Below are 139,927 nucleotides of genomic sequence, written 5' to 3' on the forward strand. Positions count from 1 at the left end.
AGTTGTTAAGCGGCTACCTTCGGCTCAGGTCATGATCCCAGGGTCCTGGGATGGAGTCCCGCAGCAGGATTTCTGCTAGGCAGGGAGCCTACTTCTCCTCCTTCTGCTGCTCTCCCTGATTGTGCTCTCTCTCTTTCTCTCTGTATGTCAAATAAATAAATAAAATACTTCAAAAAATAATCAGGTCATCTTTTTAAACATAGTATTTTTTTAAACACCAAGGACTTACTTGTGAATAAAACATTGATGTGTAAGGCAAGGTGCTAAGTGGCTAAGGGAAGGGTTGTTCACAGAAACACTCCATCTGCAGCTCACATAATCTGGTGCAGACACAGAGCCTGCCAGCCTCCCGGGAATGGGATCTGGGAGGGCCCCTGCAAGTCAGGTGACACTCTGCCTCTCCCTGTCCATGGCTGCTCCAGGTGCTGTGGGGTTTCTTGTGGGGACATGACTGTTCTGCACACGCCTGTGCTCACCCAGACATCCTTTGCTCATTCCTGGTCCTTCCATCTCAGCTCCCATTTATAAGGCCGACCTCTTGATCCTTCTGCTGGGTTCTTGGAGTAAGGACTCCCAAGTCCCACGAAAGCACCCCTGTTTTCACGCCTGGCCATCAGCCAGCCTGTGGCTTGCTGTCGGTGGGACCCCTGTGCACCTGAGCCTAATAAGCAAGAAGCCCAGAGTGGCCCTTTGATACCAGCATTTCTAACTAGGGAGCGGGGCAGACAGACCCACTTGGAAGGGCCTGTGAGCCTTGAACAGGCATCCCTTGTGTTGTTTTATGAGTGTGGGCATAGCCATCTGGATGTCATCAGACTTCAGAGTTTTAGAAGTTAGAGCAGAGAGAAAATGCTCAGAGGGCCCCCAGAGCCCAGAGCCCCCCACTGGTGGCAGGGATAAGAGCGGTGTTGGTATAGGAAGGGGGGTCTCTGGGTGCAGAGGAAGCTCATTGTAGAACCAACGTTTTATTGGATCCCTGCCTGAGTGGGGCAGGTTCTTAGATCAACTAAGTCTTGGATCTTTCTTGGTACAAGATGCTAAGGGGTTGAGCACTACTTTTTAAGAAAGTATATCTTCTGGAGCGCTTACCCATGCATTGCTCTTGGATCCTCATAAGAACACTATGCATTGGGTGTTACAATCCTTGCCGTGCGCAGAGCTCCAAACCAAGGCTCAGAGAGTTTCTGGTACTTGCCTCAGGACACAGAGCCGTGGTATATGGGGGAGGCTGTAAGAACCTCAGATCTAACCGAGCTGCCTTCCCCACCCCTCCTTGGCAGCAACATCCAGGAGGGCATAGCCAGCTCTCGATGGGCTCAGGGTTCTCCCCATGGGCTGGGGGCAGGGAGGGGCCTCACCACCCCATCCCTAGGAGCCCAGGGGACTGATGCACACTCAACAGGCCAGTACATGAAGGAATGGATGAATTATTGGCTGCCTTACCCAGATCATGGGGAAGGTGAGAGAAAAGTGATGACGTTTCCAGAGGGCTGGGCAGGGGTGAAAGGCGATATGAGGATCCTTCCTTGTGTGTGGCCTTGGTCACGTTCAGCCTGTGGTAGATGGGAGAAGGTATAGTGACCTCTCTTAGGGACACAACTTGGTCGCAGCCATGCCTTGGGCTAATGGACTTTTGGAAACTTTGGAACTAAGATTTCAAGCAAGGAGTACAGGTAAAGGGAAGACCCTTCCCCTGCCTGTTCCCACCAGCCAAGCTCCATGGTGGACAGGCCTTGGGCTGCTTTCCTGGTGGTGCTGATTCCTTGGTTTTGTTTGGTTGGTTGGTTCATTTTGTTGGGTTTTTGGGGTTTTTTGCACAATGATTTGATTGACTGCTTGATTCATCTATTGTTTTGATTTGATAAATATGTATAGATCGACTCTGTGTCAGGCTAAAACCTAAGGCTGAAGAGATACATAGATTGAGGCCCTTTCCTTGAAGAACTCACTGTCTGGAAGGGAACAAAGGTGGGGAGATGAAGATTATCACACAGTGCATCAGATAGTTTTACAGAGTTACAGATGATGGGGAAGAGGAAGGCAGAGTTAGTCCATAAAATTTTATGAGAGCATCACTAAATGAAGGATTTAACATTTTACCCACAAAGAATATTTTGTGCCTGACACTGTGCTTGGCACTAGAATGGGGCCCATAACAGCCAAATGGAGGGCTGTACCTATCCACAGCTATGTTTTTTAAGAACCAGACTGGTTGAGTTGTAATTCACATACCATCAAGTGCACACGTTCAACACTGTAGGATCTGGTAGTTTTCACTTGTAAAATCACCCCTACCACCAACGTGGTGAACTTGGCATCACCTCCCAAAGTTTCCTTGTGCCCCTCTGCCTTCCTCATCTCCCAATCTGCTTTCTGTCGGTGTTTTCTAGAATTTTCTACAGATGGAATTGTACAGAGGGTACTCTATTTTATCTAGCTTCTTTTACTCACATGACCCTGTTGAGACTCATCCATGCTGTGTGTCCGTCGATGGCTGGTTTCTTTCTGTTGACAAGTAGGATTCCCTGCATAGAGGTACCACAGTTTGTTCATCCATCCATGTGTTGATGGACATTTGGGCTGTTTCTCACTTTTTGGCCAATCCAAATAAAGCTGTTGTGAATACTTGTGCACAAACCTTTATATGGCTGTATGCTTTCTTTCTTTTTTTTTTTTTTTAAGATTTTATTTTTAAGTAATTTCTACACCCAATGTGGGGCTTCAACTTACAACCCCAAGATGGGGAGTTGCACACTCTAATGACTGAGCCAGCCAGGGGCCCCTGGATATATACTTTCATTTCTCTAGAGTAAATACCTAGGAGTGAAATAATATCTATTTAGCTTTTTATTTTTTTTTTAAGATTTTATTTATTTTGATAAAGAAAAAGCACACATGCACACATGCAAGTTGGGAAAGGAACAGAGGCAGAGAGAGAGAGAAAGAGACTCTCAAGCTGAATCTTGCTGAGCTCAGAGCCAGACGTGGGGCTTGATCTCACGACCCCAAGATCACGACCTGAGCTAAAATCAAGAGTTGGATGCTTAACCGACTGAGCCACCCAGGTCCCTCTGTATGTTTAGCTTTTAAAGAAACTGTCCATCTGTATTCTAAAGTGGTGATGTCATTGATATTCCCATTAGCAGCATATGAGAACTCACTTCCCCTACATCATCACCAGATACATTTTTCAAATAGGTGTGTAAGGATATTTAGTTGTGGTTTAAATCACAGCTCCCTGCTGACTACTGATGCTGAGCATCTTTTCAATGCATATTTGCCACTTTCATACACCCTTAAAGGACGTGTCACCCCAAATTTCTGCCCATTTTTTACCTTCTCTGATTATTGAGTTTTAAGAGTTCTTTATATATTCTAAATACTGCGCCTTTAATCAAAGTGCACACTCTGAAGGGCATGTGGGTGGCTCTGTCAGTTGCGCAGCTGACTCTCGATTTCAGCTCAGGTCCTTTGATCTCAGGGTCCTGGGTTGGAACCCTTGGCTGGACTCCACTCTCAGCGGAAGTGTGCTTGGGGATTCTCTCTCCCTCTATCTCTTTCCTTGTTCGTTCTCTTTCTCTCTCTCAAATAAATAAACAAATTTTAAAATATACACTTTGCATATATTGTCTCCCAGTCTGTAGCTTGTCTTTTCATTAGTCTCAGAAGAACATCTAATTTTAACGTGGTCCAATCTGTCAGCTTTTTTATTTTTTTAAGGAACATGTTTTGATATCATATCCAAGAAATATTTGTTCAACTGAAGGTCCCAAAGATTCTCTCTTATGTCCTTATAAAACTTTTATGGTTTTAGGTTTTACACTTAGACCTATGAGTCAATTTGTGTCAATTTTTATAGATGGTACAAGATATGGATTGAATCTCATAGAGATATCCGGTTGTTATAGCGCTATTTGTCAAAAGATTCATTTCTTCACTTTTGTGTACCTGTACCAAATATCAATCCTCCCTATACATATCCGTCTATTTCTGGGCTGTGTATTCTGTCACGTTTATCTGTCTAACTTTATGCCAATACCATGCTGTCTTGGTAATTACAGCTTTATAGTAATTCCTGAAATGTGAGAGTGGTAGTCCTTTCACTCTGGTTTTTTCCAAAGCTGTTCCAGTGAATCTAGATCCTTTGTATTTCCCTCTGAAACCTAAAATCAGCTTGTCAGTTTTTACAACAATTAAAAAAAAAAAAACCCCTCTGGAACGATATTGATCAGGATTGTACTGATTCTGCAGACTAATTTGGGGAAAACTGACATTGTAACAATACTGAGTCTTTGGTTGATGCATGTGGGGTATCTTTCCATTTGAATTTCATCAGTGGTGTTCTGTTGATTTCATTCTACTGTCTTACACCCCTTCTCTTATGGTAACACCTGTGTATTTCATAGTTCCTGATGCTATTATAAATAGTATTCTTTTAAATTTTGATTTCTGATCATTCATAGCTAATCTATAGACCTACAATTGATTTTGACCTATTGATCTTGTATCCCGCAACCTGGCTGTTATGGGGTGAATTATGTGCCCTCAAAATTTATGTGTTGAAATTAATGCACCCTGGCATGCCTGAGTGGCTCAGTCGGTTAAGCAACTGCCTTCAGCTCAGGTCATGATCTCAGGGTCCTGGGATCTAGCCCCATGTCAGGCTCCCTGCTCAGCGGAGAGCCTGCTTCTCCCTCTCCCTCTGCCTGCTGCTCTGCCTCCTTGTGCTCTCTATCTCTCTGTCAAATAAATAAGTGAATTTTTTTTTTTAATTATGTGTTGATCTTCTAATTCCTAGTACCTCAGAATGTCTCTGCATTTGGAGGTAGGGTCTTTAAAGAGGTAATTTAGTTAAAATTCGGTGGGCCCTAATCCAATATGACTGGCATCCTCATCAGAATGAGAGAGTGGGACATGGATACACGGAGAGGATGGCCAAGGAGGGAGGCCTCAGAAGAAGCCAGACCTGCCACCACCCTCATTCAGACTTCTTGCCTCCAGGATTGTGAACCAGTACATTTCTTTGTTCACACCACTCGGGCCCTGGTACTTTGTTACCACAGCCCTAGCAAACCAATACACTTGCTAACCTTGCCTAAAGCTTTGCTGTGGACTCCATAGGATTTTCTGCATAGACAATCCTATCAACTGTACCTAGAGTTTTGCTTCTTTCTTTCCAGTCTGAAGCCTTTTATTTCTATTTCTCCTCTAACTGCTCTGACGAGGGCTCCCAGAACCATACTGGATAGCAGCGGCAAGCACGGACGCCCTTACCTGCTCCTGGTCCTATGAAGCCAGTTCAGCCTTTCACTAAGTATGATGCTAGCTGTAGGTTTTTTTCACAGATGCCCTTTGTCAAACGGACAAAATTGCCTTTCTGTTCTTAGTTTCATGGCTATGATTTTTAAAATTCCATTTCTGGTGCTCGCTTCGGCAGTGCATATACTAAAATTCCATTTCTGTACTCCTGAAACAAATAATACATTGTATGCTAATAAAACTAATTAATTAATTAATTAATTAATTAAACAAACAAATAAGAATGTAAATAAATAAATAAATAAATGAGATTCCATTTCAAATGTGGGAAGATGGAAACCCCAGACAGCTAGGCAAACTTTCCCTATCGATACCTACAATGGTGGGTATTTAGTATAGAATATGGAGAAATTAGTCACAAGCACGGATGCTAGATCCCGACTGCACAGGTTTGAATCCAAGCCTTTGCAACTTGCCAGCTATGGGATTTGGGGGGGAGATTACTGTGCCTTACTTCCTTCACCTGTAAAATAGGAATAATCGTAGTATCTTGCTCATAGGATTGTTCTGAAGATTACAATGTGAACAGTGCGTGACTTCTAAAACTTGTTGTATGTTTTTTTTCTCCCGTACATTCATTTAAAATCGTGGAAGACAACCAGATTCTGCTTTGGGAAGCAAGCCAGCCATGCTGACTTCCAGATACGGGTTTTGTTCCATCTTTTTCCCAGTCCATCATGCTCTTGGTAGCACAGTTAGAATTTTGGACCGGAAGAATTGTTGTCTGGCTCTACCTCCAGCCCAAAGCAGGAATTCCTTCTGCGTGCCACCCCTGACCAGCTGTTGGCTCCCTTTTGAGCAAAAATTCTTCAGGCTAATTGTAGGTCCTGGAAGCCCGAATTTCTCAGTTCTGGGAAAGACTGATGATATCTAGCCATGAGGTGACAGTGAGATTTCCCAGGGACTGGGAAGCTAAATTTCCATGTTCACAGTGTGCACTGCTAGGTCCTCCAGTCGCTTCCACCATGACACCGGACATGGTGTTTGCTTCTTGTAGAACAGTTAGGAACCAAGCCTGTAGAATGGGTCTCCTGGGAACTAGCAGCTCCTCTGGGAACTAGCCACTAGGGAACCAAATTAGGGTCAAGGGTTGGCCTGGCACCTCTGTCTTAGCAACTGCCCAGATCCCAAGTCAACACCTGAATACAGTCTAGGTTCCTCTTATTTGGCCCAGCTGTGGGTGAAAGAGTACTTTCATGGTGTATTTGGAAAAAAAATTAGAAAGGACTCCAAGCATCTGATTCCCAGAAGCTCTTAGCTAAAAGATCTCTTGGTTTCAGATTTGACACGAGTCTTTCCCTGATTGAGCAGCAGGCTGTTTTGCTCACTGGAAAGGTATTGTTCCATAAACAGGCAAGAGAGGCATTTGCTACAAACAAAGTCAAAGTTTCCATCTAAATTTTAGCTAATAGAAATATAAGGCCAATTCAGGTTCTAGATTTTTAAATCTCCTGAGCCTGGCAGCTGTGTTTTCCCTCTTTGTACTAAATGCTGCGGTTTAGGATTTAGGGAATTATGAAAAACACACCCGTAGCAACAGTGCTCAAATGGGGTGGGTTTCCCTGCCTGGGAGTACTGACCGAGGCACCTATCCCCGCCCCGCCCCCCCCCCCCCGCTTTTTTTTTGCTGATGGCTCTCAAAAATGATCCAGCTAGAAGAGACTGAGCAAAGCGTCTCAGGCTTTCTTAGCTTCAGGACTATCCTTTTTCTTAAAATAACTGAGCATTACATGCAAAACTATGTCAGCGTCCCATTTGCTGTGCACCTTTAGTAACAGAGAAGCATGCAAAGTCCAGGCATGTTTATACGACTAGTAATTGCTCTGCAAAACCATCAACCGCTCACAGCCCAACAATCTTCCAAAATACTATGTGATGCATATTTAAAATCTGCAGAGTTGGGAGGGGGCACCCACAAACTACCTTCTTTGAATTTGCATATTTGTGTATAAGAACACACATCACTCTGATATAGGATTTGAGCTAGTCTTCAATGCTAAAAAGGTCCCCACGATTTGCTTTGTCTGAATGCACACTCAAAACTTTATTAAAAACATTTTCAAAAATAAGCAAGACATCAGCAAGGCTGGGGGGGAAGGGTGGAAAATGGATCGTATATCTTTTAACCTGCAGAAGTCAAAAGACTTTTTTTTTGTTGTTGTTAGCTAACAATGGAAACTTTTTTTTTTTTTAAGTGTTTCCCTTTCTCGGTCTTGCCAAGCAATAGAAAAAAAAAAAAAAAAAAAAAAAGAAAAGAAAAGAAAAACTTGTTCCGCTGAGTTCAACCCCAGACGGGCTCACAACTTCCTTCCTGCTTTCCTCCCCCAAACCCCCGCCTTTCTCCCTCCTCCCTCCTCCCTCCTCCCCACCCCACCCCACCCCCCATTTTTTTTTTTTTAATCGCACATTGAACAAACACTGAAGTAGCCAGAGCAGACACTGACAGGGGTAGTGTCTGCACGGCCCAGAAGGGCGTGCAGGGCCGGCCCGCGGAGCCTCCGCGCGATCGCCGGTCCCAGCCCGGGCGCTCTCCCCCAGCGTTCGCGCTCCCCTTTTTTGTCTTCCAGAGCTCGTTGGGGAGGTCGATCCTGAGCTTTTTCACTTTTCAAGCCATCTTGTTCCAACGAGGTCTGCGTCCCTGGGCCATATAGTCTGCTCGGGTCCGGGCAGCTGAGAAATTGCAGGTAAGTTTGGCGGCTTTTTTACTGCTCTCGCCTCCGAGCCCTCCCTCCCCTGCCAGGGAGCCAACCTGGGCGTTCCGGGTTCTGGAAAGACAGAGAGGTGGGAAGCGGGGACGCGGACCGAGTGTGAGCCGGGAGGGCGGCGGGAGCCGAGGTGTGGGGAGCGGAGGAGGGACGGGTTCGGGGCGTCCCACCCGCTTGCCTTCCGGGCCGCCGGCCCGGCCGCCTTCTGCGCGAGCACCGGGCGTCCCCGGCTCGGGCAGCAAAGCCGCTGTGCTGGCGCCGGGCGAGGCTGCCCAGGATGCGGATGAGCCCGGCCCTCGGCCGCGGCGCCCGGCGTTCGGAGCGCGGGCCGGGGCGGGGTGCCGAGCCGGGCTGCAGGCGCGCGGGCCCCCGGGTGCCTCCGAGTGGGCGCGGGTCCCGGAGCCTCAGAGGCAGCCGCGTCTTGGGGCACAGGGGGTGCGGAGGCTTGGCTCCCTGTACGCGCTCACACACACACGCCTCCGCTGGGGGCGACGACAGGGGCAACGAGTACTGGTTCCGGTACAGGGGACGTGCAGCGCCTCGGCTCCGGGCGCGCGCAGGCGCGCCCACACTCACAAAACACACTTGTTTGGGGACAGGCGACAAGGCCAGTGCTGAAAAAATCCCTCGGCTGCGGCTCCGCCGCGCGCCCAGGCCCTGGTAGGCCGAGGGACCCACCCCGAGCTCGGGATCCGGGAGGTAAACGGCCGGCGCGCAGGCGTCCTCCCCGCAGCCCGGCGCAGGTAGCCGCGGGGAGGCAGGTCCCGCTCAGGTTTCCCCCGCCTGGGTGCCTGAGGCCAGAGAGGGTGGAGCGGCAGATGCTGCGGCTCAGGGGCGGGCTGCCCTTCCTCCCGCTTCGAGCAGGGTTTGCTCGGCCAGAGGAGACTCGCAGACGGTGGATGCAGTGTCCGCACCCTCGGGGAGATCCGACTCAGCCGCGCCTGCACGCAGCACACTTAGGAACCAAGTAGCCGTACGTGGGCCCCCGCCCGCCGTGTGGCTTTAGGGAGGAATCTTCGATTTTGGACTCTGCAAGGACCTCTAAGCGCATCACACCCTGGGGGTGAGGGGTGGGAGCGCACTCGGGAAACGCACACCCGCCGCTGCGCTGGTGTCCGCGCGGAGCAGCGTACTCGGGTCCCGAGAGGTCCAGTGACCCCGGACACCCGACGTAGGCTAGCGGGCCGCCCCGCCCCTACTCCCGCCACCTCCCCCCCCCCCCCTTCGGCCGTCCCCCTCCCCCGCCCTCCGGGGTCCTGACTCTCCTTCTTGTGTCTCCACAGCGGCGCTGTCGTGTATGGAGCTTTGGGTCGGGGCTGAGCCCTCGGTGTTGCCCCTCCGCTCGCAGCCCAGGCCATGCCACCGCCTCGGCGCGCCCAGCCGCGGCCGCCGGGTCTCCGGGGCTGAGCCGGGAGCCGCGCGAGGAGGAGGCGCCAGCGGCGGAGCCCGCTCGGGAGCCGCGGCGGCCGGCAGCGCGGCGGACCCAGTACTATGGCTGTGTACTGCTATGCCCTCAACAGTCTGGTGATCATGAATAGCGCCGAGCAGGTGAAGAGCGGCGGCCCCCGGCCCAGCAGCAGCGAGACACCCCCGCCGCCGGGGAGGGCCGCCTTGAGCCCCGGCAGCGTTTTCAGCCCCGGGAGAGGCGCCTCTTTCCTCTTCCCCCCCGCCGAGTCGTTGTCGCCCGAGGAGCCCGGGAGCCCCGGGGGCTGGCGGGGCGGCCGGCGCAGGCTGAGCGGCGGCAGCGGCGGCTGTGGCGGCAGCAGCGTGGGCAGCCCGAGTTGGGCGGGCCGCGCTCGAGGGGACGGGCAGCAGGTGGTGACCGCAGGATCCCTCTCCCCTCCGGGGCCGGAGGAGACCCAGAGGAAGCTTCGAATCCTGCAGCGTGAGTTGCAGAATGTGCAGGTGAACCAGAAAGTGGATATGTTCGAGGCGCACATCCAGGCGCAGAGCTCCGCCGTCCAAGTGCCCCGCAGCCCGCGCCTGGGCAGGGCTCGTTCTCCCTCTCCCTGCCCCCTCCGCAGCAGCAGTCAGCCCCCAGGGAGGGCCCTGGCTCAGAGTGGGGAACGGAGGACAAAGTCGTGGGGGGAGCTATGTCTACAGACTGCAGAGGCCGGCTCCTCCCGCCTGAGAGGAAGGGCACTGGGCCTGTGCCTCTCAGAGGGCGACGAGGGAGTGGCACCTTTCCCTGGCCCCGCGGCCCCGTCAGGACCAGGGGCTCAGGGTGCAGCGGATTCTGCAAGAATGAAGAGGACCCCTGCCAGATCCCACTGCTCGCCCAGAGCTGTGGAAATCGACAAGACAGTCACTCTGCCTTCCCAAAGGCGCAGCTGCCAAGCTTCCCCACTGGGGCTGATCCATGTGAACTTAGGGATGGCCACAGAGGGGACAGCAAGAGCCACATCCAGTGGGCCACACCATCCACACGACCCTGACCTCACTCAGAGGGCCGGAGAACTCGGTGGTGTGCACCCCCAGGAGTCTCTGGTGCAGAGACAGGGGCAGCCTCTGGGCAACGAGACAAGCCCAGCCCCAGAGAGGGAAGGGCCCCAAAACGGGGAGCCCTCTGGGGAGGTGGGGAAAGGAGATCTGCCTGGTGGCCTGGGGGGCCCTGGAGTGCCTGAAGCCAGAAGGCCAGAGGACAGGACTGTGAATTCGCAAAGCTTGGAGCTTTCTGAGGCCCCCAACCGGGTCAGGCCACCTCCAGACCTGGGCTCGGTAAAGCCAGAGGTGACCCAGGGTGGGGCCTCCATGGTCGGGGAGCCTCTGCCGAGCTCCAGAGGAGTGGATGAAGGGTCTCTGACAACAGGAGGCTTGCTTGGGGGCAGTTGCTTAGCACAGCCTGGGACACAGGAGGTAAAGGCAGGAATTCCCTTCAGGGGAATGCTGGAGACTTTGCCTTCCTGGGAAGCCGTGAAAGAGCTGAAAGAACCACTGTGCCTTCCTGGGGACAGGCTGGGGGTGCAGCCTGGGAGCTCTGGGGCTTGGCTGGGCCCCATGGAGGCAGCCCAGCTGGCCTGGACGTGTGGCACAGGGATGCAGTCAGAGGACACTTGGGGAAGCCCCCAGCAGGACGGAGCTGCCCACCCCAGCCTGGAGCTGCTCTCCCCAGATCAAAAGGATAAGACTTCCCCGAGAGAGGCTTGCAGCCCTAGCAGTATACCAGCGGTCATCATCACAGACATGGGTGCCCAGGAGGATGGGACCATGGAGGAGGCCCAGGGGAGCCCTCGCGGTAGCCTTCCCCTGAGGAAACTGTCCTCTTCATCTGCCTCCTCCACCGGCTTCTCTTCCTCCTATGAAGATTCGGAGGAGGACATCTCCAGTGACCCTGAGCGCTGCTTGGACCCCAACTCCGCCTTCCTGCATACCTTGGACCAGCAGAAGCCCAGAGTGGTAAGTTTCGTTCTGAGATTTTCCGTCAACTGGTTTGCATGCCCCTGTTGTTACTTTCTCCTGAGTCACGAAGACTCCGATCAGGGCCCTGGGCCGGTCATAACTTCACCATCCTCTCCAGGTGTGTTTGCTGGGGAGGTGGCCGAGCACTGGCTGTGTATTCGGTAGCTCGGATAGTGAGTCAGTCACTTCACTTGCTACTTCTATGTACATCTTAAAAAACAATATTTAAGGTACATTTCTGGCAGGTCACCACTCCTTTCTCAGGGAGACAGTGTTCATGAACGTTACCAGAAATTCTCCAAGTCCCCAAAGATAGTGAACAGAGCTGCTGAGTATAGCTTTTGTCTGATCAGGCGAAACACAATTCTGTGATACCTTGGGGCAGAAGAAGACTGACAAGATCATGGAATTACCTTGGCTTCTACTCATGGGCCAAGAAAACAAGCCATGGGATTCTATGACAGGCTCTGAATCCCAGGGCTGTGCTGGGGCTGGGTGTCCTGGGTGAAGAGGACAGCACGATATTTGTGGGATCCTTGTAACTTAGATACAGTTTGATGGTATGAATTAAAACAACACCATGCTTTGAGCTATGCAATTTTCAAAAATAATAGAATGTTATATTTGGTTATATTGCCCAAGCTAGAGTTCCCTATGTGTATGCTTGCTGGCTGGTGTAGGTACATTTCAGATATGTTTTCAAGTGCATTTGTTTTAAGACTTTTTATTAATTTATTTGAGAGAGAGAGAGAGAGCACACGAGCGGGGGGAGGGGTAGGAGCAGAAGGAGAGGGAGAAGCAGACTCCCCACTGAGCAGGGAATAGCAAGTGGGGTTTGATCCCAGGACTCCGAGCCCAGCCACCTGAGCCACATTTGTTTTGATTGATCATACTGACATCTTGCTCTGTCCCTGGCAGGAGATGGGAGTTTATTTCTGTTACACAGTTAATCTCAGTCCCAAGCTGTTTTCACTCTTAGGAGAATGAGAGTGTCTTACAGAAGACGTTAAGAGTTGACGCTAACACTTCTGAAAATGTCTGGACTTTCTCTTACTTTTCCAGAGTATGGGGAATTTCCTAGTTCAGTGTGCAAGGGGAGGGGTTCTGGTGCTACGCTGGGGGAAAGTCTGCATCTTATTACAGCAGGTAGCCTTTTGACTTCATCTTGAGTATCAAATACTATGCGACTTACCGCAGTAACTCCAACTGCAGGTGCTCAGAACTTTGTTTCTACTTGGCCTCCTTGAAGGTATTTTGGACCTCAAAGCCTGTCCCTCTCGGACTCCCACTTTAGTAATCACAGTCTGAATTTTTGAACACTGAGCATTCCTGTTCAGGAGACTCTATTTTATGCCGATGAAGGAGAGGCAAATGTGTATGCAAAATCTGGCCCCGATCAGCCCGGTGTTTTGTGACAGGATAGGGCTGTGGGCACAGGCATACTGGGTTGGGGGGAGGAACGGTGCACCCGGGATGGGAGGGACAGGCTTCTGGATGCAGGTGTGGCTCACGTCTCTCTGCCTTCGTGCCCACAATTACAGGCCTGCTGGAGAGGACAGTTCTCGGTTCTATGCTTCCCATTTGCTTTTAAATCCCTGGCGCGTCGCTGGCACGGCCAAGTGGCTGTAACTCGTTCTCCAGCTTTCCATTTGGCCTTTCTAGGGGCGGATTAGCAGCTCCTATTGGCTGTCTCTCAAAGCAGCTTCTGTGTCCCAGCCTTTGAAAAGGGCTGTTGTCTGGAAGTCAGTTAAAGGGGAGATCAATAAGGACAGGTGCTATGTTTTTTTTTTTTCATTTGCTGGAGGGATGCCAACTGAGAGGCCAGATGGCTGAGCGATGTTCTGTGAGCCAGCAGGTCCTCGGGTAGAAATGAGGGCTGCCGGGCACCTGGGGGGCTCAGCGGGTGAAACCTCTGGCTCTGGGTCTCAGCTCAGGTCCTGATCTCAGGGTCCTGGGTTCAAGCTCCTTGTTTAAAAATAAATAAAAATAACAAAGAAATGAGGCCTGCCTGTTGTCCACCCTTCCTCCCCACTTTACACAGGTTTTCAGACACCCTCAAGAGTAGAGCCAGGGAAAAATCCCGGGCAGCGTCACTCTGAGTCACGTGAGGCCGAGGGGGTGCGCCCGTGGGGGAAGGGTGGGTAACCAACTGGAAATTATGGGATCCTAGGGACTTTTCACTGTTGGTTGAGTGCTTGCATGATAAGCCAAGTTTTCTTTTTCTTGTACAGCTTGTTATGGTGGAGCCTTATCTGTGACACCAAAACTTCTGCTCATTGGGTCAAAAATCCCTTGGTTACCTGATAAGGATATTTGGTCTACAGAAGGCCTAACATCTTGATTGACTCGGCTTTCTGGTTGCACGCCTCCGCACTCTGTAGACCTCTCTGCACGGGGTGGCTGGGGGATGCCCCTGCCGCCGCCCCTGCTCTTCTCCCACCCGGCTGCTCCCATGTGGGGCTGCGCTGCGCTGCAGGTACCACGGCCTCACTGGCTCATGTGCACATGGCCTCACACGTGCTCACACTCACACATGCCCCCACACGTTCAATCTCACAAGTGCTCACATGCACACACGCCCTCACGTGTTCATGCTCACAGCACTCACACACACACATCCTCAGCCTGTTCACGCTCACATGCACACACCCTCAGCCACTCCATGCTCACGCGTGCTTACACATACACACACGCCCCCACGTGTTCATGCTCAGAGCTCACACACACCCTCAGCTGTTCCACACTCACACATGCTTACCCTCACACACGCCCGACGTTTTCACGTTCACACATGCTCACGCACACGCCCTCACCCAGACTTGCACGTGCTCACACATGCTTATACTCACACACGCCCTCAGTCGTTTCACACTCACATGTGCTCACTCACACTCCCACCTGTTTGTGCTCACATGTGCTAACACTCACACCTTCACCGTTCACGCTCACACCACTTAGACACACTTACCTGTTCACACACTTGCGTTCACCCTTGCCCCCTCGTGTTCATGCTCACAAGCCTCACATGCTCACGTGCATACTCAAATTCTCACACTCACACATCCTCGGGTTCATGCTCATACACTCAGACTCATTCACTCTTAGTGTTCGCACTCACAATGCACTCAAGTGCTCACACTCATACACACTCACCCTCACACGCTTGCACACCCACTCACACCTACAGGTTTGATATTGCACATTCAGCCTTCCAGTTATGCAACCAATTCCTGGCCCTCAGCCCCACACTGAGATTTTTTTTTTAAATTTTTCCTTTTTTTTTCCTGCGTTGCCTTTCCCTAGAGTTAAGCCTTTTGCGCCTTGTGCAGCTCGTTTTTTCCTCCCGCAGAGGAGTGACTGTGGGTTATACTGTGCGGGCAGAGGTGACAGCCCAGGGAAGCCTGAAACAGGCTGCTTTGTTCACTCAATGGCTGTCGGGTCCCCCTGCTGCTGCTTGCTGGTGGAAGCCCCACAGCCCAGGGACCAGAATCCAGAAGCCCTCCCTGTGGTTAAAAACAAAGTGCAAAGCAAGTTTTTTGGGATTGCACTCTGAAAATCACTTAGCCATTTAGATGATGCAAATGAGCTGTGGCTTTTTTACCAGGCGGGAATGTGGTCCCAAGCCTGGTCTCCCCCCCACACCCCCACCCCGCCGCTTCCACATGCAGGAGCTGTGCCTCCGGCTTTCTGCTCCTGATGAGCCTGACACACAGGCCTGGCCCTGAAGTCGAGTGCTCCAAGGCTTTGCAACTGTCTGTTTATAAAGGCTCACATGTTTGAAATTCACTCGGAAGCAACTGTGTTGCACGCCTTATGTCTGGGGCTTAAATTCACACACCTTCACACTTACTGCTCTCTGCAGTCTGAACAGAAGTGAATTGCACTTGAGCAAAGCTGGTGTTCTTGCTGGTCGTTCTTAAAGAAGCTAAAAATCCCATCAGCACTTCTTGCCTTCCCTCTGTCACTCTGTTAAGAGCATGCGGGCCTTGGGAACACCAGGCTTCAAGGGTCTGTTAAAATACGCATGCATCTTACCTAAAAAATAGATTTTATTGATTTACTTCAGAATTGCATTATCAGTTATGCATACAGAGGCTAAAACAAAATGCTGGCCTACTTCCCTGGGGAATTCCATAAAGAAGTATCATATAGAATTCTGGCCTTCTTGGTACTTACGATTTCTTAGGGGCCCTTGGAATTTCGTTTCCTTTGCTTTAAAAAAAAATAGTGACCAGTTCTGTGTTTGTTTCGGGGTATGTGTGTGTGTGTGTGTGTGTGTGTGTGTGTGTGTGTGTGAAAAACGAACTCATACATAGAGTAAAAAATTCAAACAGTTTAAAATGCTTTTACGTGGGGGTGCCTGGCCGGCTCTGTCCATGGGGCACATGACTCTTGATCTCAGGGTCATTAATTTGAGCCCAACATTGGTCATGAAGCCTACTTAAAAAGAATTTTTTTTTTTAAGTTAAAACGATTTTATGTGGTTTTGAAACGTGTCACACTTGTTTTGGGTAAACCAAATGAAAATGTTAAAGCCTTAGAGGGATATGTACCAAAAAATGGACGTCATGGTGAAAACCTTTAAATAGAGAATTCTTTTCTGGATGAGAATCTTGAAGGCTTGGACTGGTGGGGTTTGGTGTTCAGGTTATACATGCTGTTTGCTTGAGACGGAGCCCACTTTTTTCCTATCAGTCGGTGGAGAGGATCTTTCTGACAAGGCCTCCGCACCTTTGCGGTCTGGGAGGACCCTGAGCCGTCTAGGTGAGATTTCGGCATTCCTCTGCTTAGTTTAGGGATAAGAAAACCAAGACTCAGAGGCACAGAGACCCAAGGACAACCTCTGTGCCTCAGTTTCCTCTTTTTAAAATGTGTGTATTGCGTGAAGATGATCTCCTGGAGGTCTGTTTAACTCAGTGGTTGTAAAATTCTAGACTTGAAGTAAAACCTGGCATCTGTGAAGTCCATGTCATGGTGTCAGAACGTGTGGCCTCTCAGACCCGAGGCCCAAATTGGGCACATTTAATTTTGTGCTTTTATTTACAACCCATTAATCGATCTGCCTCCCTTTGCCGGAAGATGGGTTCTTTGTTACATCACATTTCAAAAAGCTTAATTTTGGCAGGTTTCAATGTAGTTAGCTAAAGGCAGAATCATAAAGTATTTGATGGAAAGAGTTTTAGATCTTGGTAGAGAAAACTGCATAGACTTCTGGTAATCAACAGGCAACTGATTCAGAATTAACTCAGGAACTCCTAGCCTGTGTTGTGGCCACACCTTCGGAGTGGAAGGTTCTCTAGTTTTGACAAGAGACAGAACCTGAGCATGGCAGGTCGTGCACGCCGGACCCTCAAACCCAGGACAGAGTGTGCCTTGCAGGGATTTTTTTCCTGACCAGGTAGAATTGGCCCCAGGGAAAGATGTATTTTTCACGAATCGGGGAGCAAACTGTTGAGGAAATCAAACACAACCAAAAGGTGAGCTCTTGCATCCTATGAAAAGCCATGTAGGTGCCAACTGCCATTTGAACAACTGGATGTTTGCGATTTTGTATGTCCCGTTCTCCCGAGACCACGTGTGCCCTCTCCTGGGTCGGGGTACTGTTGACTTGGTCTCCGCACATGGAGCAGGAGCACCCAGCATCATAGATGTCCCTCAGACCAGTGGCCCCAGTGCACCTGGTGGGAGAGACCCCCCAGAGGTCCGAAGAACCGATTGTCTTCGTCCCAGGACCCTCCCGTCACACAAAACTTGCTACAGTTCTGATGCCAAACCTTGAGTCCCACTGCAGGCCTCCCAGAACCCTGGTTATGCTGTTTTTCAGGAGACAACTATTATTTTAAGGACAGTTCACATAGGGGCGCCTTGGTGGCTCCGTTGGTCTAGCATCTACCTTCTGCTCAGGTCATGGTCCCAGGGTCCTGGGATCAAGTCCCGCGTCGGGCTCCCTGCTCAGTGGGGAGCCTGCTTCTCCCTCTGCCTCTGATCCTTCTCCCTGCTTATGCTATCTCTCATTCTCAAATAGATGGATAAAACTTGTGAAAAAATAAATAAATAAAGACGATTCGGGTCTCCTCAGCTGAAAGACACCATGCATATATATGATCCCATTAGGCAGCCGAGCCTCTGTTCTTGGTGTTAAAAAAATAACAAGAACTTTTCTACAGTGTATGTAGTTGGCGTAATACAAAGCTGGGAGTGGGAGAGGCTTTAAAGCTCATTTCCTCCAACACCCACGTTTTAGAGACAAGCAAAGCAAGGCCAGAGAAGGTTCAATACAGTGACAAGACCCCTGTTTACAATTCTTCTTTTCGCTTAAAAAACTTGATAAGTGGATAAGCTCTTACTCCCCCTGGGAGGGCCTCCTTGGCTTTAAACACAGCTCACGCTTTTGAAAGGTTCATCAAGGGGAGGGAGTGATGAGTGACTGAGTGACCATATCTCTGCTGCCTTATCTACCCACCAAGGAGATGCTGAACCATCTAGAAGGTGGAGAACAAAGAAAGGGGAAAAAGAACGAGGAAGGCGAGCTCATGGCTTCTCCCTGTGACCTCGCTGGCTTGGAGGTGAGGGTGCCCGTCTGCAGCTGGCCCACAGGTCCCACGCGAGGTGGAGAGAGCAGGCGTGCCCTCACGGGCCGCTGAGTGCCCAGCACCTCGCCTGGCCCGTGGGAGAGGCTCAGTAGGTGTCGTGGAGGTGGGATTGCAATGTCTGCCTGGAAAATCCCCTCGGGCCCCTTGCAAGAAACGCTCTGTGGCAGGCCTTGGATTGCTTGCGTCCCAGTCCTGTCCTGGGCTGGAATACAAACAGTTTCTCAAAAACTGGATTCCCCGGGCCAGCTGTGAAGCCATCACAGGCAGTGGATGTGGTGGGACATCGGGCCCAAGGCCGGCTGCCCCTTCTGTGTCTGGTTCCTAGAGTGGGTGCCCCTGGTTCCGTCTTGAGGATGGGAGTCCGCTGAGGATCCAGGGGACACCAGGCGAACAGCTCCGCCGCAGACGTGCGCACCCATCGCAGGGTGTTTCCAGGGGGAGACCACGCCCGTGCTCTCACGGGGAGGTGGACCCCGCAGGCCCTCTCCAACCAGGAGCGACTTGTCCTAAGTCAGCATGCAGGCCTTTGACCGACTAACTGGTTGGGCATGTTTCTTGACCGTTCCATTTGGAGCTGGCTGTTAGAAGTCGGATCTTTCCCCGCTGCTGAGCTTTGCTTGAGCGTTTGATTGACTTGGTATCACTTCATGGAGGGCCATTCAGTAGAAGGTTCCTCTGCAGGGCTCTTGTCAATACTATACATTTTTTTTTAAAGAATTTATTTATTTATTTGACAGAGAGAGATCACAAGTAGGCATAGAGGCAGGCAGAGAGAGAGAGGAGACAGCAGGCTCCCTGCTGAGCAGAGTGCCCGATGCGGGACTCGATCCCAGGACCCTGAGATCATGACCTGAGCCGAAGGCAGCGGCCTAACCCACTGAGCCACCCAGGTGCCCAGTACTATACATTTTTTATTTCCTGAAACGTTTGCTTCTCTTTTGCACCAAAACACCTAAGTTTTACAAGGAACCAGAAAGTGCACAGAATGAGCCTCCGCAGTTCATCTTTACGTATAGCTTAATGGAGGGGGGAATAGGCTGTGACCCCCACCCCACCTCAGGATCTGTCAGAAAACTCCTCACCCGGCCTGGGCTGGTGGTGGTGAATTTTCAAATCAAGAAGAGCCTCCCTCGTGAAGGTCACGGTTATCTTGTTCATCTAGCATTTTACTTTTGTGGTAAGGTTCGGATGGAAAGGGAAAATGAAATGATACAGCGTCTTAAACAGAGGCCTGGGATTATTTCCGTTGACCGGGTGACTAAGATTAGGGGCGGCCCAATTTAGAGGTGATATGGTATGTTACTGGTGTGGGGTGCACACACACACCCCCACTGAGGCCCGGGGAGCTCCTCCCATGGGCTCTCCCTTTGCCCAGATTTGCAAAGTTGATCTCTGTGCATCAGAGAGCAGGGATGGGAGACTTGTGCCTTTAGCATTGGGGGCTCCGAGAGCAGTTTACTTTCTTCACCCCTTTTAAAGGGTCCTCTGCCTTCTGCACACACACACACCCCACCCCCACTACTTCCAATCAGAACAAATAAACTGATGGTCCTGTTTACTAGGGAGAAGCTGTAATACCTTCTCTCTGATTGGCCTTTACCACTTTACTACTATGCAGGCAGGGAAGGAGGGATATGGTGGCTGGCCATCCCCCAGCAAGATCTGCAGTCTCTCTTGGTAGGCTGCCAGCTGGTGGGGCCTGGGCAGTTCCAGGGGGAGGTCACTGCACCCCCCAGGCAGTTTCCAGCAAGTGCTTTTCCAAGTTCACGGACATTCTTTCCAGGCTCAGCTCAATTTGTTTTCTTCTTCTCTATGGCAATTGATGACTGAGTCAAGTGTGTGAGTCTGCAGGATCTCCCGTGAAGGGCTTCCTCCAGAGTTGCCTGGGAGCTGGCTTTTGTCTAAGCCTCTGCTATGCGTGGGTGTGTCTGGTTGTGTCGTGTTTTTACAGGTTCACTCCCCAAAGAGCAGATCTAATACAGTGCACCTCTTCACGATGGGGAGATGGGGGCCCTGGTTGGGGTAGGGAGAGGAACTTGGGAGTATCACTTCTCTAATGCTTAAAATGCTTATCTAACCTGAATCTGCCAGCAGGAAACTGAAAAGGCCTGTGTATGACAATGTCAGAGACAGTTTGATCTCTTAACAATGTTAAGTGGAAAATCCAACCACAGCCGGTAGCTTGAGAAATGGCTAGGACGTCTTGTTGGGATGACCAAGCCTCATACCCAGGCTGCTGAGCCGAGGGTAGGAAATGGGGCTGCTGGGGGGGTTGGGGTTTGAGAAACTGTTGGAGAATCCTCACAGATGCAGAAATGGCTAATGTGGGGGACAGTCTGAATGCCCTATAGTTAGTATTTTGTTTTAAGATTTTTATTTATTTATTTGAGAGAAAGCGCACGCACGCGTGTGCACATGAGGCAGGAGGGGCAGAGGGAGAAGCAGGCTCCCTGCTGAGCAAGGAGCCCGTTGCGGGGCTCAATCCCAGGACTCTGAGATCTAGACCTGAGCCGAAGGCAGAAGTTGAACCAGTGGAGCCCCCCAGGCGTCCCTGTAGTTGGTACTGTTAGTCTAAGACGTTTTGAATGCTATATAGTTGGTATCTTCATCTCCTCCACCTTCCCTGCCTCCATCACAGTGGTCATTAGCTCATTAGCATTGAGCACTTGGCTCATTCCAGGTCATTCGGCAGGAGGCCGGCGCAGGGCTTCCTCTGGAAACTGTTGGGCACACTTTGGGGGTGCAAGGTGCTAGAAGAGCCAGCGCCTCTCAGATCCGCACTGGCCCTCTTTGGGCTGCGGGATCTTCATCTGTGAAATGGGTGTATTGATTAAAGCCTTCCTACTTCAGGCAGTCTTTGCGAGTCTCAGGGGAGAACATTCTGAGAGAGTAGGATTCTCTCCCGCCTAAACTAGTTTTAATCGTGAGCACCGGGACAGTGCTTTGAATGCTTTCCCAAAAGAGGATGGATAAGGTCAGGCACTGCGTGCGTGCAAGATGCCCCACATCGGTGTGACTGACCCAAGATGTTGCTTGTGCCAGGGTTTCGGCCAGAGTGGATGGCGGACGAAGCTTCCTGCCCTGGGCCTCGCTGTCCCGTGCACAGGTGGGGTGCAGATGGGATGTAAGTTTGAGAAGCCGAGTGGGTGTGGAGGGGGCTGTGAGGCAGGGGTCAGTGTTCCCCACACTGAATCTGCAGGCTCTGAGCTCCTGCATAACTGAGAGGCAACTGTGCTCTGTCTAGAGTTGGAGGGTACATACAGGAGCATCGATTTTTTTTCCAGTACCACGCAATGGTTTTCTCTTCTGTGTCCTGGAAAGTAAAAGGGCGGAATCCGGCAAAAGCTAGAATTTTTTGAGCAGATGCAATAGTCAGCAGATAGTAACTGGGCATTTCCTAAGTATGGCTGGGCCCTGGGCTAGACCTGGAAACCTGGGCACACAGGGGGCCACCCGTACTGAGAAGCAGACATTTTTCCCAGCTGTGCAGAGGTCGGGCAGCCACGTTCGGGCTCTGTGTGCAGACCCCTGTGCTAAAGAGAATGGCCTGGTGGATGCTCTGCCTCTCCCTGGGATCCTGACCTGGGAGGCAAAGCCGATGCCAACAGATAAACTTGAGAGTGGCGAAACTCAAGAACAAGGTGTATGGCCATGAATACGAGCATGTTCATTAAAGAGGAGCTAATACGTAGAGTCGGTGTTGGTGTGGGACCCATGCAGGAGCCTTCTGTGTGTGCTGAGCAGCCTGAAGGCTGCTCTGGATCCAAAGGTTCCAGGAGGTTGGAAAGGAAGAGGGAACACGCCCCCTGTGCCTCCTCCCCAAGCCTTAACACCCTGCACTGAATTCCACGAAGACCGATGCAGTATGTGGAAATGTGCCTTGGAAGGGGGCCTCAGGAGACCACCCACCCCCACCCCAACTGACCAGAGGAACGTGATCAGGAAAGCTTGGCACGGAAAGCTTGACGTGGAGGGACATCTGTGTTTACTGAACTTGAATCTAAGCAAGGACCCTGGGGCAGGCTGGGGCGTGGTGAGCCCTGGTGTGGCCTCAGGGCAGAGTCCCCGGTTTGAGTGTGAGCTTTGTGACTCAAGAGAAATGCCTTCCTTTCTGCCCCTCCATTTCACTGTCTGTAAGGTGAGATGGACGGGGCCACCTTCAGGTTGTGGGGAGGGCTGCTCAGGTGAGCACAGAAGTAGGACTTGGGAGCAGGAGAGCCGGCAGATCCAAATTCACACCCTCCTTCAGTCCCAGAGTCTGTCCCTGGGGGTGTTTCACTTCTCTGGGCCTTCCTGACAGGTTGAGAAGATGCGGTGACAGGCGCGGCCTGTGGGCCCGCATTTGGCAGGCGTGGGTGGGTGTCACCTCCGCTAAGGTGGGGTGGCCCAACCCCATCCCAGGTACAGCTCCTGCAGGATGACAAAAAGCATCAGGATTTACTTTCCCAGAGAGATTTCTCCATTGGGGGAGAGACCTGGCTTTGTTACCAGGGGCTCAGAACTTGAAGTTGAAAAAACAACCCACTGCATTCAGCTTCTGGCAAGGGGTGTCAGGTTACTCCCCTGGGACCAGTCTCTCTTTATTCTGTCCCCTGCTCTGTACAGCTGCGGCTCCTGGGGCCTGGGAGGTCTCTGAACAAAAGTGATTTACTTGGCCTCCCCTGTGCCTTCTCTGTCAGTGGGGTGGGCACCTGCTTGCCACAGGGGGCTCTTTTTTGTGCCGTGGACCCCACTGAGGCCTTGAGGACCAGGCTGGCGGGTCTCAGGGCCACTCTGCACTATGCCCCCCTCCTGCAACTGGAGCAGAGGACAGCCTTCCTGGCACCTCCCGAGTCACACTGCTGCTCTTGGCCGTTGTCCGGGCTGATTTGTGCGGAGCCTGCTGGAGCCTTGCTCCTTGGGGCTGGAGTGGCAGACGGTGGCGTAGAGGGGTGAGGTGGATGGACCCCGAGTGTACCAGCTCATGTCGGAGCCCCGGCCAAGCCCGGGGGACCCTGTGTGGGCTCTGGTGGGAGCTGGGGCTGTGTGGTGACAGGTCCCACAGAGTAGCATGGGCCGTCCCTTGGCCAGGCGTTGACACTGTCCCGAGGACCCCTCTTGCTGAGCACGGACTTCTGCTTCACTCCACACTGAACGCAGGATGTGGAAATCTTTCCTTCCCCTATGGCTGTAGTGTGGGGTGGGCAGCCTGCTTGGCTAACCCTTGGGATCCCCATCTTTCCTGCCTGCTGTTGGTCCCATGAACCTCCACGTGTTCCAAGACGGCCGTGAGGCCTCTGGGCAGAGTGTCCAGGCACTCAACTGTCAGCTCCTTCGAGAGGCACTATGTCCCCTTCTGGAACAATGGGTCTCTGGCCTGGCTTACATCTTCCCTGGGCCCCAGATTCCTGGCTTTTGCAGGGATCCAGAGGCCAGCGTCTGGGAGGAATGGAATCACTGAAAGAGTTTGTTAGCCTGTGGCAGCCTTGACCTCAGAGGCCGCGTGCAGGACAGTAGCTCCCTTATTGCCCCAACCTGGAAATGTACACGGCATCGTAATTAAGTTCCATTGCAGCCTGAAGCCTTACGGAGCAACGTCTGGGACCCTGCTTGCCTTGCGGACTCACACGGCACATTGAAAGTGATTCTGCTACCTTGGGAGAGCCACCTCCTGCCCCACTGCAGGCCTCGGTTTCCCCTTTGCCTCTGGTGGCCTCTGATACCACATCCCCGGGGCAGGGAGGGGCGGGGGGAGGCAGGAGAGGCTCACCCAGGAGCTGCACCGGCTGGGAGCCCTGGGGTCTGTATGGGTTAGCCCACAGGGAAGTGCCCTGAGTGTGTTCCTGCCTGGCCTTTGGGGACTTGTGACACTGACTTCGGAAAGAGGATTTTTAAGAACCTCAGGAAATAGTTCACCGTGACCCCATGACCAGGTGTTAGAGAAGAGAATGGGAGTCCTCAACGGAGGTTTGGAAAAGTCCGTCGCTTCGGGGCTCCTGGGTGGCTCTGTCTGTGGAGCATCTCACTCTTGATCTTGATTCAGGCCTTGATTTCAGGGTCGTGAGTTCAAGCCTCGTGTCGGGCTCCATGCTGGGCTTGAGCTTACTTAAAAAAACAACAACAAAAAAAAACGGCCCATGAAGGACAGGCTGGAGGCAATGTGGCTCTCGATGTTTCTTGGGAAATTCACTGGGAGTGACAACATTATTCAACATTATTACAAATTCATTGTAAACTAACTGTGTGGTTAAAAGTGCTGGGCTGTCTTGGGGACACAGTAATAATAAAATAAGAGCAGCTATGACTCCTGGCCTATCAGTTCTGTGCCAGGCTCGGTCTATAAATTGCTTCATTGAATTTCTATAAGGTCTCTATTTTCCTTCTCCCATGGCAAGTGGACTGCGGATCCCCAGCACAGCTAGTAAGTGGCAGGCCTCGGCCCCCAGCTCTTCCTCCCTGCCACCTGTGGTCTGTCACCAGAAGGACGGAGGAAGCTGGTGCCCTGTGCAAGGGGAGGGCACGGTTCAGATCTGGGCGCTGGGCTGGAGGGGGATCGGGGCCTGGCTGTGTTGAGTGCGGAGGGAGACGGAAGGGTCTGGGCAGAAGCCTTAGAGATGGGCGGCTGAGGGCATTCGGTTGCCTGTGCCTTGGACAGACCCCATCTGTGGGGCGAGAGAGTTGACTTCGCGTTGCTGCCCTGGAGTCATGCTTCAGTCTGGTTCAAGATCAATTTTCTATTCTCAGAGGTGAAACTAAGAGAGGATTCTTTTCCTTTTCAATGAATGGGCCTTTGTGCAAGAAACACAGACTCAGTTGATGGAACGGCTGCAAAAGGGAGCTTCTGGAGTGGCCTCGAAGTTCCCAGGCCCAGTGGGGAGGGAAGCAGAGAAGCCCAGAGCCGGGCAGCGACCCCGATGGAGGAGCAGGGGAGGGCACCCCAGCGTTCCAGATCTTTCTCAGTGACACAGGTGAACACCTGTCGCAGTAGTTGCAGGCGTGCCAGTAGCACCTACGCTGGAACAGGCAGCATCACATGGTGCTTCCTGCCTGCGGACTTCACTTCTGTTAGGAGACACGGGACAACCAAAGAAGAGAAGGTCTGTTCCAGCGGGGCCAGTAGGCAGGACAGGGGGTCCGGTGCTGCCGTAGGTGGCCGTCCCCGGGTTCCTTCCCTGCCAGAAGAGACCTACTCTGCGTGGCTTCGGTGGGCAGAGCTGCGTCTGAGGTTGTGAGCTTCCAGATGCCATGGCTGCACTTACACAGGGGAACTGCAGTGTCACCACAGGATAGTGACCCTCTGTGAGCACGGAGAAGGTGCCTGAGGGGCGGCGAGCGGCCACCACGGGCCAAGTCCGGCCCCGCAGAGTGAACACCATGCCCCAGGATGGTTCAGCCTTGCCCCACGCTCCATGGAGACTCTGATGCAGCTGTCCCTCTTAGGAAGGGACTCTGTGCTGGCCTTGTCGCCATTACGGACATGCGCATCCGGGGTCCTCTGTGGCCGTAGGCATTCGCTTCTCTGTGATAGGTGCGCATGAGTGCACCGCTGGGCCATATGGTCGTCACGAACTTGCTCAGTTTTTTAAGAGTCTGCCAGACCATTTCCAGAGTGACCGCGCCTCGGTGGTTCCCAGCGACCATGTGTCAGTGATCCGGGTTCCCTGCATCACGCCAGCCTGCAGAACGGCTACGGTTTTCTACTTCAGCTGCTCTGAAGCTGCATGGGGCAACCTCCCTATGGTTTTAGTGGGTTTCTCCCCGATGGCTAACGGTGATGAACGTTCTCTCGTGTGCGTATCTGCCACCAGTACATCCTCTTCAGTGAAATGATCTGGCTTAAAAAAAAAAAAAAATTCCCCAGAGGTGCTGCAGAACACGGACAGGGTGTGTAAAGCCTTGTGCCTTTGTCACCTGCACCCACCCTGTCGAGGGAGCTGTGCCTCTTCCCACCCCAGGGAGGGCACGTGGCCACCCCCGAGGTCCCGTCCTGCGCCCAACTTCTCTGACCTCAGAACAGAGTGGTGACCCCCAGCAGCCTCCCCTCTGAGCGGCCCCCCACTCACACCATCATCTCATTGCCCCAGGACCTCAGGATCCACCTCCCACCCCTCCCCTGGGGTTGTCTCACTGAAGTAAAGCAACAGCAGGCACCAGCAAGGAGCGTCTCCCTGGCACCTGCTGGGCCTCTCTCCCGGCCTCCCCAAGGAGAGGACATGGGGCTGAGGCTCAGCCTCCCCCTCCAAGCTTCCCCTTGGGTCTCTTCGGCTTGGCCTGCATTTGGGGTTTAGTTTTGCAACACAGTCGTGCTGAAGGTCCCAGAAATGCTTCCCTTTTTGTGCTCATGAAACAGAAAAGGAAAAGTGCATGTATCCTTTCAAACGGCTCCGAACAGTGGTGAGCGAAGTCCCCTTTCCGCTATGGAAGCAGCATGGGCGTCGTCGCTGCCCGGCACTGTGGGCTGATGGGCAGTGTTGCTGGTTTTCTGCCTTTTGCCTCCCACCTGGGAGGGGCTGCAGGAAGTGGCCTGGAGTGTTAATGGGGCGGCTGCCAGCTTGAGGGCCTGCTAGAGGGTTCTGTCTCATCTCCATGGGGAAGCAGGGGGTGGGGGACGCGGGTGTCGTCTGCTTTAAGAACGTATTTGCCTTTGCTCTTCTGCCTCCAGAAGGACCTGGGGTGTGTGAAACGCTCATCCTTCATCATCCCTTTAGTGACTCCTAAAAAACAAGAAGGTGTGGCTGTTTCTTCCTTGGCCTAATGAAGTCTAATATTTGCAAATCCTCCTTCAGTGAATTGGTACAGACACTCTGTCCCAAAGAAGGAATTGTTTTCCACACGGGCTTAGAAGAGTTGTGGAGAACGAGCGAGGAGTTTTACAGGAGGCCCTGAGCTGGGGTGGGGGAGATGGTCTCATGTAGGTAGGTGACACAGGCTTTCCACCCAGTCCCTGTGGCCTACTAGAACATTCCGGCACATCATAGCAGTCATTTGATGGGGCCCAAGATCAAAAGCAGCTGAATCACATGATGGTTTGGTTCAGAATCTTTTTCTGGTTTGGTACTTTCTGAAAGACTAGGTTTCATTCTGGTTGAACTTGTTCGATAGTCTTGAGGGAAGAGGAGGAAGAAAAAAACACCCTTGTTATGGTCCTGGTTCGAATTAAAATTTGATATTTGTGTTTGGTTTGAGGTCAAATAAATAAAATGCATTATGGCTCTTGGGGAGTCGTTCATTCTGATTCAAGTCACTTCTGCAGATAACATCACAGTTATAAAATTTATTTCCCATGAACCTGCAGTCTTCCGGGGTGGAGTGTGTTGGTCTCATTTCTTAAATATTCTGGTTAACTGAGAGTTACTGCAAATTGCCTTCGTCCTTTGCAGTGAACTAGAAGCTACTAGATGCCCAAGCCAGCAGAGGTTTTGCTAAATGCACAGACGTTGTCTTCTAGGGACCAGGAGGAAGGTTTTATCCACGACTTGCAACCAGGCAGCTTTGAGGAAAGGGTCAGCTCTTGACTCGAGTAGTCCACGGACATGTACTGGGTGCTGCCTGAGTCTGGGTTGTGGTGGCAGGTAGGGATCTGTGTGTGAGTGGAGGGTAGCTCCTGCCTCCTGGGAATGTTAGCTCGGGGAGGAGGCAGATTGCAATAGCTCACGTGGCGCTGAGCAAGCGGTTAAGTAAATGTCGAAAATCACAGCGATAGAACAAGCAGGACCCAAACTCAGGCCTTTTAACTGTAACAAAGAGTTTCTCAAATGTGGCCTGTGGACATTTGGGACCAGACAGGTTTTGGTTTGGGGGAGCTATTCTGCACACCATAGGGTGTTTAACGGCCTCCCTCAGCAGCAACCTCTGCCCCTGATTGCAGTGACCAGAAATGTCTCCACTCATGGGCAGATCGTCATGGGTCGAAAGCTGGGATTCTAGAGCTTTTCCCGTAACAAGCAGTCGACACTGCCTACTAGGGCAGGTGCTGCAGGACCATGTCCATGTGTGTAGAGGGGTGAGTCCAGCCAGGGTCCCCGTCCAGGGTCCTGCTGGAAAGAGAGGACAGAGGCCACTCTCTATAGGGCTTCCAGGAAGAGAAATGGCAGAGAAGTTTCTATTTGTGTGGGATTTTGGTGGAATTCACTGGGGCAGAGAAAGGGGAACTGTCTCCAGAGGAGAAGGACCGACCTCTCCACAGGCACAAAAGTGGGACCGACAAGGCAGTGTTACGGAATGGCAGATAGTTTGCTGTGGACCCTCTACTTCCCTCCTCTTGCTGTTTTCTCATTCCCTCCTTTCGAGCCATGAGCCAGTTTCCAGCAGCTAGAGATTTCTTCCAGTCACAGGTCTGTGTCGGTCAGGACAGGCGAGGCTCTGCTGCAGTAAGAAACAGCTCCACAGAAAAAACAAAAACAAAAACAAAAAACAAAACAAACAAAAAAAAAACAGCTCCACAGTCAGTGGTTGCCAACAGCAGGGGCTTACATCTGGCTCATACTGCATGCCTGGTCCGGGTCAGCTGCGTCCTCACTCTGCACACCAGGCTGACGGTGCAGCCCCTGTCCGGGGCAGTGCTGGTCACTGTGGGCAGAGAGAGTGAGAAGATGGGGATTCACATGCTGCCTCGGAGAGCTTCAGCTCAGAGAAGTGGCACATTTCTTCAGCTCATATTTTTTTCTTTCCTTTTTTTTAAGATTTTAGTCATTTATTTGAGAGAGAGAAAGCATGATCTGGGTTGGGGGAGGCAGAGGGAGAAGCAAACTCCCCACTGAGCAGGGAGCCTAAGCGGGACTCAATCCCAGGACCCTGAGATCATGACCTGAGCTGAAGGCAGACACTTAACCAACTGAGCCACCCAGGTCCCCCCCTTCTGCTCATATTAAGTTGGGCAAGCAAAGTGTTGTGTCCTCACCTAACCTGAAGGGCATCGAGTCCTACCTTGTGTCCAGGAGAAGAGCTAGAAGTACCTGGGGGACAGCCCTGACATCCCAAAGCCTGTACCTGAGCCGTGGGAGTGTGGGCCACTTGCCCTGGTTCTGAGAGACTCCCAGCTTGGCTCCAAAGAATGTATGGCCTGTTGGGGCACCTGGGTGGCTCAGTGGTTAAGCTGCTGCCTTCGGCTCAGGTCATGATCTCAGGGTCCTGGGATCGAGTCCCGCATCGGGCTCTCTGCTCAGCAGGGAGCCTGCTTCCTCCTCTCTCTCTCTCTCTCTCTCTGCCTACTTGTGATTTCTCTCTGTCAAATAAATAAATAAAATCTTTAAAGAAAAAAAAAAAGAATGAATGGCCTGTTGCCAGGCTCAGTGACAAAATGCTGAGCGAAAAGAGAAAAGTGGACTGTCAGGATTCCAAAACAGTTTGATTTTCCAAATAAGTCAAAGAGGTCCTCGTGGGTTAGGACCAGGTCGTGAGCCCTCGTTCTTAGAGTTACAATGTTGGGCGTGGGAGAAAGTGTTCAAGTAAACAGGGCCTGGATGCAGTGGGCTGTGTCTGTAAGGAGGGAGTAGTGGATCAGGACATCCGTGGTTACTTAGATCCCAGATGCTTTCCCTGGCTGTTACTGTAGGAAACAGAACGGCTTTCAACCCACGCCAAGGGTTGAGCAAGATGGCATCCTTCGTGAACCATAGATTTACGGGCTGTTTTGAGATAGTAGAACACGCTGGGTCTGAGCAGACGTGACTGACGCCCTTCAGGACGCTTTCAGAAGGCCTGAAAAATTCCTTATAAAACCAGGAAGCGTCTTCCTCGTTGGAAACTCATTCAGACCGTGACTCGGTCCCAGGCCCTGGAGTGTGGAGATAGAGACAGAGCCTGGCTGTGGTGGATCTAAAATGGGATAAAACCGGAAACCTGTGGGAAGGACACAGGCCTTGACACCCCTTGATAGGGGGCACAGAGGTCTTAGAAAAATAGAACTAAAAATACCAGCTGTTGGCTATGTCCCTCCCCAGTGACCCGCTCTCTCCAAACCTGGTTTCCACTCAATTTCTGAACCAGTTTTCACCACGGTGTGTAGGGAGCTAGGGCAAGTGAGGTGGACAGAAGTGGGGGTGGGGGTGGGCACAAGCCTTGATTCAAAAGGAGACAAAATTAGGAAGCCAATGTCTGGGAATTGGGAGGTTAGGGACATTCCAGAGACGGGAGGAGCCTGGAGCAGCCAGCTGGGTCCAGGGCTTGCTGGAGCGTGCACGTGGGTATGTGCATAAGTGTGTGTAGGGGGTGGGCCTAGATGTGGATGCATGTGTCCCCCAGGGAAGGGCTGCGGTGAAAGGTATGTAGAGGATCTGCCTGCGGTTTTTGATCGCTGCCCAAAGCAGGTTGTGTAAGCTGCTCCCTCCTCCATTGGGGACCCCAGGGCATCCAGGATGCCGCGGCTCCCTGGCATTTTCCACACCCCCAGTCTGTACTGTTCTTCTCTCACTCTGAGGGTGGCAAAGCGATCTTGTCCTTCTAGAAGCTTCCAAAGGCTGAGCAGGACCGGGTAATGGAAGACTGGAAAGAGCCTGAACAGACAGGTGGGCTAAAGGGCACAGGTGATGGCTGAACACAGGGCCAGGGCAGCCAGAGTGAGGCCAGCTGTAACCTCCTCCTAAACCAGTGCTCCCTCCACCGAGACCACTCTTTCTTGCACATCTTTGCTTTTGCAGCTGCAAAATGGGCACATATCTTCAGCTGAGCAGGAACTGTTTGCAAATGTGCCCGCTCTGGGAATTTGTTTCCGTTAAGAAGGCCCCCAAGGTGACACTGTGGCTCGGCTTCCTTCACCTTCTTTGCCCACTGCCCACTTTGCATGGGGCCGCCTCGAGCACTCGCCTGCCCTTCACTTCCCCTGGGGCTGGGACTGTGCCCGCGGCGGCTGGGAGAGCAGGGATGCGGACTGCTGTGGACCTCACCAGGGCCCCCCAGTTCCCAGCATCAGGCTCTGAGAAGGGCTTCCTCCCAAGCCTTGCCCACCCCTGGGGTGGCAGGAAGGTGGTTCACCCTGCTCTTACCCCAGGCTTTGAGGTCTCCGGAAGACACAGGTACTAAATATAAAACCACGACGACTATCTCACTCTTGCTACATTTCCACCCTGGCGGCTTACTGTACATCACCGCAGAAATTTCCTGAAGCCCTACTCCCAGGCCCCTGGGGCCAGGCTGGGGGGCACTTGAGACTGAACATCCCTCCCCCCACACACAGAAAGGCCCGTTGCACGGCTTGCTTGGGAATAGGGAGGGGCACTACTTTCTAGAAAAACACCACCCTCCCACGAGGAAACTGCCAGTAACTGATGTGGGGGGACAGAGCGGCCCAGACTGCGGTGAAGCCCCACCTTCCCCTTCTGGCCTCTGGGCTGGGGTAGGAAGGGGGGTGTGGCAGAGACCCGGATAGGTTCAGCTCAGCGCTTGAAGAGAAGATGGACGGTAGTCCTGAAAGATTGCCGTTGGCACTTGTCGCCTCCCTGACAAGCGAAGGGAGGTCCCCATGGGTAGATCTCTGTGAAGCTTCAGTGTTTCTCACGCAGCTTTCCCAAGTAGGGCATTGTTGGCATTTGGGTCAGGAGAGCTCTGTACTGGGGCTGCCCAGCACCTGTGCGTCATCACTGTGTCCCCCTCCCCGAACATCCAGACGCTCTCTTGGGCTGGGCAGGTGGTTTCTGGTTAACAGCCATAGCGAGGAAGTCTTTATGTTGGCAGGATCTGGAGAGGATAGCAGGCAGAATGGGGAGACCTGAAGGGGTGGGGGGTGGGGAGGTAGGCGAGGTCAGACCGAGCAATGTCTTATACCTGGGACAGGGTGTTGGCCTGATTTTTTTATGCAATGGAGCACCACCAGTTCACCGGAGAATGTTTGGGGCTGGTTTTCTTTCTTTTTTTCCTTTTCCTTCCTTTTCTTTCTTTTCCTTCCTTTATTTCCTAATGAACAAGGTCACATTTGGGCTGCTTCCCTGGTATGTGACCAGCACAATGCGGGCCCCTCTCGTCCAGGGCCAAACCCTTGGGGTTTAATGCTGTGAGGTCACCGTCTTGAAATTGTTTTTTTTTAAAGGTTCTTTTATTTATTTGTCAGAGAGAGAGAGTACACAAGCAGGGTGGGGAAGGAGCAGGGGCAGAGGGAGAAGCCGCCTCCCCACTGAGCAGGGAGCCCAATGTGGGACTCCATCCCAGGACCCAGAGATCATGACCTGAGCCAAAGGCAGACGCTTAACCCACTGAGCCACTCAGGCGTCCCTTGAAATTCTTAATTCTTTGAGTGTGTGTTTCATAAATGAAGTCCAGTGGCACAGGGGAGCAGGAAGGAGGCCCCTGGGCTCGGGCCCCAGCTGGCCCAGGGCTGCTGATGCCTCACCAGGGCCCCGGGTGAGAGGCGGTTTCTAGTTAACAGCCATAGCGAGAAAGTCTTTACATTGGCAGGATCTGGAGAGGATAGCAGGCAGGGTGGGGAGTCCCTGCCGCTGGTGTCCCAGGTGAGACATGCTGGCCAGCCCCACCCCAGGCTGGCAGAGCCACAAACTGAGCCTCCAGTCATTCCCGCTCCAGGTTTCCAGCGGGAAAGGGGAGATGCCCTGCCCCTGGCCAGGGTCCCGGATGGGGTAAGTCCCCTGGGTCCCTTAGGGTCTGCATTCACCCAGAAATATCAAATAGCAAAGGAGCAACACTATGAGGGTGAGGGAGAACCTGCGGAAGAGAGATTTCTATTTGACGGCCCCTCGGCCCCTCGCGGCCCTCTTGCCTGCTCTTTCCTGCATTTCCGCTCGGCCTGGAGCTCATTCACACCTGCAGCGTCTGGTTAGTTTTCCCTGCCTCTCTGGACAGAACAAAGGCAAGAGACGGCCTTTGGGATCGCCACAGGAGGGTCCCTTCTGTTCTGACAGCCCCAGCCCCAGCTGCCTTCCTGGCCACACTGTTGGCACAGCATCTTCTCCATGAGCCCGTGAGCCAGTGGCCAGAGAGCGTCAGGGCCGGGAAATTTGTCCTTCCCGGGACTTGGCTGCATTTGGGGGCCGGATGGTCATGAATCTTCCGTAGCTGGTGAGCTGCTTCTTCACAGGTACTTGCTGTGGACCAGCTGAGGGCTGGGGCTGGCACGGGGCAGGATGCCAGAAGAAGCCCAGACAGGACCATAAAGCAAGGTTCTAGGAAACGAGGCTGGGCTCTCGGGCAAGCTCCATTCAGGGGTTGTTGGTGAGCAGGTGGATAGTGCCATACAAGGCAGATGACACAGACCTTGTCCTTGGCCTGGGAGACCATGGAGAAAGACTGAGCCCAGTCGAGGGACAGGTGAGGGTGAGGGACCCCCAACCCCAGTGCCACATTTTGTGGCTCGTGGACAGTCTTGGGGGCTTCAATGTAGACAGGGTAAGGTCAGGGTAACATCAGGTCTTCTGCTTCATCTAGGACCTTCTTGGGGGACGCTGGATGTCAGGGGCCACTGTGCATGGTTCCCTAACCTCCCAGGGTCCCAGGGACGCCCACCGCCCCTTCTCAATTCCAGCATCAACCACTTCTTATTTATTGCTATCAAATGCATCCCAGCCCTTCTGACACATTGGAGACCCCAGGAGGCTACATAGGCCCAGGACAGCCTGGATGCCAAGGGGGCCTTTGTCCCTAGGCAGGTACCTGGCAGAGAGTGACAGCTGGAGCAGAGGCACAAAAGCCTCCCACGGGGGACACATTTGTACCCAGCAGGGCCTCATCATTGATCTACAATTCAGACTCCCCCAGGTGTCCTCTGCTCTCCCTGGCAGCCCACTCTGGAGGGCAGTTGTCACAGCCTTCATGAAATGGGGGACTCCAGAACTGGGAGCGCTGGGGGTTAGGAGGTGTCCTACAAAGGGGCCAGATGTCTGGGGACCTGCAGCCCAGTGCTGTCACCGGCTCACCATACTGTCCAAGATCGTCCTTAGGCCGGTACAGTGGGGACATACGGTGTCTTTCCCTCTTCCACTGTCCCTCAGCTGTCCCCCAGGATGGGACCTGATGATGGGTCCTGGCAGAACCCGTGACGCCCAGAGACTGGAGGGGCTCGCTTCGGACCCCCGCCTCATTTGTGAAGCTGCACCCAGCTGCACAGAACAGAAAACTGCCACTCTGCCGTCTTGAACAACAAAGCAAACGTGTTATTACACCTTCATGAGTAAGTTCCAGCAGAGGTTCCCCCCTACCCCAGCGCTGTGTAATCTGGGGCTGCTCAGAGTCACTCAGAGGCCCATGTCCTTTGCCTCAGCCGCTCTTAGGATTGCAGGATGGCCGCCGCTGGTCTAGACCATGTGGACACTGGAGCATCCTGCGGAGGAAGAGGAGGGCATGGCCCTTCCTTGCGTCTCAGCATCTTTCCCAGAGCATGCCCTGGCAGGCATCCCTGCATCACACGCTGTGCCCGAGTCAGCCTCAGGCAGGAGAAGGACTCAAGACCATTAGCACTTAGCAGTAGCTCAGGACACACATTTTCTGAGTTCCCTTGGGGGAGATGGAGGTGCCCAAACAAAATCAGATCCCTCCCTCCAGCCCCCTCCTTGTCCTAGAAAGGGCTGGCAGTTGCACTGATTTTTTTTCCCCCTCCGTTGTTTTTTTTTTTTTTTTTTTTTAAGATTTTATTTATTTGAGAGAGAGAGAGTGCAGAGGGAGAGAAGCAGACTTCCCCGCTGAGCAGGGAGCCCAAAGTGGAGCTCAATCCTAGGACCCTGGGACCACAAACTGAGCCAAAGGCAGATGCTTCACCAACTGAGCCCCCTGGGCACGCCAGCGCCAAATTTTTACCAAGTACTTATGTGTCAGGTACAGCTCTGAGTGTTTTCTGTGGATTACTTTTCCTAATCTTGTAGCTGCCCATTTTCAGAGGAGGCAAATGAGCATCCAGAAACTTGGTGACGTCTGATTCCCAAGCCGGGGCTTGAACCTCTGCTGCTGCAGTTATGCCCTCGAGCTCCCGGTTGCCAGCGGCAGCCACTAGCATTTTCATAAATGTCACCTTTCTCTTCTCCCCATGGTTGCTTCCTTGGGAAGTGTTCCGCTTGGGGATGTTGTCCTCAGTGCCCAAGAACAATGACCAGCCGCCTCCTGGTGTCCCCGTCCTCCCCGGAAAGACTGAACCAATGACGGGCCCATACGCAAAGTCATTCCTCCAGCACCACTGGCTTTTCTCTGTATTTGCTGCTGTCTGATTGTCCCTTCGAGTTTGTGTGATTCTGGAGTTTTCAAGTGGGACTCACCATGCTTCCTTGCAATGACGGCCTTTAATGATTCCTGTGTAAACTCCTGCTGCTTCCCACCGAGCCACTGCCCTCCGGTAGCGACGGTGTGAGTTACTAGCGTTTTAATAGAGCAAGCTCTCGACGGCTGTTTACAAATATTTTTCTGTTCTGTGGTTTGCCCTTAAAATCTTGCTTTATTGGTGGCTGTGTTTCCGTTCTAACTCTGATAGACCTTTTTTTGCCCCTTGTGAAATTGGTCTTAATGATGCTTTCCTGAAAGTAGGGACACACTTGTCTTTGAGGGAGATGGTTTTGACTCATGTTTCTTATGCAGCCAACCTTTGGGATGGGTTCTTAGAGGACTGGACTGGGCCTTTCCTTCAGAAGGGGTTTTCTGAAAAACCTCTCTTTGAATTCCCAGGAAGCACCAGGCTCCAAGCAGGTGCCTGGCTGTCAGCTAGTGGGCTTGTGGCCACATCCAGCCACCCCCAGTCTCCTGGCCATCTGCACACCTTGGCAGCAGGGTAGCGACCGACACACCCAGGTCCTGAAAGCCAGACAGAGTGGCGGCTGGAAACTTCTTGGAATCCTTGTAATTAGTAAGGGAAAAGGCCTGTTGGCTCCTGTGGTGCCCTCCTCCTCCCACGGGCCCCAACCAACTTTAGAGATGACATATAATTTGCTCGGTCACCTGGAGCCCTCCATGGAGCTTTCTGGGGCTCCTCTGTGAAACCCAAGAGCTAGACCAGGTCAGTGGTTTTAAACCCCCTTCGGCTCTTGTGTCATTCTGGAAAGTGGTTGAGAGTGGTGTACCCTCCCCTCTAGAGAAATGCAGACCGTTCTGCGGGCTCTTTTAGGACATCTGTGGCTGAAAGCCGACCTCAACTCCAGCTACAGTCCGTAGGCTTAGAACCCAAGGACTTGCTGATCTCTGAGCTCCCTTTCAGCAAGCTGTAGAAAGTTTGCAGTCAAGAAACCTAAGGATGGAAACGGGGGAAAGGAAGCTACTGGTACTTACTTGGAGGAAACAGCTGTCCAGCCCCCAAAGGGTTTCACTATCAGGTATTTGTTATTTGTTAGCTGTTTGTTATTTTTCAGGGTTGAGTTTAACTTTGTGATAGTGTGTTGTATCCCTGAACCTGACTTTTTAAAATTGGCACCCCCTCTGACTGAAACAATTGAAATCTTTCAGGTTTGTGGGGCGGGGAGGGTGGGGGCGGGGTGGGGGGAGGCTTATGAATGCTTTTTGACCTTGGAGCCACAGAAAGGGGGAGGGGGAACGTCTACCCAGACGCCCCAGTCACTATTAGCCTTAGCCCTCAACTGCTGGGAACAAGAGAGAAGAGGCCAGTAGGGTGATGTTTTGTGAGTGAATGGGTGCTCAGGAGTTGGGAGAGAGGGCGGAAAATCTCTTCTGGTTGATCAAAGTATTTTCCCAGCACTTCTGGGCTTGGTTAAGAGGCTTTGCTTCAATTCCAGGGACTTTTCAAATTCCTGAAATGATCTGTTTGAGAGGGAGTTGCAAGGAGCGGCTCAAAGATCTGTTCTCAGGGTCAAGAGAAACCTCACAGCCTTGTTTCACAGTTGCTGGAGGGGAGATACCCGCAGTCTCCAGCATTGAGGCCAGCCCAGCCTCTTGGAATAGGGGTGGAGGCAGTCACAGATACAGGTCTTTCTGGTCGGAGGCCGGAGGGATGTGCGCATATAGGCACAGACGTGCTTCGGAATATTTGGATTTCACTCAGGAAGTTGACAGGACACAGAAGGCAGGGGGAGAGAATCAGAGTGGTAAACCCTAATTTTCTGTTTGTGAAATCTCTTCCCTCCCTCTCACTGCCAGGTTTCTGTAAAAGGCGGGGTAAGAAGTAGAGGACTTCACTGCTCAGTCTTCTATGAAATTTTGGACTGATTCTGCGGTTTGGAGAGTAACCGGGTGCAGGGAGCCTGGGGTCTGCTTTTACCATAGTGACTGGTGTTGTGCTGTTTCTCTGAACATGGAACACTTTGGACCAAGCAGGAGTCAGGCTGTGATTCTTTTTAAGAGCCCTGCAAACAGTCTTGCTTGGTAGCTCTCCTTCCCAACTCTTAAGTTGGATGAGGCGTTTGGGTCATAGTGCTGTCAAGGAGTCAACAACTTTAAGAAAATGTATTCCAACTCCAGGTTTCAAATGAAAATGTATTCCAACTCCAGGTTTCAAATGAAGTTCCAACTCAAGCTGTCCCGTGTGGCCTGCAAAGGCTGAGGCCCTCACACTGGCCTGGGCACTGTGCTGCTATCCATCAGGGAACGTTTAAGTAGCCAACAGTCTCTGGAAGAAAAAAAAAAGGCTGGAGGTTAAGGTTGCCAGAAGGATGCACTGTTTTGTTTCAAGCCAGTGTGAACTCTCTCTGGGTCCTGTTGTTTGCCTCCAGGACATTTGTCACAGTCTTTCTGTTTGTTTCTCCAGAGTGACACAATATTGCATTTCCCCACAAAACCTCTCAGGAAGACGAATTTCATTCACATTTTCATAATGACCCAGGGGGGAAAAAAACTAGCAGGGTTTTTTTCCTCCAGCTTCACTCCTCTAAGGATATGGGCACCACTTGGACCAGTTCTGCTGGCTCTTGGGGTGTGGTTAGCCCAGATGACACAATGAAGTTTAAAAGAGTTAACGTATGCGGAGTTAATAATTGGTCATTGGTATCTTGGGGCACGCTGAACAGATTTTTCTGAGGTGCTTGTGCTGTTAATGTTTATTCTACTCATTGGTTTCCTGGCTCCATTTTTTACGCAGCAAAGAATGTTGACTTCAGCCTAAGCTGGGCTTCTCCCAAGATCATGGGGTGTGTGGGGGGGAGTCGGGACAGGCAGTGAGCAAGCCTTATTCCTCCCCCCCGCAACGCAAATCTGCAGCCCAAGGCCTTTGCAGGGCTGTGTGATCCGAGAGACAGGATCAGGGTTGTGGGTGCGCGTCTCTGGCCTCACTGGGGCTCGCAGCAGCACCCACCACCCACGCAGCCTCGGGACTCGGAGGCACTGAGAAGGACTCGTTGAGTAATTCGGCCCACGTGGCCTGAAACGAGGGGGCTGCTAGCCCACCGACGGTGGGGACGCCACAGACATCTGCACGGCACACTACAAACGTTGCGCGGCCCCCCAGACCCCGGAGGGGGCGGTGGCCGGGCCTGTCACGTGATCTCGCACCGCCGGCCGGCCGGCGGGTCGTCACGTGACCACGCGGGCGCGCGCCCCCGCCGCCGAGCATGCCGGGAGGCGGCGGCGCCGTGCGGGCTGGGCTTCCGCGCGTGGGCGGTGGGACGAGGGAGGGGCGGGGACCCCTCGGGTTGGAAGGCACTGGGGTCGCTGGTTGGCCCGCGTACCCTGACTCCGGAATTCCCGACCCGCGGAGGGCTGCAGGGCCGCAGGCCGCAGGTCGCTGCTCTGGGGCAGGGGTGGCGGTGCAGGCGGGGCCGGGGGCTCTGCGTGCACCTGCCCCCTACCCGGCACTGTCCCCTATGTCTTCACGGCCGCTCCCCGTGGCTCAGACGTGCCCGCTCAGCCCTCGGCTCTTTGTCACACCTCAGTGTGGAAGTTGCTGAAACAGGACATGTTTGGCTGCGGGATTTTACTGTCGTGACATTAAACCACCTCTCGCAGGGACACGGCTGCTCAGCTTCTCCCTCCGCGGGGAGTGATTAGAAAGGAGTAAGGTCGTTTCCAGTCCTGGTCCCTTGAGACCGGGGGCCGGGGTAAGGGCCAGTCGTAGGAAAATGTGCCCCCGAAATGTGCTCCCCGTTGGCTGCAGTGACCCAGCCTCACCGCGGCCCCCTGTCCAGTCTCCCCGAGGGCAGGGTCCCGCTCAGGGGGCTTTACCGCCACCTGCCCAGGCCCCAGTGCAGCGCTTGGGTATCCTGGAGTCCGCTGATGGCCCTTGGGCTGTGGTCTCCGTGTGAGTGTGGCCGGCGACGCCAGGTATCCTGCCTGTTTGCGGGACGGATCGTGAGGCCCTAAGAAGAGCAAGGTGGTTCTGGGGGTGCCTCACTGTGGTGCAATAGGGGGCCCATCGCCTGGGTCTTTCTGTTTGGAGGTAGTTTCCCTGCTTAACATACACAAGGTGCAGGTGTTCTTGTTTCCTTCTGCTCCCAGGTATTTTCTCTAGTGTTAGGGAAGTATTTCCCGCCTTTTCTGAGCCTGGCTGGGTGTGCAGGGAGTGTTAGAGGAGAGGGGGGAGGAAGATTTCTGATAAAAGGAGCAGTTGGTGAGGTGAGCGGAAATGGCTATTTGGCACTGACTGTCCAACAGAACTCAGGAGTGTTTCGGTGCTGATGCTGTGAGGTCGGGTGGCAGGGTTCGGTGGATTGTGACATTGAGCCCTGTTATCCCAACTGGGGGAGTCTGGGGGGCCCCCTGCGGTGAGCTTGTTTCAGGCCCAGCCAGCAGCGGGCTTTGGCAAGGCTCCGTAGCCCTACTAATCCTGGCCACGCAGACACTATACTGAGCGGGTCTTCTGCATCTGTGGAGCTTAAGACCTGAGGTCCTTGGAGAAAATGGGAAAAGTCAACTTTCTGAAGTAAAGCCATTAGCAAGACCATAGAGCATCCAGAGCCTGGTCGGAGTCCTCCTGTTGGGCTGGTCCTTTCTTGGCAGAAGTGATCCTTCTTCTAGCATCGGGAGTTGGGCAGATCTAGCAGGAAGCCTCGCAGGCCTGCACAGACTGGCTTCCGATCCAAGTGCCAAGAATGTATGAGGTTCTTGGAGGTGTGTTCACTTGAAGAATCAGCTGGGGCTTCTCGAGAAGGCTTATCCCCATTTATGTCCACAGTCCCGGTTTCCAACTGCCCTGCTGCCCCGTGGTTTCCGTCACTGTGTCTTCTCAAAGGTGCTGTGTGCAACCCTGTGATGCCCTGTGTGATCTAAAAACCCCGGGGTAGGGGGCGCACCTGGGTGGGTCAGTGGGTTCAGCCTCTGCCTTCGGCTCAGGTCATGATCTCAGGGTCCTGGGATGGAGCCCCACATCGGGCTCTCTGCTCAGCAGGGAGCTTGCTTCTCACTCTCTCTGCCTCCTGCTTTGCCTACTTGTGATATATCTCTCTTTCTCATAAATAAATACAATCTTTAAAAAAAAAAATTTTTTTTTAAAAACCCAGGGGCAGTGGGTAAGCTGCAGGTGACTAACCTAGGTCCAAAGAAAGACACAGACCTGTAGAGGATAGTGAATTTCTTCTGACGCCCCTCAGCTTCTCCTTTTGTGTTCGTTCTCCCTTGCTTGGCTGCTGTATGGGCCCCCTCTCTGCCCTGTGCAGAGGAGGTTGTGTTCAGCAGGCAAGGCAGGTTAGCCGATGGGAAGAAGAGGCAGACTCTGTAGTGCGAGGCTGAGTTTCCATCCTGGCCTGGGCAGTTACTAATACCATTTTAGGCAAGATACTCATCTTCTGTGATAATCTGTCCTGCCTTGGGTCTGGGTAAGTGCCTCGCCCACATGGTAAGTGGTACTGATTGTTTTGTTTTTACACAAAGCTGTGCTGCACCAGGTGCCGTGGGGAGTCTCCCAGCAAGGGCATCTCTCAGAGCCGACAGATGAGAATGGCTACCTGTCGAGTGCCCATTACATGGGCAGCATGCTAAATGCTCAAACATTGTAGCTTCTGCAGTCCTCACAAAGGCCTTGTGAGGGAAGCATTGTTCACGTAACTTCTGCAAGTGAGGAAACAGAGGCAGGTTGAGTAGCTTCTCAAGTGTGAGAAAATTCTAGAATGTGAACATAGGCCACCTGGCACCAGAGTCTGGGCCCTTAAGTGCGGTGCCCTCCTGTGCCTCCTAAGACAGACTGTTAGATTCTGGAGTGGACGTCATCAGTGGTGCACAAGGGCCCTGGCAGCACCGGGAACCTCAGGTCCTGTTCCCAGGGTCCTGTTGTGCCCTCCTGTCACTCTGACCAGGACACTGCTCAACAGATGGCCCCGTGGGTACATGCCCTTTGGCTGACACTTTCCTGCCCTCCTGGTCTCATGGGTCCTTACTGTCGGCATGTTAGAAAGCCAAGGGTTTTCTAACTGGGGGGCTCAGGCGGTGAAGCGTCTGCCTTTGGCTCAGGTCATGATCAGGATTCTGGGATTGAGTTCTGCGGTGGGCTCCCTGCTCGGCGGGGAGCCTGCTTCTCCCTCTTCCTCTGCTCCCCCTTGCGCGCGCTCTCTCTCTCTCTCTCTCTTTCTCTCAAATAAAATCTTTTTAAAAAGAAGAAAGCCAAGGCTGTTCCTTATAGGGGATGGTGGGAGGGAGAGGAGGCCGAAGGGCCGTGCCGAGGTCACCGAGCCCGAGGAGACCAGGAGGCAGTGCTCCTGGCCATCTGCTCTTCCCTAGGCCTTCCCCAGTGCAGCTTCCTGATGACTCCAGATTGATGCTGGCTTTCCAGCTTTTCCCTGAGCTGCCAAACTCAGACTTCATCAAGTAAGGGCGACAGGCTGGACGAGGCAGCAGCCCGGGGCTCTGGCTGCAGACTGTCAGCAGATGAGTGAGTCCTGAGTCAGCTGAACGGAGCAGAAGCCAGGTCCGGAGCTGAGCGGTGAAAGCCTGCCTCATCGGTGATGCTGCTTTCCAGAACTGCCTGCCGATGATGCTCTTCCTCTTCCTGCTCTGACCTCAGTCAGCGGCTCCTTCGCATTGGGCTGGACCTCCCGGAGGAAGAGTCTTGCTTTGCCATTCTTCTCCAGCTGCTGGTGGATTGGTAATGACCCATTCACCTGTGAGGGAGCAGTGCCTGTCCCCTAGGCCTCTTGTCCTTTCCAGGCGAGTTCTAGCTGGGCCCCGCTCTGAGTCCAGGAGAGGCAGAAGGAAATGCAGAGGTACGCACCTTTCCGCTGCCAGGGAGAGCCCACGTGCATTTAGCGGAGGCTCTTGACCCCTGTGCCCTGGGCCCTCGGGTCAGCTGTGTTCACTCCAGAAAGGAGTTGTAACTGCTTTAGGGGCCCTAAGGAGCCCGTGACCTTTCTCAGCTTTTGCATCAGCCAAGATGTCCCAGCTGCCCGCCATAAGCCAGCACCGTGCTGGGGCCTCTGGCTGGTGGGCAAGGCGGGTGGGCCCTCTGGCTCCTTGACAGTTACTCTCGTGACATTTAGGGGACAGAAAACCATTTGAGCAGCCGATTGTCCAGACAACCCCAAAGTTGCTTTCAGCCCACAGAGCTGGCCTGCCCCTGGCTAGCATCCCGGGTACGCGGTCTCCAGAGCGTCGTTCCCAAGCCCCACCCCTGGGGCTGCCCCAAGAGGGGGCTCCTGCCTCTCGGAGACCCCTTAGCAGCCAGGGGTGAAGGCACATCTGCTGGCTCTTCTTGCTTGCCCTGACAGAGAGTCAGAGAACCCTGCCCTGGAGCAATCTCTGGAGAGATGCTTTAGCTCTTATGGGTGCAGGGAAGGCACTTTTGCTGGGGAGCGCGTAGCAGGGGCTGGTTATATTGGCAAATTCTGCCTTCCCTTTGGGCCTTGGTTTGGGGGGTTACTCTCCCTCTTGAGCGCTCAGAGTGAGGAGCCCTTCACCTCTCTGTCCTAACCGCCCAGGGCTGTGTGAGGTCACCCGGGAGAACTGAGCTCTCTGGCACGGGGCATGGCTGGTTCCAGGTGTGTTCGTGGCAGCCCAGTTTGCTGAGTTGGGTAATCAGGTGCAGAGGGATTCCCCCCACCTGACTTCAGGCCAAGGGGCGGCGAGAGGAGGAAACCATTTCCCTCGCTACCCAACTCTCCTTTGCAGCGCTCACTTGCCTGAAAGGGGGACGTACTCTTTCTCGTGTTTTCTGCACTGTGTATTTGGGATGTTTTCAGATTTGCTTCTTGGGGGGGTGGAAAGAGGAATGTTTGTTGACTGTTGTTGACTGTTGGCCAAAGACTAAATGCATCATGCCTTGCGTCGATCCCCGTCATCCGTCAGACCAGGAAACAGATCCCAAAAGGTTAAGTAAGTTGTGACGGGCACACAGCCTGAACTCAGTGGGTTTGTTCCTGGACCTACCAGCTTTGAGTTGTGTTTGCCTGTGTCTTCTGGTCCAATGGGCCGTATTTAGTTGCTCTCATACAATAACACCTCCGAATTCGAGCAAACCAGTTTGTTTAGTGTATGGTTTGTTCCCAGGAGGTCTGGATGAACGAACATCAGGATATGTCCTCTCTTTAATTGGGGACATTGTCCCCATCCTTCCCGTAGGAGACTGGCACCACTGAGTGTGATCATGCCTGGGACGTATTCCTGGGAGTGGGCACAAGGGGTGTCCAGCCCCCCCTGAAGGAGGTGGGGAAGCTACCCACAGTATTCAGTTCTCCTGGGGAGGCCCAGGCCACCTCGTTTCAGTGGTGTCTCAGCTCTCAGATTCTGTGACCTTACTCGGTGTGACAAATACTTAGAAACTCTTCAGGGCCCTCACCGGATGTTAACCTTTCGCGTTGTGGATGTTTCTCATTGCTGTTGCCGGCCCTCAATTCTCTGAAGGGAGTCTGTTATCTTTAATGGCCACTTTGTCACCAAAAGGACCCTGAGACATAGTAGCAGCGTATGCTCCCAATGAGAAAGTGGTGTCCTCGGGAAAGAGAAGAGACAGTACGGGCCCGGCCTGCGTTCTCTGAGCCTGCACCTTGTCGCAGGCGAGGCTGACTTTCAGGGTAGTGACACACAGTCCCGGTTGGCCCACCGGGGCCTCCCGTCGTAAGTGATGCTAGCTACCAGCGCACACTTGCCCAGAGCAGATCTAATTCTCATTTAATCCCATGAGCAGAACTAGGAAGGTGGTATTATTGTATTCCATTCCTAGACACGGAAACTAGGGCCCTGAGAGATTAAATAATTGCCTCCAAATCCCACTAACGGGTAGAGCCAGGATTTTAACCAAGTGTATTGGATTCCAAAGGCTCCCAGGTAGGACGTTCCTGGGTGGGTATTGGGCTCAGCGGGTGGAGGAGGAGCGGGACGAGCAGGGGAGAGGGCAACAGTATAGGTGGGAATGAGAATTGGGGGCTGGGGAGAGGCTGGGGTGAGGCCAGCCCTCCCCCTGCTCTGTTTCCTTCTGTCCCCCTCTTCCTGGTCTGGGCCCCTTTGCATTTCCTCTGCCCTGCCTTCTTCCTTGCTTCATCCTTATCCTCCCTGGGGTGCCTGCGGGCCTCACCCCCCGTTGTGGGCCCTGCCCTGGGTTCTCCACTCCCCACCCACGCTTCTCCCCAGACCCCTCCCTCCCTGTCGCCTCTCTTCCTTCCTGCCATCTGTCTGCCAGTTTACTGCCCAGCGGCCTCCTCAAAAGGGCAGGGTGAGGCTGGGGCAGAGGCAGGCTCTCCAGGGGAAGTGAGGGGTCTGCAAGTGTCTGGGGGTCGGCTGCCGTGGGCAAGGAGGGGCTGGGTTGGGGCTGGGGGAAGACGCCAGGACTGCTGCCCGTGAGCTGGAGTCTGACCCCCGTCCCTTCCTGCAGTCAGCCGCCCCTAACTGCTGCCACACCAGCACCTTTGGGCTCTTTTCTTATTGATACTGGCCTGGCACTTCAGTCAAGATCATTCTGAGTCTTGATTTCTATGATTCGTCTTATTCATCATTCCTCCCAGCTTTTTTGAGAGTGTAGGAAGAAGTGAGCCTTGGATTCAGAAACTGGCCCAGCACCTTTTTAACTCTGGACCTCGACCAAGACCTTGGGTTTCAACCAGGGTGATTTTGACCCCCACCCAGGACATTTGACAATGTCTGGAGACCTCTTTTTCCATCACAGCTGTAAGGAGAGCGCTACTGGCATTTTGTGCGGCGAGGCAAGGGGTGTAGCTATGCTAACCTTTTACAGTAGGTGGAGGAGCAAAGAAGTCCTCCCTGCAGAATGTCAACCTGGCAGACACTGAGAAATCCTGAGTTTAATGAGACGTGGCCCCCTACCTTGGGAGGCTGGAATGAAGTGAGCTACACAGATGGCCTTGGAAGAACTGTGAAGGCTTCTTATCAGTCATGATCAAAGGCACTCCACCCCAGTTAGGACTTAAGCTGCTCATTCACCCGTCAGAGGAGTCAGCAACAGAGAGGTTAACCAGGATTAGACTCAGCAAGGAACCTTCTGGGATCCTCCAAGAGGCATTCCTCAAGGTTCCTAATGAACGATCTGGAATCAGCCGCCTCCAGAGTGTAGCTCAGATTCCTTCAAAATTGTGCAGCCCCACTCTAATGCGGAATCATGTCTGTTTTCTCATGCAACTCGAGGAGATCCAAACACGTTCCCCGTGGTATTCTTTCTGGTTTTATAGCTTGCTGCAGAAGAAGAAATGAGATTGATTTGTTGAGACGTTTCCTTACTGAACCCATTTAGACTGTCAGTGACTTTTGCTCTTCCCTGTAAATGTTCACAAATCACTTGTTCTATAATCCAACCGGCAGAAACTTCCAGAGTCCAGTGTAGCAAAAAGCAGGAGACAAATATTTACCCATCTTTAGTCTTCTGACCCTTCTCCCATCCTCCGCGCTGTCTTAAAGGCTGCTATCAATGGTTCTGGGAACACACAGTTGAGGTCTTTCATGGCTGCCCTTGAAGACAAAGAAAGCGAGCTGTGTGTGCCGGGGGAACCCACGGGGACAGGGCCTCCAGCTGGTGTGAATTCTCAGAGCACCGGTATGGGGCTCTGTGGGGAAGTAGGGGTTGTCCAGAACCGGGGAATGGGCTAGAAACCAACCCCTGATGGGTACGTTCGGTCTGACCCATGCTGTCAGCCCACGAGGTTAGCTCGGAAAGGTGGGACTGGCTGCAGGAGCCTTCACAGCAGTGGTGAAACCACAGATGGTGACCCTGTAATGGGGTCAGAATCCCGTGGTCATAGCCAGTGGGTGATCATGCAGGAGTGCAGAATGGACCTCTCAGAGGGCTCTGCACAGAGCAGTGCGATGTCCTGGTTTGCGAGACTTCGGTTACCTGTGTGTGTGTGCGCGTGCATGTGCAAGAGTGTGTTGGGGGGGCATAACGGGCATCTCGTGATATCACTGCTTACAGTGGGTCCCGGTGAAAGGCCGGGTAAGAGCAGGCAGAGGTCTCTAGACCCACATAGGAAGTGGTTCTTAAGTGCAGAAATTAAACTCTGCCACCGTGCCTCTCAGCGTGGGTCATCTCTGCACTCCCAGTGTGCTCAGGTGAGGCCTCTGGGTGGGGGGGTTGGTGGAGGGGCCCCAGTAGCCCGAGGCTGTCCAGTCTTAGCATCTCCCACCTCCACGCTCAGCACGCATTCAGTCCCCTTCTGAGCAAACAGGGCTTGGGGCTGTCCGCCCCCAGAAGGTCCCCAGAAGACTCTGATGCAGGGTGTCACTGTGACGGGCTCCGAGGTCCCCGCAAAGAAGCGGCACCCAGATCAGGACTAGACGCTGCTTTGTTCCCCAACCAGCCAGGCACTGCGACAGGTGGGCCTGGAGCAGCTCATCAGGGCTTTTGCTGCTGTGCTCCCCCCAGCCCCCCACCCCCAACCCCAGCCCAGGTCAAGACCAGAGCTGTGGACTCAGGAGCCAGCTGTGGAGACTTGATTGTCTACTGATTGCTGATGTTCATTGGAAAAAGAGGAAAGGAGACATGAAAGAGTGTTCATGTTGATAAAAACACATAAAACAGGCTTGTTGCATACCTCCTCACCTCCTTCCTTCCTTCCTTCTCTCCGATTAAAGAAGTTAACATGTTCCTGAAACCTAAAGATTTCCGTGTCTACTTTGGGCTTTGATAACGCTACAGTCAAGGATAAATCTCTTGAACGACAGGCATTTCCAGCTCTCTTTCCTGAGGGTAAGCCAGGAGGCAGTTTGAGGAGGCTGCAAGCGGACACGGCCAGCACAGGGAGCCCTGGACGAGGCCCGAGTTCGCAGGTTTCGGAGGAGCCGACCCAGCCTTGGCCGTGGGGTGCAGGGTGGGGAGCATCCGCTCCGGTTTACGTTAAGGATTCCAGGCTGGGGAGCCAGAGCGCTTTCTGCTGAAACTTAACCCCTTTAAAAAGTGATTTCCACTTTCTTATTTATTTAAAGAGGCTTTGGGACTTGTGTTTGTGAGATCTCTTCCCACCACCGCACGTGACTTGGGACGTAGCCCTGGGATAATCATGTTCTTTTTACCCAGATGGGAAATTGGTCTGGGCCGCGGTCTGTGGAAAACTTGGAGAACTTTGGGATTCCCCCCAACCCCAAAAAACCCAAAACAACAAAACAAAACAACAAAACAAACAAAAAACACCCAGAACAGCTCATTCTGAAAGGCCACTGAGCATCCTAGAAAGAGTGTAAACTTCGGGGTCAGATGACTCATGGGGGATCCTAGCTCTCTGCCCGGTAGCGTATTGCTGAATTTCTTCTTAAAAATGTGGCAATCCAAAAAAAAAAAAAATCCCAGGATGTGACAATCCCAGGATGTGAAGGCTCCGTGAGGAATAAAGGTACAGCGCCTTGCGCACAGCGATGAGCACTAATCCCCTTGTAGGCCTTTTGTCCCCATCTCCTCAGGGCTGTTACTGCTCCCCACTGGCCTTTGGTTACTAGCCTGCTGGGGCTTCGAGGCCAGAACATAGTGCTTCGGAGGCCGGCGGCGGGGGAGGGGGGCTGGGCCTTCAGGATGGGGGCCCCTGAGAGCTAGGGCGGCTCCCCTTGCTGCTCCATGCTTGGTTTTTGGTTTGGGGTCCTTGAAACTTGAACTCATTCAGTACAATGACGTGGTGGGGAGAGAGGGGGCAGTGTAGACAGGGTGCTTGGCGTGACGGCGTAATTACGGGTTGGGTCATCCTCAGAGCAGTTTTCCGAAAGACACTGGCCTTCAGGTGAGCAGGTGTCTGTTCATCCTCCTCTATTAGAATTCTTGGCTCTGCTCTGCATCGGGCCAAAGGCGCCAGGCAAGGTGCTGCTTGGTGGGGAGGGCAGTCTGCTATTCTAAACCCTCCCCTTCCTGCCTTCAATTCAGGCCCAGGCTGAGGCATTCGTGAGCACTCGGGGGTTTCCTGGGGCTGGTTTTAGCACACCCATACCAAGCCCTCCCCAGACCCGCCCAGCCACAGCCTGCGGGTCCTGAAGGTCCTCTGAAGGTCATCAGCCTGAGGCTGGAAAGAGAGTAGATGAAATCGGTCGTACAAAAGTGTCTGCCGTAACTCTGGGGGCAAGAACGTGCATCCTTCCCCCCAAAGAGAAGAAGCTAGGTTTTAAAAACCGTAAAATATACGTAACCTAAAATTAACCGTATTAGGGAGCCTGGGTGGCTCAGTCGGTTGAGTGGCTGCCTTCAGCTCAGGTCATGATCCCAGACTGCTGGGATCAAGTCCCTCATCAGGCTCCCTGCTCAGTGGAGAGCCTGTGTCTCCTTCTCTCTCTGCCTGCTTGTGCTCTCTCTCTCTGTCAAATAAATAAATAACATTTTTTTAAAAAATTAACCGTTTTAGCCATTTTAACCTGCACTTCGTGGCGCTGCATGCGTTCTCACCATTGTGTAACCCTGACCACCATCAACCTCTAGGACCTTGTCATCTCCCCCCACAGAAACCCCAGCCCCAGGGTAACAGCCACCCTCCCCTCCCCCGCCGAGAACCACCGTTCTGCTTCCTGACTCTGTGGCTGACTCCACGTGCCTCCCACAGTGGGATCACGGGGGATCTATTTTTACAATGGGTAATACTGCTTTTGGCCCAAAGGCCTCGAGGTTTCCCCGTGTCACGGCAGTAGTAGCTCCTCCTTCCTCTTGGTGGCCAAGTAATATTCCAGGGTGTGTGTGGGCCCCCTCGGGTCACCCACTCTTCTGTGCGAGGACACCTGGGCTGCTCCTGCCTTTCAGCTCCTGTAAGAACTGGTCTCGGTGACTGATCTCCTTTATGACTAAGTGAGGTACGTGCAGATGTGTTTGGGGACATGTCTGTCGACGTTGACGGGAATAGGGCAGAAGAGGCCTGTTTCATATCTGGAGAAGCTCTCCCTGCCGCCTGGCTTGCGAAAGGCTCTTGACGAAAAGGTAAACAGGAGGCACTTGGATGTCAGACTCGGAATAGGACACACACGTGGCAGGCTCCTACCCGGGGTCCCAGAGGCGGATGGAGCCCCCCTGAGCCAATCGGTGGGAGGGCAGCTGAGGTGGGCAGCTGGGGATGGGGCGGCAGCCCAGGCCACCTCCAGCCCTGTCATTTCCAGCTTGGGTGACTCTGGCTAAGTGCTCAGCCCCTCAGCCTCTCAGTCTCTGTGTTGAAGAGGACTTTTGTGCGTCTGTGTATCAAAGGCAACACACTGAAAGCCCACAGGCCAGTCGGTGCGTATTCAAAAAATCCAGTGTTTCTTTCTTCCTCCCTTCTCTGCCCAGAGCACGTTGCCGGGAAAGGTCATGTTCAGTTGACCTCCGGACCACCGGGGCCTAAAGGGAACCCAGCACACCGTAGGGCTGCCACTTGAACACTTGGGAACATTATGCTCAAGGCTCTGTGCCAACCAAAGGCTATTCTACAGGACTTTGCAAACCAGTATTGAGCAAACACAGCTCCATGGATGGAGGACAAGACCTCCGAAGGGGACCGCTTTGAGGAAACTATTATATATTCAGATGGGTAGACTCTGGCTTGTTTGGAAAACAGAAACCTCATCTTGGCCCCATTACTTTTTTGGTCATTGTCTCCTTGGCTGTGTTTTTTAAAAGATTATTGGTTGGAACTTTAAAAATAGGCCAGTTGTCAGATGTCTTGGCAAGAACATCTATCCCGGTGGCTTTAGGAATCTTCATAGAGCTAAACCTCTCTGCTCAGAGAGGGCTGTTTGGATCGAATCACAGAAACATGCCCCGAGGAGGTAGAAACGCAGACTGGGGGGTGGGGGGTCGTAAGCCAGGGGCCTGGAATGCACATGTCCCTGAAGTAGGGAGGCCTTGGGTATGGGGGGGATTTAATGGTTGCTCGCGGAAGCAAAGCGCATTCAGACCTTTCCCTCTGGACCCCATCCCCAGCCCACTCAAGGGTGTGTGTCTGTGATTGGAGCCGTGGATCACCCCGCTTCCGTGGGTAGTCTGTGGCTCAGGCAGAGAGAATGACAGGATGAGGCCTGTGGGTGGGTTTCTGAACATCAGCTGAAAGGCAGAGGAGATATTCCTGCCTAAAAGCGCCAGCCTAGGCTGGACAGGCGCTGCGGCACAAGGAACATGACACCAGCTCCGTAGCCCATGTGATCCCATGGCCCCCTGGCAGCTGCCCTCGGTGGGGGGCTTCATTAGCCCTGGGTTGCTGAGGAAGAGCCTTCCTCTATTCCCTTTGTGGCTTATTACCATCTTATATCAAATATGGCGAAGGAGGGGGGCTCTTCTCTTTCTCTTACAGGGGATCCCAAACAGGTGGGACTAGGCTAGCAAAACCTGGGATCTCCAGGAGTAGCTCTGTACAGCAGTGCACCTGTCACAGAAAGGGGGGTGCATTCTTGCCTTGGACCCCCCAAGGGCTGCAGGAGTCTTTGTGATAGTGACCTCACTGGCCCCGTCTGCCATTTCAGAGGGGCTCTGACTCACTGCCTAGAGCTGTCAGAAGAGTTAAGATTCTCCGAAGCACTGAGCCCATGTTTTTCCTTCCTGGCCTTGGACTTGGGCCAGACTTGGTACAGCTCCACTTTAGGTCTCTTTATCCAAGGGTAAACTTAGGGGGTTGGGGGCTTTCTGCTGTTTGTTGTTACACAAGACGGGGAAAGGTCATTGCAAAAATGCCCTGCTGGTCCTGGCAGACACCTGGTTCATGGAACCACTCTCCCCTGTACCCAGATGCCTGTGGGAGTCAGTGAGTGCCCCAGGTTGGTGCGGGGACTGTGTCTTGTGACTTTGGTCTGCATTGCCTTGAACAGAGGGCCACACACAGGGGGCCCTTGAAGCTGAGGAGTGACTGGCATGCTGTCCAGGCCCCCCGGGTGCATGGATCTGCTGGGGCCGCATCTTCAGGGAACTCTGAGCTCACTCGTGTGCCAGTGGCTTCCATGCATAAAGCTGTTCTGGGCGCACCAGGCAGTCTGCTCCCTAGGCTGGCGGCTGAGCTGGAGAACAGAAACCTGGCAGCTGGGAGTGACGCGCTGGTGGCGGAGGAGACCCCAGGCCCTCCTGGCCCCTCTCTTCGGCCCACTTCTGGCAGCCCTGTGTGGGCAGGGGGTGAAAAGTCTGTTTTCATCCAAGGATGGGAGCCGTATGCTCGTGGCCCCGAATGAGTGCTCTTCACAGAGAGCTCATGGTTCTGCAGCCCGTGGCCTAAGTCTGGGGCAGCACCCTGCCCTGGTTTCTGCCTTCCCTTCTTGAGCAGAGTGTGGTTTATTCCACGCTGAGCTTAACTTCAGCCCACGTGCAAATGACGCTTCGGAGAGATGCCTTTTTTAGGTTATTCCTTTTTACATCCAAGCCTTCCTGCTCCCTGTGGGTTCACACTGTGGCATCCCAGCCCGAGGCTGGCTGGTCCATGGGGACCTTATTGTGGCACACAGCAGCCAGGCGTCGCCGTGTACACCTGCCTCCAGCACCCCCCAAGACAAGCCTCGGGAGGGCTGGACACACACCCGGGCCCTTTGGGATGGTTTCCTCTGACACCAGGCCTAGCTACCTGCTACATTTCAAGAAGGAATGCTAGTTAGAAGGCGCAAGCCCTGAGATGGCCTTTTCGCATTGGAGAGGTTGGGAGAGTTCCCTGGCCAATGCGTTAACGAGGTTTAACGTTGGCGTCAGTCTGTGCTGGGGCGCAGGGCACGTCACACCATAGGCTGGAGGAGGCTTGGGCCTCTCCGAGGGTAAGGAGGGGCGGTGCGGAAGCTCCGTGTTTCTGCGTCAAGCTGAAGAAGGCCTGGATGGGCTGAACCTTGAGAATCTGTCCCCAGTTCCCCGGGGCCCGAAGTGGACCCCCAGCTCCAGCTCAGAGATGCTCTTAGGGGCCCCGAGTTCCGTAACTGTGTCTCTGTGAACCTGGAGGGATTTTCCCGTCTCTGGATCACTCACCATGACCTCCTTTCTGGTCAATACCACTGGTGCCTGGAGGTGACATTAGACTCTCTAGGCAGCTGAAGAATTGGAGACCTTCAGCGGGCAGAGCCCCTGCTGATCCCAGGGCAGGTGCTTCTGAGTTCACTGGGCCCCTGGTCACCTGTCTCTGCTGCCTCCCCATCCCGGCGGACAAAAGTGGTCAGGATGCCTGCGGCCTGGCTCTCCTTTGGGTTCTCCAGAAGTTCTCTGGTGAGAGGTGTGCATGGGCCTCCCGGAGCACGTGGCCGGACTGCCCCCTCGGCCCGGAGCAGCAGCCTTGCCCGTGGGGAGCTGGTGCCTCTCCGTCCTCGTCCCACTCCTCGCCTGCTGCCAACACCGCCCTCAGCCCCCACCCCACCCCGTGCTCATCGGCCTGGGGAGAACCTCATGCCCCGTGTTGCCCGCCAGCCCCTCGCGCTCTTTGTGCTCAGAAGCAAGCCCCTCACTCCCCAGATCTAGAGCCTCATGGCCAGAAGGGGATTTTTTTCTTTTTTTAAGCTTCTACAGTGTGTTTGGACTTTTCGTTGGTTCATTTTACAGACAGTGATCTAAATGCCTTGCACATGCTAAACGTTCCAGCTGAGCGAGCCCCAGGACCTGCCGTGGAGGAGCTGGGGGTGTAGCCGTCGGGGAGCTGTGCAATCAGATGGTGGGGCCCCGGAGCTGCAGGGGCAGGGCGGCCTGGCTCTGCCAGGGAGGGGTGACTCCTGCCCTGGGCGGGCAGGGAGGTTCCCCAGCAACGATCCTAGACTGTGTCCCAGAAGCTGGGACAGTCGAACCGGGGGTTCAGTGTGGGCTTGCACTCCTGTGGCTGGACAGGGAAGGAAATAAGATTCCAGGTGGAAAGACTGCACAGCCCAAAGTCAAGGCAATGTGGCGGGACCGGGAAATGGTGAGTGGGATGTGGGGGAGCCGTGGGAGGGGGTGGGGAGCTGGGGCCTGCGGACCAGAGCGGGTGTCCTGAATGGAGCACAGCGCGAATGGACTTTGGAGGGCGGCACTCCTGGGAAACGAAAACGTCCTGTGGATGACAAGGGGACACGTGAGGTTTGGAAGGCAACATCAACAAATTTAGGCATAGAGAGATGATCACTGAGGACAGGGACCTGGGGGTGCACCTCTTCCGACGCTGTTCCCATTGAAGGACTGGTGCGGAGTCCTGTCTTCCAGCGTCATCTCTGTACTCACCTCCACGTGTGGGGGTGGAGGGCGGGAGGCGGAGCCACCTGATGGGTGGCACGGGAGCCCTGGGGCCTCTGGACTCTGACCCCGGAGCTGCGCCTCTGGGTCCATTGCTGCCTTCTGAAAGCACCAAGAAATGCCCTGTGACAATGTCCTTTTAAGAGCATGAGCCTCTTAAAACATCCTCAGGCATTCACTTGTGTCCCCGGGGAGGATAGCTTCCAGCGTCCTCTGTGGTGAGAAGGACTCTCTGTCCGAGGTGGGCTCATACAGATCCCAGTTCTGGGACAGGAGTGATTTCGGGTTTGTATGGATTGAATCTGTAGGCACCGCTGTCAGGTTAAAAACAATATAACAAAACAAAACAGAAACCTGAACCGGCTCCATTTCGTCATCCCCTCCCCTGCTCGCTGACCAGTGGGCTGCTTTGTGACTCCAAAAGCAGGCAGTCCATACAGGCTTCGGAGAGAGGACGAGGGTCTCCAGGCTGGCTGTTCTGCTCCCTGGCTGGGGCTCATCGCCTCCTGGAGCCTCGTGCCAGGCAGGCCGGCCGCACAGCACCTGGCAACAGATGAGCAGGACTTTCTGTCACCATGACTTCCTTGGGGAGATGTGGGGGGATGCTGTTCTTTGTCCACATTCCCTTCCTGGGAAACATTAACGCTGGTTCTCCTTCATTTCACTTGCTCCTGTTCCTAAGAGCGCTGGCGCCAGTACCTTTTGCCAAAGGTGAGGGCTGGCTACCTCTCTCTGGGTCCCTTTATTCTTTCTGTTGGAAATTTCCCAGAGACCAGAAAGCTAGGTGGTTTTTCAGCACACCACAGGGTATCAACAGGATCCCCGTGCCTTCTTGGGCTGGAATGGAACATTTTCCACTTTGGACCAGCAATGTATAAACCCTCCAGCAAGAAGGTTGTTCAGATGAAAGCTGCCCTTGGGGGCATAGACTTTGTGAGGAGCTTGATGGTTGGACTGTAGTCTTCCTACACCTGGCCTTGACCAGGTGGCTTGCCATTTCTCCTATGAGGGTAAGCGAGAGGCACGGAAAAGAAGGAATGATGTGTGACCCAAGTGCACACTTTTAGAACTGAGAACCCAACCAGCCACCTCTTCCTCCATCCCCCCATTTCCCAGTTTGGAAACTACACAACAAGCAAGGGAGAAATGGGCAGAGGGTAAGGGGCCATCGCATGGTGGAGAGCAGTGGGTTCTTGGCATGCAGATATGGATTCGAGTCCCATTTATGCTTTGACCCTGAGCAAGGGTCAAGAGATCTGCTGAGCCTCTGTGTTTTTTATTGGTGAGTCGGGGCATCTCAGCCCCTGCCATCACCTGCCTCACTGGGTTCTTTTGAGCATTCCCTAAGCCTACCACTGTGAAAGGAGAACAGAGAGAAAGGAAAAGAAGAAAGAGTCACACATTGGCATCTGGGTCTTTTGTGCTGGGGCTGCTTGGAGCACCAACAGGAAGCTGCTATTCCGGAGTTGGGTTTCCCCATCCTCTCTGCCTTGGGACACCTGTCACAGATTCCCAAGTTCTAGCTCTACCACCAGATTGGTCCGTGTTCGTAGGGAACAGGGGCCATGCTGCCATGTGGTGTGTGCCCCTCTGGGACTGGGCTGCCAGCAGAGCCTCTTAGGGCTGAGTGGGAGGGAGAGCGTGGGCGTGAGTCCCGGGGTAGACAGACCTGTCTTGGGCAGAGCTGTTTGGGGTGACACAATCTTGTTTAATTACCACCCACATTGGGAGGTAGAGCTGTGGCCAAAAGCACTTAGACTCTCTCTAAGTCTACACCTCCTCCCGAGGCAGATCTTGAATGTGGAGAGGGGACTGGGGGTGGGGAACCACATCTGGAGTGTTGTGCAGGCTGAGTTCCTGCCCTGCCCATCTCCCACACCACGTTTGGCTTTTTGTTGTTTGCACAGCTCCTCCCCAAGGAAGTGTGACTCTCCTTCCCTCCCAGGGTCCCCTTTGAAGGGCGCAGTAGCCCTCGGCCTCCCTCTTCTTCAGACCAAACATGGGCTAAGCCCCAGTGCATGTGGTTGTTCACAGTCCTTGGCAGCATCCACCAAGGACCTAGTACGTGCCAGGCAGCATCCTGGGATGGCTAGTTCTTCAAACAGTCCCGTGAGGGATTTCTTATTGCCCCCATTTTACAGATGAAGAAAGTAAAGCTCAGAACCTTTCAGCGGCTTGGCCTCAGTCACACACTGGGCCAAGTGCTGCAGCTGGGATTCAAACTTCTGTTTCCTTGGCTCCAAAAACCTTTCTTTGCTCTCCCTTGCTACCTTGCTGGTCACTGCCAATCAACAGCAGTCCCTTGGGGCTTCCTCTGTTCTCAAGAACCCCGCGTGGCTTATTGAATGTTTACTCACTTTTTCCTGGTTCTTTTGGGGTCACTGTAACCAAACACCAGCCCAGTGGTTCTCCCCTAGGAAACATGTGGGACCCTGGGAAGTGTGGGGGCCTTCACCAATCCTACGCCAGATTGCAGTCCCCACCACTTAAGTCAGAAAATCTGAGAGCGGGACCCAGGGAGCAGCGGTCGGAAAGCCCACAGGTGATGCACGTGTGTAGCAGAGGTTACTGACCGCTGCGCACACCCACCCGTCTCTAGCTGGTGGTGTTCCTGTGGCTCCTTTCAGTAACAAAGATGGTGGCACCTGCCTGGGAGCCTTCAGCCAGCCTTCTGGGTGGCCTGCCTACCTGGCTACAAACTGTTTCCAGATAGCTCTGCAATGAGTTCTTATTTGATGGTGTCTTTCTTCCTGTGAGTTTTCAAGCGGTATCTGAACTCCCAGCCCAGGCCTGGGTGACAGAGGCTAGGATATGGACAGTTGTTTTGAAGGGGGAAGTGAGGTATCGTCAGGAGAGCTGAGTTCTGCAGGCTTGCCACAAGATGGTCTGCGAATAGCCCTGTGCTCACTTGACCCTTTTTCAGTGCCTAGGCTGTGGCATTTAAATATTGCAGGTGGGAAAGGGCAAAGCATGGACCCAGATGCACACGATGCAAAGCTATGCAAACTGGATTTTAAAATAAAAGCCTGCATAATTTTTAAATCAAATCTCTCACCTTGATGGTGGAGTTCCTCTGTGTGGTGCAGGCAGTTGGGGAATGGCTGTTTGACATCAGGCAGAGGCCTCGCTTAGATCTTTGCTGCAGATTTATCCATTTCTACACTTCACCTCTTGTGCTCTTGCCCATGGGGGTGTAAAGACAGCTTGGATTCAAGCTCTGGCACAGTGTCAGGCACACCGTATGTGCCCAACACAACGGGCATTCCTGCCCTTTCCTTTCCTTCCCATTTTCAAGATGCTCTGCTGTAGGAAACTTGCTAGCCAGCCCCATGGTGAATGAGTGCTCCTGAGCAGCAGAAGCCCCTTTCTAGGCCAGAGCGTGATCCTCAGGCTGGGAAGAAAGCCAGCCAGCTTCTGCCAGGGAACCAGCAACAGCCCATGGGCTGAGACCTTCTCAGTAGACCCCCTGGTCTAAGGTGGGGAGGGGAGGCAGACAGTCAGTTTTCGGACCACGGTGCCCGGCTATGAGGTCACCAAGGCATGAAATCATCCTGCCATTCTGGGCGAATTCTGGTGACAGGTCCAAGACCTTCAGTCCTGGGCTGACCACTTTCTATCTGGGGATTTTTCTTGAGGCTATGGAGGAACACACCCACTTAGCCTACTTGCAGGGTGTGTGTGTGTGTGTGTGTGTGTGGTGGGAGGGGTGAGGTCTTGCATTCACCCAGCACGAGGAGCAACGTCTCCCCTTTCTGTTTCTCCCACCGACAGGCTAGCTCTGGTGCCCAGTAGGTTTCAAGGTAGGAGGGCAGAGTGAATCCTCAAGGAAAAGAAGGCAATAAAAATGTCTCTTGGACAGTGGTTCCCTCCATCTGTCTTTTCTTGGGCTTGACTGCATCTCAACCAAGCTGAGCCTGTTCCAGGAAAAGTTCCTAGTACGGTGCTGTCTGCTTTACCAACGTCATTGCTGAAGGGCCTGGGCCCCCTTTGTCCTCCCGCCCCAAAGTGTGAGATCTTGCTTCCTTTTTAACGCCAAAGAATCGTGGGTAACTTAGCACAGTGGCTCATGGTGAAGTCCAGTCTGCAGGGGAGCGCTCACCTCCTGTTCCTGGACAAGGACCCTAAAACCACCATCTGTCTCTTCGGGGGAGAGTTTCTGTACCTCCTGCCCAGACTCGGCTGCCCTCAGTCTTTCCTACCTCCGTTCCACCTTCTGCCAAAAGGGATTTAAAACGTCGGTGCTGCCTTTCAGATCTCAAGAAATAACACATCTCAAGAAGCAGAACACTCTCTCAGGGGTCGGGAGGATGCGGGCCCCGCCCCTCACGCTCCGCTCCGTCCTTCGCCACGCCCCCTACACCGCGTCACGCCTCCCCGAGCTTGCCACGGCCCCTGCTCGCCGCTTCGTCCCGCTTTCCTGCGCTCTGCCACGCCCCTCGTGCTTCGCCCCGCCCCGCTTCGGGGAATGGGGTCCGGCAGGGCTGGGCGCCCTCCCTGCTCCAAATTCGGTTTCCGGCCCGGTCCTGGTACCTCCAGCCAGCTGCGTAGGTCAGGAGGTGGTGGGTACCCGGAGCCAGCCGGTCCCAGGCGCGGACGCGGGGCCCAGGTGTCTAGCTCAGTGGGAAGCACCAAGATCTGGGGGTTCCCACATGTCCCCTTAACCTCCGGTTCATCGAATCGATGAACCCTCCTCTGGTTGGAGCACGAACACTTGACACTGGTGAAGACTGGGATTTCAGAAATCAGAAATCAGCCTCTCCTTCATTCTCTCCGCAGCAAAATATAATTTAACACAATAACTCATGAGTTTGTTCAAAACACTTTGTATGTCCACTGTAGATAATTGGATAAATCCAGAAAACACAAAGAAATAAAAATCACCTATACTCTGTTAGACATTTTTTCTAAGCACTGAAAAAATTCATGTCAAAATGCAGTTTTAAGTATACTCTTTTGTGTCATTCTGATAAGGAAGAAAAGGTCCATTCTCTGATCCACTTTCTCCCTAAAAACCACTTCAAAAGGGAAGCAAAATCTGAATGCGGGTCAGTCCCCACAATTCAGCCTTTTTTGAGACTATCCCAAACCACGGAATTTCTGGGCCAGCCATTATTTGTGAGCTAATGTGGTTAATCCTTCCGTTTTGTGGACTGACTCTCAGAAGTGACATTACTTGCTAGGGGGTACGGAATTAGCTGCAGACCTGGGACCCAGAAGAACCCGGGCTCTTCCCCAAAGCTAGGCTCTTTCCCCAACTCCAAGAGCACAGAATAGGACCGCCCCTTCCGATTGGAGATTTATAATAAGCAATGCAGAGAAGGGGAGAGGTTACATTGCAAAAGGACAGTTTTATTTGGAATTTTGGTACATTCTAAACTCTTTTTACAAATGGCAACAAAGCGACATCTCGTAAAATTCTAAGTAGATACTGACCCCCATCCCCTGTTAGTCGGAAACACCAGCAGGTCAGTGCATGGAGAGGCAGAGGGCTCTGTCTTGGAGAGGCGCCCAGTTCTTTGGGACACATGGAGGGATCCCTGAAGAAGTTGGCCTGGAGCCTCGGCCTGCCCGTGGGCCCGCTCCTGCTGGTCTGTCCTCTAGGCAGCCACCTTTCCAAATTGTTGGTCTGTCAATATTACTTCCCCCTAGGACTTGTCCCCTGGCATGCCCTTCTCTCCAGCATCCACTCTGAGCCTGCTGTCTGACTCTTGCTGGGAGGATTGACTCCTTCATTGTTACTTCCTGGAAGACCTCACGGGTCACATGAGAAACCTCCTTCTGGATAGCAGCTTGGAAGAAGGGCACTGTGAGGTGCGCAGACCATGTAAAAACCTGACCAAAGCCTTAGCCCGGCCTAGCTCATTTTGGAATAGACAAATACTGATTTTAAGAAAAAAAAAAAACACCTAGAAACCATCTAATGGGGTCTCACAGTGTCCCAAGCTCATTCTGTAGACGGGGAAATGGATGGGACAAGCCCGCCTGAGGTCTCCAGGTTTCTAACCAGGAGACTGGGCTAGCTGTTCCCACGAAGGCATGGCCCCTTCCCTTCTCCACAAGCATCTGCCCATGGTTTATACTTTCCTCCCTCTGGGGTGGGAGTCTAGGGTTTTGCACCACCACATCGGTTTCTATGCACAGGCCGAAGTCCATGTGATGGCAAGCTTTCGTTTTTTGTCGTTCAGTTTTGTTTTCTAGCGACTGTTTTTGTCATGCTGAGTAACGGTCACTGGGGGATTGGTTCTTCTGCAAGATTTTTCGTATGGAGAATGTTAGTCAAATAACCTTTGTCAACTTCCATGCCCGGTGTCGGCTTTGGATAGGCATAGAGGTGGACCCATCCGTTTAAAAACAGACACCCACCTCCTGACTGGCAGCATGTCTTTTTTTTTTTTTTTTTAATTCCTTCATTTGATGTTTTCCCAAGTATTCGAGTAATGCCTGTACACGCCTGGGCTAGCAGGTGCACACGTGGGATACCCCGCGGGGACATGTACGCTGGTGACGCTAATCCCCCTCTCCTCCGTCCCTCTTAATCCCCGCCAGCCGTGTTCTCTTCCTGGGCAGCTGAGCTGCCCCAGGATTGTTTTCGCATCTGTAACGATACCTCCCCTTCTGTGAAGGAGAGAGGACGGTGTACCTAGCAGGTGCTCTGTCAATGGCGGTGGCGATGTGCGGGTGCACATTTGGGCTGCAGTTGGTTGGATTTTGCCCTGTGTGGAAGGGCTCCTTCGGCATTCCCACTGTTTCTCATTACTCCATCCTAACGACTCGGGGGCGGCCCAGAGCCCTGCCGGGTGGGCAGGTGGGCAACCGCGTGAGGAGCCGGGCCTAGAAGGCACAGTGGGAGCCCATGCCTTGGCCTCCTCGAGCCACTGCGATGTGGGGCTGAGTTCCAGGGTTTCTGGTCAGGGCGGAGTGGCGGGGCGGGGGGGGGGGGTGCTTGTTTGAGGCTCAAATGAGGTTAGAGAAGGAAGGAAGGAGTGACTACTTGAAGCCCCACCCCCCACACTTTCTCCCCCTTCCTCCCTCTCTGGAGGAAACGTCAGACAGCTCCTCCTGCTTCTCTCCTGCACACATACCTCTTCTTGCCTTCTCTACCTTGACACAAAGGTCTCTCCCCAGCCCGGTGGCATCTTGCCTAGGCTGCTAATAATAGACAAGGGTAGATCTGCCAGGCCGTGAATCAGAAGGCCCGTCCCAGTTCTGCTCTTGCACCGGGATCCTGGCAAACTCTTGTGGGACTGACTTGGTAAATATCCTTTGTGAGCAGAATAGGCCTTTGTGTGTCCTGGAAACTCCTGCTCTCCCTCCCGGAGGGTAACACCCTCCTGGAAGGATGGTGGGGATGCCTTTGGCCTCGAGACTTGAGGAAAACAGAGCTCTGGGCTTCCAAAGCGGCCCCCCGGGGCCAGGAAAGGAGGGTTTGCAGATTTGGCCAAGGAGCAGCTGAGGTTCTCTGGGCAAAGAAGTGTGAACAGAGAGGACTTGCGAGACTGCATTTATTTCAGCTCTACTTACAACACAACACAGGACGCCTCGATCCATCCTTTTCAAGGCTCTAAAGCAGAAATGTGTGGAAGAAGAAAAGTGGAAGAATTACAGTTTCCCTATTTAAAAAAAAGTCTGAAAGCGTACTTAGCACTCCAAGGTTTTGTTTTTGTGACTTGATTGGATAAACTTACTTAGAAATTGTTTAAGAATGCCTCTGGGTGGTTAGCTTAATGTTTTTTTTTTAAATCAAGGTTGGACCTCCATTCGTGAATGGATTAAATTAAAATATTTCAGGTTCCGGGCTGATTCTCAAGGCACTTATGCAAGATACCCGGCACCTGGTCCTTGTCTGTGGCTTACAAAGCATTTTCACAGCTGGGTCCTCCTCCCGTGTTTGTGACTGTAACCTTGGGAGCCGGACGGGGCCGTCTGGTTGTCATCCCCATGTTACGGATGAGGAAGCCAAGGTCTGGGAAGGGTGAGCAGGCTGCTCAAGGTCATGCGGGGTCAGGGGCCAGAGTCAGAGCACGGGGAGGCCGTGATTACACCGTCCCTGTTGCCTTAGACATCAGACTGCCTCGCAGGTGAGCACGGGCCAGAAGCCTGTGTACACAAGGCATTAGGGAGGCAGCCAGATGTTCATTTTAATAAATGGAAACTATGACTCAGAGCTAGAGCCGGCCTGACCCTCCGAGCAGGCAAATTAGTCATTGAAGGGGAAGGCTGGTTGGTCTTGGGATTGGAGAGCATGTGGGAGCGGGGGGCCCGTGTCACTGAGTGCTCCCCGCTGCTCGCCCTCACACTCCGCTGAGCACACGCTATAGGCAGCTGGCCGTTCTGCAGAACTGTGGGTTGAATTATGAAGAAGGCTCAGCAGGCTGAGCTGAGGACGCAGTCCCGCGGAGACGGAGCTGAGGGATGAGCGGGGAGCCAGAGGCCAGCCCTCGAGAAAGCCTTCTGGAACCCCCCGACTATATGCCTTATTCCTCCGTATGACTCTCACAACAACCGAGGATGTGAGCTGAGCGGTTAACAATATCACCGTTCGTAGAGAGGAAGTCGAAACCCAGAAGCAGGAAGGTTGAGTAATTTCCACAGCTAGTAAATGGCTGGGCTGGGACTCCAGCCTGGGTCCTCTGACCCTTTCTTCCAGAAAGGGTCCTGGCCCCTCCGTTGGCTCAGGCTGAGGGGAACAACGCTAAGCATTTTCCCAAGGGCTGAGATGTCTCTGGAAAAGAGCAGAGCTGTGTCCAGGCCCTGCTCTGTGCTTTGGGGTTTGGGGGTAATTGCACGGAGTCTTGGGCCCTTGGCTCTGGGGAGTGTTTGTGCAAGCATTTCCAAGTGTGGTGGCTTCTTGCACGCCGCTAGTGGAAAATTGTAAGAGTTCCATTTTCCTGTTTCAAGTGAGCGTTTCCCCTCCTGGGGTTACAGTAACCACATCCTCCTCAGCACCCAGTGGAACGTGGTAAACACCGGCGACAGCTGAGTGTTCCCTCCTGAGTGCTTCACTGGGTTCCTTGTTTTTTCTCTTGTCTTTAAGTGCACACACACACACACACACACACACACACGGTTTTGAAGGACTGAGCTTGTGTCTCTGTGGTTTTAAGACTTCAGGGTAGGGGTGCCTGGGTGGCTCAGTGGGTTAAGCCTCTGCCTTCAGCTCAGGTCATGATCTCAGGGTCCTGAATTGAGTCCGCATCAGGCTCTCTGCTCAGCTTCCCCCTCTCTCTCTGCCTGCTGCTCTGCCTACTTGTCATCTCTCTCTCTCTGTCAAATAAATAAAATCTTTAAAAAAAAAAAAAGACTTTAGGGTACCCTGCAGTGCCCCCCCTGGAAATGGGGACAGGTGCGTCTTTCACCAAGGTGTTTTGTCAACCAGCTTCATTTTGGCGGGGAGCTGGGTTGGAGTCAAGTTAGTCAGACTACTGAGTCATTCATTGGAGGGGTGGGGGAGGCGGGGGGCGGGCAGAGGCATGTGGGTGAACTGCTGAGCACAGACACGGTGGGCTCCTGGGCACGACCCGCAGGGGATACTGCGGCGGGTTTTCTGGAAGCGGCAAGGGGAGCAGAGCGGGACTTGGTGGTCAGGTCAGGAGGAGAAGGAAGCAAACAGGGATTCTAAAGAAACTGAAAGCCAAGGGGCGGGGGGGAGGGGTGTCAGGGGGAGTAAAAAAGTTGCAAGAGAGGCTGTTAATTTTAGGAATCTTTAAAAATACCTTAGTGCTTTAAAGACCTATTTATAAGGGCTGGTTTGGGTCACAAGAATTTCTGAATCCCCCTACCACCAGCCCCTCACCGTGTTGCTCAGAGCCTTTGAAAACATGGATTCCAGCACGACAAACTTCTTATGGCCCAGAACTGAGGGCCCCTGGCTCTGGGGGGCTGGCCAGTAAGCTGGAGGGAGCAGTGGAGCTGAGGCACATGTGGTGATCCCACCTCTGACTCTCTGCTCCCTCGTTTCTTTTACCTAGAGACTGTGGCCCCAGGATATTAGCCTGGCTGTCACCTTGGAAGATTGGCTGCATTTTCCTTTCCCTCCCCTTCTGTTCTTCACCTGACACCATGACTGAGCCAGAACGGGAAGTAAAGCCCCTCTTTGTGTCTGTGCCACAGCTGTACACATCATTACACAGAACAATAGAAAAGCAGGTCTCTAAGCCCACCTGGCAGAACTCACTGGGCAGATAAAGCTGGAGCTCCCTACAGCTCTAGCCGAGCTGGAAATCAAAATTGCACACAGGCTTGTGGTGCTTCCTACTTTGTGCGGATCGAGAGGACGGAGCGGAAAGGACGAGAGATTCGAAACATATGCCACGTATCATGTACACGAAGTGCCTTTCGTGTTGCCCTATGGCTGTGTCGAGAGGCTCCAGACCGCCTTGAAGAGCTTTGCACCCATGCGTAGGGTTCGGGAAAATCCCTTGATCGGGAAGAGCCGAGGCTCTTTGAAATGCTTGCTGCCCCCAGATGGACCATGTTTGTCTGTCTGTCCATCCTTCCGCAGAGGACTGTCAGGGACTTTGCTGTGCCCACTGTACGTCGGTCCAACAGTGCAGACAGTGATCCCTTAGCAGACGCATTTACTGAGCTCTCTCTCGCCCCGTGTTTGCAGCTGGGGACAAGGATGAATCCCACCGGCTCTGCCCTGGAGGAGCTCACAGTTTTGTCTTCTCGGTGGGAGGGTTCTGCATATTCCTTTCAGCCCTCTGGGGCCAGCAGGTACTATGTGAATAGTGGGAGGGCCATCACAGGACGCTTTCAGCTTTGTTACCCCCTCCGCTCAGGTTCCTGGGCTCCTAGAATTCTGCGGGGTTCCATTTCCGGAACAGTGTCCCGTCCTGACCTCATGGAACCTGCACAAAAGGGAAAAGAGCGCTGCTTCTCCATCAGATGAAGGGACAGTTAGGAGGGGGCAGGAATTTATTCACATCACCTGTTTTTTTGTTTGTTTGTTTGTTTGTTTGTTTGTTTTTGGATGTATATTCCGTGAATTGTATAAAAGAAACTAACTGTGTTGTAGATGTTTCGGATGTAAAGACAATGTAGGGTGTCCATCATTGTAATCCTACCATCATAACTAAACATAACGATTCTGTTGATTACGAATTAATTGGTCAATATGTATTCTGTTTTAATTCAAAAAGATTTGAGGGTGCTTCCTCATTTGTACAGCATAGTACAATAAATAGCTTAAAAAATCAGAGCCAGAGACCAAATAGTTTTGTCAAACTCAGTATAAACAGGGGCGCCTGGGTGGCTCAGTGGGTTAAGCCTCTGCCTTCGGCTCAGGTCGTGATCTCAGGGTCCTGGGATCGAGCCCTGCATGTGGCTCAGCAGGGAGCCTGCTTCCCCCCTCTCTCTGCCTGCCTCTCTGCCTACTTGTGATCTCTCGCTCTCTCTGTCAAATAAATTTTTTTAAAAAATTAAAAAAAAAAACTCAGTATAAACATGGTATGCAGACGTGCACACGAATATAGCTATTCTTACAAATTGGTGTGTTTCCTCCCAGCCTTTTAAAAGCATGTACCCGACGGGGTGCCCGGCATGCCTGGCCGGCTCACTCAGTGGAGCGTGCTGACTCTTGGTCTCAGGGTTGTGAGTTTGAGCCCCGTGTTGGGTGACTTAAAAATAAAATCTTTTTTAAAAAATTAGCTCTGTACGTGTTTTATGGCCTATCCTGCTTCCTCCCACTCTCCCCACCCCTCTCCCCACTGAATATTAATACAGACTTTTCCATGTGTCTTTCTAAGGCTAAGGACTTTAATGATCAGACCAAGGATGTGCCTGAGATTTACTTGATCATTCCTCTGTTGTTGGCGTCAGGCTATTTTCAATGCTATTGTGAAATAAACAATGGCATCATTAACATCTTGGTGCTTGTAACTTTTTCCATAGTTCCTTAAGTAGATTTCCAGAGGAAAAATAGCTCATGAAGGATTTAGGGATTTTGATGGCCTTGGACACACATCCCTGGGCTGCTTCCTCCTGAGGGTCACCAGCAGGTATCGGTCCTTCCTGTGTGTCCTCCTCCCCGCCCCCGAGCCCTCCTGTTACTATTTTTCTGGTTTCTCTCTAATTTCACAGGGAAAGAACACCCTGCTGTTTTCACTATGTGTAGGTTGCCAAGTTTATCTCTTGGCATCTGAGGGGTTTTTTCACCCCTGAGTTATATACAAAAGGTATTAAACCTTCTACAGTAATATATTTTATAAATACTTTCTCCAGTTGATTTGGCTTTTACTCTGGTTTGGTGGATTTTTTTTGCCTTTGATCCTTAGACGTTTTACATTTTGGATAGTCCAAGAAAGCTCTACTACTGTGCTCCCTCGTTTCTGTCCATTATTCTAGGGACTGTGGCCCCAGGACATTAGCCCGGCTGTCAGTTTAGGAAATTGGCTGGGTTTTCTTTCCCGAAGTCTCACCTTCTGTTCTCCCCCTGATATCTCATCCGGGATGCTGAACCAGTGGTTTTATCCTGCATACCTGGCACCTGGCGTGGATGATTTTTCTAACACTCTTCTCTCCTGGAAGACAAAATTATTTTCAGCAATAATCAAGAAATAAAGCACATAATGAAGATGGCCAGAAAAGGATTGCAGACAGTGAAATTTTCTTCTGCTGAATTTTGTATATTTAATCATGCTGGTAAAACAAAACAAAACAACTGTATATGGTGAGGGAGGATAGTAATAGATCTAGTACTTGTTATTTTTTTGATTGAATTTTATTGTAATTCCAGTCTAGTTAACATAGAGGTTTATATTATTTTGGGGCATATAATACAGCGATTCCATACTTTCTACATCACTCAGTATAATACTTGTTAAATACATAATGCATGTTTAGGAGAAAGGGAGAAATCACGCCTATATATGGGTCTGTGGGAAACATTCTAGTTTCTATTTTGAGTCTCCTATACATTTGTCAGACTCCTAAGACCTGATCTCCTCTGCCTGTTCATGTTTGATGGACAGAGCTGGTTTGCCAGACTGCCTTCCTTTATAGCGGACTGCAGAGCACCTCTTATTGATTTTAATTTTGAATAGTTTCCTTCCATGGAAGCAGGGGAAATACAAAGAGAAACCATCTTAAAAATGAAGATGAACATGGCAGAAATTCACCAATTGCCCCTTTCCGTAAGTCCGGAAATTATCCTCCTGTCCTTGCCTCTGTTTCTCCGGGATTGATGCAACATTGCTGCTGATGAGAAATTTTAAACGTCCCTAAAGCTGCAAGAGTGTCCTTGACCAACAGGCCAGAGAGAGGGAGCCCCGGTCTGTCTTCTGTGCTCCCACCATCAATTTCTGGCCTGCTCTGGACATTCCGGAGGGGACTCTGGAGGGGATGCCAGCCGTGCTGAGTGGGGCCCCCTGCAACAGATTCCGAATCCTGTGACTTTGCCCCGAAGCACGAAGTCTCCCTGTGCATCTCGTCGTGGCGGGGGGGGGGGGGGGGGGGGGCTGACTTCACACCTGAGAGCTCCTGAAGTGGGTGGCGTGTGGTGTGATTAAGGATAGCTAACATAGCTGGGAATTTGAAATTCGCATGTATTATTAAAATAAAACAGTTAATGCAGCAGATGTATAGAATCAGGAGGCTCGGAGACGGGGAAGGAAGGCAGGTGGGTGTGTGTTCGTCCACAGTTGCCAGCTCCTGGTGATAACATTTCATTATAGTTTTGTTTGCCCTCTTCATTGCTTGCCTCTGAGGTTAAATGGCCTAGGGCTTGGTGCTGAGCTAAGCTGTTCTATACGGGCCTTTTTTTTTTTTTTTTTTAAAGATTTTATTTATTTATTTGTCAGAGAGAGAGAGCAAGAGCAAGCACAGGCAGAGTGGCAGGCAGAGGCAGAGGGAGAAGCAGGCTCCCTGCGGAGCAAGGAGCCCGATGTGGGACTCGATGCCAGGACGCTGGGATCATGACCTGAGCCGAAGGCAGCAGCTTAACCCACTGAGCCACCCAGGCGTCCCTATATGGGCCTTTTTTGTTTCTCTGTTTTTCTGCTCAAGCCTTTTTCTCCAGGCCCCAAATTACACAGACAGACACGCCTCTTCCTTGCCTTTCACAGTGTAGCTTAAGTGCCACCTTTTCCCAAAGGCTTCCTTAATCTAGTTCCCGTCTCCTAAAGAAACTAAGTCCCCGTGGCCCAATGCCTGGGCCTCTGTAAGGTCACTGATGGTCCTGACCCTCTTGTACAGTTACTCAGCCCCGTGGACTGTGGCTCCCCAGGACACAGCACGGAACCCCGTACCGTACACATTGTGGGATTTGAATGGGTGCAAATCATCCCAACCAGCAAAGTGCAAAGAGGAGGCAGCTGAGCCATCAGATCTGGGGTTTCAGGAGAGAGCCCCAGGGCCTGCTTCTGTCAGGATAGGGCCAGGAAACTGGGGCAGGGAAGGGGCACAGCAGTTTCGGAGGGACGGCTCATAAAAGGAGGTGGCCTGTGTGTGGGGCCAGCGTGAGCCTGGGTGTGGGGAGACCCGAGTCTTGTCTGCTCAGCCGTGGTCTGGGTGCATGGGGGTGCAAACTCCAGCGGCTTCTTGCTCTGATGTGCAGAGTATCTCCCTGGATGCCTTTTGGGGGGCTCTGTCTTCCTTGTGTGCCCGAGCCCCGCTCCTCTCTGCTGCCGGCTCTCTGCATTTGCCTCTTTCCCTGAAGTGCTGGTCCTTGGAGGCCACTGCCTTGAGCTCTTAACCTCTGGGCAAAAGTGAGCCTTCCTTCCCTGGCTCAGAACACCCTCCTCACCCCATCCCCCCAACCTTAAGTCAGACTCCGGGGTTGGGTTGGGGATTCTGGTGAGACTCCACTTCTGTCTTCCCGACCAGGCTGAGTCTGGGGGGGGCTCCCAGTGGTTTAGTTACTAGGCCCTGGTTGATTCCTGAGCCTGAGAAAGCAGTGTGCTGGGGCCGAGGGATTCAGGGTGGACTAGACTTTTGATGTCCTGAAGACAGTCCCTCCACTGGAGGGGACACTGCAGTACAACCCGGTCACGTGAGTCTGCTCTGAGACGTGCAGCACACAGACATGCGAGGTCTGGGGCACAGGGGCCATGGAAGGGATATGGTCCCTTTGCTTCTGCACCAGGCTAAGGGACGTGAGGTCTGAGGAAAGCACAAGGAGGAGGTGATGCCTGGGTGGGGTTTTGAAGGATGAAGATTTCTTCTCTGGGCACATTTCGTGAGGCGTCTCTGCCAGAGCAAATAGTCCAGAAGGCTCAGAAGCATTAAGCAGTCTGATATGTCTCAGCAAACAGGTGGTTTTTCTTCAGTATGGTGGGGGGGGCGGTGGTGCCTGGAGGGGCAGGCAAGAGCCCTCCAGGATCATCTGTAGGAGTCTGGTCTTTATCCTGAAGGCTTTCAGGAAGCCAGCAAAGGTTTGTTTGTTTGTTTGTTTATTCACAAGAGATGGAGAGCAAGAGAGGCAGGCAGAGGCAGGGCGAGAAGCAGGCTCCCCATTGAGCAGGGGCCCCAATGTAGGACTCGATCCCAGGACCCAGGGATCACAACCTGAACCAAAGGCAGACGCTTTACCAACGGAGCCCCCCAGGCGCCCCGCCTGCAAAGGTTTAAAGCAGGGAGGCGCCTGAAATTGACATGCTGAGATTTAAATTCTAGAAAGTTTTTGAGGCTGAAATGTAGAGGGCCTGCCTGGCGGCGTGGGTCATCCATGGTATTGGCCGCTGGGCTGTGGATACTCAGAGGCATGGATCCCTCCAGTTTGCCCCTGGCATTGATTGTTGAGTTTTATGGCCAACATGTAACACGGGGCTTCCCCCTGGCCCAGTCCAACGCTATCATGTCTCCCGTCCCAGGCCGGGCCGCGGCTGGCAGTCTCCAGTGGCTGGTGCCCCGGTTCTAATTTCTGCTCTTACCGATGGGGGACAGAGGCCAGAGGCCAGTGAGGGCCTGCGCTGCTCAGCTGTGACTCAGTGTTGTTCCACTTCTCTGGCAAGCAGACAATGAAGTCCCCACTGTGGCGGCGTGCTTGGGTGGCTCAGAAGTCCCGGCTTCTATTTCAGCTCCCTTTGGTGACCACTGAGCTGCGTCGTGGGCTTCCACTGCCCCACTCGCCTCTCCCCAGAATCTTCTAACTAGAGGGGCCAGTTTTCCTCAGGCATTATACTTGGATCTTTTAGCCCCGAATGGCCAGTGTCCTACCTTGCATATGGTACAGTCAGGTGTTCAGAGTGTCCCCTTGCTTTCCTACATCATCCTCTGTGAGGTCTGAGGCGTGGAGAGTGCTGTGCATTTCCTTTCTTTGTGCAGATGGAGAAACAGAGCTCAGCGCAGTAGGTCACAGGTCTGTCCACACTCACGGGACAGGCACATGGACTACTTAGGACCAACAGAGGTCCTGAGCCCATCCTCGGCCCATCCCCTTCCTCTTTGCCTTTAAATCCAGCGGGTTGACGAACCTGCTGTCAGGTGCTGGGCAGGTGCTAATGTGGGAAGTGGGTCTGGTGACCCATCTCCAGGTGTCCTCTGAGGTCTAGCTCGTAAGGGATGCCACACCGAACGGTAGGCCACATATCGCACAGATGGTTGGAGATCTGAGTTTTTGTGTGAAATGTCCTCATTTGTGTCAGCAACTAATTTCGAAAAAAATAAATTGTTGCCAAAGAACATGACTTCTGGCCTAGCGTCTCTGGGCCACATCATGTGGTCACATGTCGCTAAGTGGCTGTACTCTGGATCCGACTGAGGGCTGAGGGGAATTTGACCCGACTCCCCCAGGTGAGGCAGGGAGCGGACCTGACTTGGGGAGGGAAGGAGGAAAGAGTTTTCGAAGCTGCCGGTCCATTCACGACCTGCTGGCCAAGAGTTCCGTGCAGAGCCCAGCCACCCGCATTCCCAGGCCACATACTCTCCATTCTCCTCCTGGGTCACCCTGAATTCTGGGGTTCTTTACTGGTTTAGTGCCTTGCTTCCTTTTCCCAAGATTGAAATGACGACCGCTTGAAAATATTTTCTTTAATTGGGTTTTTCCTTAGTGACCTCGCTCAGAGACAGATGTGCCCTAAGAATAGCCTTGAAAGTTAAGGGGAAGAAGCCAGCCAGCTGGTCCTGTTCCCTAGAAGCGATGTCACAGTTCCTAAATGTGGGCCATCCCCAGAGGCCTCTGAGGGGCCGAGCCTGCCAGAGGTCTCTGTGGCCACGGTGAGCCTCCGGAGTCCCTCTCTGTGGGACAGAGTCCTTCCTGGTAGCTCTCAATCGCCGGGAGGACAGATTTCCCACCTCATGGAGGCCACTCTATCTTTCTCCAGGACACGCGTGACACCCAGCGGATGGCAGGTGTGGGTCACACCAGGGCTGCTCTCTGCGCTTGCTCAGCTCCTGCCTCTTGCTTATGGCCAGAGCATGGGGAGAGAGCGCCCTGTCTGCCCGGAGCAGCCCGTCCTCCAAGCGCCTCTCTAGCTCCTCAGATTCAGGGCCAAAGCCCTCGGCAGGAAAGATTTACTCAGAGTCCGGTCCTCAGCCTCTAGCCTTCCAGAATTGATGTTTCAGATGACCCACTCACGTCTCTGAAATCATGCTTTATTGCCCGCAAGTCAGGAGGAAGGAGGGAGGAATCTGAAATAACTTTCTGCAGGGGGCTGTCGTGTAGCTCACAGTGCAAGGGCTGTGTTTCTTGGCCCTCTGCTCTGTGACGCTAGAGCTGGAGAAGGCAGGAGCCCCCGCAGCTTTGGGAAAACCCATGCGAGCTGCTGTAAGTTATCTCCATATAAACTAAATGCAAACTCACTGTAGCTTAAAGCAAAAAGTGAAGCCAACCGATGTGGGTGTCCCTGCTTGGGGAGGGTGGGAGCCCCCCCTGCTGTTGGCCCATGCAGGCCTCCAGGGGAGGGGTTGGAGGCAGGACCTCCCAGGTCTGCCCTCCAGTTGGACCTTGGGCTTCTCTGGCACTGGGAGGCCGGGGGACTCCCTGCCTCTCCCTGCAGACTCGGGCTGCCAGGAAAGTGCTCAGTAAGCACTCAGGGCCCAGTTGACAGAGACACACGGGGAAGGGCAATGAGTCAGTCTGTTTATGAAAATCACGCGTACCAGCACAGACGTCAAGATGACCCGGGGGACAGCTGTGTTCTGAGAGCTGATGAGTCTGGCTCATACTTGGGGGTTCGCTGCTGCGTCTTTTCAGCAACCTGTTTCCTGTGCCTGCAGTGATGAATGCGTGAACAGATGCACTGTAGCTCCAAAGAGCCCAGCTCTGTCCTGATGGGCTCCGGGAGGTAACAGGAGGCTGGGGGACTCAAGGAGGGATCCAGGGCTGGGTGCTGCTTTGGAAACAAGCTCTGGGTTTCTGACCATCATCTCTGCAAGCCCACATTCCTGTTTGCTGACCACTGCTTAACCCCAGGCAAATCCGTGGGCTCTGTCAGAAATATGAATTGTACCAACGCATCTTGCTTGCTTAGAAATACTTCCTAAATACAGCTCAATATTTGATGCTGCGTGGAAGTTCTCGTGTGGCATTCCTGAAAAGTTTCCGTCTTAGAAATTCCTTTCGTGGGAGTTCCCAAAATCTGGCTTCGGAGTTAGCCCAGACTAAGCCCCTTTGCAAATCTCTTACGAGCACTTTCTGGATGCTCAGAAGCTACTTAGAAGGCAGTATTGTGTCCGTGAACATCCTTGGCCCAGAGAGGGCAACCTTTAAAGATGTTATATATTTATTTGAGAGAGAGAGAGAGAACACGAGGGGAGGGACAGGGAGAAGCAGGCTCCCCCACTGAGCAGGGAGCCCGACTGGGGCTCGATCCCAGGACCGCAGGATCACAACCTGAGCCAAAGGCAGACGTTTAACCTACTGAGCCCCCGCAGATGCCCCCAGTGAGGTCACATTTTAGCAAGCTGAAGGTGGAGGAAAGCTTCTGCTCTGTCTAGTGGTCTCTGATTCATAACCCAAAGAGTTTCAATCTCAGGGTATCTCCAAATTCCCAAGAGTGTGAGAGCCCCTAAGCCAGGAGGGCTCTGTTGGTAGCAGCACTGTGCTTCTGAGAACTGCAGGGACGGACGATGACCTTTTAGATCCCTCAACATTGTACAGAAAACCTCCCTGCATTTTCCTGGCTGTCTAAATGTCATACCCCCATGTGGGACAAAAACGGGCAGCTGAGCTCTGTTGCCTAGTGGAGGCTTCCGGAAGAAGCAAAGAGACTTCTTTTAGACCATAGTCCCTGGGGGAGGGGGATTGGGGAGCAGAGTGTCCGCTGGGGACACAGGCTGGTGGCTCGAAGGCCAGGCTGTCTCTCACAGCTGTCTCCAGCACCAGGCTTCCGAAGGAGCAGCTCCTGGGCCTTCTGGACTTCCAGAAAGTCTGTTGACCGTCGGCCCAAGCTCCCCCAGAGTTCATTTTGAGGCAGGGAATGGGACCGTTGTGGGGACCCACTTCCTGCCGGCCATGGCCTTCACCCTCTGCATGTCCCTCGTGGGAGGAGGGATCCAAAGGCCTGTGCTGCGGAATAGAAGAAAAGGGGCCCAGGACATGCGGCTCACGTCTGCTGAGCCAACATGGAGCCTCGGCCGTTGTTTTATCCCCCAGAGAGGCGCCCCCTGTGGGACTCAGAGACCAGCCCCCTCCCGTGGGAGGCGTGCTGTCATCACATCACTAGGTTACTGGATGCTGGGTCTGGGGCCCGCGCTACGCACAGGGAATTTCATCCAAAAAACCATCCTGACAGGCAGGTGGGATTCCTGTTCTGCATCTGAGCTGGCAAGAGGCTGCTGACCCACCAGATGCCCCCAGCCAGGAATGTCAGCCTCTCCTCCTGGCTCTATGCAGCTGGGAGGTCGCAGACCCTGGAGCCAGGATGCCTGGGTTCTGATCCTGCTTTTGCCACTCACCCGCTGTGGAACCTGGACAAGCTGTGTCCCCACCCATAACCTAGGAGAACGAGAGTCCCTGTGCGGTGTGTCAAGGCACTGGTGTCCCACCGCCATGATGCTTACTGAGCCTGGCATCTGGCCCTCGTACTCAGTACCTATTAGCTGCTTATTCCATTCCTGGCGCAGTGCGCATGCCATGGGGCTGGCCTGCCCCCGCTAAGATTGCTTAGTCTCCTGGAGCTGGGAGGGGGTTGAGGGCCTCCAGCGCCCCCAGGCCAAGGAAGAAGTGGGAACAGGAGTGTAGGGCCAGGCTGGCTCCCCCACCGGGAGGAATTGCCCCCCACCCCCGGGGGCAAGGGAAGGGGGTGCTGTGTAGCCCTACTCTTCCTTGCTGAGCAATGAGGACCTTCAGGAAATTTCCACCCTCTGTAAATGGGCTTTGTGTCTTTGCGTTTTACCAAAGTGAAAATAAGGTCTCTGGGGAAGGATAGGTGAGGTTGAGGGAGGGAAGGGCCCTGGTGTGTGTCACAGGGGTGTGCCCCCCCTCCCGCCAGCTGGGCAGAGCCCTGGGTGCCCTTTCCCAAAGGAAAAGCTGAGCTCTTCTGTCCTGTGAGCTTTGTCCACTGGGAGGTCAGCTACTGGAGGCTGCCCTCCCCCACCCCAGGGCCCTTCCTGGCCTGGCCTCTCCCCGTTTCCTCCTATTGTTGGTTCCCAGCCCCCAAGGCCCCGCAGCCTGGCTCCTGGTGTGAGAGGTGCACGAGGCCTCTGTGCGTTCAGAGGTTTTCCTCTACCCCCCCCCCAGTCTCCGTGTGTGTGTGTGTCCTTCTCCCTCCATCCCCCGCTTCTCCCCACTCCTCTGTGTTTCCTCTAGCCCTCCTTTATTATTTTTAGTTCTTAAGAGGATGAAGCCCAGGAGGGAGGAGGAAGGAGGAGCCAAGTTAGTGACCTTCCAGACCAGAGATGGAGCCTTTATGGGCCCTGCCTGGTAGGGAGTGTTAGGAACATTTCCATTTTGAGCGAAGGGTACCTCCATCCCTGGCTAGCCAACCAAGGCTGAGCTGGCAAGATTGCAGGTCCCTGGGACGCCAGCTCCTGCAAAGCTAGGAGCTGGGGAGGAGGGCGGGTCTGGAATGTGCACTGTTAGGAGAGCTTTCTTTGCTGGGTGGACTGACCTGAGTGAAGGGGAGGGGGCGCTCCTCCAAACCCCATGTGGAGATGCTTCTGGAAAAATCCAGGCCCCAGCAAGTGGATGGGAGAGGGTGGGAGAGGGCCGGAGAGCAGGAGTGTGGACACATAAGGCCGGAAAGGCTTCTGGGAGTAGCAGCGTGTTTATGGGGGGCCAGCTCCCTCCTGTGGCAGCAGGGGGCATTCGCTGGCTGGGCCAGGGCAGCCCCCTGGTTGAGATCTGGGAGAGTCACCCTGAGGAGGACTCCTGTGTCTGGGCCCAGAAAGTGGGCCTCTCGTTGCCACGGGAAGGAGGGAGCTCACCAGGGGTGCAGAGCTGGGCAGCCATTCAGGGTTCTCCTGGCTTCGGCCAGAATGTGCTGAAAGGCACTGAGTGGCTGGGGCAGCCCCCCGCACACAGGGTCAGCAGGGCCAAGCTCACATCAGAAGTGTCTACTCTAAAGCAGCAGCTGGAGGTCCCGACCAGGCCCTCTACCCCAGAGCCTGGGCTCAGCGGCCCTCACCATGAGAACCTGGGCCAGCTCCCACCTCTCACGCCTGCAATGGCTGAGGTAGCAGGCCTCAGGGGCTAGAGAGGGCTGCCCGTCCTTGCTGTCCGGCCCCAGCCCAGCCGCCCATTCCACACTCCGGGTACTTAATCCACCCTCCATTGCCGGCTTCTCCGAAGGGCAGGCAGGAAGAGCCATACCCCGCCATGACCTCCGGGGAAGGTGTTCTGAACCCGCCCCCCCCCAGCCTGGAGAACATCACGTGAGGAGACGGGAATAAAAGAAAACATTCCTCAGGTCTTTTTGCAGAAGTCTTTGCGTTTGGTTTTTAGGGGAATTTTCTTGTTTGTTAACGTGGGGGATGGCGGTTGGTCTTAAAGCCCGGACTCTTATTTTTAGCTGGTGCTACCTGCCCTGCCAAGTCCTTGGGCTTAATTTTTCCGGTGGCTCGGGGTCTTGGTTTTGGAAGATCTTCCCTCACCAGCCCCCCTCCACCCCCAGGCGCACAGCTCACCACTGGCGGGGACGGCTTTCGCTTGGGGCCCCAGCCAGGTTTCTAAGCGGGGCTCCAAGAGAGAGCCGTCGGGTCAGGGGCCCCTACCTGCCCGGGCATGCCAGCTGCCGGCTCGGAGGCTCTGCCAGGGCGAATCCAATGAACAAAGTTGGCTGGCCTGGGCCTGGGAGCAGTGCGGGTTTTCCCCAGCACAGAAGGGAAGGATCACCAGGGAAACCCCAACTGCTGTTTCAGAGAGACCAAAAGAAGAAGGAAGAAAGAAAGCATTCTTCCAAACATGGACACCTCAGTCAGTGACTTTCGCTCAGCCTTTTGCAAGAGCAAAACAAAGGCACTGAGGCAGAGAGGGCTCTTCCCTTGGGGGGGAGCTGGTCTCTCGCCCTCCCCTCTCAGGACTTTGTGAGGTGGGCCAGGGAGTGTGGGTCAGGGAGGTGGTGCTGGGAATGCACTCAGAATGAGGCCCAGTGGGCCTGTCGGCAAGGTCGCTCTGGGGACAAGAGTCCTCGCTGTTGATCTGAGGCTGTGTTAATTGGGAGAGCGGCTGATAGGCCCAGAACAGGCAGAGAGGATGGGGAGCAGGGTGGGTGCTGGTTAGCCTGTTGGCTGGAACAAAACAAAATCCTCTGAATTAAATGGTGGGGACCAGGAAGCTGTGTGACCTTTGGCAAGTTCCTTAACCTCTCTGAACACCTGTCCTCCAGTGCAGAACAGAACACACTGGTCAGTGTGGTGAGGGAGGAGACATCAGTGATGTGCTCAGCTGGGTTAGGACCGCTCGCTAATGCGCGTGCACCCACACATATGCCCCAAACCCCAGTCTCCGGAAGTGTTGTCTTGGAGAATCCCAGGGTCCAGAGAAGAGCCCCTTTTCTGACATCTTCAAGATTTCTCTTCGTCTCTCTTACCCTTAGAACAAAAACAAATGGAGACTCTGTATAATTATCGAAAAAGAAAAGTTAGCCAATGGGCCAGACTATTTCTATAAAAGGGAAGTGCTGGAGGAAAAAGCAGAAAATTGGGGGAACCGATTCGGTGGGAAAAAGTTAACAAAAGTCTATAAAACCCCTTTTGTTAGAAAATGAAATGTGCGTAGCAATCTCACTGCTTACCCCTCAAATGCTATACTTCGGGGCACCTGGCAGACCTCTACATATGTGAAATGGGGTGATTTGGCAGCTTTGCTGATTTTCTGACCGGCTCCAGCTGTCCCCTGAGGCCAGGAGCTCCCAGCAGCTGGGAGCACCTAGGGGGAAGCTTCTCGAGCAGTTAGTCACACAGTTAGCTTCTCTCCTTGCCCCCTGGCAACGATTTGACCTGCTGGAAGTACCCATCTGGGTTCTTGCCCATCTGCCTTGCCTTGGAGTGAAAACTAGTTCAATTACAAAAAAAAAAAAAAGAAGATACAGAAGAAAAAGCAAAATGAACACCTGAGGTTGTCTTGTCCCATGAGCACCTGCACACCTGTATTATCACATCCTTGGTCCTCCCTGCCACCCTGTTTGGGAACGCAGGGCACATGTCACGTTCTTGAGCCCATTTTGCAGATGAGAACACTGATGGGGGCAAAGGGTCCAGGTTCAAACACTTGCTCGCTGCCACGGCTGGGAGGTCCACAGCTACCTGGGAACCTTAGTTGGCATCGGGGGGCTCTGACCATGGCCCCAGGGGGGCCTGTCGGATTTGGTCTCCCTCCTCCAGAATCCTGTGGGGCTTGACTCAGCCTGCAGGCCGGGCTGACCAGGGTGCCTGCTCAGGGACCCCCCTGCAAGGGAAAGCCTGGTGGGGCCAGGGGCCAGGGGTCTGTCTCTCAGGAGACTCACACTCGTCCAGATAAGAGCTGGTGTGCATGTGTGCGCAGGGAGGGCCTTCTGGAAACACCCAGAGGGCAGGCTTCCTGGGCAAGGTGGGTCCGATCTGTGCTGATTTAGCGGAGTCCTCCGCAGTCATTCTTGGGGAGAAGTCCTGAGGGCAGAGACCGACACTCTTGCAGGATTCTGTGGGTAGGTGGGGAGAGGTGTGTGGAGCCCTGCCTGCCTGCAGGATCTCCCTGGCCGGGGAGAGTACATTTAGTGAACTGCTGCTCATACTTCCACGGGGGGATGGGGGAATGGGGGGGTGCCGGCCGCCTGAACGTATGCAACCCGTGAGGCAGTCCTTGGAAAAAGGAGTGTCTGCCTCCAGTGTCACCCCCCTTTCTCCCCACCCTACCCCAGTTGCTGGCTGCGAGGAGCAGGCCCGAGAGGGCCCCGGCCTGGGCAGCTCCTGTGAGGGAGGCTGGGCACTGGGCTTGAACACCTCCATGAGGTCCACTCTCTGCCCAGCCCATGAGGAGGAGGACAGAGCAAGGCCAGACCCAAAGAACAGGCAGGAGGGGAATGAGTGCTTTGAGCCCCCAAAGAGAGTCTCAGGCACTTACAGTGGAGCCCTCCCCTCCCCCCAGCACTGTCATAGGCCAAGGCCGAGCAGGTCAGGACCCAGCAGGTCACCTGCTCCCGCCAACGGGCTGAGCAGTTGGCCCCCACAGGAGGCAGGGACAGCTTCCCAAGTGGGAGAGCTGGGTGGCCACAAAGCACCTTGAAGAAGCCCCACGCTTGCTTCGGGCTCTGCCATCCTCGTGTTGACAGTCTTACGAAGTTCTAGACAAGGAATCCCATATGTCATATCCTTGGTCCTTTGTGGGTGACCTGGCTTCTCCCCCCACCCAGTCCCGCTCTGGGTCCCTGCTCCCTCCTCCTCACTCCACCCTCCTTGTCTGCTCCTTGGAAGACGAAGGCCAGACTCCGAGGTGATCCTGGTCAGCCCTTCCATCTTTCAGAGGCAGTGCTCCCCTGCAGCGTAAGCGGGCCTTCTGGGGAAGCAGCCAGAGAATGGTGTTTCCCCAGGAGCCACAAGCCTCACGGGGAGGCTCGCATCAGATGCTGGCCAGGCTGCCTCCCCTGGGCTCGGGCCAGGGACTTGTGGCCCCGCTGGCTAGGGGACCGTGTCCGCCCTGGGCGCTTGGGGGCCTCTGGGCTGCTCCGGGCCCTTCTGGGGCTAGGGCAACCTGTGCGCTTGGAGGCTGAATGAAGGCGTCTGCCCGCGTGGGCCCCCACCTCTAGAGAGCAGCTTCGCGTGTGCCAGACATCCCGGTTCCCGCCGGCCGGTGATGCAAGGCGCTCGAAGTCTGAGCTGCTGAGACGGTCTGGCTGTGGTGCGAAGGCTTGTCTGGGCTGGGCCAGGCTCAGGCACCAAGGGGGTAGAGGTCTGTTTTCAGAGGTTTCCCTCCCCCTACATACTGCGCCACATTCTCTGACCCGTTTCCTCTCCCTGACCTGGCAGGTGCGAGGGGACGGAACTCCCTGGAATGATTTCCAAACATCGGACATCTCCAGGCCTCTCCCCTCCCCCGTCCCGCTGGTTTGGCGTTTTTCCTCCTAAATTGCAGCCGGAGCATAGAGTGAGGCCCCAGCTCTCACCGAGCGAGGTACAGCCTGCAGCAGGTCCCCTGCACTCATGGAGGAAACAGAGCAAAACCCAGATCATTCTTATTTGACCAGTGGGGGTGGTCCATGAGGGGTCTGTGTGGCGGGGTATCACCCCCCTCGGTAAACCGGCACCGTTACCTGAAAGAGCTCACTTGGGTCGGCTGACCGCAAAGTCCAGACGAAAGCTTGCCCTAGGGCACTGCACCTGCTCGGCCGGGAGGGCCTTGCGTAGTTCTTCCTTTCCTGTGAAGGGCTTCCAATAGCATCCCAAGTGCAGCCCTCCAGCCCTGGTCAGATCTGGGACGTATCTGGTGTTTGAGTGCCAGGTACAGCGTGTTTCCCAAAGGCTCTGGGCTCCTCTGCTAAAGGAGGCTCCGAAGATTCACCCTGAGCAGAGCGGCTCCCTGACTACCCAGGGGACCCATTTTGAGGAAACCCACCCCCTGGTGGGGGCAGGGGTGGGCTGATTTCCTCCCTCTCCCGGTGCTCCCACGGCTGTGGCCTGCACGGTCCTTTCCCAGCCCAACTGCCACCTGCCCGTGCTTTCTCTGGGTGGTGCTAGTCACATTCGGCACTGCCTGGGTGCCCCCAGCATGCAAACCCACAGGCAAGAATGTTCCACCGCCCTTGACCGCCCTGGGCAGACTTGGCATGGAAGGACTCTCGTGGCCTTGGCCCTTTTCATGGGAGAGGCAGCTTCCTCATGCCGGGAAGGAGCCTGAGCAGAAGAGCTCAGCATGAACTGTTGAGGACCCCCTGCCCCCCGAGTCCCCCCTCATCTCTGGCTCAGACTCTCCCACACATACCCCATCCTCATGGAGTGGCTTTTGCTCCTGCTATCAGGGGAACGCATGTGCTGATCCCATCTGACAAGTCGGGGGGAGGGGTCCACCTGCCTCCCCCGCACCGTCACGCTGCCCTGCTCCAGGCTTCCCGGCTCAGCCTCCAGAGCTGGTGTCGGCCGCTCACCCTCAGCCCCTGCTGGACCCAGCTGTTCCAGACCCAAGGTTCCATCCCACGGGCCTGCAGGCCTGCAGGAGCCTTCTCCCCCAGGTCTGTCCCCGCCCTGCCTCTGTCGGTCACAGCCTCCATGAAGGCCTTCCTTCCCAGCACCCACCCATCTTGGCATGCCCCTCGCTAGCCTGGGTTGTCTGTCACCACTGCACCTACAGATACAATGCGAGGTGACATACTGCCTGTGGGGGACGCCAGCCCTTGAGGGTCCAGCTGTGCAAGGAGCCTGGGGGACCAGCGGCCCCTCCCTCAGTAGGTAGAGGAGGACTCTAAGGCCCCAGAGGGGCAGGGAGGGGCGGCGCAGGGTGGGTTTAGTTGTCCCTTGGTGGGAAAGTGGCATGGGGTGGGTCAGCCCTGGGCAGGGAATGCGTGTCCTCCTGCTCCCACGCTGCACCTGTCACACCCCTGTCCCCTGCATGGTGGCTGGCTGTGTGCTCTGGCTTGGTGCTGACCTCAGCATCTCCCCCACCGGCCCATCAGGCCACCGCCCGGGCTGTAAGAAGGTTTTTCCGTTGTTGCCCCCCCACACTGCACTGTCTGTGCCGCCTTCTGGGTGCTGAGATAAGTCACGCCTCTGCCTTCCTTAGCCTTCTTTGGTGATCTCCATCAGAAGGATCTAGAAGATCAACCTTGCCAGTGGAGGCCCGGCCCTTTTGTCACATGGCCTGGCGTAAGAATAGATTAGGTCTTGGTGGCAGGGTGAGGGTTTCTGGCAGGTTTAGTAGGGAGGAATTCTCCTTAAACAGATTTTCACTTGAAGGCCTGATGACAGAAGCAGCTGAGTCTCGGCAAAGAGAGAAAACCCGGGGCGGCTGATTTAACCTTGAATCCACCTTGGCCGCCCGCAGCCTCTGCAGGGATGGGGCCCCCGTCCTGAGGGTGATAGCTGGCGGCTGTGGGGCAGGGAACCAGGACATTGCATTTACAGGGTCCCCCCAGCCAAGGCAGGGGGCCTCCTCCTCGCCCCCCACCCGCCACAGAGCTCCTAGCTTCTCCTTCCCCTGCGCAGAGCCCCGGAGCCCCCCGTAGCTTCGTGCTGTGGTCTTGCTGGCTGGGGACTCGCTTTCTCAGGGACCTGTGGCACTGTTCAGCGCAGGTCCCCACCCCCCTTTAGGGACGCCTGTGTTTGGGGCCTGTGGTCTTCCCGTGGTCTTCCGTCTCAGATTCTGTCCCAAAGTGAATGCGGGGCTGTGTGCTTCTGGAGAAACATGGATTGGGGGGGAGAAGAAGACTTCTGTGAGGCGGGCGTATAAGATGGAGGTTTTGTGGGCCAGCTTCATTTCATCACTGACTTCCAAGGGCTCAGTTCTACCCGTGGACGGGATAGTGATGGCCCTGCATGCTTCTTGCAGAGTAAAATAAGGGACTAAGTCAGTGTCAGTTCTCCTTTTTGTGCAAGGAGCCCCTTGGCTCCTTGTCCATGGGCGTGCACGCACACACACACACACACACACACGCGTGCGCGCGCGTGCACACACAGGTTTTACCTGGGAGACACCCAAAAAGAAGTACGTTGGAGAGCAGGGACTTGCCGGCACATTCGCCCCTGTGCGCCCCGGCCATGGGGTGCAGAGTGCTCTCCCCAGGGACCCTCCGCAAAGTCTCCCTTCGGGTCTGTTGCAGGCAAACAGTGCCTCTGCTGCCGCACCCACAGGTACAGTGTGAGGGGACACAACCCTCTCTCCTCTGCCTGCTGGGACGCTGAGGCCATTTCCTGGAGTCCTGGAGGGTCCAGCCGTGCAGGGAGGCTGGGGGACCCGCTGTCCTCCCTCACTAGGCAGAGGAGGAGCCTGAGGCCCCAGAGGAGCAAGGAGGGTAGGGTACAGGGTGGGTTTAGTTGTCCCTTGCTGGAAAAGTGGAAGGGGTTGTTGGCGCTGGACAGGGGACATGTGTCCTCCTGTTCCCACGATGTACCTGTCACCCCTTGCCGTAAAGGTGCCCTTGCATCTGGGCCTTTTGCTGGGCAGCAGGCCTTGCCAGGCTCCCTCTGACGGTGCACACACCGCATGGGTGACAGAGGAGAGGTCCTCGGAGCTGCCAAGGGCACCTGCCCCGAGGCTGTGCCACTTCTCCTCTGGGGGCCACCGGCAGTGAGTTACCTTGCTTTGAATTCATCCTAATCAGAAAGTACTTGTTCCCTTTCTAATGGAGACTTTTCTGTGTGCTTGTTTCTAGAGCAAATCATGGAGGAAAATAAAAAACATGGTTCACTGGTCTCCCTTTGTCATGTCTTTCAAGAAGAAGTACCCTTGGATCCAGCTGGCAGGACACGCAGGTAACGGCACGCCCCTCCCCCCACAGCTTTCCTGACGGACCGCCAGCTCCCCTGGGAGACACCCAGAGCCTGTGGGCAAAACAGGTCTGGTCCTGCACACTCCCGGGGACGGAAGCGTCTGGAACAGCTTCTCTGAGACCCCAGTGTCTGCATTCTCAGCCAGACTTACCGGGTGTGGCCTGAGCCCTGCCTTGGGGACAGCTGCCCCCTCCAGAGCCCATGCCGCCCCTTCCCCCAATGCATGTCCCCCCTTCCTCCGTCCCTGCCATCTTCGGGCTTTCTCTCCCCGTCCGCATGTCCTCTGCCTGGACTCATCAATAAAACCTGTGACATCATCAGCCCTGAAGCTTGACCACTCCTGCATCAGCTGGGACAAAGAGGCCATACAGAGCGCTTCATTGAGCGCCTACTGTATGCGCAAATCACCTTAGTCTTGGGGGTCACAACGTTCTTAGAAACACAGTCTCTGTCCCCCATCTTGTAGGTGGGGAAGGTGCAGACAGGTCACCCCACAAACAAAGGAGGGTCCTAGGTGTAGCTGGCCAGGGCACCTGCCAGCCACCAGGGAGGGGGGATTTGTCACCCCAGAGCCCAAGAGCCGGCCAGTCCACAGGTAGGGGGCCTTTAGTGAGCATCATCCTCTGGGGAGGTATGGGCGGCTGCCCCAGACTTGACCTTCATGACCACAGACCAGCATGGGATCTGACATTTCCTTTATGTCCCCAACACCTGGGCCCAGCCCCAGGTGCTTGGACAGACGCCTTCCTAAATAAACACTCCTTGACAGTGTGACTGAGGAGCACTGTGCAGGTGGGCAGTGCCTCGGACCCCCGCTTCTCAGCCAGTGTCCCTGTCCCAAGACTGGAGCCGGCCCTCCCAGGACTTCCGTCCTGAGACCAGAGGCGGTTTCATCACCCAAGAAGCAGGACCAGCAATGGGTTGGGGGTGGTCACGGGAACACCAGAGGTACGATGGGGCCCTCCAGCTGCGCGTGCCGGTGTCCTCTTCTGACAAGGAGCCTGCGGTCAGGGAAGCCAGGGAACTGGCTGGCCGCCGGGACCTGCGTCCACGCCCCCGGAAAGGCTTGTTCCACAAGCGGGGACCCTGGGGGCAGCCCCAGGAGACCTGCCTGGGGAGCTGGGGCCTGGGGGTGGGGGGTCAGGGACCAAGGGCCTCCTCCCTCACCCTACAGGGAGCTTCAAGGCGGCAGCCAATGGCAGGATCCTGAAGAAGCACTGTGAGTGTGAGCAGCGCTGCCTGGACCGGCTGATGGCCGACGTGCTGAAGCCCTTCGTGCCCGCCTACCACGGGGACGTGGTGAAGGACGGAGAGCGCTACAACCAGATGGACGACCTTCTGGCCGCCTTCGACTCGCCCTGCGTGATGGACTGCAAGATGGGTGTCCGGTGAGCCCAGCGTGTGCACCTGGCAGGCTTGGGGATCTGCGGGGACCACGGGAACCCCCTCCCTGCCCCAGCCCTGTCCTATGGCATGCAGAGGGGATGGGACCCTGGCTTTGCCCCTCACAGCCTCCCCTTTCTAGAGCCAAAAGCTGTGGGGCCGGGAATGGGTGGGCTCTGTGCTGAGCTAGCCTGGGGAAGGCAGAGAGAACTGCCTGCCTCTCTGGGCAGCAGGGGTCGGGGTGCTGCTCGGAGTAGCAAGGGGGTGGCCGCATAGGGAGGCTGGGGTAGAGGCCCTTCCTGTGACTCCTGTGCCCACACCTGGGGGTAGGGAGAGCCCGTTATTGGAACGTGCTGGCTTGCCAGCAGAGACGTGCGCCTGCCCTTCGAGTATAAGTGGAGCCCAGAAGCTGCTCCCTTGGCAGACATGGGGTGCTCCAGGGGCCCCACGTAAGGCACAGAAGCTGTAAGGGGGCGCATGGGCCTGTGCATGGAATCGGGTCCGAGCCCTGGCGTCTGCCCGGGGAGACAAGCCAGGGGAGGACTCGGGAGGGAAGGAGACAGGAGGAGCAGCCAGGAGCAGAGAGGGCCCGAGACCATGCCGTCTGCTGCCTGGGCCCTGTCTTGACTGCATGGTGTCTTCGTCCCTCTCAGACTTGGACCATTCTGTCGCAGGAGTCCCCAGGCAGCTCCTTCTGTCCTGAAAGCCCTGTCCTGCCTCCCAGGAGCCTGACTGGGCCCTGGCAGGTCTGGGCCCTGGGGCCTATGTTTGCTTTGGGTGGCGGAAGCAGATTTATTTCTTCCAAGGGGAGAATGCGAAAGACCCGCGTGTCTGTGTGTGTGTGATAGAGGCCAGGGCCAGGGAAGAAGCCCCGTTTCCCTTCCCTCCTCACTCTTCCTGGGACTGTCAACCTAGTCAGACCCTGCGGGCTGCATTCCTTCTGTGTTGTCCCCAGGCAGGGACCAAGGTGGGGGAGGTCCAGGCCCCACTCTGCTCTTCCGTGTCCTGACCACCCTCCCTCCCTCTGTCCAAGGCCCTCACTGCTCTGGCCCACAGGAGGAAACAGACTGTCCCTTCAGGCACCACGTGGCCACTGCTCTCCCACAGAGTCTTATTTCTGTCCCAGGAAGGCCCTCGCAGCGTACACCAGGATGGGTCCCCTCCAGGGAAGACGCATAAATATTCCAATGAGTTCACTCCAACCGTGGCCAAAAAAAGTATAGCCTGAGGGAAGAACCTGTGGCTAGTGGGTCCCGAAAGGCTGCCCTGTGGACCTGTCTGTTCCTCAGGAAACTGCTGGGGACAGGGGCCCTCTCCACCTGAGGCCGCCTTCTGTCCCCTGAGTCCCCCCATTGGCGGCCCCGAGGCGGAGGCCGTGGTGTGGGAGCGGAGTGCGCGTGGAGGGGAGGGGGGGGCCTCCGCAGAAGGGGTCCTGCCTCAGCTTCTCCTCCCTGCTTCACGATGCCAGGGACGGACCCCTCTGCATTCCTGCCACTCAAAGGCAGGGTCATGGCCCAGATGAGCAGGGGTCACTGATGCCACAGGGGAAGGGGACCCAGCAGGGGCAGGCAGGGCAGCATGTCCAGACCAGGCCCCAAGGGGGCTCCATGGCACCCCGTGTCTCTGCGGGGACTGCGCTGCCTCCCCAGCTCTGTCCATCCAGAATCCTTGACCTCACCACCTCCCCTAAGACCAGCAGTCCGTGCCCACTCCCAAAGTGTGGCCCGTTCTTGCCAAACGGAAGAGGCCTGAGTCCCTGGCCTGACAGGTGGAGACTTAACACAAGGAAGAAGCCGGCTGGCCTATCAGCAAAGGCAGCCTTGGCCATGGTGGGGGCCTAAGGAGCAGGTGACATGGGCACCTGCAGTGTCCTAAACCAGGGGCCTCACGGGGCTGGGATTCCACATGGACATAGGCTCATGTGGCTCTGGCAAGTTTTCTCGAATGCAGCCCTGTGGTCCTGTGTGTTGTGTGGCCTGCCAGGCAGAGTCAGAAGTGCCCTTCTGACATCCAAATCGGGCTGGTGGGTGGAGACTGGGATCGTCCACAGTTTTTGAAGCCATTAGTGGCCTTAGCGTGGAAGCTGTGGGTTCCCCACGGACTCATTGCCTTTCCGAGGGTGCCCTGGCCTCCATATGGTTGCCGGTCCCCCCTGCAGCTGGCCTCTGCTCCCCCCTGTGAAATGGAGGTGTCGCCTTCCCCAGGGCCAGTGTCAGGGAGCATGGGCCCCACTGTCCAGCTGCTGACCATTTCCTCTGCCAGAGGGTGAGCAATTCTACCCCGGGGGGACTGTGGGGTCTGCTTTGGAGAAAGCCCCAGTCAGAGGAGACTGAGAGCTGAGGCCCCTTCCCGTTTGAGAAACTAATAAAAGCTCTTTGCAGAAGTAGAGCCCCCCACCCACCCCACAGGCCCCCAGAGGACACTCAGGAGCACTGGGGATGGCCAGCCTGCTCCAGCCACTCAGCACGCACACACAGCCACACACAGGCCAGTGGGACTCCACACATCACTGGCCCGGCCCTGCAGGCCCAGCAGGGTGTGCATGCACGGGGGTGTGTGAGTGTGCGTGCATGGGGGGGTGCGTGCATGGTGGGGGGTGAGTGTGCATGCATAAGGGTGTGCATGGGGGGTGTGCACGTGAGAGGAGTGAGTGCATGAGTGGGTGGGCAGGTGAGTGACGTGAGTGTGTGGGTGAGTGGGTGTGAGTGTGTGGGGTGTGTATGCACGCATGGGTGTGTGGGTGTGAGTGTGCACACATGTGTACGTGTGTGAGTGTGAGTGCATGTATGGGCTGTGTGCACAATGGAAGGCCATTTAATGACCAGGCCCGTGTTCACACCCGGGGACTTGATCTTTTCTTGTATCTGATATAGTGGTTTCTGAAACCTTGTCCTTCAAAGACCTCACGAGTGGATGTGCCGTCTGTTCTGGTCCCGCTCGGAGCAGATGTGACAGGCAGTGGCTGAGCAGGGCCTGGGACACCCAGGGGTAGGGGGGCCAGACCTTGGTCACAGCCACCCACCTTGTGGGCAGCCCCCACCCACAAGGGGCCCGCGCTGAAAACCTCCCTCGCGGCAGCTCAGTGCTGTGACTTCTGTTTCAGGAAGGCTCGCAGCAGGCAGCCATGGAGCCGGGGGCGGGGGAGAGGGGTGTGATTGGGGAGCAGGGGTGCGTCTGCGTACACCTACGTGTGCAGTTGGGGGTAGCTGTCCACCTCAGTCTGGCGAGGGGGGGTGAGGGATTCAGCCAGTCCTGCCCCTGCTGCCATTACCTCGCCAGGTTCCGGGGACCCCTGCCAGTTGAGCCGGCAGGCCCAGCCCGCACATGCGGATGGCAGGGCAGTGTGCGGGTGTTGGCCACGTTTTCCAGGGCCCATTGGGCTGGGGGCTCCAGTGTGAGGGGGCACGGGTGGGCAAGGCAGGCTGAGCCAGTACATCTGCGATAGAGCACTGGCCATGGAGCCCCCAGGCTCCCTGTACCGGCCATGAGCTTCCCCTTCCCCCACTGTGGGCCTTTCAGAGGCCACCTTCTGGCCTGGCCTTCGTACTCAGGAGGGGGGTGAGAGAGCCAAGGACGTCTAAACCCTTCCTAGAAGGGTGGGACCTTGGGTTCCTCCAGGCTTCCCCAGTGATGCTGGCGTGGGGTACCCCCTTCCCTAGGCAGCCCTGGTCTCCCAGCCTGAGTGCACGTGGGCCCCTCTGGGCAACCCGCCTGGGCTAAGCTGAGAGCTGCCCACGGGCGAGGCTGGAGCTGCGGTCCGGCCAGCGGTCCTCAACACCCCCCTCGCCACGCAGGACCTACCTGGAGGAGGAGCTCACCAAGGCCCGGAAGAAGCCCAGCCTCCGCAAGGACATGTACCAGAAGATGGTCGAGGTGGACCCTGACGCCCCAACCGAGGAGGAGAAGGCCCAGCGGGCTGTGACCAAGCCGCGGTACATGCAGTGGAGGGAGACCATCAGCTCCACGGCCACCCTCGGCTTTAGGATCGAGGGCATCAAGGTGAGGCCCGCAGGCGCCCAGCTGAGGAGGGGACAGGGGCTCCAATGTGCCCCCATGGGGTCGCAAGTGCACAGGCCGTGGTCCCCACTGGGGCCCTGCTGGGATTCGACCCTCGGCCCACTCTGGGCCCCAGCGTCGGGGTTGGCTCACTGGAAGCCCCCCGCCCGCCAGCTGCCTGACGGCAGACAGCACCTCTGCAGAAGGTCCCATGGGCACTGCTCTGGGGTGAGAGAGCCACTCGCCCTTCTCCCTGTCCTCTGAAACAAGCATTTTCTTTCCTTTCTGCAACCAGCCCTCGGATTGGCTACAAATTTCATGCTCTCCCCCTCGCCATAGCGCTCATTTTTCTCTCCTTGTCTGTATGAAACGACCCCCCAATCCTTCACCTCTCCCTCTCCAGCTGGATGTTCTGACCTCTGGTCACTGTCTGGCCAGTGTCCCCACCAGCACTTTCCCTGCCTCACCCCTCCCCTCCCCCAGAGATGGGCCGTCCACCTGGCTGGCTGTCCCTTCGCCCCAGTGCCCTGCTTAACCTTTCCGAGGCGACCACGTTGCACTCACTGGCCTGATGGTGCACAGACCCCCGAGTGTGGTGACTCCACGTGGGGCCATCCTTCCTCAGCCTTCGTCCCCAAGAGCAGAGCTCCCCCTGGGGGAGCTAAGCTCCATGCGCTTCCCTGGAACAGCGTAGAACACACATAGTGCCAGGATAAGAAGAGGGAGCCATCTCCTGTCCGGGGTGGGCCAGGGAGCAGAGACAGCATCTTGGCCTCCAGGTAACCTGCGATAAAGGATCTCAAATTACAAAGGGAACCTAGCTGACCTTGGGGTTGGGAGCCCCTGTCTTCTGTCTGGACAGCAGGGACCCGTGGGCACTCGGGTTCTGAGGGCAAAGCCCCGGGTGAAGTGGAGACCCGTCCTTCTCATCCAGCCCCTGCTGCCCACGGCCCCACCCCTCCATCCCTGGCCTGCACACCCCAGGCCTCCCCTGACCCTGTGATAGTATGGGTGCCCGCCTCCCTCCCTAGCACCTGGGCACCATGGGGTCTCCATAGCCCTGTGAGCTGCCTGGCATCCTTGGGCTGCCATGTGGGTGAGCGCCCTGCCAGCCCCCGGGCCCTCTGCTGACACCCCTGGGGGGCGTCCTTGTCCTTCTCAGAAAGAAGACGGCTCCGTGAACCGGGACTTCAAGAAGACCAAAACGAGGGAGCAGGTCACCGAGGCCTTCAGAGAGTTCACAAAGGGGAACCGCAACATCCTGGTAAGTCAGCCCCCCACCACTCCCGGGAGGGGCTGGCTGCACGGGGACCACCCATGGCCCCCGAGGCTTGCCTAGCCTTGGACCGAGCCGGGCCGCCAGGCCCACACGCCGGCCCCAAACTCCCACTGGGCAGGTACAGAGGAAGTTGACTCGGTTGCCAGCCCCATTTGAAGGTCACCGGAGGCACCCAGTGGGCTCACTCTCTCCCTTGCCATCCCCTAACGGCTCTGAGGACGGTTGCCTCCCATGAGAGGATTGCTGCCACTATAGTCTCAGTACCTGCCAACCATCGTGGGCTCCCCAGATCCGCAGGGCAGTCCCCTGGGGCGGGGAGACTTTCTTGTCCCCACTTCACAGGTGAGGGACTGAGAGGGTCAAAGGCCCAGCTAGAAAAGCACAGAGTGGGAGCTCACGTGCAGGCCATTGCAGTAGTAGACAAGCTAGACACATGGCTCTGACCTCTGGGGTTAGGACCTTGACCCTCCAGGCAGAAGTAGGGTGTACTGAATATCTGCACCCCACGGGAAAGGTGCCCTGGGACAGACCCAGGTGCTTTGGGGACATGGGCCCTGGAGCCCCCAGGGACAGGTTCCTTCTGAGCAGGGGTGGACCCAGACAGCGTTATCTCTGAGCAGACTCCGAGCTGGCTGAACTCGAGGGTCTCCCTCCCTCTGCAGGCCGGATAGGCTTCCCTGAGGCCCTGGCAAGGAGGCTTCGGGCATGGGGTGCACCCCCGAGCTCCTCCACGGCCCGAGCCCCCTCTTTGCCTGCCACAGAGCACATGCCTCACTCTTGGTGGTGCCAAGCCTGGGCCGTGACCTTCTGCAGGAGGGTGTCGAGGGATGTGGGAGCCTGCATACAGCGGGCTTCCCCGCAGTCCCTGGGGACGGCAGGCACCCCAGAGGCCGGCGCAGCTCTGTCCCCATCCGAGGGCTGCACGGAGAGGCCCCTGGCAGAGGCTCCCCACTTTCCCTTCGGAAGGTCACGGACACGAGGTCTGTGTTCTGGAAGGCCCCATGGTGGCTGGGCTGTTTGGAGGCTGCCTCCACACTATTGTCCTTCCTGAATGAATGTCACCACGTGTGAGAGCTCATAGGAGCTACACGGCTCAGCAGGGCCTCCCCTCCCTCCCCTCCCGCTCACAAAGGAGTGTGGATGGACAAAGCGTGGTGCCAGGAGTTCGGCTGCCCGCCTCGCCTGGGCCTGGGGCTTGGAATAAATGCTCAGGGCGGAAGGTCCCTTCCACTCTGACACTTGGCAAAAAGCCGCCCCACCCCCAAGTGTTTAGAACTCTGGCCATTTTCTGTCCCCAGATCGCCTACCGGGACCGGCTGAAAGACATTCGGGCCACTCTAGAAGTTTCTCCCTTCTTCAAATGCCACGAGGTAAATACCGGGCTTTCCTTCTCTGGGTTGTGGCGGCAACCTTTGGGTCTGCCCACCTGAGTGGTGAGCACACCTCCCACACTCATGGGCCTGCTTGTTCTGGAAATCCAAGGGCAAATATTAAGACCACGCAGCCAGAGAGGCAGGCTGCCCGGGATCAGGCCACTCGCTGCCGGCAGGGGCCCCGTCCACACGTGTCTGCCCCAGGCTCCCTGGACAGACCACGCAGGGCTGTCCTGCCTCAGGGCTGTGGTCATCCATCCTCCCACTGCTTCCTGCCCCACCTGGCTCCCGAGACTTCCATCCCACAGGCCCCCAGGTCTCAGGGCAGAGCCCCCAGAGCTGCCGAAGCAGCCCCCCATCACCACCAGAGACCTTTGGGCACCACCCTGGGAGCCTGGCTGGAACTTTCCACCTGTTCCTGCTTCCGCGTCTGTGTGTCTGCGGGGGCAGCAGCCTGGGAACCCAGACACCCGAGACGGGGGATCTGCAGGACCGTGGGGTCATAGATCCCAGGCCTCCGGCCCCTGGAGTGTGCACGCACACATATGCACATGCATACGCCTATGCACGTCGCTCCCCGGAAACGGTTACTGCCGTGGCGAAGCAGGCACCCCACGCTCCCCACAGCCTTGCAGCTCCTTCCAGAAAGCAGCTCCTCTCAGGGTCTTGCAGGGAGGGAGCCTGAGCCTGAGCCTAAGCCTGAGCCCGGCTTAGAGAGGGCAGCGGGGGCAGCAGGTGAACAGGAAATGGGTGGTCCCAGGACCCCTGGCGGTGGGAGCTTCCCCCGGGGGGCGGGGGGAGGGGTGGGCAGGCCCTGCCAGGCCTCACAGCATCTTGGTACAGGTGACGAGGCTGGTCCTGCTTCCGAACACACAGCCCAGCTTGCCCTGCGATTTTATCCCTAACTTGTCCTTCGGTCAGGGTGCACCTGTCCCACGTGGTGGCTCTGGCAGGTGCCTGGGTAGGACTGCCCATGAGGAGGGACTGGGGTGCTCAGAGGGCAGACAGGGTGGGCTCTGCCCTGAGCAGCTGCTCTTGGCCTAGCCATCCCCAGGTTGCCCTTTCCTCTGCTCCTCCACACTGAGGCCCAGGGTGTGCGAGCCCTCTGCCCCTCCCAGGGCCTCTGGATCCCCAGCTCGGTAAAAGGTCTTTGTGCGGCCCCACTGGAGCCTCCCGTCCCCTCAGCCTGCTTGCCTGCTCCAGAGGGCACAGGCCATGCCTGGGCCTCAGAACCCCAGGACCTACCCACGGGGCCGAGGGACCGCACCGCACCGCCCGAGTCCTGGGAGCTATAAGGACCCCGTACCCTCTCCCCAGACTCTCTTACTTCCTTCGGCCCCACACAGTGACCTGGGGGAGGGTGTGGGGGATGGATTTGTATTTGGGGAAGTGCCTCACTCCATGCAATTGCTCTGAGCCAGAGCCCAGAGCAGGGGGTGGGGGGTCGGGGGGGTTGGAGGCAGGGTAGGGCTCCTTGGTGCCCACTGTTGTCAGAGCTGGGCCATAGCAGAGACCAGCCCCAGAGTGCCCTACTGGGCCTCTCTGCTCAGGCTTTGCCTGGGTAGTGCTACTGGAATGGGGGTGGTCTGGGCCTCCCTGCCAACCTCCTGAGGGGCTGTGTGTGCACTGGGCAGGTCTATCGGGAGGTAGGAATTGCAGGGTATGACCCCAAGCTTTAGCCTTGGTCTGAATAGTGGGGGCAAGGGTCTGCCACCCCAGAGGTCCTCCCTGACGCCGCCCACACAGAAGATGGTAGCTGTCCTGGTGACCGGCGGCGTCCTTTGTCCCCTGCTCCGCCACCCTGGGTGGGCTCTGCCAGGTGGGATGGGGCTTCGAGCTCTGGGCTCCTCAGCACTCTGGCTGCAGGGGGTGAGCTCTGGGGGCTCCAGCGCTGCCCTCCCCAGCTCCCCATTCGCTGCCCTTTCCCCCCAGGTCATCGGCAGCTCACTTCTCTTCATCCATGACCAGAAGGAGCAGGCCAAGGTGTGGATGATCGACTTCGGGAAAACCACCCCCCTGCCCGAGGGCCAGACCCTGCAGCACAACGTGCCTTGGCAAGAGGGGAACCGGGAGGATGGCTACCTCTCGGGCCTGAACAACCTCATCGACATCCTGACAGAAATGTGCCAGGACGATCCGCTCGCCTGAGGCCCCATGGCACCCGCATCACCACCCCGTCCCTTCCTACTCCTCCGCTTCCTTTCTCCTTTCATTGCCCTTTGCGTCTATCAGGGTGTGAGCCCCAGAGCCGACCCTCCCGAACTGCACTACAAGACACTTTGTAGAGACGAGATGGAGAGTTCCAAGAGCAGATGAGAGATTTTCTGGTCACTTTCCTCATGAAGGGCTTGGGAGCTGGGGTTTCTACATCTGTCTGTGCATAGGATCTCCCAACAAAAGAGGAATGCCCAGACCCGGGCTCCGCGGCAGCTCTGGTGGGCTGAGGTCTGGAAGCAGACTCAGGTAGCTGTGGCACTTACTGGTGGGTCACTAACCCAGGAGCCAGGCACAGCCTCTGGATGGGTCACCTGCGGGGACCTGCTGCCCCCTGGTGGCCAGTGCGGTCAGTGCCACTGCCAAGTTCAGCCTGTGTCTGTGCCATCCTCCCCCTGCTGGGGGCCGGGATGGGGAGGGGTGTTGTAAGAATCTGGGCTTGGGCAGGTGCCTGGCTTCGGGCTGCTGGTCTTGGGGCACCAAGCCCTGGGAACTGCGTGTCGGCCATTAACAGGCCAGGGGCGCGCACAGACGGTGTTGGCCTTCTATAGGCACCCCACCCATCTGGTATTGAAATCCTCCAGCTTTGGGCCAGACCTGGGAGTCAGGAAATGTTCTCCGACCCAGGCCTTCGCAGGAGGGGGCAGGCAGGAGCTGTATTCTTCCATATGATTCTCATCCTCTGAGTTCAGAGGACACTCCACACACCTGAGCTTCCAGGGATGTCCCCTAACCACCCAGAGCCACTTGTTTCTCCAGCTCCCTGCCTTGCAGTGGTAAGGTCAGGGGTCGGGGGGGGGGGGGGCGGCGGGCCGGGACACAACCAGCCCCAGAGGAAGAAGACAGAACCTACAGAGCACACTCCCTGTACATCCCTTCACATACACACCCCCACCATCTCCCTGGCCTTCTTTCATGAGATCAGGCCCCCAGAAAGTTCAGGCAGGCTCTGGGGCAGTGCTGGGCAGGGAGGAAGCAGGTTCCTGGCTTACTGGCCTCCTCTCCCCCCTAAAGTAACTCTTAGTGCCTGAAGGGGTTAGACCCACATTTCCCAAATGTGGTGCAGGCAACCCCCAACATAGGGGATGGGAGACGGGGTGGCATCTCTCCCTGGAGTCTCCAGGTTGCTTGAACATGACTGGGGAACCCCTAAACTGTGTTTTAACTTTCAATCAAGTTACGTCTCTCTTATGGAGAAGAATGTAAAATTGGCCTGACTTTGTAAGAACAAAACTATCAGCTCTTTGGCCATGCAGAGCTGCGCTCCCCAGGTGCCCTCCTTCGCCCATGGAGGTACAGCGGGGCGGGGCAGGGCGGGGTGGGGGCAGAATTGAGCTCTGACAGGCGGCAGGTGCTGGGGTCAGTTCCTCCAGAGGGACCAGTCCAGAAGTTTCCTGGGCTGCCCCCTGTCACCCCAGGGTCTCTGGAGGGACCTCCGACCTCCCTCTAGGACACCAGCATTTCCCCTTTTCGTGCTGGGTGAGTGACGGTTGGTGGGGGCGGAGGGCGGGTCGCAGGAGGATGTTTAAGTACAGATTTTTTTTTTTTTTAAAGGAAATCCCTTTTAAACTTCCTGGCTTTTGTTGAAAACAGTGGTGAGCTCCAATGTGGGGTATGCTAAAGGTCACACCCCCGCCCAGCTGAGCGCAAGAGGTCTCGTGACAGCATGTGACCCTCTGAAGGCAGGAGCACCACAACCAGCCCTGGGCCTCTCTCTGGAGCTGGAGTTACCTGTAGCTCAGAAGGGGCCTGGTGGTCTGTGCCTTGGCAGTCCGCTGGGGGAGGGACATCGTCCATTCAGACCTCCAGATTCCAGATCCCAGCGCTGTGGGCTGGCCAGAAGTCGCCCTCCCTCGATCTATGTAGAAAGTTTGCTAAAGCAAATGAATGCTCTGAACAGGAAGTGCGGGGGACCAGCTAGAACTACTTAAGAGAACAAAATTTCAAGCACTTTAAAGAGGCACCAATTGTTTGCGAACGATGTGCTGAAATACAAGGGATGTATTTATCAGAGGAGGTCTGCACTGCTGATAAGTCAGCTACAGGTTGCTTTGGGGCACGTTCTATCAGCGAAAGTGGTATCTTTGTGATGTTATTATCTTCCTTAGGGCTTGGGGTAAATAGCTCTCCTCTCCCACACCTCTTCTCTCCAACTGGCGTGCCCCCTTCCCTGCCTCCTCCTTGTCCTAAAGGAGTAGATGGATCCTGAGTAGAATTTCCCGGAACCCTTCCCTGCCCGGCCCTGGTCCCCACAGGGACACCTCGGAATCTGGCCGCGCAGGAGCTGGGAGGGCGGGGCGAGCGAGGCCCGTGTGCACATGCGCACAGGTGCACGAGCGGCCTTCCTGCTGGCTCCTCGCCTCCGAGCCCCGGGGCCGGGGGGGCGGGGGGTTCTCGGAGAGCAGCATGCTTCACGTGTTCGCGGAAGGTTTCTCTTGCCTTTAGTGTCGTGTAAGAAGTTTTTAAGTTATATTTATTTTTTCCGGTTTTTTAATTGCACAAAACACTAAGACTGGGAGGCTGGATTCTGTGTGTCCTTTAAAGCTGTGCCTTCTTCCTGAACTTTTGCCACTCGGTGGAAAGAGCCCGGACACAGCACTGCCCCCCCTTCCCCTGCCCATGGACTCTTTACTCTGTTCGCTGTATCTAGCTTTGAGTTTGCTCGCATCCAGTCCACCCCGTCCCCTACACCTCCCCCACGTGTAGAGAACCCAGGCCGCCGGCTTGGGAAGGGGCCAGGGGTTCCCTGCCCACCCCCAGTGCCTTTCTCCTAGAGGAGACCACTCCCCAGAGGGTTCTCCTTCCCTCTGCACCCCTTTCTCCGCGACACCTTGGAGAAAACTGTTACAAACCCCCCACCTGCGCAGTGCCTGTCGAACAGACCGCGTCGCTCTGTACCTTCCTGAATAAAGGCCCAAGACACCACAGTACCGGCCTCCTTGCGGTCCTTTGCGCCCAGAGCCCTGGAGAAGCACCTTGGGTGGGTGGGGGACTGCGCTCTTTGGAAACTGGAAGATCGCGCTGGGGCCCCAAGAATCCCCCCAGGAATGGGGTTCAGATTGGGTAAGGTTTCGATCTGCAAACGATTTAAAACAGGCTTCAGATCCAGTCTTTTCAGCCTTGTCCACAAAACCTCTGCGTAGTTAGTCATTCAGGACACAGAATGACCACTAGAAGGGATCGTCTCCCACCCCCCAGCCCAGGGGACCGGGGAGGCCATTGCACGTGGAGACGAGCTCTGTGCAAGGTGGGGAGCTGGCTGCTCGCCTCTGTGGACCCCTTTGATCCCAGTTCACCTCCACCAACATTGCTCTGCAGTCTGTTTTACAGAGGGGGAAACTGAGGCCAAACAAGGGACTTGGGCAATAAATGGGGAACAGAGATTTGGATCCAGACTGCCAGGTTGCAGACCCGATTCTGTCTTGCTCCTGCTTGGTGGGCTTTCTCAGGCAGAGAGCCTGTCCTGTCTCTGTCCTGCCTGTGTCCCAGGCTCTCAGCACGGGGCTTGGCCCTCCCTGGCCTCAGCTCTCAGAGAGCAGTAGGAAATAAGCCTCTCCTCCAGGTTGCTTCCTGGAGAACCTAAACAGAAAGAAGTACAGTCTTGGCTCCAATGTTGGCCCCTTGGAGAGGGTTGAGGGCCCCGGGCAAGAGCAAGACACCCCAACCACCGTCTCCCACAGCAGTGTTCCCACCCTCACCTTCTCAATGTTTGCAGCCGCCCGTGGAATTTAGACGGTGTCCACACCAGAGGGATGTCACCCTGAAGACGGGGGCTTACCCCTGGGGACTAGTGTTTCTTCAGCATCTCGCTGGGCTCAAGACAAGTGCTTAGCCAATGTCTGCTGACGGGGACCTCGAGCACTGTCGGTGACCACGGCGGTCAGATACGTGGATGCCCTTCCTTCTGCAGAAGGACTCACTGTTGGCTGGCGTGGGCTCCCTGGCCCCTGGGTTTGCGCCCCCTGTGGCTGTCCCTCCTCTGGGTCTTACTCTAGACCTTGTCATTGCCCTGACTGGTCAGGAGGCACCCCGCAAATGCTTGCTGGAAGGCGAGAGCGTCAGTCCCCCCTTCTACTCTCAGCTCTGTCCTCTGTGGCACCCCCCACCCCGGGCTTGGTGATCACCCCCCCCACCCCAACCCCTCTAATGTAAAACCCCGCACACCTGTGTCCCAGGCCTGCCGCTCCTCCTGAGCCAGGACTTTGCTGCCTGGTCTCCTCTAGCACAGTCATCAGTGGGACCAGGGGCATCCGGGCCCTCTCAGCTTCTGCACCCCTCCTCCTGCCAACCAGGAGCAGACCCCACATCCCCCAGAGGTCCAACCCTAGAAAAAGGACCCCAGGCCATGGCGGAGGGGTGGAGGAGAGCCTGGGTACTGCCAGGGCACGTAGACGTCCACTGTGGGGGGAAAGAGTTGTCTTCACTCACTTAATGGGGTCTTGGGTCTTTCTGCCTGCTTCGGACAAACTCCCCTAGCCAGGCTGCCTGCTGGCCCAGAGAGAGCCCGGGGTCTGCTGCCCACAGGTCTCCCAGTAGTCTGGGGTTTGGTTGGGGGACAAGGCACTCCAGCAGGGCAGGGGAGGGGGTGGGGCTCCCCTTCATCTTGTTGTGGTGGTTCTCACCAGGATCCCTGGAAAGTGTGAGTCTGTTCTCCTCGGGTGAGAATCGAAGGTCTGTGCCCCACCAGATAAACCCAGCCCAGTGATGCTCCTGGGAACCAGGGCACCAACCATAGGCAGCTCTGTGGACCTACTGGGCTCTCTGGGAAGGGGACTTGGGTCAAAACTCTTATTTCATGGACTCCGGAAGCAGAGGGCCCTGGTGGCATCTCGGGTGGCATTTTGGGCATCAACATCTGCATAGACCCGAGAAGACTGCCCCTTGCCGCTGTAGTGGGAAGTGCAGTCCCTTCCAGATCTAAGTCATAGACAAGACTATGACTTAGTTCTAGAGAGACTATGACCCAGATCCACAGGGACCAAAGGCCTGCCCACACCTCACCTCCCCGGCACCTCATTCCCATTAATGTCAGAGGAGAGCTGTGGGTATGGGGATACCACCCTCTTACTTCCACCAGCAATGGGGCCCCACTGCCTTCAAAGCCACAAGCAAGCCAACTTCCAACTCCCACTCCTCTCTACGGTGAACAGCTGGGCTAGGACCATCCCGAGCCCTAGGAAACCTGATGGCCAGTCACCCTATTGCTTTTCCAGGTCTCCCCTGGCACCAACCAGCTCAGCCTGGGTTCCCTAGAAACCAGGTAAAAGCTGGCTTTTATCAAGGAGAGCGATCCCAAGGGGCCCGGCATGGTGGGGGGTGGAGGGTGGTGTGTGGAACAAGGTTGGGACAAAGCAAGGGGCAGAGTCAGCAAGCGTAAGCCACCCTCCCATCACCCCCAGCTCTGCCTCCCACTGGCTACCCTGTCCACAGGACCTCATCTCATGCGGGCAGCACTGCCACTCGGGTGCCCATGTGGGTCAGTGCGGTGATGGTGAGGGCAGCAGCCGAGGCTCTGACCATGGGAACAACACAGGCCTTGCTGGGCTCCTCTGGTCTGGGATGCTCTGGGAACCAAGGTTTACCGGGCTTTTCCAGGAAACACCAGAAGGCAGTGCCCATCCTGCTCCCCCCACTCACCAGCCAGTCCTCCATTCTGTCCCTTGCATTCCCTGACTGATGATCTCACCCGCTTACCCAGTTGGGCAGGAAGCTGGGGTCCCATCAATGAGAAACTGGAAATAAGGAAGCTCCCTGCAGGTCTGCCCAGGGTTGGCAGGGGTGTGCCCGGGCTGTCTCCAGACCAGGGACCCCCAGGAAAGCCTCCCAGAACCAGTTTGAAAACCGGCGGTTGGTGGGAAACCTGCTGGGGTGGGGGAGGGGAGCCAGGAGACCCAAGCCTGCCTCTGAGCCGTGGCAGGGCCCCAAGGTCACTGAGGGTCTTCACTAAAGTCTGGGGAGTAACTTGGCTTCACACAGTGGTTTCTCACCTTTGGGGATCACAGATATGATATGCCTCAGATAATTTAAAGGAAGCGATGAACCCTTTTCCCATAAAAATGCCCATAAGCATACACACAAAGTTATATAGGAATTCAGGGACTCCTGGACACCCCCTTCCCCCACCAGCCCCTGGATAGATCCCCAGGTGGTGGGCAGGTCTGACTTAAGAATGCTTGGTTTGGGACAGTGGCTCAGTCAGTCAAGCAGCTTTCTTCAGCTCAGGTCATGATCCCAGGGTCCTGGGATCAAGTCCCGCATCAGGCTCCTTGCTTGATGGGGAGCCTGCTTCTCCCTCTCCCTCTGCCTGCCACACTGCATGCTTGTGCTCTCTCTCTCTCTCTCTCTCTCTCTGTGTCAAATAAATAAATAAAATCTTTAAAAAAAATAAAAAATAAAAAGAATGCTTCGTTTGTCACAGCCCTTCCCAGTAGGGGAACGCTCCCCACCCCCCTCCCTGCAAGGGTGTCTCTGTCATCAGAGGCCAGCCTGGCAGCTGTCCCCCTTTTCCCCCTCCCTTAACGATTCAGACTTCTAAAAGGCATCACCTTAGAACTACAGCCCACCTATTTTTGTAAATAAATCTTTATTGGAAATAGCCATGCACATTTTTTATGTACTGTCTATGGCTGCTTTCACACCACAACGTCAGAGCTGAGTAGGTGCCCCAGGCATTCCGTGGACGCAAAGTCTGAAATACTCACTGTCTACCCTTTTACGGGAAAGTCCTCCAATCCCTACCTCACGCCGACCACAGCCATGGAAAGAATGACTCCCTACCTGGCACCATGCTAGGGGATTCATGACTGTTAGTGCAATTTTTATAAGAACTCTGGAGCTGCTTTAACCCCATTTGTACATGAGAAAGCAGAGACACAGAGAGGGTGAGGAACTTATTTAAGAACACACAGCTGGTAAGCGACCGACTCAAGCCCTTTCCATGACCCCATGCAACTGAGTCTCCCCACCGAGCAGCAGGGTTGGTGTAGGCACACGGCTGCATCACAGGATTTGGGGAGTGTCCTGTGGTCAAGCCATGGGTCCTGGTGACTAGAAACCTGACAAGGCCCAAGCCATGTTGGTCCCAAGCATAGCCCTCAGGGGGGTGAGGGCTGAGCTGCAGAGCCCAGGCTCTGGCTCTGGCCCCTACAACAGGCAGGACCCAGAATTCCACCAGCCCCAGAGGATTTGAGCTGGGGGTGTGATGGCCTGGCTCAGGAGCTCTCTGGGAAGCGCTGTCTTTTCTAGACTCCAGGTGACCCTGTAAGCGAGCACAGCCCCCCCGCAGCCTCCCTTCCCCCAGAGACCCTTGCACACAGACAAACAGAGTCATCATTGTCCCCTGACACCCCCACAGACTGCCAGTTCGCAGGCCAGCTCACACGCCCTTCCACTGAAAGACAGAAGCTGCATCCTGTTCTCACAGACACCAAGACACATGTGCATGTCCTTTCTCTCTTTGCCACCACAGCCGAGGCCAGCCCCTGCTCGTTCATGTGCCAGGCACAGATGGGCCCGAGCAGGGAGGCGGGAGCAGAAAATCCAGCAAGAAGAGAGATTTCACACCTCAGCTGGATGTGAAGGCTTGCAGTTCTGGGTTTTTTTCAACAAGAAAAAAACTAGTCTGATATAATACTGATAATAAAAACATGAGATAGGAAGCGCTTCCCCCAGCACAAATTTATTTTCTCACAGCTCTGGAAGCTGGATGTCCAAGCTCAAGGTCTGGCAGGTTGGTTTCTGGGGAGGACCCGTTCCAGGCTTCCCACTCATTGCCCAAGGCCAAGGGCTAGTTCTGCCACAGCCAGCTCATGCAGGGGGCCCCACCCGTCTGAGCAGGGTGCTCCACTACACCCTCACGCAGCCAGCTCTGCTCCAGACACAGTCCCACTGCACGAGAATGGGGTGGCGGTGGGGAGGGGGTAACGGGACACAAGGCAGCCCCCGCCCCTGTTGTGCACTAACATGGCAGACTGTTTCCAGTTCCACCTTCCATCCCGAACCTTCCAAACTTGTGAATGAGTAAAGCGGTTTGGGGGTGTGGGGGTGGGGGGAGTGCGTCGCTCAGTTCTGTGGTTTTCAATGTGGCGACACATATTTGGGTTATTTTAAAAATAGTTTCTGGAAATCATGGGCAAACAGTATCTCACTGGGACAATTTGCTGTCGGCAGCAGCCCTGTTTTTTACTTCAATGGAAAACAAGTGCCCAATTTTAGTCATGCTTTCTGAGCACACGTGCTGGAGGGAAGTCGGGCCTGCCGCCCACGGAGGCGGCTGTGCGGCTGTGGGGGAAAGGGCCCCCTTCTGGACAGCCTTGAGCAGGACAGCCTTCCAGGAGGAAAGGAAGAGGGGCAGGAGCTCATTCATGGAACAGGTCGCTTGGTGGCCTTGTCCAGGCCCCCCAGAAATACCCCCAGAACATCCCCCTAGAATTTCCCTCACCTTCCTGGCTACCCCCAGACTGTGGTGTCTCGGTCCTGCAGGGACACAGTGGCCTTGGCAATGACATCGGAGTCCCCAACAGCCAGCGCCCATACTGTACCTCCCAACCCTCACCACTGGCGGGTGTGCATATGGTTAGTGCCATGACCTGTGTGGTGTAAATTCAGAGACAGGAGCAAGGTCATGCTGCTGGCAGAACCAGAGTCGGGATCAGAGCCCTTGGTGTGGGTGGACCAGTGAGTGGGCTTGTGCCCAGCACTGGGAAGAGGGTCACGTTGGGGGTGGCAGCATAGGGCAGGACACCTGACCCCCAAGAGGGACGAGCACCCTTCAGAGAGGCTTTGCAGAGGAGGTGTCCCCCAAGGTAAATTTATCCAGAATTATCCGGCAGCGCTGAGGGGTGGGGGGAATCACGTGCTGCAGGCACCAGTAGGATGCAGGGTCTGCCATCGCTGCAGGTGGTCAGAGGAGGCTCCGTGTGGGGTCCCTGTGGATGTGAGGCTGGAGGGCTGGACGGGGCCCCCCCACAGACCAGGGCGCCAGGGTGGGGCATGCAGCTGTTCTCAAAGGCTCTCCCAGCCGGGCACGAGAGGGGGCATGTGGAGGGATCCCCCTGGCAGCCAGCAGCCTGGGGGAGGGTAAGACTCAGTGAGGAGGCTTGACCAGAGGAGCACAAGGTCAGGCCATGGGCTGCAAGGGGGTGAAGGGGTTTGTGGGTGCCCCTCCGTGCTGGCTATGGCTGTATGGGGGAGGAGGGACACGTGGGGACACCCAGTCTGAGCCGCTGTAGGCTGGGGCGGGGGCTGGGGCAGGAGAGCTTAGCTCCCAACTGCCAGCTGGCTAGAGGGGACAGCCCCACGGGAACGTTGGGGGCAGCCAGATGAGCAGCCTGGAGTCCCAGAGCGAGTCCCCGGGAGCCCGAGTGGGACAGTGCTCACAGTACCCCATTCAGTGACAGAGTCGACTTCAGAGTCCTGCGAGCCGTTTTCCTTTCTCTCTTAGTTATCGTTTTCTGTGTCTTCAAACTATTCTCCACGGGCATGCTTTCAGATTAGAACTCTGTGCATGTGTAAGGAAGGAGTGGGGTCCAGCCACTCCTGTGTTCTCCCATATCCTCCCACACTTCTGTTCAGCCAGCTCGCAGGCCCCTTTCCTCATCCCCAGCGTGCGGGGTGCTGACCCTCCATGCTGCACCCCTACACACACACACACACACACACACACACACACAAACTCCTTGACAACCAAAATGTGTACGCTGGGATTCCTCCATCAGAACAGGACACGTCTGGAAGCCAGGCCTCCTGAGTGGTGGTGGAAAGGGCCACAGGTGTTTCCTGAGCAGAAGAGAAGGGGAGGTGGATGGCAGACGAGCTGATTGTCCTGAGGGGGACAGAGAGCACTTCCCGCTCCCCTGTCTTACCCTCTGTCCTGAGTTCTGGCGAGATCCGCAGGGACTAACAAGTACAAGTGGCTATAAAGTAGGACATGGCCCAGGCAACGTGTCTCTGAGAGTGATTCACATCCTGCAGAGGGATGTGGGGAGAAGGTGGGGAACCCCGGTCTTGGGGGACTTTCATTGAAATTTGTGACCATTTACCTGGGAGATGGTGGAGGATTTCACAGAAAAGGTAGACGGTAGAGGGCGCCATGATCCTGCGATTTTGTAGTTCGTCAGAAGAGCAGCCGTCCATGCATAGCAAGTAATTTTCAGCCAACAAATACTTTTTTTTTTTAAGATTTTATTTATTCATTTGACAGAGAGATCACAAGTAGGCAGAGAGGCAGGCAGAGAGAGAGAGAGGAGGAAGCAGGCTCCTTGCCAAGTAGAGAGCCCGATGTGGGGCTCGATCCCAGGACCCTGGGATCATGACCTGAGCCGAAGACAGAGGCTCAACCCACTGAGCCACCCAGGCGCCCCAACAAATACTTTTAACTACTTTTTTTAATCTTCCAAAATGTTTTAATGAATACATATCGCTATTGTGGTGGAAAAGATACATTTACAAGTTCACCGAGTCGAATTCTGCAAAATCCAGGGGACCACCTGGGTCTGGAGGAGGATTGAGAGGGCACATAATTGGCAAGGAGTAATCAAAGCAATCTGGGAAGGTGAGTCTTGGGCTGGAGGGTGTCCCCTTCTCCACCGGCACAGGAGTCTCCAATCCAGACTCCTGTCAGCTGGAGAGGGACTCTGAGATGGACTCTGACCGAACGCTTGGGGTGGCCCCCTCCACAGCACAAGCCACCCCAACTTCCACAGCTCCAGGCCCTGGGAAATCTTTGCAGTTTGGTGACCCCGAGCCACGGCAGCAATGAGGACTGGCACACAACTCTCCCCGTCTCTGCAAGGTGCAGCTCCGGTATGGCTGCCATTCCTGCCCCCAAATGACCTGGGGCCCTAGGAGGCCCCATTAAAGGACACCCCCCTCCAGGGTCTCACAAGGAAGCCAGGGCAAAGCTCGTACGTGAAATGCTTTCACTGAAATTACGACATGTTTTGGAAACCCTGTCGAGCCTCCAATTCCACCACCTTTCCTGAGGCTTGGCTGTTCATCTTCTTCCAAATGTTTGCTCTCTTTCTGTCTGGCTGGCTTCTCTGAGACCTAAAATTCTTTGAGCCCATAGGCCTGTTAGCTCACGCTTATTTGCATGGCTAAGTAACCAACACTTCGGATGGGCAGGAAGCCAATGGAAACAAATCCTGTTTCTATAGTAGGTACAGAGAGGACTCTGCAGAAAATAGTTTCCATTTTCGGGAGAAGGGAGCAGGTGTGTTCATTTGGCAACTGACCCCTCCTAATTCCACCTTTCCTGTGCCTGGAGCGGGGCCAGGTGGCACAAGGGAAATAAAGCTATTCTAGGACCTGGCACCGTCTGGGGGAGCGCTTCGTGTCTGCGAACCTGGTTCCCTCTGCAAAGAGACTAGGGGCCTGGTCCTTGCTTGGTGGGCAGCCCAGCAGGGCTGGGCAGCAGGACACCACCAAGGGGCCAGGATGGTGGAAAACTCCCCCTAGGGCTTTGCGACGCCAACCTCGGTGTTCAGTTTTGGCTCAGAGTGGATGCTCGGTCTCGGTCCTGGGACTTTCTAATGTTCTAACCAGAAAGCAACTCGGGGCGTGCTCCAGGGGTCCTGGCTGTCCCTGCATGTTCCACGGGCATCCACGCCTGCCATCAGGGTGAGGGGAGGAGAAAGGATTTCTACATGTGTGCTAACCTGTTCTGGAACTCTTTATATGGGGGGAAAAAAAAAGTTTTAATTTGCACTGTTGTGCATGTATATCATTTTTTCTTTATTTTTTTTTTTAAGTTTTGTTTATTTTTAAGTCATCGCGGGGCCCGAACTCACAACCCGGAGATGAAGAGCCACCAACCAAGCCAGCCGGGTGCCCCTACAATTTTTTTCTTTAAATACTGTGCCCCATTTCAGGAGGGAGCAGGCGGAGAGGGAAGGTGGGAGGCCGGGACTGGGGAGGAGAGCTGGCGACGTCTAAGGGCCCAGTCCCTCGCTGGTCACCTGTGGATAGCAAGTGAGCCTGTGCCCAGGTCTGGTGCGTGCCCATGTGGGTGTGTTTGTCCTGTGCAAAGGCTGGGACTGTGTCAGCGAGGACAGAGGGTCAGAGGAGACTCTCGGGAGCAAAGATAGCTTTAGGGCTTTTTGTTATTAGCTCCAGTTTGCAGATAGGAAGGGCAGAGCCCAGGAGGCAGGAGGGCCGGGAACACAGAGGGCTGGTGGTGAAGACTGGCCTCCAGGAGGAGGCAGGACTGAGACCTTCTCTGCATCTCCGCACACTGGTATCTTGTCTGGCGTCTCCAAGAGGCAGGAACCGTGGCCAGAGATGCCTTCAGGCTTATAAACTACAGCCCCAGAACTGAAGAGGACAATCCCCAAGGTCTCAGGAAAGCTCTCCATCTTCGCAGGCTCACTCGGTGAGCGAGATGAGCTACTGGCTGGGCTGGGATGGGGTGAGTGGAGCCATGGGCAGCGTCCCCCCAGCAGAGCAGAGGGGTGGAGGGCAGAGGAAGTGAGAGCAGTCTGTCTCTCCCCGGGGTGAGAGGGTACCCCAGGGGTGCTGTTCTTGAGCTCCGCCAGGATTTGAATGGGAGGGGTGAGAGCAGGTGCAGATCCTGGGGACCCCCAATGCTCAAAGCAGTGACACTGTTTTCTTGGTGATAAAATCCATTCATCCCACCTCAGCTTCTTTGAAAGATCCCGGATAGGTTTTGAGTTTCCCCAGAAGCCAAGAGCAGAGGCAAGATCCCCAGCCCCTGCCCTCTGGGATCCCCTTCCTGACCCAGAACCTCAAGAGATGTGGACAGCATCCAAGTGTTCTCGAAGGGCTTATTTCCTCCACCAATGACACTCAGTTTTGAAAGTTCCTTTGCCTGACATGGAAATCCCCACGGCTCTGATGGGAAAGACAGCTGCAGGCTCCTGCTGGCCCGGTAACTCCCCACAGAGCCAGCTTCTCGGGGCCTGAACCCAGGGTGGATGAGGAGACCCTCCCTCTCTCCACGGCCAGCCAGGCCTGCATGTCTGTCTCGAGGGGCCCTGGGCCCAGACTATCCAGCTGCCCGAGCTGTGAACCCACACCCCTTTCACACGGGTGGCCCTCACGCTGTCTCCTCTTTCTCTGGGGCTCCCCTCTTCTCCTCAGTAACGCCTGGCTTCTATGTGAGAAGCTTTCAGCCACCCGGCTGGAGGGTCTTCTCTGAAGGCCATGGCCAGTCCATGGACCCAACTGCAGACCTCCAGGCACCTCCCCCACAGGAGGAAACAGGCAGGTCCGAGCCTGTCCCTGAGCCTGGGGTTCTGGGGAGTAGATGCCCAACATCTCCCTGCCCCCAGAAGGGGCACTTCTGCGGCCACACAGCCTGCGGAAAGCATTCCTTGTCAGACAGCGTTCCCACCATGATCTGAGTCTCTGGATCAAGAAAGGGCTCCCTGGGCTGCGCCTCTCTGCAGACTGAGGCTTCTAGAACGCGGCATAGTGCGCCCCTGACTCGCGGGCGTGAGGACGGCCCAGGGCGGCTCTCTCCTCGGCTCACAGATTTCATCTGGTTGGATTACCGCCTCCTGTCAGGAGCTCTCAGCTCCCCCGTGCTCATCTGTTCTAGCCACTGTCTTCATCCATGGATTTCACGGATTCCACAAACTCTGCGGGTCCCGGCCCGTTAGCAAATACCAGCGGGGCCGAGGACTGAGCCCCGCACCTCCCTCCCAGCTCCCTTCAGCTCTGCCAGTTATAGCCAATCTGCTCCTTGCAAGTCCTCCTAACCGTGTCCTAACGCTACCACATGCTTCCCTCCCAGCTGGTCCACGGTGGAGCTGGAGGGGAGACTCTGCCCTGCCTTCTGGTAAACCCGGGGGGGCCCTGATGCCTGAGTGGGCAGACTCCCACCGGCAGAGGGATATGATCGCCAAACATGGGGGTCCCCAGGAGACCCCGGGGAAGGACATTCTTCGTGTTGAGACCACTGTACAAGCAGATGTCACAGAGAGAGGGCGTAAGTCAAGGTCCAATCAGCTGGAAAAAAAAGCACGCGGGGGCTTTGAGAAGCCACCAGAAAGGTCACATGAATGTTTATTACATAGAAAAGAGAGAAAGAAAGAAAAGTTCCTAAAGCCTTATTTCCAGGATTTAAAAAACACAAACTTGGAATGCCAAAGAGATGCCATGCTTTGTATATTTATAATCAGAATATAAATATGTACACGGAGATATGTACACACAGGTTTAGACGGTCATGCACGCTGTTTCCCATTACACGGATGACCACGGGGCTTGAGCTGGGACTTCCGAAGCTGGTGGGGCACCGGGGAGGTCAGGACCCTGCCCTGCGCCTCCAGGGGCTGTGAGGACCTGGCCAGTGGCAGTCGGGAGGTGGGACTGGTGGCGACTGGGTTCTGAGGCTGCGGGGAAGGCCAAGCCACAGACTGGCCTGGGCCCCAGACTGCAAGTCTGGAAGCTTCTCTAGGTCCCCAGCTGGAGAATTTCTTCCTCTTGTATAACCGATGGAGGCTCCAGTCACTGGGATGGGCTGAAGAACCCCTTGGCCGGCGAGGATCCCAGGGGCAGCAGCTGGGGGTGGGGGGTGACCCCCATGGGTCTGGACAGAGATAAAATGAGGAAGCCCTGGGAGGTTTGGGAGAGGGTCTTGGCAGAGAACAAGAGAAATGGATAGCAATTCTTTCAACAGGAGGAAGAGAGACCCAAAGTCGCTCACGTATTGAAAACTATAAATCACAGCACAACACTCATCCAAATATAAATTCAGCTAATATGCACAGAATCAGTGTTTCTTTTTTTTTTAATGTACTTTGTTTTCAAAAATTTGGCACCATTTACAATGGCATGTTTACCTTAGCCTGTGCAAAGGGCCAGCCAAGTGTTCTCATGGCACGCCCTGGTCACTTAGGGCCACCGCCAACAGCTCCCTGGTTGGGACACTAGCCAGATGCTCACCCAGAAAGTGGGGTGGGTATGACCTTGCCTGTCTCTCCTCACTGCTTCACATCCTGAGGCCAGGGCTGGGGGGCGGGGAGGACGGTGGGGAGGACTATCTGCAGCCACAGAAGAGCCCAGAAAGGGATCATGGTCCCCTCCTCTCTGGGAGACCCATGTCGTTCCTCCCACGAAGGCCAGCCGGGTTTGGTGGCTGGGGGTGTGGAACCATGGACCTTGGGAGGAAGAGCTCCAGGCACAGAGGCCCTTCGGGATCAAGTGAACTGTGTGCATCTGGGCCGTGTTGGGTGATGAGGACAAGTGCCACCTGCCAGGGCCCATGCTGGAGGTACGGCTCCTGGGCGGTATGAGGGGACCCTCTGTGGATGTCAAGGTCCCAACCCTGAGTCCTGCCCTCACCCAGCAGCTGGAGGGGCTGTGAACATGTGTTTGGGGTGGGGGGAGTACACACACATGTGTAAGGGAGTGTGCATATGTCTGTGCTTCTGCCTGCCTAGGGTGCCAGTGGCCTGGCCTGCGGGTGGCTGGCATGCTGGCAAATCCAGGCAGACGGGGACAGAACTGGGGATTAAGTCCAGAGAGACAACTTGTACTGGAAACTCAGGACACCTACAAAGATGGCCCTATCATCCGCCTGCCCATGCGACAGAATCAGGAGGGGAGAGAGCGCAGTGTCTATCACTAGAAAGAGTCCCGGCTCCAGTGTGGCCATTTCCGTCGATGGGGCCCGTGGCCTCAGCCTCTGCCTCTGCGGGGCCCTGGGGCCATCCTCCAAGGCCTCTGGTCTGACAGAAATGGGACTGGTATTGGCTGCCTCGCGTACAGATGGTCCAGCTGAGGCACAAGACGGGAGGAGAGAAAGCACTGAGCTGGAACTGACCCTAGTGTTTGGGGCACGGGGCTCCCCAGCAGCACAGGGATTAGATGAGGGCAGGTTGTCCAGTTGAGCCGTGCTTGCATGCCTCCGTGACCCCGCGAACGTTCACAAGTTCTCAGAGCCCAACAGGTGAGAATCGCTGGACCCCAACCAGCAGCCCCCAGCTCAGGCAGCCCCCAGCCTCCCCTCCCACAGCCCGGCCTCCTGCCTCCGCTCACCTTGCTGTTTCACCTGCACGGCAGGAAGAGCAGGTGAGGCGACCCCAGAGCTGCCCCCTGGGAGCCCCCCTCAGGCCGCAGCAGGCACGCTGGGTGCTTGCTGCACACACAAAGGATCACAGGGCCCTGCTTGCAAGAGCTACCCCTTTCCAGCCTGGGGGACCCCTGAGTAGAAGGCGCTCTGGCTTTGTTCAGCCTCAGGCGGGTTCATGGGGAGTAGCTCACACAACACCCCCGCCCCTGCGAGGTCCCAATCTCTGGGGATGGTCAACGCGGCTGGGAAACCTCTGAGGGTGCCCGTCCGCCTCCAGTCTCTCTGTTGTAAGCCTCCCAAACAAACCAACCACAGGAGCCAACAAGGGCCTGCGCCACCAACCAGGGGACACGTCAAGGTCAGTCATCCCTAAGCCAATTCCATAGGCCCGGGCAGCCCGCATCACCACCAGAGAAAACCTTCCAGGTCACAAAGGCCTCTGGGCTGAGGACAGGATGGGGCCCCACATCGGCCCTGCCCCATGCTGGCCCTGCCCCACCCCCCCAAGTGGCCTTCGCAAACTTGCCCCCATCTGCGCAGGGATGGGGTTCACTAAAGAAAACATAGTAGATTTCGGGGGCAGTTTAAAAAGCTGGGCTGGCGCAGAAGGACCACCTCTGTGGACCCCGGGCTTCCTCCTCCAGCGCCTCAGGACTCTGGAAGGCATTCTCTGGGGCCTCGGGGCTCAGTGTTTGGTTTTCCTGAGGTCCCTGTCCTTCCTGGGGAAATTCGGACCATGTGGCTTTCTCGACCCTCTTGAGTTCGCGTGCTCCCCACTGCTCCTCGGTCCTCGTGGCGTCTGCACAAGGCTGAAGTCCCCGCCAAGCCTCTGGGACGTGGGGGATCAGAGGGCTGGGAGTAATCCTCTGCCCGCTCCCACTCCTGCTCTGGGCTGTGGGTTGGCGGGCCGCCCAGGACAGCGTGTGGTGGAACCGTCCAGTCCTTGCTGAGGAGGCTTTTCCTGTCACCTGCTACTTCCACGGGCAAGGCCATCCAGAGGCCCCTCTGGCTCAGAGATCTCATCCCCTCTGCAGCAAGGCTTTGCCACAGGCCGTGAGCTGCGTGTTCGGGGCCTTATTCTCCCAATGCCTCAGCCCTGCCCTCTGGAAGTTCCGCATACTCACGTCCCCCCTGCCAGGATTGTTGGTAGGGGTCATAGGCGGCCCAAGGAGCCGCAGCAAGCCTGGCAAGGGCCCAACACCTGGAGGCTGTCCTTGTCGTCGGGGCTGACACATGGTTCGGGAGCGGCAGAGGGAAGGCACCCTTCTGCAGGGCCCTTCCTCACCTCCCGACCCTGGTCTCAGCCGGTGACACCAAGGCCACAGTCTCATGTAGAGAGCTGCTATCTCAAGCCGTTCTCCCACGCAGCTGTTCTCACAGACTGGGGGTTCAGAGGATGGGGGTGCCTCCATCCTCGCACACACCAGCTCCACGGGAAGAGCTTCCTCCGGAGGCTGACATTCCCTCGAGTTCGGAAGCAGCTGGCAGCCGAGGGGAGCCATCCTTCCAAGCCCACAAACCCATCCCACACCGGGGTTCACTCAAGAAACCCCCACCCGGGTCTGGATCACCACTAAGCACGTCCCATAAATTGCTCTCTCTTCTGTCCCCCTCAGCAGCCACCCAAGCAGGGAATGCAAGATCCTTGCTTCCACCGCGGGGGCTGCGCCTGAGGCCCGTGGTCCTCCCCGTGGTCCCTTCAAGCATGTGGGGGAAGAGGGCAGTGGGGTACTGCTCCTCCGACCTGGCTACAGGGGAGGCTCCCACACTGACACAGCTTCCCAGGGCGCCACCAGCAGCCACCTACTGTCTACCGGGCAGGGGATGCCATCTTCACACTCTAAAAGGCTCTGGCTTTCTGAATGAAACCAAAGCTGGTCCCACGCCTTGAAAATGCACAGGATTCCAAGCACAAAAGAAGCAGCAGCAGCAGCAAAGGCCTGGCTGGGATCGGGAGGGAAGGAGGGCAGGAAAAAAAAGACACAGCCAGCTGTTCAGAGAGTGCAGCCGAGCTCCGGGCAAGGGATTTGGGTCTCCACGGTGGGCCAGAGCTACCCGACCCACAGGGAGCCCAAGGCCCCATGTCCCTGGCAGGACGAGAATCAGAAAGCCCAGAGGGGGAGGTGAGTGGGCTTGGGGAGCAAGGTGGCCTGTCCAGCAGCAGGCTCCCCAAACACACCCACCCAGCGACAGGAAAAGGCCAGTCAGGGGACCTCGCCAGCCCTGGCCACACTCTGAGTCTCCAACAGACAAGAAAAGCCCTCTCCCAGGGAGCCTAAGAGGTTCTGTAAACAGCTTTGGGCCAGTACCCCAATTTCACCATTCCCATGTTAGGAAGCAAATGAAAACAGACATGTAGACATCCACCGTGACTTTGAATGGCCTCTCTCTCCACTTCAGAGCAATCCCCAACCTGCAGTGGCCCCAACACCTCCCGTGAGTCCCTCCCCCATCAGGGTCCAACTCCCCAACAACCATGCAGGCAGGCGCTGTGAAGGCCCCTACCACCCCTTTGGAAAGGGAGGAATCCCCGCGTGACCCCAGCAGGAGTCCCAGGCCCCGCAAGAAGGATTTTCAGAAACAGGTCCGCCACCCCAGACAATTTTTTTTTTCAATTCTAAATCCCCCAAAAGCTCTCGAATGCTAAGTTTTCTTCCATAACTTATTTAGGCCAAGATCTGACCTGAACCAAGCAAGCTGAGGCTATTCATGGTTTTTATTAATCCCAATTAGTCTGACTTTTCACAGGGTTCTCTGCAAAATCAGTCATGCGCTTGGCGGTCGGGAGGTGCCCCGGACTGCGGGGGTGTTAGGAAACGCATGGTAAATGGGTCTCACTCCGTCTCAGATACACGTTTTCTGAACTCAGAGACCCATCCAGCCCCAAGGATTTTAGGAGGACTATGGACCAGGCGTGGTATTCTGTATAATGTGAAGGCTCAGCAGGCCTGTGCTCGCCCACACCTGCACTGGGGAGCCTGCGTCTGCACACCTGGCAAGCCCTTTTGCCCAGAGATGGAGTCGCCAGCCGCTGTCTAGGGAAACAAAGGTCAAAACACACCCAGGCCCAGAGATTTCAGTGGCGAGGAGGGAGGGTGGGTGAACGGTAGGCTGCAGTAAGGGAGCACAGGGCCAGGAGAGACTTTTGGGGACCCGTCCCCAGGCAGCCCTGGGATGGCGGAGGGCACAGCCGACCTTTCCACACCGGGCTGGGTGCTCACTCCTGCCCTGGCTCATTCCTGCCCTGGCGCGGCCCCAGGGAGACCAAACAGTCAGATGGGGGCTGGGGACCCAGAGGAAGGGTCCACTGAACCCTGCCCCTGCCTGGCAGCTCTGGGGCACCCTGGCAGGGGGCAGGGCGACGTGCAGGGTAGGGGCAAGCCGAGCATCCCAGCCTCGCTGTCCGCGATACCTCCCCCCACTCCCCACCCTCCACCCCACCTGAGATGCTCTGGGGGCCTGTGTCTTTCTGGAGCAGGGGGAGGGGCTGGCAGCCTCGCAGCCTGCCAAGAACAGCAGATGCGTTTTCAAAATAAATAATGTTTTTTAAATCCCCCTCTTCCACTCCAACCCCGGGAGATGGCAGAAGAGCAAGTGAGGTCCCGGTGCCCACTGCAGCCTGGCGCAGCCCTCATGGGACCACCCTGGAATTCTCGGCAGCGCCTTCGACTCACAGCTGCTGTGGGATGCCCTGCTCCTTGTATCCTGTGTGGAAGAAGAAGAGGAGAGACAGTGAGATGCATACTTCCTACAGGATTTCTCCAGGAGGTGCCTGTAAACTGCAATATGGTCATGAAATCTTATTCACACTAGGGTGTGAATGACTGCTATACTCAGGGTCCACCTTTTCTGGAGGGCATGAGCTTTTTAACCAGAACAGAAAGATGCAGGAAGAACTGTGGAACCTTGGGTTTGATGAGGTTATGGGACAGGAGGGCATCCGGGATGGGGGGTGGGGGGCACGGTGATCGACATGCCCCGAAACCACTGCCCAGGAGACTGCTGGGTGGGCCTCCATCCCCGAAAGCCAGGCACCTGGGACGTGTGGACAGAGAGGAGGACGGAAAGAAAAACAGCAAGACAGGACACAGAAGACCGTCACCATGTGTCTGTTCAATCAGCCGGACGTCTGGGACACAGACAAACATGACCGAGGACTCCGAGCCTTTAAAACACTGTTGACCATCACAAGACCACTGGGATGAAGTTATGAGTTTGGGATTGGCGAAATGCCTCCCACCCCACTGAGAGCTGGCAACTTAGCTCCAGAGGAGTTTCTGAGGACCTAACGGTTTTTTTCTCTCATTATTTACCAAACTATTCACCAATTTTAAGTCTGAATCATATGCGGGAAATGCAGGAAAAAAATGACATCACAGACGACACAGGAGTGACCATGTGTTGTTAAAGCCACTGCAGGCCCACTGTGCTAGGCCCCAGACTTCTGTCTACACTTTAACACTTTCCACACTACAGCTAGAAATCCCACCAAACAAAAACACAAAGAAGATATACAGAAGCACAAAAATAAATGAAAATAGATAAAAACCAAAAACAAGACGAAAGCCCGGCGGCCCGCTGGGGTGAACGTGTGGGGGAGAGTGGTGCGCAGGAGGGGGGCAGCAGCCCTGGCTAGGGGCCCTGCGCCCACCAGCAGACTCACCTTGGGAAACTTGGGGGCAACACAGGGATGTGAAGCCGCAGGATGGAAAGGAGGAAAAGAGAAAAAGAAAACAGGGTGAAAACAGAGACCAGAAGGACTGGTGGAAGTCTAAAAAGCATCAGGATGTGTAAGCGCTCTGCCCGGGCTCTGGAGACCGGCAGGTGGGTGCTGGGACTGGGGCGTGTGGCCAGAGCTCTCCCCACCCCAGGTTCATAGCCTGCAGCCCCACAACTCAGCCAAGCGCACTCCTCCCCTGAGGCCACCTGCTGACCCTCCCTCTGGGCTCAGCCCCACCTGCCTGGAGAAGCCGACCGCGGGCCCCGAGGGGCTCAGTGTGCTAGGTGCACCTGCGAGGGGACGGCTGCGGGACATGCTCAGGAGGTTGAGATGCTCCCTCCTGGCCCCAGCCGGGCTCTGTGTGGTCACCCCATATAGAGACAGGAGTCCTGTACATACATCCTAATGCCTGGGGACAGACAGAGGCAAACAGATCTCCTGCTGCAGATACCCCAATGGACCGGCAGAGGCGCCGAAGTCCCGTGTGGAGAACATGCAGATGGGTAAGCAGACGGTGTCGTGTTGGGGTGGACATGGGGCAGAGAGCATGGGGAACTACCCCATATTTCTCCATCCTCGACCAGGACAGACTGTGCTGGGCTCGTTGTTATCATCAACAGAGTGGCTTGCTTATGTCCCGGACTTTAACGTCTGCTTAGGTCTGCAATTCCTTGCTCGCCCTCTTCGCGGCTTTTCTGGATGGTGTATGTGTTGATGACCCCCTGGCCAGTGCTGTGTGGAAGGTCATCCTCAGGGTGCCTAGGGGGCTCAGTCGTTAAGTGCCTGCCTTCCACTCAAGTCATGATCTTGGGGTCCTGGGATAAAGCCCTCTGCTCAGCAGGGAGTCTGCTTCTCCCTCTCCCTCTGCCTGCCACTAGCCCCTGCTTGTTCTCTGTCTGTCTGTCTCTCTCTCTCAAATAAATAAGTAAAACCTTTTTTTTTTTTTTAATCATCCTCTACTGTTCCAGCTAAGAGGTTTCCTTCATTTTTGCAGCAAGGGGCTGGAGTGGACCCAGAAAGAACGGCCCTCATCCAACTATCAGTTAGGACAGATGAGTCCCTTGTGGGACCTCCTGGCAAAGTCACCATCCCCCGCAGGACCTGTGTGCTCCGCCGTCCCTTGGAGCCACCCCCAGCCTGCAGCCGCCTCTCAACAGCAGTGATTACACATCCTTCCGGGGCAGGTTTGCTTTCTGGAACGAGTCACCCCTGCCAAGATAGGTGGCTGAGTCCGGCAGGCGGCATAGCCAGTGGGCAGGGGTGAGGTGTGGTGGGTTTTCTCCTGCAGCCAAGTCTGAAAAGTCTGGTGCAAAAACCAGCATCCCCGGGGCCAGCGTGCAGACATCCAAGAAGCTGAGTGGCCACAGCAAGGGCCCGGGGCCCCGGGGCGGGGTGGGAACCCGGCTTCTCACACCAAGCATCCCGGCTGCACTCTCAGTGCCAGCCACAGGGCCAGACTTTCTGGCTGAGCCCACAGTCTGGGGTGATGCAAAGAGAGGAAGAGGAAGAGGCCCCATCTGACTCATCAGGGTCCATGCTTCCTAGTCTAGGATCTGATCAGGGGGCCCTTCCAGTTATCTTTAAGACACAGACCCTGTGGTTGTGCTCGCTTCGGCAGCATATATACTAAAATTGGAAGACACAGACCCTGTGGTGTTTAAAACCCCTGGGTTTTAAGGGAGACCAAGATAAAAACAACCAGAAAGCTCTAGGAACAAGGCACCCATTCACTGAAAGGGAGCTGGGTGACGCAGGTGCATTCTACTTGAGGGGAAAGTCTCCTCCTTCAGGTGCCCAAGCACCTGGCCAGACAATGGGGTCACGCAGGAGGAAGCCGTCAAAGGGGTCAGGCCTCGTTCGGGGTCAGGCCTTCTGACTACGGCTGAGGACGTGTCCCACAGCAAGGCCCCCAGGTCCCAAATGGGAAAGGGTCAGGAGCCAGTGGGCCATCGCACAGACCCCCGGGGAAGCTTCGGGCTCTACAGTCCCTGTTCCCGGGCACAGGGCGAGGCGCCCATGGCGGGCCTGCCTGGGTCTCTGACTCTTCTGCCTGCTCCCCTCCCAGAGTACCGGTCCTCCCTGAGAGCCTTCCTGTGCCTGCCCTGAGAGCAGCCCTCTGCAGCCTAGCCCTCCCCGGGGCCAACCCACCCACCCCCGGAGCTCTGGCCAGGCCTGCTGGTCCCCTCCTGTTCTTCTGGCTGGCCCCCACCTCCCAGGGTCTGCCACTGCCTCTCGGACCTCTCTTGCTGGATGTCCTGCTTCCAGGTGGCCAGTCTGCCCAACCAACTGGCTCCAGGGGACCCCAGTTGGGCTCTGGGACCTGCAATTTTTTCTGGCCCGTGGCTTGACTGGTCACTGACCGGAGGCTTGGCCTGGCCTGGCAGCTGTGTGTGCCCTGCCTCCCCAGAGGACCCTGAAACCAGAGGGAGTCAGCTACGGGTCATTCTAGATTGTTCTAGCTCATTCCCCATAACTCACATCCACCCTCTGGCACTGACAGGCCAGCCCAGGAGGGGCTTTGTTGCACAGGACACCAGGGGGTCCCTGGGGCATGAAGAGAGGGCAACACGGTGCCTGAGGGGATGCGGTCCCTGTCCATGGGAGTCCACGGTGGCGTGGACAGAACATGTGAAAACACCGGCCACGTGCAGTGTCTGCTCTAAGAGCTCAAGGTTACTTCACAGATGTTATGTCCATCCGGTGAGCTCTGTAACGTCAGGCACTTTCTCAAAACAGTTTTGTGTCTGACTCAAGTTTGTACTAAATGATGGGTGAAGGTCCCCTCAAGAAGGAGCCACACTTAGGTCAAAGGAAGGAGAAAACCGTACTGTCTGGCTATAAAAACCAAACACAACAGCACAACAACCCATAGTTACAGGACTTCCCGTGGGCAGGGAGGCCACATGGGTTCTCCTTCTTTCTGGAAACTGGGACCACCAGGCACACGGACCGCACCCCGGCTACCCAAGGTGGTCTGGGGCTGTTCCCTCAACAAGGAGGATGCCCAAGGTGTTTGAGCTGGTCAGAAGCTCCATCCTGTCTCGTTCACACCCTCGGGCTCAGGACTCCCTGCAGGCATGGGGCTGGGCATGCGGGGGGTCAGGGTCAGGGACAGGGGAAGGGTCCCCTCTGCCAGGCAGCTGCAGACTCCCGTAACCAGCACACAGGTGCGCCTTCCTAAGCGCCCGGCCCCAGGGAGGAGGAGACCTCCCGGCAAGGTGCTCCCCCTGGCGAGACCACATGGCCCAGACCATCCAGCACCAGCCCCTCCTCCAGCCCAGCCCCCGGACGCATGGGTGGCTACTCACTGGCGAGGATGACCATGTCCATGCCCCAGAAGATGCTCATGATCCAGCCCACCATGACGATGGCCGTGAGGGTCTGGATGAGGGCCGCTGCGATGTTGAGCCAGAAGACACAGCATACGTGCCTGTCCGGGAGGTCAGTGCGGGCTCCACACAGCACCGCGAAGGCCGAGACAAACGTGCCTGTGAGACACCGGAGGGGACAGCCTTCTGAGTGCACTGGGGGCAAGAGCCACACGCATGCTCCCGGCCAGCCGGAGGCCCTGCTATCCAACGCCACCCCCAGGGAGCTAGGAGAGGGGTGGCCTGTGTCCAGTACCTTCCCACTCAGACCCAGCTCGCCTCTGGTCCCCATGCTGCGGGAGCCGAGGCACCAGCCCCGGGATGTGTGGGCCCAGGCCCAGCATAGTCCTGAGGCCCAGCACAGTCCTGGGGCCATGATAAGCCGTCCCTGCCACAAGGGAGCCACCGTGCAGCCCCCTGTGAATACAGTGAACAGCCTGGGGAAAGGACATCCACCTTGTGTGGCAGAAGTTGTGAAGGTCTAGCAGCTGGGAGGTAGGAACCAGAGTCCCTGGGGTGACACGGAAGCCACCCACAGAGGCAAATTCAGGAAGTGACCCCCAGAACACTCACTAATTGCAAAGGGACAGGAGCAGAGACCCCAGGTTCCTGCAGGGTGGAGAAGGCACAGGCCGGTGTCCGTGTTTAGAGACCCATCTCTGACGGGGTTCCCCTAGACACCCCCGATCTGCAAGGGGAGGGAAAGGGGGCCCAAGATTTGCTGAAAATCCACAAGCCACAAAGCGACGTAGCAGGTGAGTCCAGGTCCCTTAGCCAGTAGGACTTCCCAGATCCCTGCACGTGCTAGGGACACATGTCCCTGCACTTAGTGACATCTTCCTGGAGCCAGGCTCTCTCCTCCATGGGCTCTGAGCCCTGTGGCCAGCCTGCAGAAAAGCTAGTCTGCTCCCCCCCCCATCCATACCAGTCTCCCATGCTGCTCCTGGACAGACTGTCCCTAGAGCTAGCACTTGACACCCCCAGTCCAGAGCCCATCCCCCAACCACCTCCTTTACAGGTTCTCACCCTCTAGGCCACTGGCTCCCCACCCTAATCTCCAGACACTGGACACCCAGGGACGGTCTCCCAGAGAGGGTCTTCCAGCCACGTGTGACCAGAGGGCAGGAAGGAACATGTGCCGAGGCAGGCAGGCAAGCTGATTACCCCCAGGGCAAAGCCTGTGCCTGCTGTGGACGGTCTCTCTGGTCCACAGAGGCAGGGGGATGAATTCCTGGCCGAGGCTGAGGGTAGCTCCTGGCCCCTCCCAAATGGAGAGTCTGGGGAAGTGAGAGTTGCCCGGAGCAGCCTCCTACCCTCACCCAGACAAGGGATGAGACAGCCCCATCTGTCCAGAAGAGCTCCTGTGCACGCTCGATCTCTCTCTCTCTTTCAAATAAATGATTTTTTTAAAAGATAAACAGAGAGCTACAAAAAGCAAACAAGGGCGCCTGGGTGGCTCAGTGGTTAAGCCACTGTCTTCGGCTCAGGTCATGATCTCAGGGTCCTGGGATCGAGTCCCGCATCAGGCTCTCTGCTCAGCAGGGAGCCTGCTTCCTCCTCTCTCTCTCTGCCTTCCTCTCTGCCTACTTGTGATCTCTGTCAAATAAATAATTTAAAAATCTTAAAAAAAAAAAAGCAAACGAATATTGGCAAAAAAACCGACCATTGGAACAGAACTGAGAGCCTGGAAATAAACCCAGGGATGTACAATCAACTAGTCTTTGACAAGGATGAGGAACAGGAGAGAAGATGGTCTCTTGATCAGTGGTGCCGGGATAACTGGATATTCACATGGGAAACAATGGAGCTGGACCCCTACCTCACACCACTCACAAAAATTAACCCGACATGGATCAAAGACTTAACTGTAAGACCTGAAACCATGGAATTTCTGGAAGGAAACACAGACACAAAGCTCCCCCACTGTGGGTCCTAGTGATGGTTCCTTGGATGTGACACCTAAAGTTCAAGCAACTGAAGCAAAAAATAAATGTGTGGGACAACATCAAGCTCAAAACTTCTGCAGAGCAAAGGAAACCATCCACAGAGTGAAAAGACAACCTGTGGAATGGGACAAAATACCTGCAAACCGTGTGTTTGATAACGGGTTAATCTCCAAAATACAGAGAGAATTCATCCAACTCAGTAGCAGAAAAACCACCCAATTAAAACATGGGCAAAGGACCTGAACAGACGCTTCTCCAAAGAAGACACCCAGACGGCCAACAGACACATGAGAAGATGCTCAGGGAAATTCTAGTCAAAACCACAACGAGATGTTACCTCCCACCCGTCAGAATGGCCACGATCAAAAGACACAGATGAGAGATACCCAGTGTTGTCGAGGATGCGGGGGAAAAGGAACCCTCGTGCTCTGCTGCTGGGATTGTAAATGAGTGCAGCCATTTACAGGATGGAGGGTCCTCAAAAAATGAAACATACAACGACCATATGGTCCAGCAATCCCATTCTGGGGAAAATGAAAACATTAATTCAAAGAGATATCCGCTCCCCAAGTTCACTGCAGCATTATTTATAGTAGCGAAGTCATGTCTACAGATGGAGGGATGGATAGAGACATCGTGGTGCATGTGTGCACAATGGAATATCATTCAGCCATGAAAACCGAGGGAACCCTACCACCCGTGACAACATGATGCCTTCATCTCACTATGGTGAGATAAGCCAGACGGAGAAAGGCAAACACTGCAGGATCTCACTGATACGTGGGATCTCAAACAAAACAACAAACAAAGTCAGGAAAAAAGGTCAGACGTGTGGTTATAGGGGGGTGGGAGAGCTGGGGGGGTGGTCAGAGGGTCTAAACCCCAAGTGCAAGGGAAGGAAGCACTAGGGGGGTGTCTCGTAGCCAACCCTGCTGTGGGACTTGGAGGGACAGAAAACTCCTGAGTTCTCGCCACATGGAGACAAGGGCTTTGTGTCTTTGTGTCGTATCTGTAGGAGCAACTGGATGCTAGTGGAGCCTCCTGTGCTGATCACTTCACTGCAGACGTCAGCGAAACCATCACGCTGCACGCCTCAACCTCGCACCATGATAGGTCTCAACGATTTCTCAGGAAAGCTGAAAACAATGCAGATGCCCAAGTCCCACCTAATCCAAATTTAGATCACCGGGCAGGAAGCGGGGTGGGGGGCAAGAATCCGCATTTCTAGGAAAGTTCCCCCCTCTACGCAAATGCCCACTCAAGTGTGAGAACCATGGAGGAAGCGGCCCTTCCATGTTACCGGCACAGAGCGGGGAGACTTGGGAGAAGGTGGTTCTCCTCTCACACCCACGGACAGTTGGGCCAGTGGCGCAAAGCAGGGCTGGACCTTCCTTCCTGGGGGCTGTGGCTGGCTGGGGTCTCTCAGCGGCTCATCCAGACGCCTGACCCTGCGGAACCCCCAGATGAGTGAGGAAGCTCCTTATCCCCACCTGACGGAGGAGGAAGGGGGCTAGGGGTACGCCCCAGTTTACAGAGGTGGGGATGATGGAGATGATATTGAACCCAGCCTCCTCCCCTGGGGAGAGGGAGGTTGCTGTGGGGGTAGGACCGGTGACCTGGGCAGGGGTGGCAGGCTGCTGGGGCACTAGCCAGGGGCTCTGAAAGCCCAAAGAAGGTGCACGCCCCTAAGCTGGGGGAAATGGAGCTCTGGCAGTGTTTGGAGCCAGAGAGAGACATGACAGAAGAAGTGACTGAAGACGACATGCCAGCAGCATGCTGAGTGGGTTGGAAGGGTCAGGGATGAGCCAGCAGCAGCTGGGGAAGGACAGAACATGGACTCAGGGCTTGGGAGTGAACACGGGAGGAAACAGGAGACTTGGTGCCCCTTGGGAAGCGTGTACCTCCGTCCTTTGCCTCTGCTGATCTCGTGCGTGCTGGGAAATGAGATGGACGAGGATTGACACCATTAAAAAGGAGAAACTAAAAAAACAAGTGACGAGTTGGGCGGCCCCGGACTGAGCGAGGCTGAATGATGGGGCCGCACTGCCCAGCCTTGGTCTAGATGCAGATCTGTCTGGTGTAGCAGCCTGAACGCTTTTCTGCCAGGATGTTGGACCCTTACACTAAAAAATAAGGAAAATTAGTTCAGCTGCTGCGGAGAACATATGGAGGGTCCTCAAAAACTCAGAAATAGAATCCCCAGCTAGCCCAGCAGTTTCACTTCCGGGTCTGTGAAAACAGAAAGCGTGAGAGCACCTCGAGTGCCGACAGGTGGATGAGAGGATGAACAAAAGATGGTGTATACACACACCGGAATGTTCTTCAGCCCACAAAAGGAAGGAGATCCTGACTCCTGCTACTGCCAGGATGACCCTTGAGGACATTATGCCAAGGGAAAGAAGCCAGTCACAAAAAACGATACTTCATGATTCCATCTATGTGAGGCGCCCGAGGGGTCGCATTCATAGGGACAGACAGTAGGAGGGTGACAGCCAGGGGCTGGGAGCGGGGGATGGGCACCTAGACTTTCATGGGGACAGAGTTTCCGTTTCGCAAGGCAAAGTTATTCTGGAGATGGATGTTGAAGGTGGCAGCTGGACAGGGCAAGTGGACCTCATGCCCGTTTCTTATTACGCGCATGTTACCACAATAAAAAAAAAATGAAATACGTAAGTAAAGAAACATCATCCTTTATGACTTTCAAAAGACCCCTGAGGACCTCTACCTCCTGTGGCCAGAGTCATCCTTGGGAGGCCATGGAGCAGCGGGGCCCCAACCTGTGGCTGAACGCCAGCCTGCCTGCCCGCGTCCGTTCGGCTGAGCCACATGAAGTGCCCATCTCTGCGGGTCAGGCTACAGCTCAGCCTGCTGCGTAGACGGACACTGGGGGCCTGAGAAACTCCATCCCTGAGCTCCGAGCTCTCAGTTACAAAGCCATCTGGTCCGTCAGCCGTCAAAAGACGGACCCTCACCAGAATCCCCAAACTGAATAGAGGGCCCCGGGCGTCTACACGCACCTGTCCGCCCGCCGAGGGGAGAGGACAGCTCGACGCACCCGCCGCTCTGTGGACACACGGCGCTTCGCAACATGGCGATGCCAGCAAAGACCCAGGCCCGTCTGCTGGGAGGAGACAGGCCTGCCCACGGTGTGTTCGAAAGAGGAGACAAACTCGGGGCGCCTGGGTGGCTCGGTTGGTTGAGCGTCTGACTGTTAGTTTCAACTCAGGTTGTGATCTCACCGTCGTGGGATCGAGCCCCACCTCGGGCTCGGAGCTCAGCAGAGTCTGCTTCAAATTCTCTCTCCCTCTCCCTCCCGCTCACTGTCCCTCAAATACATAAAATCTTTGGAAGGAAGGAAGGGAGGGAGGGAAGGAAGAAAGAAAATGAAGGGAGGGAGGGAAAGAAAGGGGGCAACTTACAGGTGTGAGCGGGGGGACTCTGGTCACCTCTTTCCTTCGCACACATGGACATGCTCAGGGTAACTCTGGGACGTGCACAGAAACACGAGCACCTCGCACCCTGAGCGATTTGTACAACATGTATGTGTACAGATGTTACCAGCAGCTGCATTCACTTTGATAAATTAATCATCAATTAATATTAATTAGGATCAATAATTTCACTAAGTAGGAAATGCTGGTAACAGCTCCCTTTTGCTGTATAAGATTACACGTGTCACAGAAAGTCAGGCCTGAATGGATGGGTTTATACTATAAAAACATCATTTTAATTTTTTCAGCAGTAAATTTAAAGAATGATTTTAGCCCATTTGCATGTGAAGAGGTGTTAATTGTTTCAAATGAGTCTTACCCGCTAAATAAAGAGCCCTGGCCAGCCCGTGTTAGTTCTAATTTACCCCAGTGAGCACCAACCTTGTGCCCATGCCAGGTCCAGGACAGAGCCCGATCAGGCAGGTTGCGGGGGGTGGGGCACCCCCAGCTCGGGAGCTTGGGCTCCGGTGGGCATCCCAGGGCCATGAAAGAAACAGTGACAAATTCTGCTTGGTTGTTTCGGGGAGAATTTCACAGAGGAGTACGTGATGGTGGGGAAAGGTCTGGAAGCAGACGGAGATGGTCCAGGGAAGAAAGACAGGGAGAGGATCCCAGACACGACCCAGCGAGTCTGTCCGGTGGCCGAGAGGGCAGCACAGGGCAGCTGGGCACATGGAGGGGAGGGAGAAAAACAAGGCTGGCTCCTGCTTTGGTAAAAATAATAATAATAATAATAATAATAATAATAATAATAATAAATTGGGGTGTGTGGGTGGCTCAGTCGGTGAAGCGTCTGACTTGATTTTGGCTCAGGTTGTGATTCCAGGGTTGTGAGATCAAGTCCCGCATCGGGCTCGAAGCTGCATATAGAGCCTGCTCAGGATTCTCCCTCCTTCTGCCCCTCCTCCTCTCTAACAAATTAGTAAATATATAATAAAGAAAAATAAACCACCTTCATAAATTAAAAGAATGGAGCCAAGATGGGCCATGGTCACACCGGAAAGGCTGCCCAAGGGCCTTGCTATGGAGTCAGGCTTCCCTCTCCAGGCGACGGCCGCTCCTGGGATGGGGTTCAATGGGGGAAATTACACGATCGGGTTTTAATTTTAGAACAAATGCTGTGACTCCCAAGAGGAGGGACGGCTGAGGCATGAGGCTGGGAAGAGAGGCACGGCCAAGATCCCATGACAAGTCCGAGGTGGGAAGGGAGGAGTGGCGGCGGGGAACGAGGTCGGAAGGAGCCCAAGGAGTTAGAGCAGGTAGTGTCCCCAGGACTGGGCAGCCGGCGGCAGGACGCAGAAGGTGCGGGGAGGGGGCCCTGACAGCTGCGGGCTCCTGGTTTCCCCCACGACACCCTAAAGGTGGAGCCAAGATATGGGGGGAACCCAGAGATCATGGGCCAGGAGAGCGTGAACGGCAGCTTGGGAGGGTGGGCTGCAGACTGTGGAAATCACCCAGGAGGGCACAGAATTCAAGGAAGAAAGGTCAAGGCCAGAGCCCAGGGGACATCAAGATCTTTGGGTGAGCAAGGACAGAGAGGGTAGAAGGGACGAGGGCCCGAAGGCGCAGGAACCGGTCAGAGGGGCGAGGCTTGAGGTCCCGGACACAGGAGGCCGACTCAGGGAAGAGAAGCCAGGGACTGAGCCCTTCCGCAGAGACGGCCAGTGGCAGGGACGGGGGTGGGAGCCAGAGTGCATCAGGCCAGGAGTGGCCTCAGCGGGGTTCTGAAAGGGTGCCAAGTTGGAAGGAGGAGGTCAGAGGGAGACAATGACGTGTGTGGATTCCAGGACAGGGTGAGGACGACTTTCCAAAAAAAAAAAAAGAGTACAAGCGAGAAGCCTAAGGAAGTCGCTGAGTTGGGGGGGCGGGGAGGGGGTCCCAGCCTCCGGAGGATGAGGATCTGATGGGCGGGGCAGGGGGCCTACCGCCGTTTTCCAAACCAATCTGTGCATCAGGATGAACTGGGGTTTCTAAAAATGCAGGTCTCGGGCCCCACATCCCAGACCCCCAAAGGCACAGGGATCAACCCAGGAATTCCTGGTTTAAAGCAAGAAAGCCCACCCCATCTGACTCTCACATACTGTCTGGTTTAAGGGGAGGGGGCTTCAGAGATACAGAACCAGAGTCACACCCCCTCTCAGGAGCCCCAGGTGCCATTCTGGCCCTTCGCGCTGCCCAACGGCGACACCCACCGCACAGGGCTGAGTCGGGGAGATCATCCCCCGGAGCACAGTCTTGGGGCAAGGGACTGGGCCCAGGGCACACTTCTCCGGGGGGAAGAGCAAGGCCAGGCCACCACCACCGGGCACAAGGCGGGTGACACCAGCACGGTCTCCAGCACCCAGAGCTTTGACGTGGACGTGAGCCTCGCACACATGTCCTGCTGTGATGCCACAGAAGAAGGGCCTGAGAAGGACCCCCCCCAACACATACACAGACTCACAGCAAAGATGCCCCTGGGCTTTGGAACCAACCCCCTCTGGCCACCACTACTCCCCTGAGGTGGCTGGGCCGGTAGCATCCCCAAGGAGCTCAGAGCTTGGGCCCCAGGGACGGGCAGTGGGGAGGCCAAGGATCCGTCCACCTCTACCCCCTGGAGCTCCCGCCCTAGAAGAAAAACCTCCCTCGAGCACCTGCTGGTCTCCCAGCAGGAGGGGCCGCTCTGCCCCATTGGGACAGAGCTCGGAGGTGGGGTGGGTAGGGCGGGCTGGGGTTCTGGAAACCTCCTTCACAAGGCCCCAGCCGGTTCAGCTTCTCACATGACTCCTGTGGGAGCTGTGGAAGGTGCAGGGTTTGGAACAGGGGTCTCGAGGGGTGTGGCCCCCCAGTTGCAGGCAGCGGGCTCTGCTGTCCCCCTAATGCGCTGCACGTCACCTGCACACTCTTCATCAACCCCCAGGGAGGGCTGGCAGTGCAGCAGTTTTTGGGCAGACCCTGACCTTGAGCCTCAGGGAACTCGGGGGAGATGTGCAGGACAACTCACCCCATTTTCACAGCCGATTTAGGAGACACTACACCTTAGGACACAGGTCTCGCGGCCGACCGCCGTCCAGTCCGGGCCAGAACAAGATGAACCGAAGGTCACCCATGGGTCACACTCAGCCCTCTGACGTTCTGAATCTCAGACCTTGGAGGGCATAAGAAGCTGGGTACCAGCCCCCCCCGCCCGAGATTCTAACACACCACAACACCCAGCTTGTCATCACATTAGCTAATCCCCCCGGAGGCGGGAAGGACGACAAGTGCACACATGATTCTGGATGAAAGTTAAGGGTGGTTTAAACATAAGCTTACTGGCCTCGGTGAGGCCGCGTGAGCTGCGGGAGATGAGGCCTCGGGCCCCTGCAGGGCTCTCTGCACGTCCTTCCATCATGCACACACCTGGGGGCTGGTCTCGGGAAGGGGCAGGAGGGGGAGGACCGGGGCACCTGTGTTCACATGGGCTATAGGAAGGCGTTGCCCATTTTGTAGGCAGAGCTGAGTACAAGCAAGTGTCAAGGCGGGCGAAGCAGAGAGGCAGGGGCATTGAACAGACCAGTGCGGGTCGCGGAGGGTGAAGGGAGCCAAAGGACGGTCGCCAGGGTTCAAGGCTGCGGAGGTCAGTGGGGATGGCTTTGTCCTGGGGCAGGAAGTGTTCTGTGGACCCAGCACTGGCCTGCGCCTCACGACCTGCCCGATGGGGAAGTAGCAAAGCAGAGACAGGGGAACGGAGGGCAAAATACGGCCAGTTCTCCTGTCCTCCTGACCACACTGAAAGTTCCTGAGAATGAATCTGTCTGTCTCTTCGACCGGGACCAGTGGTAAAAGGGTGTGCGGACGGTCTCCTACAACCCGACAGCACACTCCTCAATGAGTCACATGCTGGAAGGACATCATCACCCTGCGGTGACCAGGCTGTCCCCTGCGGTCAGCGGCAACCACTGACCCTTCTACCCATCTCTGATCACTCCAAGACCGGGAAGTGAGTTTACAATGACTTCACTCTCTCCAAACACAGGTTCCAAAGAAGACAATTCATGGAGGGCGGACAGATGGGCCCTGCGTCCCTCCTCAGGGAGGAGGTGGAGGACAGTGGGAACGAGCCTCCCAACCCGTAGCCTCAGCGGCTACTCCACACCCAGGGCCCTCCCCTTCCACCCTGGAGGCAGAAAGCACCAGCTTGGGGCACGGATGCCTAGGCTTCGCTGGGCCTCAGCGAACACTGAGGGGCTCGGGGAATGGATGCAGGCAGAAGCCTTCAGATGGCTCAGGGGCTTACAGGTGAGACCCAGCGGATGACAGTCCTCAGTGGCTATGGTAGCCATGGGGGTGGGCCCTGCATCCCCAAATGCAAAGGCCCTGTGGCATAAAGGCAGTAACACACGGAGCCCCCTTGGCTGCCGCAGACCAGTCTGTCGTCCTTCTTACAGGGGACGGAGAACATGAAGCCGGCTCCCTCTGTCCTTCTCCGAGCCGCCACTGCGACACCAAGCTGATTATCCTGCTGGAGGCTAGGTTGACAGGAGCTGATAATTAATTTTAATATCCCTGGGTTGCATCAGCCTCCCCGTGCTTTGTTGGCAAAGCTCCCCTGCTCTCCACCGTGGCCAACACCCCCACATCGATGCAAAGCAGAACTGGACACTCAGGTCTCTCTCAGGGCGCCTGGGGAGGCCTCCCGATCTCTCCCCAGGGTGTTGCACCTGAGCAGAAATTTAACTGCATGGTATTCTCTGTTCCCCAGCTCCGAGCTGGGTCACAGCAGATTCTGGGTGCAAATGCCAGCGGGGGAGGGGGTGGAGAAGGGGCTGTGCAGGGACAAGGGCGCTGAGGCCCTTGGTGGCTGGGCTGTGTCCTCCCTACTCTCTAGCAGGATCGGTGTAATGGCTAGTCAGTCAGGTGGCAGGTGAGCAAGGGCAGCCCGAGGACAGGCGCTGGAGGGACAACACGTTCCCGTCTGCTCACAATCTGCAGCCTGACAAGATGAAATTTCCATGGATGGGCAGACACTGAGATTGAAAACAGAGAGGGGCTTTGCCCAAGGTCACAGGCGCCTGGAGGTCCACGCCAGGAGAACCCGCCACATGAAGAACCCACAGGCGGCTCTGAGAGCAGGGATCCCCGCAACCTGCAGCCACCCGTGGCCTTCGTGGGAGTCTTTTATCCACGGGGGCTTGGCCAAGACCTGCGGGCTCATGGCTGAGCCTCCGTCTATCGTTCAAACCTCCAAGTCACATCAGCCATTTATGATGCACCTACTGTGTCCTCAGCACTGAGCCTGTGCGAGGAGTCACTGTGTCCTTACCCGCTCAAACCTGCCTTCTTGGGCACAAAGCTGCTCTTCCTCACAATCTTCTCTGAGTCATTCCATCCATTCAGGTTCCCTTGGGTTCAGGGGCATTTATGAGGCACCTGCTGGATGCCGAGAACTGGGAACAAAAAGGCAGCATCCCAGCCCTCAGGGACCTCACAAAGCAGTGAGGGACGAGTTGGCCAAGGAACACAAGGCCTTGTGGGCAGTCCCCGAGAGAGGAGCAGAGGGGGAATGCTGTCGAGCTTGCAAAAGGGGGCCCCAGCGTTGGAACATCACGAGGCCTTGCCCAGTGACAGGACTTGTCCAGACCTCAGTTTCCCCATCTGCAACCTGCCTCATGGGGTGGGCCTGAGGCTGACATCGTGCATGTAGCCCTGAGAACACAGTGTGCCTTCAGCAAGGGCTACGTGGGTGCACAAGGTGGGTCACAGCTCCATCCGGAAAGTCTTCCCCAGGGGGCGATGCCTGAGCAGAGCCTGGAGATAAGGAGGGATTCAGGGGGTCAGATGAGCTAAAGATCCCAGCGAAGCCTGTCATCATTGTGGTTTGTAGCCCGTGATGCTGTCTTCACTCTGTCAGCCTCATGGAGCCCGAGGCCCGGTGCCTACCCGTGTGCCAGGGCGTTGTGTGGCCAGAAAAATAGTGATAATGAGGGTCACACAGCAAGCCAGGCAAGCACTTTAAGGGAATTTTAATAGTAGCGTGTATGCTGTTCCCAGGACTGCCCAACACCACTCCCTTTTGTGGGCAAGCAAGGGAGCGCATGAGAGCTGCAGGCGGCTGGTCCTTTTTGTTTCAAAGCAAGGTGCACTCTTCCATTAAAACAGTTTCAGGTACCTATCAAGGGCCAAGTCCAGCAAGGGCATCCCAGTGGCCATGGAAAAGGCCACACAGCAGTCACGGGAGAGAGAAAACGGATGATGCTGTATGACTATGCCGGGGCTGTGGCAGAGGCCCCTGACCTTCCAAGAAGACCCCCGTCAGAGGGCGTCCTTCCCCAACAAGCTGAAAAAGCCAGGGTCTCGGCTGCACAGACAGTCTGAGCTCAACCTGCTGAAGGCCACGCGACCGGGAGGACGCTGAGGCTCGTGCAGAGGCTAGAAAAGGACTCCTGTGATGGCAGCGGCAGAGGGGGCAGCCCCACCATCCTGGTGTCAGGCCTCCCAGAGGAGTAGGGAAGAAGCCGGGAGAGCAACAAGAGGCCCGTGAGGCCTGTGCTCGGCTACTCTCTGTCTAGCCGGGGACTCCCCACACGCCTGGCAGGCACCTGCTCCCTCCCCGAGGCGCGCCATGCCAGGGGTGGAGAGGTGAAGAGCGGGGTAGAGTGCACATTCCCAGGCCAGGGAAAGCTTCCTGCGGCAGCTCGCAGGATCGGACTCGGACGACTTTCTCCAAGTGGGCCTTCCGTGGCCGCTCATGCCGTGGGAGCACACTCACAGAAGGAAGCGAGGCTCCTGGAAGCATCCGACGTTCCCAACACAGGGCTGCTGGGCCACACAGGAGATGGCCTTTGACCCTCACAACCGCCGGCCGGAGCCTGGGACAGGGATGCTGGGCCACTGTGACTTCGGACACAGAGCTGGATGTCTTGCCCGCCCCCCCTCCAGCCTCCTTCCCTCAAGCGGCAACAGGCTGGCTGGGGAGCAGCAGACTGCATGGACCACAGGCTGTGGAGGACAGGGGGGCTCCCTGAAGACCCTTCTAGACTCTTCTGGAGGCATGGGGATGGACTAAGCCACCGAGGAGGAACCGCTTTATGGTGTTCTTTGGGTTTGGGGAGGCACCTCTCCATGGACAATCGTGATTTTAAGCCACAAAGTCTTAGGAACAACTCCAACTGAGGCACCAAGAGGGCCCATTTCCCCAAACCTGTGGCCGCTGGGAAAGGGGAAGAAGAAGCTGAGGACTGGGGCTTCTGCCGGTGCACCCACACTGCACCTGGAGAACACCCTTCCAGAAAATAAGGTCCAAATAAACCTAATCTGGCTTCCCCCAGAGGGGTCCCCTGGGCCATGCTTGGGGTAGCCTTTTAAGATTCACTTGCTGAGGGCGCCTGGGTGGCTCAGTGGGTTAAGGCTCTGCCTTTGGCTCAGGTCAGGATCTCAGGGTCCTGGGATCAAGTACCGCACAGGGTTCTCTGCTCAGCAGGGAACCTGCTTCCCCACCCCCTCTCTCTGCCTGCCTCTCTGCCTACTTGTGATCTCTATTAAATAAATAATAAAGAAAGAAAAAAAGATTCACTTGCTGATTTCCTAACAAGCAAACAACGGAACAGATCTGATAAACCTACTTTTTAACAGGAAATTTACATCAAGAAAGGACCCAGAATCATGACCAGCTATCCTGACAGAGGCCTTCTGTCCCCAGATCCAGGCGGCTTGGACCTGAACCCGGCCAGGGCAGGGCCCCGGGACCACAGTTTCCCAGAGGAAGCTGTAGACATCAGGCCAATGAGGTTGCAGGGGGGACTAGGCCAAGGGCCACAGGAGGGGGTTGGGGCGGCGATGCCCGTCGGGGAAGATGCGAAGAAAGTGGTGGGGAGGAGTAGAGAGCAGCTGGGTGAGCAGCAGTTAGAAATGGCAAACAGGGGGATTTCAGTGGAATCCCAGAGAAATCCTGGCAGCTTCGGGGAATTGGGGGGACACACACTCCTAAGTCCAGGTAAAGGCTCTGGGCCACTGTAGCTTCTCAGAGACCGAGGGACTAGGCCTGGCTGATGCAGGAAGGACTCACCTAGCGGGGTGGGGGGCCAGTGGGCCATCAGCCCAACTCCTCCCCGAGGGCCCTGCTACCTACCCCCGCCACTAATTCCCAGCTGAAGTTGCTGGTTTCCTCTTCTCCCCACCCACCAGCTGGCTCCTCGTGCTCCCCATCCTCCCCTCTGATAACTCCCTCCCACTGCACACGCTGATGACTCCGTGCTCCAGCTTGGAGCCCAGTAGCCCACAGTCCACCCAGCCCCCGCAGCTCAGATCACCCCTTTGAGCTATTTATGCGCTGATCTGCTCTCCCCAGGGCACAAGCCTTATCTGTTCCTCTCCGAGCGCCCCCTGCCAGCTGCCTACAAGAAGAACTGGCGCATCAAAGATACTCAAGCACCTAATGAATCTGAATTTCCTAGAATCCCTTCGTGCGACCAGCACCGTGGAGGGTGGTTCCAAGAAGGTACAGCCGGCCCTCTGCACCAGCTACGAGCCCCCTGGGGCAGTCCAGCCCAGAGGAACACCCACTCTCAACATGGACTGCTCGGGTTTGAGCCCTGCCCTGCCACGTTATCAGGGTCCTGTGTGACCTTGGACAAGTCACTTAACCTCTCTGTGCTTGGTTTGATCGGCTGAGAATGAGAGCAATAACCTCCAGCTCTCTGTGTTGGCCTGAGCGTTAGGGGACGTGCAGTGCTCAGAACAGTACCCAGTACCGTATACCCCATAGAAGTGTGCATGCCAGCTGCTATTGTGCTAGACACTAGGTTTGCATCCCTCTTCCCCAAACCCCAGGCACCAGGGGACTCAGGCCTTTAGTGAGGCTTCTCGAAGGACAAGATTGCCAGAGCATCGGCTGAGACCAGAAGATCCGCGCGTCTACAGGACTACAGGACTGCACGAGCTGCCCTCTTCTCGGGCGTCACATGGCAGGTACCCGGTGGGCCATGCGCTCCCTGAGCTCCCACGCTGACCCCCACCGGCCTCCCCTTCTGCAGGTACAGGGCGGCAGGTACAGGCATAGAAGCCCGCGAGGCTCACCCTCACTGAGAAGTTGATGGTCACTCAGGCCAAGGAGACCGATCTACACTTCCCAGTCCCTGCAGGTGAGACACGGGCTGAGGTTCCACCAAGACCAGCAAGTTGCCTGCACGCCCTCTGACCTTGAGACGCGTGGTGCAGGAACGCGGAGCCACGATCCTGGCTCCCGGCCATATCACGCAGGACCTTGGCCATCTCTTCCCCTCTCAGAGCACCCCACACCCGGGGTCGTTCTTACGGGTGTTCTTACTGCTGGTGCCCCACAGAATCCAGTGCATGGGATGTTTGGACTGGGCACGACCCTGCTTCTCTGGGGCGGCACAGTTGGGCAAGTAGCTTCTTCCCCTTCCCAGAGGCCTGGCTGGGTCTGGGACGGGGACGTGAAGGGACAGAAGCCCTCGGGACACAGACAGCCTGACAACAGGACACCAAAGCTCTGTGCAGAAGGGCTACCAAACAACATGGGGACCATGTGCCCTGATCCTCACGAACAGACCCAAGCACAAATCAGGCGAGAGTTCCCCGAGACTTCAGGGCCAAATCACTGGCCCCCCACAGTGACATGCCAGAAACCACCGAAGATACCAGAAGCCCCTCTGCACAGACAGCAGCCCCTCAGGCAGTGCGGGCAGAACTCGAACCCGGCACGGCGGCCGCGGGACCCGCATCAGGAAGCCGACTTGGGGTGTGGTCGCAGGTCCCCCCAGACAGAAGTCCGATTGGTCGGCTTGATTGCCACTTTGTTCTCCAGACTTGCCTGCAAACGTCTCTGGCCATTTCCAGAAATGAATTTCACCTTCCTTGGGTGCGTTTTTGGAACCATTTAGCCTTTTCATTCTTAGGAGCTGCTGACGGAGACAGCGGAGGCCCGGACAGCACTCAGCCTGCTCTTAGCAGCAGCCCCGCTGGGACCAAGAGACATGGGACGAAAGCATCTCCATAAATGTGCATCTCGTACATGTGAACCGATTCCACTTGTGAGTCACCCCTTCAAGGACGATGGCGTTCAAAGGCAGTTCTGTTCTCCCTTATGCTCCTTTCCTCGTGCGTCGCTGGTAGGGATGGGCGTCCAGGGGTTCTGGAGGCTGGGGAGCTGCTGAAACCTCCAGCATCATCAGCTTCCTCTCGAAAGGGGAGATCAGCACGGACTCAGGCCCTCCCTGCATTTCAGACTCAGCACGTCACCTGCTCACAAGCCTGGGCCACCACCACGGGGCTCAGAAAAGCAGGTGCAGGGGGACAGAGGCACCTGCCATTCCTGAATGCAGCACACAGCCCCTCCCCCCTCCCCAGGTCCCAGGCATAGCAGTGTCTATATTCAGTGTAACTGGTTGATGAGTCAAACAAAAATGGTCATTTGTGCCACGTTATCTGTGTTTACAATGAATAACAGATGTGTGTCATTGTTGTGATTGGTAAACTGCCCGTTTCTATGCATTGTTTCCAAAGACGAGCAACTCAAGGACACAGAAAGGAAGGTTGTGACACTTACAGATGCTCTCTCTTAGGCTACTTTGGGCTGGAAGTGACACAGAGCCGACACAAACTAGCTGAACAGGGACACAGCACTTATGAACTCCAGCGATGAAAGGTCCAGAGTTGTTCTGAAGCAGGCTTGGGAAGCAGATCACCAGGTCACCAAGGGCCAGGGCTCTCTGGGTCTCTGCTACAGACACTCAGCGCCAGCTTTCAGTTCAGGCTGGTGCCCCTGGGGCTGTGGCAGCCCCGGAAGGCTTGATCCAGATGGACAAGGAGAGAGAGAGCCCCTCCCCCTGGCCCTCCTCTGAGTATGAATGATCACTGGGTCCCCTGTCTGCGTCTGCACCCGTCGCTCACAGGAGAGGTTTCGAGACACGTGGCCAAGGCAGCGTGGGGGAGAGCATGCCCACCTTCGGCCTAGTGCCTGCCCCGGGGTGCTTAACCGGAAGAAAATCCCCCTCTCTCCTCCTGCCTCCCAGGCAACCAGATGCTCAGAGTCACCCTGTGATGAATGCACAGTGCTGTGCTCGAGGCCACCAGTTGGACACTGGAAAATGTTGACCTCGGTACTTTCTCATTACGTACTTTACAGTAAGAAACGTCCCCTGGGGACGTCCGCTGACTCAGCGATGACCAGGAATCTTAGGGAGAGGCGGGTCTGGACCCGATGATCACACCCCACGCAGCAGCCAGCGGGAGCCTTGCTCACGCACTATGTCCCCACGACTGAACTCCCTTCTCCCGCAGCTTCTGGAGTCGCGGCAGAATCCCCTTCTCCTCCCTGACCAGCATGCCAAACTGATTAAGGAGGTCTAATGCATAGGAACGGAGAGTGTACAGGTCAAATCTGGGCTCCTGGCTGCCTGGGGGGGAGCACCCCGGGCGGGGACCCCAGGACACACCCTGCCAGCCGTGTCCCTCTAACTGTGTTCTGCAGCCACCCCAGCCAGCAGCTCCAGGAGACAATGTGTCCCCCACCTTTAATGAGGTCCTTCTGAGCCCTGCTGTCAGGACAAGCCATCCATCCCCCTGCCAGGGAGGCACTGGGAGAGGAGTGCTCCTCCTGGTGCTTGCCTGATTGCTGAGCCAAGGAGGGAATGACAGGGCCAGACAGAGCCACCACTGCGGCCCACGGATTTCTCAGAACAGGGTTCATTAGGTGCAGGAAGACTTAGATCTGGGGCTTTGCAACCCTGGGCAGCACACACTGGAGCTGGGGCGGGCAAGACTCAGCCCTGGGCCAGATGCCAAGGCAGACTCTGGGGAGAACTCACCAGCAGACATTTCCTATTAGGGCAAGACTGCAGTGTGACGGGCTTCATCTGTGTTCGGAGTGTGGTTCCCTTGGATATTCTGGTAGCAAGGCTAGTCGCTGTGGGCTCCAACCGGCCCAGTGCCGTCTGGAAAATGGTGGTTGCTTAAGGTGCACAGTTCACGTGGAAACGACTATTTCTTCCTCTTGGAGGTAGTGCCATGAAATCTCGTCCTTGGCTGGACTCCCAGGAGCACCCCCACGTCTTCTTCCAGCAGCCACATCCAGGCAGGGGCTGGCCCAGGCATTTTCCCCCAACCGCCCCCCCTTCCCTGCTGCCACCTGGCTCCTCCCACTGAGTGTCACCACGCCCACGGAACTCCCCAGCAGCAGAGAGCAGCAGGGCCTAGCCACCAAGGGTGGGGGCCCGCTCACCTGTGTCCCGCTCGCTTCTCACATCACCCACCTGGAGAACCAGGCCAGGCCAGGCCAGTCTGTCTTTGTAGGTGCTCTCTCCACCCGCTGGGTGGGGGGGCGGTTCTACCTGAGCCCTCCTTCACTTTGTGTCCTATCTGACATGTGCAGTGGAGCTGAGCGACAAAGCTCACTGTCCCTCAGGACTTGCTCTGTGCCAGGCCCGTGCAGGTGCTCTGCTTGCAAAGCCTAAACCCCGGGAGGTGGATGCCCCATGCAGGGCGGGGAAGAGGTGGGGGTGGGGGAGCTGCCAGGCTGTCTGTGTCCACTGGCTCCGCCCCCTCCTGCCCAGAGCCCGTCCATCAGGGACTAAGCGTCTCCGTCTCTCCTCCCGCTCAACGGGGGCTGACGGCAGGAGGACCTGCCTCACAGGTGTCTGCTCGGGCTGCCAGAACCCAGTACCAAAGACAGGGCAGCTTCAACAACAGACATCCATAACTCGCGGTTCTGGAAGCTGGAAGCCGGCGACCAGGGCACCAACTGCTGTGGTTTCTGGTGAGAGCTCTCCTCGTGGTTTGCAGACACCTTCTGTGTTCTCATCCAGCAGAGCGGGAGCTCTGAGCAAGATCTCTGGGGTCTCTCCTTTTTTGAACATGTATTTATCTGGGGACACCTGAGTGGCTCAGTCCGCTGGGCAGCTGCCTTCGGCTCAGTTCACGATCCCCAAGTCCCACATCGGGCTCCTTGCTTAGCAGGGAGCCTGCATCTCCCTCTGTCTACTTGTCTCTTTCTCTCTCTCTTACAAATAAAAATCTAAAAAAAAAAAAAAGACATGTTTATTTGTTTGAGAGAGAGAGCATGTGGAGGGGAAGGCCAGAGTGAGAGAGAATCTTGGGCAGACTCCGAGCTGATCCTAGAGCCCACACGGGGCTTGATCTGATGACCATGAGATCACGACCCCAGCCAAAACCAAGAGGTGGATGCTGAGCCGACTGTCCACCCAGGCGCCCCTGGCGTCTCTTCTTATAAGGGCACGAATCCCATCACATCAGAGCCCCATACTTAGGGCCGCATTTCACTTTACCTCCTAAAAGCCCAAGCTCCAAATACAGAACTCGAGAGCGAAGGCCTCCACATGTGGATTTGCAGGGGGACACAGTTCAGCCCCCAGCAACGGACCGGACGTGATGACCCAGTGGGTTAACATCCACAGAGCACCTGCAACGGAGCCAGGCACACGGGGATCCAGCCACACGACCCACACCTGCGTCCTGCACCTGCTATCAGGGACACTTTCCGTAACTCTCCGGTTATGAGATGGGATGGAGGCAGCAGTCCACACCAGCTCCATCTGCTTGGACAGAACTTGCCCTGGGAGCTTATGAGGCCCTTGGCTTTGGGCCCCTGAGCCCTAGCCCTGAGCCCTGTTCCATTTCCCTGGTTGGCTCAGTGCCGGAGCCTGACTCCCATCCTCTCTGGGGTGAGGAATCCTATCACCGCCACAGCCCAGATCCACCCTGGGGACCGTTAGATTGGTCGATAAGGAATTCCACAAGGGCCCACCCCTTTGCCCTCAGAAAGGCACCCGCTGCTCACACAGGGCAGAGACGGGGGACGGGAACCAGACTCATGGGCCCAAGTCTATTAGGTGACGTGAGTAGCTCCCCAAGAAAACCCCTCAGGACTGCCTTGGGACTGTGTCAGGAACAATGTCTCCAACACCATGTCCCTTCCTAGCAACAATAAGCTCCCCACCTTCAGCTCCCCGAGATGTGTGTTTGTGTGTGGTCACCACGACCCTGTCTGGTCACCTGTTCTTTCTGCTGACTTCACTCAGTCCCCCTTACAACACCTGTAGCTTCCTTCGGGGTCTGCCTGTCCCTTACTCTCCAGCCACAAAATTTGGGGAGGACCAACCTTGGCTTCTAACTCCTAAGGTGGGCCCATGCCACAGGCCTGATCAATCTAAGCACTCCGGTCCCCAGGCCACAGTGGCCAGCTCGGAGATGGCACACGACTCAAGACCAGTCAGTTCCAGAAGTTTCACTGGACCAACTGGGGGAAAGCCCTCTCTCTACTGGAATTGCTAGTTTAAAGAACAGAGTCACCACAGGGTACTGGGAGTCACCAGGTGGAAACAGCTCACCTAGAATTCAAGCAATATAGGGGAGAGGAAGATGGTCCAAGAGCTGGGAAGAGAAACTGAGTCCTGAGGACATCCCTGAGTGCCTGGATCCAGCAAGGCCTGAAATCCACCAGGTCAGTGAAGCAATACATTCAGTGAAGCAATACAGCCAGTGGAGCTGGCTTCCTGATCTTCTAACAAAAAGATGATCGCCCACCACCGTCTGTTCCCAGAGTTCTGTGTGTATTAACCCTCATGTGACAACAAGCCTGTGAAGTGGGTACCGTTAGCATCAGGTTCTGAGGCACAAAGAACTTACATGACCTGCCGAGGTAAGACAGGGTGAGCCAGGGATGGCGGGCTGCTGCCCTGGTCTGGGAAAGCGGCAGCACGTGCTCACTAACCCGTGGGGGCCTCCAGACCACCACTATCAGAACTGCCCAGATAACCGTTGTGGTTGCTGGACTAACCCAGCAAGCTGCACACGAGGCAAACGATGCTACCCAGGACCCAGCACAACATCCAGCTGGCTTCCTGGGGAGTGGGGGCGGAGCGAGATGATTAGGTGTGGTCCTCTCCCACGGCTGGCTCTCGACTTGGCTCTGATGCTGCCCTGTGACCTGGGACAGTCCCTCTTGCCTCTAAGCCTTGGGGTCCTTGTCAGTAAAACCAGACACCTGGATGGCGCATTCCCCAAGAACCCTTCCAGCTCTCAGGTTTTGTGACCCTGGTCCTGTGAAATGGAACAACGCCATTGTGGCAGAAGTGACACCGCGGGTTCTGTGACCTTCCCACTCAGTGAAGTGGGGGAAGCACCTGGACACTTAAGGTTTGGGTCAGGGGCTGTCCCAGCAGCCTACAGGTGGCCGTGCCCCGAGCCGGGCAGCCAGAGCACCTGGTTCACAGGAACTCTACCCAGTGGCAGACCCCCGTGGGAATGCTGGGTTGCCCTAACCCTGCAGGCCTGCCCTCAGGAGGTGCCCCCTGTACCCTTATACTATGTAGCTCCCTGACCCTCTCTGCCGCCCATCTCCCCATCTCCCAAGCACTTGGCCACACTGGGCGGGTAACCTCCCCACCTCGGGTCTCCCAGCTTCCATGGAAGCCCTGCTTCACGAGGACAGCACAGGGGGCCCAGACCTCGGGCCTGCCGCATCCGAGGAACTTCACAAAACACCTGCTATACGCGTTAAGTGAACAGATTGGACGTTAGGAGAAAAACAGATGGAAGAAAGGCCCCGCTCGTGTTTCCCGAGAAACTCATTTTCCAAGATTAAATGCCATTTCAGTGACCTTGTCCCTGGACATCCGTGGGTGCTATCAACGGCCCTCCGTGGAGGAAGGTGACCGTGCTGCCAGTGGCCCCAGCACTGCTGTGCCCTGGAGCAGCTAGTTACTGGCTGTGTTTGTTCAGTAGCATCTCACTGCCTCTCTGTCCTGCCTGTCTGTCCATCCATGCCCACAGAGCAGTTCTGACAACACAGGGTTTGGGGACTTTCTTGTTTTGTTTTTTGTTTTTTTAAGTAGACTCCATGCCCAACACAGGGCTTGAACTCACGAACTTGAGAACCAGAGCCAGGCGCCCCATGCACTGAGCCGCCCAGGTACCCCCCTGACAACGCAGGGTTTGTTTGTTTGTTTTAAAATTTCATTTATTTATTTGACAGACAGAGATCACAAGTAGGCAGAGAGGCAGGCAGACAGAGAGGGAGAAGCAGGCTCCCTGCTGAGCAGAGAGCCCCATGCTGGGCTTGATCCCAGGACCCTGGGATCATGACCCCAGCCGAAGGCAGAGGCTTTAACCCACTGAGCCACCCAGGCGCCCCACACAGGTTTTTAAGCAACTTTGTTAATAGACCTTGGAGACACAGACGAGGGGAGCAGGAGGATGCATGAGGAAGAGCTTCTCTGGGGTAGACCCGGGTCTACCCGATTGAGCCATCCAGGCTCTGGATTTGGGTCTCTCTGATATCGCCTCTGGGGCTCCAACCAGCCACTCCTCCAGTTCAGACCCTAGAAGGCCATTTGGAGGCTCCGGGTGCCAGGGAGAGAAGGAGACGTGACTGGGGAGGAGCCCCTGTGAGATGCGGGTCAGAGAGGAAGGGAGCCCCGTGGAGGCAGGTGGCTTAGCAGGTAGGTTAGGAACCTCCCATCCACCCACCCTTGAGACCACTGTGGTCTACACCTGTGTCGATGACATCGGCTCAGAGTTCTGAGCTTTTTTCTCCTGCTGGAGGCACTCCGCTTAGATCTTCTCTCCTACTCTCCAGATTTTTATTGTATTTTCTGTGGTGCTTGTGGGCATTGCTGGGTGTTCTGACACTGCCAGCGTGCTCCAGATGAGCCCCGTTGCTAAGAAACAAATCCCAGATGGATCTTTAAACACACAGCTCATAAAAGCACATTCCTCCGCACTCAGCTACGTTCTGCCTGTTCTTGGGCCACTTAGGTTAAACTCGCCACTGTTCGTTCTCTAAAGGTCTCATTTGGAGCCTCAAGTAAACCCGACAAACTACTCTAATTACCCAGAGGAGCAACTGTCAGAGAGCTGTGTGACAGCCTTGGGCAGAAAGGGGGCCACCGTCCTGGCCACTGCGGCCTACAGACTCCGAAAGGGAGGGTGCTTGGGAAAGGGGGGGCCCAGGAGGCCCACTGCTCAGGCAGAGTAGGCAAAAGGGGCTCTGACAGGTGGATACAGCTTAAGGGACCATTGAGCCACAGCCTGTCCTTTCCGCATTTCTAAGAACCCTGGGTTCGCCATTCCCTGCAGAGTGGTTCCAAGTTAAACATGCTTTAGAACAAATCTGGCCACAGCTCCTCTCCCTGGAGGGCACCAGGCTTCCCCACCCCAAAACATGTTCCCAAACGAAAATAATATTTAACCAGAAAAAAAAAAAATTTAAAACATGGGCAGAGGACCTGAACAGACATATCTCCAGAGAAGACACACAAGTGGCCGACAGGTAGAGAGACATCACGAATCACCAGGGAAAAGAAAACCAAAGCCTCAAGGAGCTCTCTCCTTACACCTGTCGGAATGGCCATCATCAAAACCAGTGGAGACCACAGTTGCGGCGAGGACGTGGAGGAAGGGGACCCTTGTGCGCTGCCAGTGGGAATGCAGTCTGGTGCAGCTGCTCTGGGAAACAGCGCAGAGGGTCCTTAAAAAAGAGAACCACGGGGAACGAAATCACAGTCTCGGAGAGATACCTGCCCCTGCATTCCGTGCAGCCTCCTAGCCAAGCTAAATGTCCGTCAATGGACGAACAAATAATATGTCATGTGCACACAGTGCGATATTATTCTGCCTCAAAATCAGAATGAAACTCTGCCATTTGCGACATGAATGAAGCTTGAGGGTTTGAGGCTACAGGATATAAGCCAGACACAGTAAGACACATGCCGCGTGATCTCACGTGTGCGATCAAAAAAGCGCCAAACTCAGCGACAAGAGTGGAATGTGGTTACCGGAGACTGCGCTGCAGGGGAGAGGGGAGAGACCAAAATCTGTGCCTTCCGAGCCGTGAAAAGACATGTGACCCTCACTATGCTCCAGGCACTATTCCAGGCCGTTTCTATGTAACAACCCATTTAATCTTCAGAAGTTCTAGAAGCCGGGTCCTGGGATTGCCCCCGTTTTGCAAATGAAGAAAATGAGGCACAGAGAGCTTAAGTAACTTGCCCAAGGTCATGCAGCTCTCCCGTGGTAGAGTGGGATCCAGGAGGG

At 55.5% G+C, this 139,927-nt stretch overlaps 2 protein-coding genes and 1 non-coding gene across 6 annotated transcripts in view; 2 read left to right on the forward strand and 1 right to left on the reverse strand.

Moving 5' to 3' along the window:
• Positions 1-7,745: 7,745 nt before the first annotated feature.
• Positions 7,746-95,260, forward strand: ITPKB (inositol-trisphosphate 3-kinase B). Of its 3 annotated transcripts, none has more exons than XM_059146883.1 (8): positions 7,756-8,003; positions 9,308-11,420; positions 81,971-82,070; positions 83,263-83,476; positions 87,266-87,470; positions 88,630-88,731; positions 90,045-90,116; positions 92,052-95,260. In XM_059146883.1, the coding sequence occupies exons 2-8, from the start codon at positions 9,516-9,518 to the stop codon at positions 92,265-92,267; spliced, it is 2,814 nt and encodes a 937-aa protein (XP_059002866.1). In that variant the 5' UTR covers positions 7,756-8,003; positions 9,308-9,515; the 3' UTR covers positions 92,268-95,260. The 3 variants fall into 3 exon arrangements, with proteins under 3 accessions (XP_059002869.1, XP_059002866.1, XP_059002868.1); XM_059146885.1 differs by lacking the exon at positions 7,756-8,003 and adding an exon at positions 8,850-8,997; XM_059146886.1 differs by lacking the exons at positions 81,971-82,070; positions 83,263-83,476; positions 87,266-87,470; ... (1 more) ...; positions 90,045-90,116; positions 92,052-95,260 and adding an exon at positions 63,281-76,716 and having other exon boundaries at positions 7,746-8,003.
• Positions 95,261-111,067: 15,807 nt separating this feature from the next.
• Positions 111,068-139,927, reverse strand: part of STUM (stum, mechanosensory transduction mediator homolog) — a 49,436-nt gene continuing 20,576 nt past the window's right edge. For both annotated transcript variants that reach the window (XM_059145913.1, XM_059145914.1), the window contains 2 exons: positions 116,398-116,577; positions 111,068-112,074 (listed from right to left, as the gene is read on the reverse strand). In XM_059145913.1, the coding sequence (XP_059001896.1) occupies positions 112,040-112,074; positions 116,398-116,577 (215 nt within the window). In that variant the 3' untranslated portion in view covers positions 111,068-112,039. The remainder of the gene's footprint in view (positions 112,075-116,397; positions 116,578-139,927) is intronic.
• On the forward strand, positions 121,581-121,671 carry TRNAN-GUU (transfer RNA asparagine (anticodon GUU)). The gene is given in 2 exon segments: positions 121,581-121,617; positions 121,625-121,671. It is a non-coding gene; the product is annotated as a tRNA-Asn (tRNA).

This window comes from Mustela lutreola, chromosome 14 (assembly GCF_030435805.1).
Source record: "Mustela lutreola isolate mMusLut2 chromosome 14, mMusLut2.pri, whole genome shotgun sequence".
Lineage (NCBI taxonomy): Eukaryota > Metazoa > Chordata > Mammalia > Carnivora > Mustelidae > Mustela > Mustela lutreola.

Bases quoted from the DNA above. Each gene is read 5' to 3' on its own strand.
- ITPKB (XM_059146883.1), top strand. From the start codon at position 9,516: ATGGCTGTGTACTGCTATGCCCTCAACAGTCTGGTGATCATGAATAGC. The intron at 82,071-83,262 runs GTAACGGCACGC...CTCACCCTACAG, and splicing joins CCAGCTGGCAGGACACGCAG to GGAGCTTCAAGGCGGCAGCC. The intron at 90,117-92,051 runs GTAAATACCGGG...CTTTCCCCCCAG, and splicing joins CCTTCTTCAAATGCCACGAG to GTCATCGGCAGCTCACTTCT.